Below are 140441 nucleotides of genomic sequence, written 5' to 3' on the forward strand. Positions count from 1 at the left end.
GATGGACATGGTCTGGACATGATTTGGGAAGTGATGAAGCACAGGACCTGGGTTTGAATCCCAGCCTCTCCTATAATGATAACACCTGCCATGGGCTGAGCACTGACTGGACAGGCACCATACTCTTCTCATATAACCACGTCCCAGCTGTAAAGCACATGTCATTTTCAACTTTCGGATGAGGACGTGGAGCCTCGCAGCTGCCCAGAAACACACAGCAAGAAAGTGACAAAGTGAAGATATACAGCCAGGGCTGACCCCCACGGCCTTTTCCCACCACACTCCAAGCCTCTTTTCATCTTTCTGAACCTGTTTCCCTGCCTCTAAAACTGGGCCAAAACAGAGTTGTGAGGATTCAGCAAGATACCTTATCACCAGGCACATAGCATGTACTGGCTAAGAGTTTCTTTTCTCTTCCCTACACCCACCTATGCTCACGGAGGAGGCTCCAAAAGGTGAAGCCTTTCCAGTAGCCTCTTCAGACCGAAGTGACCAGGCCTCCGTGTTCCCGGCTCAGAGTCAGTCCTCAGAGCGCCTCTATAGCAGACCAGCTGTGGGCCGCATGCCACCTGCTAACGGCTTCTCCAGGGAAGGTGTGATCCAGCGGGGCCCCAGCGCAAGGGAAAGGCCAGCACTGAAGAAGCCCCCATTAAACGTGGGATGACCGCATCAGAGCACGGATGTACCCAGAGATGGGCGGGAGAATACAAGAAAGGAAGGAAGACAGATTGGTGCATGGGAGGCAAGAAAGATACATGGAATGAACTGGATGCATGGAAGGCTGGATGGATAGGTGGAAAGACAGAATGACGGATGGAGAGACGAACGGATGAACGGACACACACACAAAATATGTGGGGAAATGGATGAACAGGCAAAGAGGCGGATGGAAAAATAGGTGGGGTGATGAATAGGTGGCCGAGGAAGAGGGGCGGGAAGGCAGGAAGCGTCAGGCTGCCCAGAGAGGAACGTGTGGGGGAACAGACAGATGGGGAAGGGGGTCAAGAAACAAACATTGTTTCTTGGGGTTCGAGGACCACTGTGCGGCAGGACAGGCCCCGCCCGCAGGGGCTTTGCGTCCTCTCCCCACCCGCAGCTAGACCCATTGCACCCCCTCCCTGTTCAACCAGCCTCAGTTTCCCCGCTGTGAGAGCCTGCGGCCGCCGCCCCAAACAACGCCGGAGGCGCGGGAGGGGCGGGCGCGGGGCGGGGGCGGGGCAGGGGCGGGGGCGGGGGCGGTCCCGGACCGGAGCCCAGCCCGGCCCCGCCCCGGGAGGCGGCCGCCGGGCAGCTCAGAGACCGTGGGCGCAACGCCGCCGGGAGCACGCAGCGCCGCGGGGGCCGAGCTGGGTGAGCGCAGCGGGGGCTGCAGGGGGCTGCCGGGGTTCCGTGGGCAGGGGGCGCGGTGGGGGGGGCCGGAGGACACGCCCAGAGGTGCCGGGGCCGGGGCTGCTCTCAGAGTCGGGGGCACCCTCTCCTGCCCGTCCCTGTGAGGTCGATGCGGCCGGGGTGGGTCCCTGACGCCCGACCTCCAGTTCCCTTCACCAAACCCTACTTTGGGTCCCCAGTGACCTGGATCCAGGCCGACCCATTTATTGAGATCCTATCAAAGTTCGCGAATGTTCTCTGAGCCTCAGTTTCCAGCTCTGGGTGATGGGAACAGTAGCCTCATGCTCAGGACTGCCAGGAGAATTCAGTGCCGCCGCGGCGCTCCCAGATGCAGAAGAGAGCTCTTAGTGAATTCATGCAGTCAGCTGTTACTCACCATCTGCTCGACCCAGCGCTGGTGCAGGTGCTGGGGGCACTGCAGTGAACAAGGCCCTCCTGGAGCACGCTTTCCGGTGCTTTGCCAAGGGCTCTGGCATCTGGTCTTTCATGACCACCCCCTGAGGTAGATGGAACACCAGGGTTATTTGGGTCCATTTTACAGCTGTGGATACCAAGGTGCAGTGAGGTTTTAAGGATGTTGCCTAAGGGCACACCCAGTCTTCATCACAAAAAGAAGCATCCCCATAGGCTAGCAAGATGGTTCTGGTCCCAGAGACCAGTCCCCGGAACAGAGTCCTGGGTAGAGAAAGGCTCCACTGTGGGGCTGCGTCCTCTCCCCTCCCTACAGGGGAATTAGACTCATCCCCTGTGATGACTCAGATTTGGGGTGTCTCCCCTCTGTTAAACCCATGAGTGCCAGTGTTTGTGCGGGGTGTGACCGGGTCCCTCACCTGGAACTTTGGAGTGCAGGGCAGTGACAACAGAGACTGAAAGATACAGTCCCTATAGCTGTCAGGGTCCCTGCCCCATGACGCCGCCTGCAACAGCCACGGGGCTCATCACTCAGTCACTCAGTGCCCATTCTTTTCTACAGCCAGTAGGCATCATGCAGGGCAGAGACACCATCTCTATATCCGCAGGGCCTGGCAAACGGCTGGCCCACCAGTCATGGTTGCTGCCATGATTAATGATGATAATGATGATCATCTGACCCCTGGTGGACGCCTTGTCTTCAGGTGGAGCAGGAAGTGGGGTGGGATGATGATGGTGACAGTGACTGACAGCCTGGCTCGTTTCAAGTCTGGAGTGAGGACAGCAGGACGCTTGGTCCTGGACCCCAGGGTTCACGCACCTGACCCTGAAGCCAGCAGAGGGCCTGGACAGACCTGTACTGCCAGCCACCTGTGCAGGTGGGGGGGCCCTGGGAGAACCAGAGGCCGCAGGTGTCGGGGTAGAGGCAGTGTGGCCCTCGGAATCGCGTGCGGGGCTCCAAGCACAGAGCCCTTTTGGATCCCACGCAGATCCCTCCTCCTCATCTCCTCCATTCTCTCTCCTTCGCTCCTCTCCGTCCTCCCCTCCCTCCTCTTCCTTCTACCTCTTTTTCCAGGAAGCCCTCCCCATCTTCCCAGTCAGAAAGCAGTCACCCCCCCAGTCTGGTGGGGTTCCCCTGGGCCTGATTTGATCTGTCTTCCTCTGGTACTACACGGGAACTGGGATTTTAAGGAACTGGTAGAGAAATCAGGAATGCTTGGTATAAACCTCAGCTATGCAGTGTGACTTTGGGCCTCAGTTTCCAAAGCCGTAAAACCCAAGGCCTGACTGCCTTTGTCTCTGACTCTCTCAGAGGGAGGCAGCAGCTACCTTGAAAGTTCTCAAAATTCTGCAAGGGACAGGTTCACTGGGAAGTCAGAGCATCTCTAACCCTCACCAGGAATTCTCCTTAGTCTGATAATCCACATGACTTGAGACAACTCTAGAATGTTCTTTCTTTTGTTTTCCTCTACAGGTGGACAGATCCTCGGTCTGCATGGTTCATTAGAGGATGAAGCCCAACCCAGCAGGCTCCTCCTCAGAGGCCTGCACAGCTGTAGGCCGGGGCGAGAAGAGCTGCCCTGTCTGCCAGGCTTGGGGAGGAGTCTCAGGCCTGGGGTCTGAGTCAGGGCCTGGGCCTGGGCTGGGTGTAGTTCCAGGACCTGGACCAGGGCCTACTACAGTTCTGGGGCCGGGGCTGGGGCTTGGTGCTGTGTCCAGACCTGGGCCAGGGCCTGGTGTGTTTCTAGAACCTGGACCAGGGCCTGTTGCTGCTTCAGGACCTGGACCAGGGCCTGGTGCTGTGTCTGGACATAGGCCAGGGCCTGGTGCTGCTTTAGGACCTGGGCCGGGTCTGGGGCCTGGGCCAGGAGCTGGGTCAGTCCCTGGGCCGGTACCTAGGCCAGGAGCTGTACCATTACCTGGGCCAGGGGTAGAGCTTAGGCCCAGACAGGAGTCTGGAACTGGGCCCAAACCCAGTGAGCCAGAGACAGCCCCCACATCAGCACCACAGCAGAAGACTCAGGCCACACACAGGCAGGCCCCTCAGCAGAAGGTTCTGGTGACTGGAGGAGGAGGCTATCTGGGCTTCAGCCTGGGCTCCAGCCTGGCCAAGAGTGGCAGTTCTGTCCTGCTGCTTGACCTCCGCAGACCGCAGTGGGAGCTGTCCCCGGGGACCGAGTTCATCCAGGTGCAGTAATGAGTGTCTTGGGGGCGCTGGTGGTGGAGGTGTGGGGACCAGCCCAGGCTGGCGGTGGAGGTGTGGGGACCAGCCCAGGCTGGCGGCGGAGGTGTGCGTCTGATGTGAAACCAGTGAAGAGCACAGGCTCTTGGAGTGGGACTATTTAAGTTTGACCCCTTCCCCGCCGGGCAGCCATGGCCACAAGGCTCCATGTCTCTGAGTTTCCATGTCCTCATCCAGGAAAGAAGACTTCACAAGGGTCTTATGGGGAGTCAGTGAGACAGCGTGCATAAAAACAGCAAGCACAGCCCCTGCAACTTAGCTTGATAAATGGGGCCGGTGGTGATGATGAAGCCAAAGAGGCCCTGTAGAATCATATGGTAACTCTTGCCCCACAGCTTCTCCTACAGGTGCTTGGCCAGGGTGGGGTCAGAGGACCAGCTCTGGGACCTGGCAAGGTACACAGTTGGTATCTCTGCCTCGGACCCAAACCCCTTCCCCATCTCTTCCTTCTCTGTTTCAGGCGGATGTCCGTGATGAAGAAGCCCTGTATCGTGCCTTCGAAGGGGTGGACTGTGTCTTCCACGTGGCATCCTATGGAATGTCTGGTGCTGAGAAGGTGAGCCCCCCCACATACAACACCTGGAGTTAGACAGAGCAGGGTTCAGATCCTGGTTCTGCCCACACACCCCGCTTCATGCCGTGTATTCATTATCGCCCTTCACCTAATCCAGGAAGGATTTACATGATAACCAGTCTGCGTTTTGCATCCATGGGACCAAATGCCAGTTCTTTTGCTTTCTAGCTGTGGGACCTAGGGCGAGTTAACTTAACCTCTCTGAGCCTCTGTTTCCTCACTTGTACTAGTATTCATGTCAGAACCTCCTCAGTGTGAGGGTACCTGTCAAAACATACAGATACCCTTAGGCTCCGAAATCACACTGTGCTTATATTTGCTGCATTGTTCATAACAACAAAACACAGGAAGTAACGTCAGTTACTATGCCCATCAGTTAAGGACTACTTAAATAAATTGTAAGGTCTCCATTGAAATTCTATGCAGCCATTCAGATGAATGAGGTAAGTCAGTATGTACTGATAATAGAATAATTTCCATGGTGCAAAAACAGTGTTTGATATCCTGTTTGTAAAAAAAAGAAGCAGCAGCAGCAGCGGCAGCTAGGATAAATATTTATATGCCCACACATGTGTATGTGCTGATATTAATAAGTATAGATTATGTCTAGAAATACACGGACTGTAACAGTAAAGGTGGTTGCCTCTGTGGGGGGGTGGGGGTGGGAGGGAAGGCAGGGAATCAGGAGTGGGAAGGAAATTTTCTTTTTCCTGTACACCCTTTTTACTGTTTGAGGGTGTACTGGGTGTACACCCTGTTTACTGTTTTTTTTAATATTCTATTTTTTTTATTTAATATATTTTTAGTATGTTATTTATTGAGAGAGGGCGAGGGGGAGAGGCAGAGGGAGAGGGAGAGAGAGAGAATCTCTCAAGCAGACGTGGCACTGAGACTGGAGACCAATAGAGGGCTCGATCCCATGACCCTGAGATCATGACCTGAGCTGAAATCAAGAGTTGGTCGCCTTGGGGCGCCTGGGTGGCTCAGTCGTTAAGCGTCTGCCTTCGGCTCAGGTCACAACCCCAGGGTCCTGGGGTCAAACCCTGCATCGAGCTCCCTGCTCGGCAGGAAGCCTGCTTCTCCCTCTCCCCCTCCCCCTGCTTGTGTTCCCTCTCTCGCTGTCTCTCTGTCAAATAAATAAAATGTTTAAAAAAAAAAAGAGTCGGTCGCCTAACTGACTGAGCCACCCAGGCGCCCCATTTGAGTTATGTTTAACTTTGCAATTGTATTACCTATTAAAAAAAAAACTGCAATGAGAATAAATATAGTTTAAAAATTGAGACAGAACCCACCTCCTGGTTCGTTGTGAGAATTTTTTTTTTTTTTTAAGATTTTATTTATTTATTTGAGAGAGAGAGAATGAGAGATAGAGAGCACGAGAGGGAAGAGGGTCAGAGGGAGAAGCAGACTCCCTGCTGAGCAGGGAGCCCGATGTGGGACTCGATCCCGGGACTCCAGGATCATAACCTGAGCCGAAGGCAGTCGCTTAACCAACTGAGCCACCCAGGCACCCCGTTGTGAGAATTAAGTGAGATGTAAAGGCTTCATCCTGTCCCAGGAAACACAAGCAGGTCTCTCTGTGTAGACACAACCTCGCTAGAGCATGAACAGTGTTACCCTGTCTGTCTGACAGCTAAGGAAACCCAGACTGCCAGAGTGAGGAAATGATCCAACACATTTTGGGTCCCTTTTCTGTGTCACACACTGTACCCGGACCTGCCACGGGTGTATTCAATCCTGCCCACCACTCGAGGGGGTCTGCCATCACTTTACAGACGAGGGAGCTGAGGGCCAGGCACGGGATGGAACCTCTGCTGGCTGCCCCGGGAGACCGTGGCAGAGCTGGGCCCCGGGGCCCAGGGCTCCTGCACTCAGATCCCTGCTGCTGAGCCAGACATCCTGCGGCCCCCGCCCGGCCCCACCCTAAGCCCACCTTACAGCCTCAGTGGCTCCTCGAGGAGGTCTGAGCAGCACCACCACTTTCCCAACTCCCTCTTGTCTTTTAGCTGCAAAAAGAGCAGATTGAGTCTATAAATGTTGGAGGCACCAAACTAGTGATCAATGGTAGGCGCTCAGAGCTCCGTGTGACCTGCTGTGTGTTTCCTGCTTCTGTCCCCTTTCCTGCCACAGGCCCAGCTCTGGGGTCGGGGGAGGGGAAGAGAGGTGGGATCCTCCTCCCCTCCCCCTGCCCACCCCAGCGGAGGGCCTGTGGGCAGCACATCCTAACTGTACTGCGGACCTGCCCGGGCCCCCATGTGGGGGGGTCAGTGTGGCCACAGCCTGTCTGGGGACACGGGCAGCATGGGGTTTGCATTTCAGGGATTAAGGGTTAGAAAAGTCACTGAAATACAAGACCCACATCCGAGTTCTCTGGGCATGCGGCATCCTGTTTTTCTCTCTGATTCTAGAGTGTCTTTTTTTCTGTGTCCCCATCGAGTGAGACTTTCCTCTGACTGGTCTGCTGCAAGGTAGCTCAGGGGCCATGGCCATACTGAGGAGGAGTGAGCCAGCCTGGCCCCCAGGGCCCCACAGAGCAGGGATTGACCCAACCCCCTTCCCTCCTGAGCATCTCTAGATTCTGGGCCAGGGGCCAGGATGTGTGTCCAAGACTGGGTCCCAGTGGGCACCTCCTCAGCCAACTCCCGCTCATGCTGGCCACGTGTGTGTGCGTGTGCGTGTGCGTGTCCGCGCGCGTGTGTTGCTGTGTGCGCCCCTGTCACTGCAGTCTGTGTCCGTCGGCGGGTCCCAAGGCTCATCTACACCAGCACGGTCAATGTCATGTTCGGCGGGAAGCCCATAGAAGAGGGTGATGAGGACTCTGTGCCATATTTCCCACTGGAGAAGGTACGTGGCTTCCAGGAGAGGTGGGCGGGGCCACTGGGCTTGGGACACACAGCCCCAAGGGCAGGGATGGGTGGAAACTGGGGTCAACCTCACAACTCCTGGTGAGTCCCATGAAGAAGGGGTCCCCAAAACTGAGTAGCACAAGCCTCCTATTTCAGCTGGTCATGCCAGCAGGGGGTTTGCAATCACACAGACCTGGCCTTGAGCCAGCCCAGCCATGTTCTACCCGTGGGACTCTGCACAAGTCACTTTACTCTGAGCCTCTTTTTCTTCATCCGGCCGTGACCACTCCACCCCGTGGGTGTGTGGCGAGCAGGAAATGAGATGATGTATGTGAAAAAGCCATGGACACTAAAGAACCACATGGAAATAGTCCATCCAGCCCACGTGCGGCATCCGCATCCCAGAGCAAGCCCTGGGGGCCGGCAAGAGCCTCCCTGAGTAGAGGGACCCTGGTTGTTGTCACTACTCTGAGCTCTGCTCCTGTCGCTCCCACCCCAGGGGGAGAAGAAAGGCACGGGGGCTTAGGCCTTGGCCATTTCCCAGGCACAGGGGCTTGGGCCTTGGCCATTTCCCGGGGGGGGGGTCCCCAGAATCCGACCCCTGTGTGGGCTGAAGCAGAGGGGCAGGCCTAGTGCCGGGTGGGCTGGGCAGGCCTCCCCAGCAGGGTCGCTGACCCCTGCCTGGTGGCTCCCTTCTCCCTTCCTCTGGCAGCACGTGGACCACTACTCACGAACCAAAGCCATCGCTGACCAGCTGACCCTCATGGCCAATGGAACACCTCTCCCAGGTTAGTATCGTGGGGCCCCGCTGACGCCCCCAAAGTGCACGGGGGAGTCTGGCTTTTAGCTTCTGTGTCTCTGAGGCTCACCTTCCTTCGATAGGACAGCTCCCCAGGGCCTTCGTCCCTCATCACTCCACAAATTCTGAACACCTGCTGTGTGCCCAAACCCCACTGGGGATACGGTCTCTAGAAAGTCAGGTCCAGTCCCTGTCCTCGTGTTGCTCACGGTCTTGAGTGGACCAAGAGACCAGATAGAAGTGGGTGTTTTTTCTGCCATGTAGGAGTGGATCTCTCCACTCTCTCTCTCTCAAATAAATAAATCTTAAAAAAAAAAAAGAAGACTATGGACAGGTGTCAGTATGACACAGTAGCTGCTCCCACACGCTGGCTCAGACTGAAGTGAGTTAAAATCCAGACACCACCACCTCTTGGCTTTGTGATGTGATCTTGGGCAATATCCTTTTTTCCATGCCTCAGGTTCCTCATCTGTAACAAAATGAGGATGATAGTGGAATCTACCTCGAAGAGCTTTTATGAGAATAAAATAATAACAGGCAATTGCCTGTTTAAAAGGGAAGAAAAAAGAATATGGACGGTGTGCATTTACCGAGCGCTTACTATATGCCTGGCCCTATTTTACATGCTAATTTTATATGCAAGGTTCTCAGTAACTCTTTACAGTATCCATGTGAGCTAAGAACCTGAGGGATCCCCTGCTTTCCAAACACAGGAGCCAGATTGATTTGGAGAGTGAGGGATGCTTGCAACTATAATCCGTGGATTTATGGGGGAAGAGGCTGAGGCTGAGCGGTGAACTGACTTCGTTAAGGTCACATAGCTATTAGGTGGCAGAGGTGGGATTTGAACCCCCCCCCCCCCCCCCGGCCCCGCCACACCAGGGGGGTCTAACACCAGAGCCTGGAGCCTGGATCTGAACCATCATGCTTCACTGTAGCCACAGCTGAGCAGACCATTGAGCATGGGTTTTTTTCCCTAAAATCCTCCCCACCCTACCCTGGCACCCTGGACCTATCAGGCCTTGCCCGCTGATCCCAGTGGGAACACACATCCAGCTGTGTTTTCCCAGGGGTTTGACCCTGGGTAGTTGACTTCTTTTCTCTGCCTGGGGCCATCTCTGGCTGGACCAGCAGCCTGCAAACCAGACACTTAATCCTTTGGCCAAGAATTATTTATATGAGCATCCCCAGCTTTCCGTGGTCAGGAGTCATGGATACCCTGGGCTCCGCCCTTCTGTGACGTAGCTGCCCAGCGCCCCGCCAGCCAATGTCAACTGCAACCAGACCTCCCCCCAACCATGCCTAGGTGACCCAGAGTTTAAAATTAGCTGCAGGTTGTTTACAGAAAAGCTCACCTGATACCTGCCTTCCAGGAGTCCAGCCATGGTCACCCTGGGTGATTTCCAGTCCCTGCTAACACAAGCTGGTCCCTGAGACTCTGCCTCTAACCTGGCATGGAGGGCCCCGGTCTCTGAAGCAGAGCCCCAAGACTGCAAATCTCAGCTCAGTACAAACGGGACAATGGACGGCAAACTTGGTGGCTTAAAACTGAAATGTCTTCTCTCATGGTTCTCACAATTCACAGTCGGGTGTGTGAGACCAAGTTGGGCTGCACTCCCTCCAAAGGCTCTAGGGGAGAACCTCCTTGTCTCAGCAGTTTATGGTGGCCCCACTCATTCCTTGGGGTCCACATGTCTCTTCTCTGTGAGTCCCTTATAAGGACTCACGTTGGATTTGGGGCTCACCGGATAATCAAAGATGATCTCATTTTGAGATCCTTAATTACGTCTGCAAAGACACTCTTCCAAATCCAGTCATATCCACAGGTTGCAGGATGTGGACATATCTTTTCGGGGGCCACCACTCAACCCACTATACTGGCCTCATGGTAAAGTGAGGATGTTGGTGGGGAAGCAGTCAGGGTGTTGGGCTATGACCCAAGACACCAGCCCTGGCTAAGTTGCTGGGAAAAGGAACTTATAGTGGAAGGCTGTGGGATCGTTTCTGGAAAATATATTTCCAGAAAAATGACTACCAGGGCTTGGAAAGGATAGGGTTGGAGAAGCTCCAGGGACTGGGTGGCAGGAGCTGGTGACCAGTCTTTTCAGGGTGAACCCACTCGTAGGAATTTAGATCCTGGTGTCGGTGATGCTGAGAGTCATGTTCTTGGGTGAGAATATGTCATGGACCCGGCTTGGGTCCCATGGCCACCACCTCAGGAGAGAGTGAGGCATCTGGCGCATCCAGACTGACAGCCCCCTAAGACCTTGTGCAGTGGGGGAGGGGCCCCCAAAGGAAGATGGTGTACACTGTAAAATGGGCTCAGTTGACTCTCAGGGGAGTCAAAGGAAATTACATCTATCGAGTGCAGGGTAAACTCATGGGCCGCGTACATATCTGCATCCAGGTCTTACCACTGGTTACTGGCCTGTGAGCATCATGAGAGCAGGGACCATTTCTTGGTTACCCTTGGATTCCCGGGGTCCAGTGCTGGGGGTAGAGGTTGGGCAACCTCTGAATGTTGTTTGTTAAATGACTAACAGATTGAGAATAATTGAATAAGGAAACCCCAAGGGCCAGTCTTCCCTGCTAACCTGTCCAGGCAAGGACCGGAAGGTGTGGACAGCATTTCTGTGTGTCTCTCCCTGCTGTGCCACCCCTCCCCAGGCCCCTGACCACCCTCCTTGTGTCCTAGGAGGAGGCACTCTGCGGACGTGTGTGCTCCGGCCCCCAGGGATCTATGGCCCTGAAGAGCAGAGGCACCTGCCCCGCGTCGCGGTATGTCAGCCCGGCCCCGGGCCTGAGACTCAGGATGAGTCTGGCTGCTGCGTGCATGGATTGGGGCCCTTCTGGTCCACAGTCACTGTGTTGGTCTTGGGGCAACATCCTGAGCCTGGGGCTCTTAGTTCTGGGAGCTGTCCCTACCCCTAGCAGACCCACCAGGAACAAAGGTCTCAGTGTGTGCCTGCCAGGGTTAGGTACAGGTTGGGGAGTTCTGGAGCTATGACCCCAAAGAGGCAGAGGGAGCCTGTTGTCCCTACTCAGATGTGGGCTCCTGGTGGCCAGATGGCTCATCCCGTGCTGCCAGCACAAGGGTCTTCATATAGGAAGCCCCTCTCCAGGGAGAGTCAGGTGCCAGCAATAGAGCTATGAGGGACTGTAGGCCTTGTCCTCAGATTGCTCACAGCCTGGTCGGGAGACAGGCGGTACCGTCACAGAACCAGTGTGGCCAGGGCTACGTGGAGGGAAGAACGAGAATATGGGAGTACACAGAGGGAGCCTGGCAGGGGAGGTCCAGGATGATGCCTGTGCTGTTTGGAAAGGGAAGAAAGAATGAACCAAGGAAATGGGGTGGGAGAGGGATGGTGGTCCAAACGTGGCAGGCAGCTTGGGTACAAACCCGGAATGAGAAACGGTGCTGCTCTGGGCTTTGCGACAGATCAGTGAGCAAAACAGACGATTCCTGCCCTTGTGGGGCTTATATTCTCACAGGAGATGGGTAATAAACATGATACACGATAAAGGGTGTTTGAAGGTGCAAGGTGCGTTGGAAAAATAACGGAAAGGCGGAGCAGGGTGTGGGAGCTGGGCGCCCAGGCAGCCGGGGAGCCTCATCGAGCTGGTGGCAGTGTGCATCACACCAGGTTGGAGGGATAGCCTTCCAGGCAGAGGGAAGTCAGAAGCCCTGAGATGGGAGTCTGCTGCACACGCTGGGGGGAGCCCGTGTGTCTGGAGCTGAGTGGGCAAGGAAGTTCATAGCAGACAGTTGGAGGGTAGCTGGGCCAGAGCAGAAGGGCCCCCTCGGCTGTTGTCGAGACTTCTTTTGGCAGCGTGGGCATCCAGAAGATTCTGAGCAGGGAGACACAGGATCTAAGATTCAGGGGGATCCCCCTGGCTGTGTGGAGAACAACCGCAGGGACCGTGGGTGGAAGTGGGGACCAGTTCGGAGGCTCTTTTGGTCTCCAGGTAGAAAAGAGGGGCAGCAGCTGGGGCGGTGAGAAGCAGGGGGATTCTGGACAGAGTGTAATAGTTGAGCCAACTGGATTTGCAGATGAGTTGGACATGGAATGGAGAGAAGGGAAGGCCAGCGGAGGCCCCAGGGTTTCAGCCTGAGCGGCGGAGTGCTGTCTAGTGAGATGGGGGGGTGGGGGGGACTTGATCAGGAGCTGGAAGGTCAGGCACTCGCTCCAGGACACGGACAAGTGGCCACCACATGGAGACGTCGGGACGTGGGTCTGGGGCAGAAGGGTCTGGCCTGGAGCTAGAAATGTGGGAGCCATCGTCATATAAATGGTATTCAAAGCCACTCCAGGCTTGAGTCTGTGTTTATCACCCGCCTCCAGAGCCACATCAAGAAGAGGCTATTCATGTTCCGATTTGGGAACCGCAGGACGCAGATGAACTGGGTCCACGTGCACAATCTGGTGCAGGCACACGTGCTGGCAGCTGAGGCCCTCACCGCGGCCAAGGGCTACGTGGCCGTGAGTCTCCTGCAGGGCTGTCCCCACCTCCCCCACCAGCTGGCTGCAGACAGGGCACCCCATCCCTAGGGGACTGCTGGCTCACACACATTTCTCCCCAACTCAAGATGGTCGGTGGGACCGTAGGCTCAGGGAAGCTCGGGGTGAGGGGGTCTTTATAGAGCATCATTAGCTCCTTGCAGCAACCCTGTGATGTAGGTGTTGGTGGTCCTGAAGTCATGGTCACCAAATGCTAAGCATTTTATATACACCATCCCATGTAATCTTCACAACAGTCCAAGAGGGAGAACCTGTTATTTTCTTCCCGTTTCTCAGATGAAGGAACTGAGGTACAGAGAGGTTAAGTGACTCTATTGAGGTCACACAGCTAGTCAGGATGGCAGTCTCAGAATTCAAAGGGAATTGCCCAGGTCTGTCCCCAGGGCTGGGGAATGGCCATGACTCCTCAGTGGCTGCTCAGGAGAATTGGGGAGATGGGGCAGCTGCCGAGCCATCTGAAAGGGTGGGGTCAGGCTGGGGGGCAGATGCCTCACTGTCCCCTTCCCTGTGTGTCCCCTCAGAGTGGCCAGGCATACTACATCAATGATGGGGAGAGTGTCAACCTCTTCGAATGGATGGCCCCGCTGGTAGGTGTCCAGACATCACCCACCCCCACCCCGGGTGAGGATTCAGGGATTCTGCACATCTTCTCTCGTCATCCTTTCCTCCATCCAGAAAATCAGAAGCTTTCACATTAGAAACCAGCTCTGGTGATAGTGTCCACTGGGCAACACTGGAACTGGCTAGAGCTGGGTGTGGCTGCCCCTTTGGGGGGCCATGTACTCCCCTGGGTTGCCATAGTCCCTCCCAGCCTGACTCCTGATTTATGTTGACTTGCCCTGCGCATGTTTGCTTGTGACGCCCCCATACAGTATGACAAAGCTCCACAAGGGGTAAGTAGAAGGTAGACTGAAGCACAGAGGGAGGTGTTGGCCCTGGGGCTTCCTATGCTGCCGCCCTTCAGAGAACCCTGGCCTCCTCATCCAGTACCCTACAGACCCCTTCTTGGGGCCAGGGCTGCCTGGAAGGGGTTGACCAGCAGCCCTGCGCTGGACGATCCATCCTGTGGCATTCAGGCACATCAATGTCAACAGCTTTATTGAGATATTATTCATATACTGTACGATTCACCTATTTAAAGCACATAATTTGATGGCTTTTCATATATTCAGAGTTGTGCAACCATCACCATAATCAATTTTAGAACATTTCCTCATCCTCCAAAAAAGAACCCCCCCCAAATTATGCCTTTACCCCAACTCCACCCCTAGCCCCATACAACTCCTAGTCCACTCCCTGTTTTTGTAGACTTGCCTCTTTGGACATGTCCTGTAAGTGAGATCATACAATATGTGAACGTTTCTGTTAGGCTTCTTTCATTTGACCTCATGCCTTCAAAGTGCATCCATGTGTAGCCTGCATCCTATCAATATTCATTCCGTTCTATTGCCAAAAAATATTCCCTTCTAGGGATATACCACATCTTGTTAATCTTTTCATCAGTTGATAGAAATAGGGGTTTTTCTACTTTGGGGCTACTGTGAAAATGCTGCTGTGAACATTAGTGTATACATATTTTGTGTACATACGTTTTCATTTCCCTTGGGTGTGTGCCCCGGGGTGGTAGTGCTGGGTCTGGTGGAAGCTCTCTGTTTAAATTTTTTTTTTAACATTTTGTTTATTTATTTGGCAGAGAGAGAGCGACACAGCGAGAGAGGGAACACAAGCAGGGGGAGTGGGAGAGGGAGAAGCAGGCTCCCTGCAGAGGAGCTCCATCCCAGGACCCTGGGATCATGACCTGAGCCGAAGGCAGACGCTTAACGACTGAGCCACCCAGGCGCCCCCGTTTAAATTTTTGAGGAACTGCTGGGCGCCTGGGTGGCTCAGTCGTTAAGCGTCTGCCTTCGGCTCGGGTCATGATCCCAGGGTCCTGGGATCGAGTCCCACATCGGGCTCCTTGCTCAGCGGGAAGCCTGCTTCTCCCTCTCCCACTCCCCCTGCTTGTGTTCCTGCTCTCGCTGTGTCTCTCTGTCAAATAAATAAATAAAATCTTAAAAAAAAAAAAGTAAATTTTTGAGGAACTGCTGCACTGTGCCTATGCCTTTGGCTGTAGGCAGATGTCAGGAGTCACTAAATGATGTGAATGATCCCAGGTTAAAAACCGACCCATGCATTTAAGTCCAACTTGACTTTTCTAGATCAAAGCTTTCCATTTCAAGACTGGCGCAGGGTTGGGGCTGGCTGTGGGGTTTTTTTCCCCCTTGGGTGGCCAGGTGGTACCTCTGCTCACCCCCAGGGTAAAGAGAACATGTGGCCTTTCCACACCGGCCCCCGGAAGACCTGTTCTCATCTCGGGCCATGTTTCCTTGCAGTTTGAGAAGCTAGGGTACAGCCAGCCCTGGATCCAGGTGCCTACTTCCTGGGTTTACCTAACAGGTAAGGAAAAGAGTGTGTGTAGTAAAATCCCTCCATGAGCCGGGTACATATGCATCACCTCATTTCAGACCCAGGGCCAGGACTAGGTGGAGGTGAGTGAGGCACTGAGGGCGCAAAATCTCAGGAGACCATCACTCTCGTGGGCAGGTGCTCCAAGCCCAATTGGCCCTTGCCTGGCAGCCTCCTCACCCTCATCCTGGCCCAGTATAAACCCTGTCCTACCTGCAAGGTGGGTGTGATTGGGCCACCGTGAGAAAGCGGGACAGGCAGAATTCACACCTGGGCTTGGCCAGCCCCGTGGCCTGTAGTGGAAGGCATCATGCCAGTCAGGCAGAGAGGAAGCCCTGGGGCCGCCTTCTCCCCTGAGGTCACCCCGAAGTCAAGGCTGTTTTTGGAGTATGTGAAGTTTCCTCCTCACCCTTCAGGTCAGCCTCTAACTCTCACCACCCTGCCCCCCATCACCACCTCTGCTGGCCTCCTTCCAGCTGGAACGCAGAGCAAGCACCAGGCACAACATGGTCAGCCCGAGGGGACAATGACCCTCAAGTCACAAACAGCTGCATTCCTGGCAGACCTTAGCTATAGATCTGTTCTATTTTAAATGCAGTGGGATGCTTGCCATTTAAAGCAGGGATCTGCCAACTTTTGCCCACCAGGCCACACATGCGGGGTGACTTCTCATGTCCAGCGTTGCCACAGTGATTGATGCTCTTTGACCCACAGGTGGGAAAAGATCAGCCATGGGTTCTGGTAGTTTTACAGGATTGTATATACATTTCCAGTTCCTCTTGAGCTAACTATCACCCCCGAGTTCGTAACCCTGGCTGCACATCTGAATCACCGGGGAGCTTATAAAATATCAAAATGCCTCAGTGGATCCCCAGACCCACTACATCAGCAGCAGCAAGAGGAAAGGGGCGGTGGGGGGCATGAGCATTTTATTTTATTTTATTTATTTTTAAAGATTTTATTTGAGAGAGAGAGAGAATGAGAGAGAGAGAGCATGAAAGGGAAGAGAGTCAGAGGGAGAAGCAGACCCCCCGCTGAGCAGGGAGCCCGATGTGGGACTCGATCCCGGGACTCCAGGAACATGACCTGAGCCGAAGGCAGTCTTTTAACCAACTGAGCCACCCAGGCGCCCCGGGAGCATGAGCATTTTAAAAAGTGGTCCAGTGTGCCACCCAGATTGAGAACCTCTGCTCCAACTTCTCTCTCCTCCTCAAGAGACCACACTGGAATAGGAGTGAGTGAAAGGAGGAGGCATGATTTGAGCTGTGAATCTGCTCTGCTTTATTTTCAAATGTCAGTCCTTTAATATTAATGACAACTTACTTGTGACACATTTCACAGCCAAACAAGGCACCCCGGCGTGTGCTGAGAGCTACTGATTTAAAGGAATTCAAGGACAGGGGAATTTGGCAAAGTGAAGAGATGCGCCCCCCCCCCCCAGCAAAGCAAATAATGCCCCCAACTAATTTGTCCCCGAGGGCCTCCCCAGAGCTTGCACAGAGGGAGGCGCCCTGGTCATTGGCCCCTGTCTCCCCGCACAGCCGCAGTGATGGAGTATTTGCACCTGGCCCTGAGGCCCATCTACAGCGTCCCCCCGCTGCTCACCCGGAGCGAGGTAAGGGGGCTGCTTCTGGGGTGGTTCCTGTTCTACACCCCCACTGGCCCCACCCCTCACCCCTTTGATGCCATAACGGGATGCTTGTCTGAGGTCTCAGAACCTTCCAGGTGGGCTTCTTTAGAATCGTCCCAACGTCTGGGCTTTTTCTTAGGCTGTGCTCTCTTGGTCTGAAATGCGATGAGCCTGGAGCCTGTCACTCATCCCTGTCATTTTGTTCTTAAGCAGCGTATCTTCGCTGCCAGACTGGAGGCTCCCAAAGGCAGGTTCCGTAACATTCACGTTTTTGAATGCCACCCACTGGCGCCACCAACGCTCAAGACAACGTGCACATGGAGCCTAGTGGCTCTAGGTGCACCACGCTTACTGAATAATAAGTATATATTAAGTGCCTACTGTGTCCAGAATACTATTCTCAAATGCTGATGATGCAGTTTTCTATTAGCACATATAGTTTTTAAAAGAGGACTTTTAAAAAACATTTTATTTGTCAGAGAGAGAGCACAAGCAGGGGGAGAGGCAGAGGGAGAAGCACTCGCTGAGCAAGGAGCCCAATGCAGAACTCCCATCCCAGGACTCTGGGATCACGACCTGAAACGAGGGCAGACGCTTAACCAAGTGAGCCACGTATTTATTTAGAGAGAGCGCGTGCAAGTGGGGGGAGGGGCAGAGGGAAAGGGAGAGAGACTCTCAAGCCGACTCAGCGCTGAGCACGGAGCCCTACTCAGGGCTCAACCTCATGACCCTGGAATCATGACCCATGAGATCATGACCTGAGCCAAAATCAAGAGTCGAACCTTAACCAGCTGAGCCACCCAGGCGCCCCTAAAAGAGAGGATGTTTTAATGAAGATTATAAAGTGTTTGGCATTACTTGCAAAATCCTCCTAGTTCACACTCTCATCTGATTCTCTCTAATGTCCTGCTAAGTTAGGAAGGGCAAGAGATTATGATCATGTTTTATGATAAACTGAGCATTAGAGAAGTTAGTGACTTGTCCAAGGCCACATGGTTCTGGCATTGGCTTCATACTCAAGCTCAGTGCTGTCTGACTCAGAGAGCATGGGCCACAGAAAGAAGCACTTCCCTGTGGTTTCTCCTTTGGGCCATCCAGACTCCCAGAGGAAAGGGAATGACAAGAGTAGCCATCTATTGAGTGATGGATATGCCAGGCATTGTGCTTTATCTCATTTCATTTTCACTACTAAATTGTAGATTGTTATTTCCATTTCCAGAGGAAATGAGACACACAGGGCTGAAATAACCAACCCATGAGTATTCACTTAAGTAGCAGAGCTGACATTCGAACCCAGACCAGACCTAAATGATTTCAAGCTTAACCATCAACTTGTGAAATGACTCAGGAATCACAATCATGTAAATTAGCTGCCGATGTGCCACTGAATTGTGGTTGGGTGGGAATTAACACCCCCCAACCCCCCTCTGGTTTCACTTACAGGTTTCCCAGTTCAGCGAAGGGGTAAAGGATCCCCACTTAGCTAGGGAGGTTTCTGGGCGCTGTGGCTCAGGCGCTCTCTGCTGGTCAGTCTGTGACATACCAACCAGCCCTCCAGTGTCAGTCTGATTCATTGAACATTTTTGAGCACCCACTGTGTGCCAGACATTGTGCTAAGTAGTGGAGACAAGACATAGCCCTTGCCTCAAGGGGCTCACAGTCCAAAGGGAAAGACAGCTCCGTAACCGGGCAACTCAGCACGCTGTGATAAGAGTTATACTGGAGGAAACTATGAGGAACTTCAGAGCACACGGAAGGGGCACCTAAGCCAGTTCTGCGGAAGTTAAGGGGACTTCCCAAAGGAAGGTGACATCTAAGCCTGAGAGCAGTGTGTCCAGGACCCTGCTGATCTAGTTTCCAGCTGTATCCCCCAAGGTCCTGAACTTACTACCTGGGGCAAAAAGGGACAAGACTGCCCTCTCCCCCACAAGCATACAAGACCAGCAGCTTAGGGGAGCCTGGGTTACCCAGTCGTTAGGCTTCTGCCTTCGGCTCAGGTCATGATCCCAGGCTCCTGGGATCAAGCCCCGCATTGGGCTCCCTACTCTGCAGGAAGCCTGCTTCTCCCCCTGCTTGTGTTCCCCTCTCGCTGTCTCTCTCTGTCAAATGGATAAATAACTCTTAAAAAAAAGATCAGCAGCTTGGCCAGAGGGGCTGTTTCATTGCCATGGGAGAATCCAGCAGCTCTCTCCAACCCCTTCCCAGGGTCCAGCTGAGGAACAATAGAGGAAGAAATGAGGTGGGAGGGCATCCTCCCAGTCCCAGCATAGCAGGGAAGAGGATGGGCAAGTCGCTTAACCTGTTTTCTTAATTTTTAAATATGCAAAGAGAAAAAAAAAAGCAAATATGTAAAGAGGAGATGGTGGTAGTACCATCTCAGGGGATTAAATAAGCTAAGGCCTAGAAAGGATTTAGCCCAGGCCAAGCACAGTGCCTGTTCAGTTATTGACAGCTATCTGTTCGGCCCTGGAAACCTATGAGCCCCAGCAGTGGGAAGAAACGCAGCCCAGAGCCTGGAGAGTAATCGCTTCTGTATAATTGAATTCCTCTCTTTGGTAAGCTTAACCAGGGAGGGCGCAAGAAGGCTGCGCCCTGGGGCTGTGGCCAGAGAAGTCTAGAGCATTTCCTGGGGTCATTTTTCTGGAGAGCAGGACCCAGGCCACAGACAGGGCGGTCAGCTTCTCCTAGTGCATACCCAAGAATGTGCAAGTGCCGGCTGAGTCCCAGCACCGTGCTAGGCCGGGGAAGGGAAAGTGCAGAGGTGGGACCTTCACTTTTGGGGGACTGAGAAGTTCAGTTAGGCTGGGGGAGATGCAGAAGAGGCCTTCTGGAGGAGGCGCCCTCGAAGAAAACGGAGATGGGATGGAAAAAAGGAAATCTTCCCTGAGGAGGGCATCGCAGGAGCAAGATCCAGCCCACGGATTCTCTGAAACTGAGGGAAACCTCTGCCCTCTTTTCCTTTTCGGTAAAACAAGGTGGAGTGTGCTTCCCACTCGCAGAGCCCCGCCCCTCGGCAACCCCGCCTCTCTCCCCGCAGGTGCGCAGCGTGGCGGTGACGCACACCTTCCAGATCGCCAAGGCCCGCGCGCAGCTGGGCTACGCGCCAGACAAGTTCAGCTTCGCCGACGTCGTGGAACAATACGTGCGGTCCACGAGCCAGCGGCCCTGCGGCTGTTCGGCGCGGACGCTCCTACGGCTGCTGCTCGGACTGCTGCTGCTGCTCGGGCTCTTCGCCCTGGCCCTGCACCTGCCAGGCCTGCAGCAGTACATCGTCTGAAGCTCGTCACTGGCCAGACTCGGCTCCTGCCTCTGCTCCATCTTCCGGGCTTGGCCCCGCCCGTTTCCCCGCCCACACCCCGCCCACACCCCGCCCCCTGGGCTTGGACCCGCCCCTGAGTCTTGACTCCGCCCCTGTCCTGCCCTCCGGGCTTGGGCTCGCCCCCCGTACCCTTGCTCCGCCCACACCCCGCCCTCTGGACTTGATCCCGCCCCCTGAGTCTTGACTCCGCCCCAGTCCTGATCTCCGGGCTTGCGCACGCCTCTGCTCCGCCTCTTGAGCCATGGCCCTGCCTTCTGGGTCTTGGCCGGGCCGGGTTACTGAGCAGGTAGCCGCACAGCCTCGTCCGCCTTCCCGGCCTTCACCCCCATCTCTGCCCCGAATTCTCCCCTGCTCTGGTTCCGCCCTCTTTCTGGCCCGACCGGTAGGATTGCGCCCTCCCCTTCGTTTCTCCTTCCGACTGGCCCTGCTCCTCCCTCTGGATCTGGTCCCTCCCCTCTTCTAATTGTATTTCGGCAATAGCCCCGCCCTCTCCCTCTCTGACTCCCCGCCCCTCTCCGGCCACGCCTCCTAGGTGAGTTCCTGGGGCCTGGCCGGAGTTGTCTCTAGCGGCCAAATGCAGGTCTGTTTGCAGTTTTCCCGGTCTGCTGCTCCCTCTCTAGGGACACTGGACCCTCCTCGCCGCTCAGACTCCTCTGTGCTTGTCCTGAGATCATCTTGAGATGTTGGAATAGACTCATTCTAGGAGAATTGCTTTTGATCTGCTGCTACCTTAATGTTTTGGGTTCACTCAGTCATGCATATCTCCGTGTGTGTTGATAGTCAGGGTTGGAGGGTCACCTGAGGCCCAGGCTTCTGCCTAACCCAGCCTAGCCTTTTTGGGTTTCCGGCTTACTAGCCTGGGGCTGACTTAGCTTAGTAAGCACAGGCTTCTGTACCGGCAAGGATCTAAACCAAAACAAAACTTTTTAAGGTGGTCAAAAGGTATAAACTTCCAGTTATAAAATAAAGAAGTCATGGTGATGTAATGGTGACTATGGTTAATAATACTATATTATATATGTGAAAGTTGCTAAGATAGTAGATCTTAAAAATTCTCCTTAAAAAAAAAATTGTAACTATATGTCTTGATGGATGTTAACTAGACGTGATCATTTCACAATATATACACAAATCATTATGTTGTACATCTGAAATTAATATGTGTAAGTTATATCTCAAAAAATAACTTTTTAAAGAACTGGGCCTTTTGAAAAAGTACCAATATAATTATAATGGGAAGAGTTAGAATTTATTTTGGTCCTATTTTATAATTTCATATTTCCTCTACTTGTTAATAAGGGGGCAGTGGTGATCACCATAATCTTTAATGTTTAAACCCACAAAATTTCTTAATTGAGCCTTGCTCTCCACAGAAACACCCCTCCCCATTGTCTTGGTATTAATTACGAGTACCAGGCTATCTGGGTAAATATATCCATGTAGATATCATAGTGTGCACACGCACATTATGGCAGAGAAGAAAACCATCACAAGCCTAACAACACCTGTGGCGGAGGGGAGTGAATGTGTTAGAGCCAACGTGGCCATCCCCCGTGTATCCCTCTCTGCAGAACAATTAAGAAAGTTTGGGAAGCAGCTGAGAAGCACATGCTCCCCTTTGCCCGGTTGAACTGCACGTGTGCATATAATTTTTTAAAAGCTCCGTGATAATCCTTTATGTCTGTTTAACGCTTGACCGTTTGAAAGGGCTTTCATCTATCTGCTTTTATTTAATTCTTAGGGCCACCCTTACAGTAGGGTTTATTGTTCCCATCGTATAAATGAGGAACTTGGCGTTATATCTAACTTCGAAGTGGACGACGTGGGGGTTCCTCCTCTGCAGCTGGAGTCATTTGGAGGAGCTGCCCAAGGCTCACCAAACACCACACTCGGTGATGTCTGCTCTTCTGCATCCCAGCCATGTCAGGGCTTCCTTTGAGCTCTGGCATCTACCTTGGGCCATTTGGGGCCAGCAGCCCTTGGGCTTCCTTTCTTCTTAGTAACGCACGTGCCTCTAAACTCACTACCTTCTTCTCTGACTTTCCTCTCTATCAATCCTGAGAAACCTGTGCTCAGGGCACGGAACACAGGCTTTACTGTCCACATAATCTTCTACATCTTTTGTCTTCTGCCAAAACACAGCTTTTGAAAAACAAAAGGAGGATCCATTTCTTTGTTTTCTGGATTTCTCTAAGTCCTCACTTTCCCTAGCTACACTCTGGGCCTGGGGGCAGTGTGGGTCACTCTGCCAAGAAAGCATCCCTACTTTTTGTGTGTCTTGACCCACTGGAAAAGGAGTCCGCTTTGTCCACCCAACGGACAAACTGAGTTCCCATGAGGACTTTAGAGGCTGCCCAGGTAACCAGCCCTCCGTGCATGAGGTTCTGAGAGAAGGAGGTCCTAGCTTACTTGGAAACACTGAGTAGAAGCAACGTGAATGCAGAAAACAGAGCTGTCACTGTGGGCAGCCAACCCAAATGTACCATCAGGGTGAATTCATAAGTTTCCCACTGTGGGTGCTGAAACTATTCCCTGTTGTAGACCCAAGGCTGGGTGTCTAAAATATCCTCCAGTTTCAGAGTGCCTGGCTGGCTCAGTGGGAGGAGTGTGTGACCTTTGACCTCAGGGTTGTGGGTTCAAGCCCCATGTTGAGTATAGAGATTACAAAAAATAAATTTAAAAAAATATCCTCTAGTCTCTCTCATCTTAAAAATATTCCCCCCTGAGTCCCCATTTCCTGTCTCAGTACTGCTCCTTTGGCTCTCCCCCCTTCTCAAAATCAAATTTTGTGATGAGTTGCCCACACTTATGTTTATTTCTTCTCTTCAACTCATTCAAAAATGGCTTTTTAAAGTTTTTTTAAATATTTTATTTATTTATTTGACAGAGAGAGTCACAGCAAGAGCAGGAACACAAGCAGGGGGAGTGGGAGAGGGAGAAGCAGGCCTCCTGTGGAGCAGAGAGCCCGATGTAGGGCTTGATCCCAGGACCCTGGGATCATGACCTGAACCAAAGGCAGACACTTAATGACTGAGCCACCCAGGCACCCCTCACTGCCTTCCCTTTAAGATGATATTCCTCAGGACTCTGTCTTGGCCCCTCTACCCGCCCCCCCTGCCGTGTACTCCTCCTGAGCAAGTCCGTCCATTCCCATGGCCTCAGTCTCCACCACCTCCCAAAGCCGTATCATTTGTTCAGTGTTCTCTTGACCTCCAGACTTCTGTGCCCAACCTCCTACTCAAGCCCATGTCCCACATCTCAAACTCAATGTGAATCAAACGGAATCATCTTCTCCACGAACTCCTCTTCATCCTGTGTTCCCTCCTAGGGAGAGGAGAGGCACCTCCAGTGCCACCAGCCAGGGGCTCAGGTCCCAAACCTGGTCATCACTCTTGACATGCTCTTCACATCCTCATCAGGGAGTTCTCTCAGATCACTTCCAAAAGGTCTGTCTCACCCTTTGTGTCCTTCCCACCGTCACAACCATGGTATAAGCCATTCTCCTTTCTCCTAGACAGCTGCGGTAGACCTTGAATGGACCCCCCTCTTCCCGTTGCCAGAGGGAACTTTCTAAACCCAAAATTGGAATATGCCACCCTCCCACTTTTTTTTTTAAGATTTTTTAAATTTATTTATCTGAGAGAGAGAGAATGAGAGACAGAGCACAAGAGGAAAGAGGGTCAAGCAGACTCCACACTCAGCGGGGGAACCCAATGTGGGACTCGATCCTGGGACTCCAGGATCATAACCTGAGCCCAAGGCAGTCGCTTAACCAACTGAGCCACCCAGGGGTCTGTTACCCTCCTACTTAAGACCTTTTGATGGTTTTCCATTGCCCTCAGGATGAAGTTCAATGCCTCAACGGGGCCTTCATGACCCTCCTTGCCTAACAGGTCAGCCTCATCCCTTGCTGGCAGTCGGTCCTCGCCGCTCTCTGCTCAGCTGCCCTGAATTGCCTTCAGAGCATCTCAAACACACCAGGCTCTCATCTGCCGCTAGAATCTTCCACATGCTGTTTCCCTTCCTGGGACTCCTCTCTCCCACCTTCACAGACCTAACCTCTCAATTTCAAGTCCCAGCTAATTGTCACCTCCTCGGTTGGCCCTGAGCCAGGTTAGCATGCACTTTAGAAGACTCCTCACAGGTGTAATTTGAAACTACGGCAGCTGTAAAAACTGAGTGAGTAGACTTGCCTACCTTGTGTGCTCTGTAGCCTCAGGATGAACTTGGTTTCTGGCACACAGTAGACCTTTCATACATAGTTATTGAATAAATAAATAAATAGATGAGAGGCCCCTGAGCCAAGCCTGAAGACCAACTATGAGATGGATCAATGAAGCTGGGACTCCACGGTTGCTAACCCTACGTGGGACAGGCCCTCTGATGCCCCGGCCTTTCTGTAGGGTCACCTGACATGCTTCTACCAACAGAGATTTGTGGAGTCAGCTGGGGCTCTCCGTAGGACACAGAGGGGGCTGGAAAGGAACCTTCCCTATTGGAAAGGAATTCCTCTCAATTATGACCTAACACAAGTCATAATTAAAATCAGCCCGCCTAACGTTTGTCTTTGCAGGGTAACGAGGTCTGCTCCCTCTATCAATCCTGAGAAACCTGTGCTCAGGGCACGGAACACAGGCGGCCTCCAGCCCTGGAGCATTAAATTAAAGATGTAGGCAGTCTGCTGGAAACTATTAAAGTTATCTCAGATGCTTTTCCCTTGGAAATAAGGAGACGCTTCTGGTTTTGATTTTTAGGTAGCCGGATTGGTGGGTTTGTGCACAGAAGAGGGCCTGGGCTGCGGTTTCTACCTTCTTCCGTTTGCTCTCCATTCCCCCTTTTTTTTTAAGAGCGTAGGAAAGGGGCAAAAAGGAAGAGCCTTTGGGAGAGGATGACAAACAAATTGAAGAGTTCAGGAAAAATGAAACCATCAAGGGTATGGCAGCGGTGGGATTCGAACCCACGCCATCGAAATGACTGGAGCCTAAATCCAGCGCCTTAGACCACTCGGCCACGCTACCGCCCGTCACAGCCCTTTCCACTGCAACTATATTAGTTTAATGACGTAGCGTCTCATGCTCCGTGGCCCCACCCTCTTGGGTTTGCGCATGCCCAATATGAGCCAAGTGTTCCTGCGCTTGTTAAGGTGTCTTGGTCCGTGGCTCCCTTCTGCGTCTTGGAATCATAGTACTTTTTTGATCGGCACCAAAAACTGCGGTCGGAACGCAGCACTAAAAGGGAAAGAAGAGTTCCCAGCTGTTAAACATTAATATGCAGTCCTCACGTGTGTGTGCGTTGGATTTGCCGTGCGCGTCGTATACTGTCTGCAGCCACGTGGGGGCGGTACCGCGCTGTCCCTTCCTCCCTTTCGGGGCTGGGGGTCCCGCGGGGAGCATTGCTCTGTACAGAACCCGGCTGGGACCCCATCTTACGGACTCGCCATCCCTACTCCAGGTCAGCTCTGCAAGCCCTAGGTGGCCCCATGGTCCCTGCCACCGCGAGGTGAGAATCACCGGTCCAGGTGAATGTTGTTACAATGAATATTGTTACGGATTATTAGCATATTGGGCTCCCTCAAAGGTTCCTCTTGTCTGCCTATTAGGAAGGGAGAAACTGAAGTGCAGAGAGGCTAAGTGACTTGTCTCAGATGCCCCAGGACCCAAGATTCCCCTCCCAAGACCCAAGACCCAGGTTTCCCCTTCTGTGCAGGCTATTTTAGGGTTTTCGGTTTTTAATGCAATAAATACAGAGCAAATAAATATACAATACGTAAGTACATAGCAAATTTCTATCTGCCATCACCCAAAATTAATTAACATTTTGTATATTTGCTTCAAATGTTCTCTAATAAAAAATACACTGAACCCTATATATAGATAAGATTCAAGTCTCTTGATACTCTCAAGTTCGATTCCCCTTCCTTCTTCCTCAGGAGTCTTAGAGCCTTTTAGTCCACTTTTTTTCTAATTTTACGTACTCTTAGGTGTATCCATTTCCTTGCATGTTTAAAGAAAATAACAAAAATTCAGTATAGCAAAGATACGCAGGTGGGTGTGGTAACCTGAAATACCCCCTCAAAGATGTCCACATCCAAATCCCCAGAACCTGTATGTTACTTTACGTGACAAAAGGGACTTTGTTAGTGTAATAAAAGATCTCGAGATGGGGAGATTATTCTGGACTATCCAGGTGGACCCATTGTAATCAAAAGTGTCCTTAGAAGAGAGACACAGGAATCAGAGAAGATTTGAGGACAGAAACAGAAGTCCCCAGTGATACCGCCACAGACCAGGGAATGCACTAGAAGCTATAAAAGATAAGGACACAGTTTCTGCCCTAGAGCTTGCAAAAAGGAACACAAGTGCCTGACACCTTGATTTTCAGCCTTCTGACTTCCAGAACTATAAGAGGACTGTGTTGTTTTAATCCACTAAATTTGTGGAAATTGTTAACAGCAGTCATTGGAAACCAATACAGTGGATAAACCAGCCCATGGGCTTGGGAATCACACAGCCTGAGCTTTGACTAGCTGTTCTCCCTGGACCTGTTATTCATCCCTGTAATGGGGTGATAATAATACCCACTTCACAGGATTGCTGGGAGAATCAGACTCATTCATTCTGCAGATATTCCTTGAGCACCTGCAGCAGGTCAGGCACTCTTCTGGGCAGTTGGCTACACTGGAATGAAGCGGAGGAAGATTGAACGTGGTAATGTATGTCATGCACTTAAAAGATTTTTATTATTTATTTGACAGAGAAAGAGAGAGCATGAGCAGGGGTGAGGGGCAAGGGGAGAGGGAGAAGCAGGTTCCCCCCTGAGCAGGGAGCTGGATGTGGGACTTGATCCTAGGACCCTGGACCATGACCTGAGCCAAAGGAAGATGCTTAACCCACTGAGCCACCCAGGTGCACTCTGTGTCATGCACCTGGGATGTGGTAGTGGTGACTCCAGGGACCTAAGCTCTCCTCGCAGTACCGCAGTGTGCTCACCACCAGAGTTCTTGCCTGGGCGCTGACTACTTGGTGGTATTATTCCATGTACTTCTTCCTACCCCTGCCTTAAGCAGGTGTTTGAGTCTCTCCCAGGACCATACTGGGCCCTGCTAGAATGTCATCTCCAGATCGTCTTGTTCACCCAAGGTTATATCGCCAGGACCTAGAACAGCACTGGCCACAAGACTCCTCCTCGTACTGGTGGTTTTGTATGCTTGGTTAACATCACTCCATCTTGCTATGTGGACCCAGACAAAGTCAGAGGCAAATGCTTCTTGCTGGAGATGCCCAACACGAGAGCTCATAGAACTTTTGTCTGGACGTGGCCAAACTGTGGTCTTTTCTTCTGGAAGATCACCTGCAGCTACAAGCAGAAACCTATTTAGGATTCCCCCCCATCATGACTCAGCATTCTCCTATAGTTGGACCATGTGCTGGGAGCAAACTTTCCCCACCCCAATTCTCTCTGATAATTTAATTCAAGTGAACATTAATCCTGCACCTACTAGGCCTGATCAGCCAAAGAGCAGGTCTTCGAGGAGAAGGAGAGCTGCTTCCAGAGCTGCCTAGAACCCTCATGCCAAAAATCCAGTGGGAGCAAGGCCATGAGCTCATCTGCTCCACTGAGCATCTCTCTCCCGGCCTGTCTGGCCTCCCACGGACGTGCTGACTCGGCTTCTCTGGGGATTGATGTCTTCAGGGTGCTGTTTGGGAGAGGGCAGCTTCTGTGCAAAGCCAGCCCCAGTCAGGCAAGGGTGGGGAGGCTACCGAAACCAAAGCAACTGGACTGTTTCGTTTTGGCGTTCTGTTTCATTTTGTAAAAGTTCGGGTTTTGAAGTGACATTTAAAAATAACTTTTGCAAAAGTAGTATGTGTTCCTTGTTGAAACTTGCACCAAGAAGGAGAAGCACAAATAAGAAAATAAAATCACCTTTAATTTCTCTACCTAGTTAAACTCTGTTAACGGCTTTAGTAAAGGAAGGTGCTTTTCCTCTGTGTAAATTTGAAATGTAGGGGCACCTGGGCTGGTTGTCAGTAGAGCGTGCAACTCCGGATCTTGGGGTTGGGGGTTTGAGCCCCATGTTGGGTGGAGATATTACTTAAAAATGAAATTAAAAAATAAATTGGAAATGTAACGTAAGGCATCCTCATTGTAAATTTTTTTCTTTTTTTTTAAAGACTTTATTTATTTGACAGAGAGAGACACAGCGAGAGAGGGAGCATAAGCAGGAAGATTGGGAGAGGGAGAAGCAGGCCTCTGGCTGAGCAGGGAGCCCGATGCGGGGCTCGATCCCAGGACCCTGTGATCATGACCTGAGCCGAAGGCAGACACTTATTGACTGAGCCACCTAGGTGCCCCATACATTTTTTTTTCAAACGTCATATCACATGTATAAAATGGAAGGGAAATTTTCTTGCTCACCACCACTGTCCTTTACAACGGACTCCCACAGCTCACAAGCACCCACTGTAAAGAGTAATCTTGAGCTGTCCTTCTGGATCTTTTCTTAGGCAGATGTATGGGCAGATGCCTCACTCTGATCTTGGGGTTTGCTTTGCAGAAGGCAAAGGGAGAAATGCACTGCTCAAAAGACACAAGTGTGGTCATTTCATAACTTCTGTGAGTCTTTCTATAGCTACACACAGGCCATTTGATGGTTCTGTGATGCGTGTCACTTTTTATGCCTTGTAGGCCTGGGACCTGAGCCAAGGAGGTGAGCTAGGGAGGACTTCCAAGCTGCTGCTTTAAAGCATCTCACTGCGGTTCCCAAGAGCTTGTGGGGTGGGTGATGAATAGTTGGGAGACAGGACTTGTAGGGCCAAGAAACTACTCTCTATGATAATACACGATGGATACACGTCATTATACATTTATCTAGACTCATGGAACATACCACACCAAGAATGAACCTTAATGGGTGATAATGATGGGTCAGTGTGGGTTCATCAGTTGTAACAAATGTACCACTCTGGCGGGGGACATTGATAATGGGGAGGCTGTGCCTGTGCGGGGACAGGGGATATATGGGAAGTCTCTCTACCTTCTGCTCAATTTTGCCATGAACCTGAAATTGCTCTATAACCCCTGTGGACACGGCCTCCTGTGAACAGATGGACCTGATCAGTGAACACCTGAGAACCATTTCCCTTCTGTGGCCTATGTGGCTAGTGTGGTTCCCCAACCCCTATGAGCCTGTATGAAGATTATACCCATCTCCTTGAAGTTGGGAATCACCACGTATCTGTAACAGGGCCAGTGTGCGTAAGAGCTGGAGTACTGTTTCTGGTGACCTTTCCTCTGCCACCACACTGCCAACTCCGGGGTGAGATGGAGACTCCATGAGTACTTTTTTGGGGGGCTTAACAGCTTTAATGTGGTACAATTCATAGACCATACAATATACCCCTTAGAATGTATAATTTCAGTGGGTCTTTTTTTTTTTTTTTTTTTTTTTAGTATATTCAAAGTTGTGCAACCATCACCACAATTAATTTTAGGTCATTTTCATCACCCCAAAAAAGAAACCCCATACCCACTAGTAGTCACTCCCCATTCTCCCCGAACTCCCTTCCCAGCCCCAGGCAACCACTAATCCCCCTTCTGTCACCGTGTATTTCCCCATTCTGGATGTTTCACATAAATGAATTTTTTAAAAGATCTTATTTATTTACTTATTTGAGTATGAGGGGGAGCAAGCATGCAGGTGGAGGAGCAGAGGGAGAGGGACAAGCAGACCACGCAGGTGCTCCTCTTTTGCCCATTTTTAAATTGGGTTCTTTATCTTTTTATGATTGAGTGACAAGAGCTCTCTATTCTAGCTATGAATCCTTTATCAGATACATGATTCGTGAACATTTTCTCCCATTCTCTGAATTGTCTTTTCACTTTAAAAAAGTATATATATAGTTGACACAAAATCAAGGGGTCCCTGGGTGGCTTAGTTGGTTAAGCCTCCAACTCTTGATTTCGGCCCAGGTCACAATCTCATGGTTGTGGGATCGAGCCCCGCATTGGGCTTGTGCTGGGCATGGAGGCTGCTTGGGATTCTCTCTGCCCCTCTCCCTCTGCCCCTCCTGCCTGTACTGACACTCATGCTCTTTCTCTTTCTCTCTCTCAAAAAAAAAAAATTATATGTATATATATATATATAGAGAGAGAGAGAGAGAGAGAGAGAGTGTTGACACAGTCACAATGTTACATTAGTTGCAGGTGTGACTTTTCACTTTCTTGATGATATCTTTTGCGTCTTGTGGGTTATCGAGTCCTGTGGATTACTCTGGTGGGAAAGGGGGGAAAAAACCCTGTCAGTGGGAAGAGGGATTTTCTAACAGAGGCAGGAATTTTGTCCCTCCGAGCTTGAAGAGATGTTTGTCCATGTGAGAGAAGGAAGGGGAGGTTTTAGGACAGAGGAGCAAGGCTTGGAACTGGAGCATGCCGAAGGGTTTATTTTTCTTCTTGGGTGCTGTAACATCACTGGAATGGGTTAATCTTTTCCCTCATATATTCTTTTCTGTTACCCAAACTCTTCAATAAAGTCTGAACAGCTTAGTGTGATGGTTATAGGAGGAAGTTAAGGACCAGGCAAAAACCAAGAATTGATCTGGTCCACATCTCCTTGCTGAGACCACCCAGGGCACCTGTCTTCCTAAAGCTACTGGAAGCGATGCCTACTTTTTCCTCAGGGCTCCACTCAAATGTCATTTCTTCAGAAGAGCCTTCCTGAGCAGGTTTGTCCGTGACATCTCTCATTGCCTGCTACGCTTCTCACTCATGGCGCACCTGCAGTTTAAATGGCATGGCATAATGACCATGTGAGAAATTGCTGTTCTTCCTTTCTTACCCCATTAGACAGCTCTCTGAAGACAGGCCTTTCCCCCCAACTCCTAGCACAATACTTGGCATGCAATAAGAGGTTAATAAATATTTGCCATAAGAATGAATGTCCAGGGCGCTTGGGTGGCTCAGTTGGTTAAGCGACTGCCTTCGGCTCAGGTCATGATCCTGGAGTCCCGGGATCGAGTCCCACATCGGGCTCCCCGCTCAGCGGGGAGTCGGCTTCTCCTCTGACCCTCCCCCCTCTCATGCTCTCTCTCTCAAATAAATAAATAAAATCTTAAAAAAAAAAATGAATGAATGTCCAGAAACCCTAGGCTTAAATCCTACCAGCTCAACAACTCTCTGGAAAAGAGAGATTCTCTTTTTTTTATGCTTGCTAAAAAAGATTCAGATTAGTATCTCATGGGGCTACAGGGATGGAATATGCTGATTGGCCAGGTCTTATCATGTGTCCAGTCTTGGCCCCAGGTCAGTGGGGAGGGCTATTCTCACCGAATGAGAATAGGGTGGGCTGGTTTCCTGAAGACTAATCAAGATCCTCATGCAAAGAAGGGGGACTTCTGCTGGGCAGACAAAAATTACAGAGGCTCAGAGGAGTTAAATAACTTGCCCAAGGATGCAGAGCTATAAGTGGTTAAGAAATACAGTGAGGTTTTTGTTTTGGTTTGGTTTTTGTCTGGTTTTGGACTTGGACAGATTAGCTCAGAGTCTGTTCCTGCGCAACTTTCCCACAGTCAGAATTTCAGGTGCAATTTTGTCTTGACAAAAACCAGAGGAGTTTTCCCAAGATGACTAAAGGAGCCAACACTTCAAACCAAAATATCTACTAGCTCTTGTATTTTCCAAAACTTGTAGCACAGAGGCCAAAGGATAAAACACTGAATGATGGGTTTCAAGACCATTTCATTTTTTTTTTCATTCCCCCCACCACCTTATGAGATGCCACCTGTATGTCATCCCCCTCTCCAAGCTGCATAAACTTGAACCTGCTCCTCACAGAGGCCATAGCAGCTGGTAAGCGGAAGGCCTTTGGTCTCTGAGGGGAATCTGTTTGCTGGGCTTTACCTGGGCAAAGACTCAGCATGCCCTCCAGCTCTTAAAATGTAGATATCCTTTGCCAAGAGGAGTCACCTTAGAAATCTTTTGGGCAGGGATGCCTGGGTGGCTCAGTTGGAGAAGCCTGACTCTTGATCTTGGGGCCTTGAGTTCAAGCCCCATGTTGGGTGTAGAGATTACTTAAGTAAACAGCCACTTAAAAAAAAGGGGGGACTCTTTTGGGTAAATCTAAGACCCTCAGTTTTATGATCCGTGAAATAGAGCTAATGCAACCTACCTCACAGGGTTGGTGTGAAGATAGAGTGAGATAAATCACTCAATAAATATCACTTATTTTTATATTTGAAATAAGAGTTGTGAAATTTCTAAAATTTTACTAGAAAAGTATCTGGAAGGATATAATATCAACATGTTCACAGTAGTTATCATTAGTTTTATATCCTTTACTCCTTTATACCTTTCCATATTTATCCATCCACTGCAGATATTTATATTAAGGATTTAGCAAGTGCCAAGCCCCATGCTGAGAGTTAGGAATACGGTAATGTACCAGAACGGTAAGGAACGTCTAGAGGGGAAAGTAAATAATTGCACAAATAATTTTTAATTGTTATAAGTGCCTAAGTTTTTACAAAGCACAAACTAGAAAAAAAAAAGCAATATAAGTTTACGCATGGAGATTTAATGAGATGGATTTCTAATGATTTCGGAAAGGACTTTTCGGATTACCCGCCCGGCGGGCGCCCCCTTCGCGGGTGGGTGCTAGGCCCTCCCGTCGCATTAGGTGGGGACGCGCGTGTACTCAGCAGGCGGCGAGGCGCAGACTCAGCGCGGAGGCCGAGCTGGAGCCCGGGGACCCCGCTGGCGGCTGCAGGAGCGCTGACGGGCCACCGGGGGGCGGCCACGTGAGCGCCGCGCCGCGCTGCGCCGTGCGCCCGCCGGACCAGAGCCCCGCCCCTGTCCGCAGGCTTGTGCCCCCGGTCCAGCCCGGATCCGACAGACGCCCAGCGCTGCAGCTGCCCCAGCTCCCTTGACTGTCGCCTGCACTCCCTCCCCTGGCACGCGTCCCCAGCGCCCCGGGATCGTTCCAGCGGCCCAGCGCGCCCCGGGATCGTGCCGGCTGCCCCCGCGCCCCGAGATCAATCCGACCGCCCTGCGCGGCCCCCGCTGCCTCCCCGGAGCGCCGGCCCGTGCGCCCCGCTCGCTGCTCCCCGGCACTCTCGGGGGGCCCGCCAGCCCTGCACCCTGGAGCACCGGGCCGCGAGCCTCTGCCAACTCCTCTGGATCTTCGCGGCCGTGGGCAGCGGCTGCAGTGCCTGTCCGCCCGAGGGAGGTGAGTGCGGGCGGCGAGTCGCCAGGCGGATGGGGACTGGGATCCGGCGCTGCAGGCCTTGGGCGCCCCGGTGTACCGGCGCCTCGAGCGCGTTGGGTTGGGGCTTGGAAGTGGGGTCGGAGGCGGCGCAGAAAGAGCGTGGGGGGAGGGCGCTGCTTCTCTGGTTTCAACTCTTTGGGGCTCAGTGTTTGCTTCTGTAAAAGGGGTGGGGGGAGTCATGCAGATTAACGGCAGTGTCTGTTGGGAAAACACTTGGCACACAGTCGGCCGGGAGAGGCGGTTTGGGGGCCTCCGCCCGGGGCTCCTCGGAACCCGCACAGGGTGCCGGCAGCGCTGCCTTCCTGTCTCCTGCAGGGCCCCTAGTCGCATCCCCTCCCCTGGCCCCTGAACAAGAGGCCTGAATTCCTGGAACCTCCAGGACAGTGTAGACGCGCCCTTGCTGCATTGTTGGCTGCGGGAGGGAGTTTGGGTGTTGGCAGGCTCCGTTGACATGTGCGCCAAGGGCTGGGCATTGATAGACGAGTGGCGGCGCGGAGGTGGAGGCCTCCCGGGTAAGTCCCGGCCTAGATCTGTCTGTGCGGGGAGCCAGCCCAGCTGCGTCCCTAGTAGGACAGATGGGCCGCATGGGAGGGGGCCGCTACATCTGCTGTGGGGAGACTCTGGGAGCCTGACTTCTGGGTCCTCGGCCCTGGGCGCTGCCTGCCTTGGGGCCACAATTTCAGCCAGGAAGTTGAGTGACGTAGTCCAGCCCTCTGATTTTTACAGAGGAGGAAACCGAGGCCCAGGGTTGTCAAACAGCTGACTAATAACGCAAGGTGCACCAAGCGTGGACTTGTAGAGCAAGCAGGTGGGAGCCGGCCATGCCGGCCGTGAGGATGTGTGTGGAGGGGGAGGTGCCTGGGGAGGCTTCCTGGAGGAGGTGATGTTTGAGCTGATCTGGAAAGGATGCCAGTGGAGGGAGGTAGGGCTTAGAGATAGCGTATGCACACATTCATTCCTTTGTTCATGCATTAGTTTAACAAATATGATAAGCTTCTCGATGATGTGAATTCAGGTGTAACATAGTTGGGATTGCCATCCCCCCTCCTTTGAGTTCCCTTCTCAAAGAGGGGAGTGTGCAGGGGTCCCAACTTCTTCTGCAGGGGTTGGGGCAGGTAGGAAGTGGGGGCCTGACGATCACTTGAAATGGTCTCAGATTACATAGGATTAATTGTGTACATTCTATGATTTACGGTTTGTCTTCTGTGCTTTTGGTGACAACACTACTTTTTGACTGATTAAGGATATAGCCCTGATTATTTATTTATTTATTTATTTATTTATTACTTTAAAAAATATTTTATTTATTTGACAGAGAGAGACACAGCGAGAGAGGGAACACAAGCAGGGGGAGTGGGAGAGGGAGAAGCAGGCTTCCCGCCGAGCAGGGAGCCCGATGTGGAGCTTGATCCCAGGACCTTGGGATCATGGCCTTAGCCGAAGGCAGACGCTTAACGACTGAGCCACCCAGGAGCCCCGCCCTGATGTTATTTTAAACAATTTTTAGGGGCGCCTGGGCAGCTCAGTCGGTTAAGCGTCTGCCTTTGGCTCAGGTCATGATCCTGGAATCCTGGGATCAAGTCCCGCATCCGGCTCCCTGCTCAGCGGGGAGCCTGCTTCTCCCTCTGACCCTCCCCGCTCTCATGTGCTCTCTCTCTCTCATTCTCTGTCTTTCAAATAAATAGATAAAATCTTTAAAAAAAATTAAAGTTTTTAATGTATCATGTGGAAGAGATGGCCGTTAGTCAGCAATACACTCGTTCTCCTCTTTCTGGGGTATCGCCTGGCTGAATTTCTCAGGCTCCCTTACGGTTTGGTGGCCTACATGACTGCATTTGGGCTGATGGAATGCCAGCAGAAATAGCGTGTGCCCCTCTCAACCTTGAACCCTAAAAACCTCTCACCTTCTCTCCCCGTCTTCCCACATTTACCAGTGGATTTGGAGGGCTCGGGATGGCGGGGGGCCGGGGCAGAGCTGGGCCCCTGAGAGTGACTATGGAGCAGAGCCCCCCTTTCTGCATCCCCTGGGGATCCTTGTCTGCTGAAGAGAATGGGGCTCCAGTAAGCTCTTTGGAAGGCCTGGGGCTGTGCATGGGGCTTGTTGGCTGTGGCCTTCCCCTCAAGGGTGATCTGGCTGGGCTGTTCCAACGGGGAGGGTGTCTTTAGGCCTTTTTTCTCACACTGGTCAGATTCCCCAAAGAGGTCTTGTCCGGTTTTGGCAGGATTGCCAGTTGCCGGGACACTGAGAACAGTGTGGAAGAAAGCTGAGGGTCAACAGCAGAAACTTGGATTTGTTCAAGCTCCTTCTCTAGGAGGTCACTCTTTCTGGTCTGGTTCTTAGAGCCAAAGCAGAAAAAACTGATGGTCAGAACTACATCCAAAGTAATGCCGGCCAGACTGATTAAAAAATAAAAGTTTTTGTGCTAGAGAGATCAGTTCCACTGACCAAGAAGCTGCAGACTGTTGCCTTAGTAAACTGAAAAAATGAGAATGTTCTAGAAAGTGATTATGGTGCCCATCATGGGATGAAAGCGACTTGGATTTTTTTTTTTTTTTACGGTTTTTATTTATTTGAGAGAGTGAGCGAGCACATAGGGGCAGAGGGAGAGGGAGAAGCAGACTCCCTGTTGAGCAGGGAGCCCGATGCGGGCGGGGCTCAATCCCAGGACCCTGAGATCATGACCTGAGCCGAAGGCAGATGCTTAACCAAGACTGAGCCACCCAGGCGCCCCGCGGCTTGGATTTTTAAATGTTGGCTGGGTTAAACCCTTGTGGCTAAAGCTGATGGGCACAAGCAAGAAGGCTTCAAAGGAAGCAGCGAGTCACTAACACGCTGATAATAAAATAGGAGATGACAGTCTCTGGGTCCCCAAAGTCCCAGGGCTGGGGACACCCAGAGAAGCATTTTAAATGTCTAGAAAGTCAGAGGGTGGACAGTGTTCAGTTCTTCAGCTATGACATTTTCTACACCTAGCAAGGACTCCACAGGGAGTGCCTGGAAAGCAGGTGGCTCAGCTGCAGAGAATTTCTCTAGGCCACTGGTTCTTGAACTTTACTGCACATCAGAACCACCTGTGAGTTTGTTTAAACACAGATTGCTGGGCCCACCTCCAGAGTTTAATTCATTGGGCCTGGAGTGAGGCCCGAGAGTTTGCACATCTAACAAGCTCCCAGGTGAGGCCGCTGCTGTTAGTGATCCCATGACCCATTTAGCAAGTGGTGGCCGACTGGATTCAGCCTACATTGGCTTCACACCCAACTCCCCCACTTTCTAGCCATGTGATCTTGGGCAAGTCACTTAGCCTCTCTGTTCCTCAGTTTTCTTAGGATGAAGCTAGTAGTGCCTGCCTCGTGGCATTCGGGGGGGGGGCTTCCTGGAGGAGGGGGCATCTAACCTGAGACCTGAGGGATGACCAGAAGAGTTGGCCAGGGGATGGGTAGGGAGGGCAGGCCAGGCTGTGTGCCAGGCAGACCAGGGAATGGGCTTCGTGTCCTCCAGGGAGCTGAGGGGAGCTATGGTATAAGTGCTTTGTAAGTGATACTGAAACGCTGCGAATCTGTTCTGTGCTGTGTGTCTCGAGGCAGGAGTGCAGCTGAGGGAGAGTTGACCAGGGTGTGGAAAATGGGCTGCCTGGAACCATCAACAGTTACTTCTGCCTACATTCCATGGGCCCCAATGCGGTCACATGGCCCCACCTAGATGCACAGGATCCTGGGAAATGTAGTCAGGGCAGGGGAGCGTAAGTCTACGGTGGAGAGCTGTCTGTGCCACAGGAGCTTTTTCTGGCCCTTGGCCACCTCTCCTTCCTCTTCTCCACTTTCCTTGCTCTGCTCCACTTTGTTGGATGAGTGCATTTTACAGATGAGGAGACTGAGGTTCAGTAATTTGCCCAGTGTCACTCAGCTAGTAGTCGCAGACACAGGAGTAAAACCCAGGTTTGCTGGTCCCAAAAGCCTGTTGGGCTAGATCCTAGTCCTGAGTGCTTTTCGAGGGCCTCCTTGTGATCTAGGCTTTCCCTGAGATCCTCAGGGTCTCAGCTGTGTCTCAGGCTACCTCACCCCCAGATGCCTTGTAATTATAACTGGATAGTCCCTCCATTGCACGCCTGCAATGCCCATGATATCAGTAGAAATTGCCAACTTTTCTCTAGTTACTCATTCATGCAACATGCATCTACGGAGAACCTGGTGTGTGCCAGGCATTGTGCTCTTGGCTGGGAACTGGAGAGGAGTAAGACACGGCCCCTTTTGTTCCAGATGCTCACATGGTCTGGCCACCGAGAGGCTGTATAAACACAGAGTTCCCCTGAGAAGTGAGACATGGTCTGACCTGCCAGGAGTACAGAGTGTCCTGGGTACATGAGAAGGGTGCCCAGCAAATGACTAAAAATGAAAATTCAAGCTCTCTTGTGCATTTTGTGAATTGAAGCTGTGATTACAATATTTTGTGCTTTGCATTTTTCTGATTTTTTTAAAACAATACAGTTGCCTCAGAAAAATGTATTTTTCTGATTTTTTTATTTTTTATTTACTTATTTTTATTTATTTATTTTTTAAAGATTTTATTCATTTGCGAGAGAGAGAGAGAACAAGCAGGGGGAGAGGCAGAGGGAGAGGGAGAAGCAGACTCCCTGCTAAGTAAGGAGCCCTATGCGGGACTCGATCCCAGGACCCTGGGATCATGACCTGAGCCGAAGGCAGACGCTTAACCCTCTGAGCCACCCAGGCGCCCTATTTTTCTGATTTTTTAAAACAATAAAATTGCCTTTGCTCTATGACCGTTTTGTATGCACAAAACACAGTGGAGTGCAGTTTTTATGAGCTTCAGCAGAGCAAATGTTGACTTATCTCCTTGGGTTTGGCTGGGGGTGCTGTTCTCATTGGTGAGTAAGCTAATTGCTTCAATTCAAAAGAAATACCAGAAATGGTATGCTTGGAGGTTTGCTTTTAGGGAGGAGAGGAGGGAGAGTGGGCCAGGGAAGGCTCCTTGCCCTTCCTCCAGAATCATTCGAAAGCGGGGACTCTGGGCACTATTAACATGCTGAGCTGAATAGTGAATTCCGTGTTGTGGGGCCTGTCCTGTGCACCATAGGATGTTTAGCAGCATCCTTGGTGTCTACTCACTAGACGCCAGGTGTACTCGGAGAGTTGTGACAACCAAAAATGTCTCCAGACATTTGCCAGTGTCCCCTGAAGGGCAACATTGTTCTAGACTGTTGCTAGACTACATTTGTTTCCTATTGCTACTATAACAAATCACCACAAACTTGGTGACTGGAAACAACACGAATTTCTTATCTTATGGTTCTGGAGATCAGAAGTTCAAAAGTCAAGGTGTCAGCAGGGCTGGGTTTCTTCTGGAGACTCTAGGGGAAATCCGTCTCCTTGCCTTTTCCAGCTTCCAGCGTCCCATCAGTTGGTACTTTTGAGCGCCAGTTCTCTGTCAGGCACCACATGTCTGATCTCACTGACTCGTCAGATGTCTCCTGGGGTGGGTGTTAGCTGTCCTCTTTATCACAGGTGGGGATCCTACCCAGGGGAGACTTTCTGGAGGGAGTAGAAGTTTGAGCTGGATTTTGAAGGGAACCAAGGGATTTGGCAACAGTTAGGAGAGGCAGTTCAGAAAGAGGGTCCCCTCGGGGGTGCAGGGGCTGGGAGGTGAGAGTTTGGTGGTGAGTGGTGACTGGTTCTTGAGAGGGCGGGGCAGGTGGAGGTAAGATGCAGGGAGCTGACAGGTGGGCATAGACATCTATAAATCAGTCCTTTTATTCTGACATTCTGACCTAAACTATTTTTTCTCAATAGTTTAAGTAAATGTTTCTTTAAAAAAAAAAAGATTTATTTGAGGGGCACCTGGGTGGCTCAGTTGGTTAAGTGTCTGTGTTGGGCTCAGGTCATGATCCCAGGGTCCTGGGATCGAGCCTGCATTGGGCTCCCTGCTCAGCGGGGAGTTTGCGTCTCCCTGTCCCCCTGCCGCTCCCCCTGCTTGTGCTCTCTCTCTCAAATAAATAAATACAATCTTAAAAAAAATTTCAGAGAGAATGCGTGTACAAGTGGGGGGAGGGGCAGTGGGAGGGAATGCCCAAGCAGACTCCCCGCTGAGTGGGGAGCCCAGCCCCGGAGCTAAACCCACAACCCGGAGATCATGACCTGAGCCAAAACCAAGAGTCTGATGCCCAACCGACTGAGCCACCCCACACCCCTAAATAAATGTTTCTTCTTGAACACCTTACCACATGCCAGGGATACAGACATTAATAAGGCACTGACATGAGCTTGACTTCGTAACCTCTGATGCTGCACATTTGTTACTATCCCCACCCCCAGTAAATAAATAAAACCTGGCCTGGAAAGTTATCGATTAGCACTGTGGAGCCCTGCTCAGTGCCAGCCCCTGTGGGGGACGCAGACTCCGGGAGGGCGCGGCTTACCCTTAGAGCAGGGCCTTGGCTCCTAATGGGGAAGCTGGTGATTCACAGTGGGCCCTCCGGCTGCAGAGTGCAGGCCCTTAGCCACTATATTGGGCTTTGATTTTTGTTAATATTTTTTTCACAAGCTTTATTGAGGTATAATTGACAAATAAAAATTGTACATATTTAAGGTATACAATGTAGATGATTTGATATAAATATGCATTGGGATGTGATTACCACAATCAACCTAATTAACATATCTATCACCTCACCTGGTTACCATTTCTTATGTGTGTGAGAGCAATTAAGATCTATTCTCAGGGGGCACCTGGGTGGCTCCGTCATTAAGCGGCTGCCTTCGGCTCAGATCATGATCTCAGGGTCCTGGGATTGAGCCTCGCATCGGGCTCCCTGCTCCGCGGGAGGCCTGCTTCTCCCTCTCCCACTCCCCCTGCTTGTGTTCCCTCTCTCGCTGTGTCTCTCTCTGTCAAATAAATCAATGAAATCTTAAAAAAAAAAAAATCTATTCTCAGGGGGCGCCTGGGTGGTTCATTTGGTTAAGCTTCTGACTCCTGATTTTGGCTCAGGTCATGATCTCAGGAGTGTGAGATGGAGCCCCACATGGGGCATCGGGCATGGAGCCTGCTTAAGATTCTCTTCCTCTCCTCTCTCTCCCTCAAATAAATAAATAAAATCTTTTAAAGAAAAAAAAAGATCTATTCTTGGGGCGCCCGGCTGACTCAGTTGGAACAGCATGGGACTCTTGATCTTGGGGTCTTGAGTTTGAGCCCCACGTTGGATGTAGAGATACTTAAACTTAAAAAGATCTCTTTTCTTAGTGATTTTCAGGTATACAATAGAGTATTATTAACTATAGCCACCAGGCTGTACATTACACCCCCAGGACTTACTCATCTAGCACAGCTGAAACTTTGTGCACTTTGACCAACATCTTTTCCTCCACCTCCCAGCCCCTGACAACCATCATTCTGCTCTCTGTTTTTAGGACTTTGGGTTTTTTTTTTTTCAATTCCACATATAAGCAAGATCATGAAATGTTTGTCTATGTCTGGCATATTTCACTGAACATAATGTTCTCCGGGTTCATTCATGTTTTTGCAGATGACAGGATTGCCTGTTTTTTGCAAATGACAGATGGAATAACATTCCGTTGTGTATAGCACCAGATTTCCATTATCCATTCATTCATCTCTTAGGTTGCTTCCATACCTTGACTATTATAAATAATGCTTCGGTGAACAGGGAAGTGCAGATATCTCTTCAAGATAGGCTTTTCTTTCTGGTTTGAAGGAAACTGAGGACTCAAGCTAGGGCCTAAGATACCCTTGGAACCAGCCAGGTGCAGCCCAGGGCAGCCTGCCCCTGCTCCCTCCTCCCCCCGCCAAGTCCCCCCCCCCCCCCCCCCCGCGGGCTGTCCCTTCTCTGCCCGGCAGCTCCTGTCATTGCCAGATGAGAGAGTCCGTGCTGAGTGCTTTAACGTGACACCTGGGACACAGGAAGCTGTCCACATGTTATTTGTCTTATTTCAGTAAAAATTACTCATCTTTGAGGTCAGTAGGAGCAAAAGTATCTTCTGCTTTCTTATCAGTCATTTGCTGTACAAAAGCCACATCTTTCCTTCTCTCTCACGCTGAGTTGAACTCACACTAAACTGTGAGAAACCCATAGCTCCTTCTGCTTGGTACAATAAGACAGCATTCTTGGCATGGGATCTAAAGGAACTAGGAGAAGACCTGCCAGTCTGGGGGTGGTGGAGTACAGAAGGGAATGGGAAGTTCAAGGGAAGCTCAAGTCTCACTTATCACACCATGAAATCAATAGATAAGGACCCAAATAGATAAAATAAGAAATAATAGAGAAACCATATTATTTAGGGATGTGGCAATATCTACCTGAAGTAACATCTAGACAACTCCAACCGCAGAACCTGAGAGTGGGGGAGAGGCATATCCCCAAGCAGAAGCAGGTGTGTGATGCAAGGTGGCCCTAAGTCACCCTGTTCACCATGGTGCAGTTGAGGACTAGGTGGGTCCTGCCGTGCTGGGCATAGTAATGTGTGCACCAGCCAGCTCAGCGTGGACCATTTTGACTCTGAGGTGCTGGATCCTGGGAGTGGCAGGCAGGAGAATGCAGTTCATTTCTCCAGCTAGAGAAATGGGGGGTGAGGGGAGCCCCAGGGAGGACCTGCGGTCAGTGTGGCTTGGCCCACAGGCCTTGACCTGGACATTGCAAACATTGTTTTCTGTCCCAGCCACTGCCAGAGGAACCTTTAATAGTGAGACCCAGTGAGAGCAGTGGTTCCCTGGCCAGAGCCTAAAATAGCCTGTCCCCTGAGGACCACTGAAGAAGCTTGGCTTGGCTGCTAATCAGGTATCCAGGTTACCAGCATGGCTGGGGCCCAAGGCTCAGCCCGCGGTTATTTATGATGATAACGCTAGTTCTGTGAGTCAGTGCTGGCTCTGTGTTAGCGCGGTTAAGTTAACGGGGCCGGTAAAACCCTTCATCCTGGATGACAGCAAGGGAGCTGGGGCTTGGGAGGTAATGTCACCAGCGAGGAAGTGGCAGACCTGGGGCTTGAACCCGGGTCTGACTCAGAACTCTACTCTGCTGCCTCTCCATACAAATATTTTTCCCAAGGTGTGTCAGGGACTGGGAGGGGAAGATCTGGATGTCCGAGTGAGGGCAGAAGAAACCTTCTAGAGAATCCTGATGTCTTGGGAGCTGGGGTCCTGCTCCCGGTCTCAGGTTCCTCACTAACAGGAGCAGGCCCCTGTGGGCAGAGGGATGCCCAGGTCGGATGGAGATTCCTGGGAGGCCGGGGCCCTGGCTGGTGTTGGAACAGGCATCGCGGGCCTGAGTTATGGGCCAGTGAGGGCTACTTGCCTTCCTAGGGGAATCCAGCATCCTCCAGGGCCCAGTCTTCCTGGGCAAATGTGGGAGGCTCTGCCCAGTGTGGGCTCTGTATTGAGGCCATAGTTTTCCCAGGTATTGACTTGTCATTAAGAGATGTGATGTGAACTTTTTGCGGGAGAGATGGGGTTATTGGACCAGATTGAATTAGCAAGTAGTAGGGGAAAGAAGAAAATTTCAGTTGATTATATAAGTTTAGATAGCAGAGTCTGAAGGTTGTGAGTCCCCATGATGTAAGATTATGCTGCCCCAGGCTCCCTCTGTCTCATGGCTCTGCCATCCACAGCATGTGGTTTCCTCTTCCTGGTTAAAAATAGCTGCTTGAGTTCCAGCCATCACACCTCCGTTCCAGCCAGCAGGAAGGAGGAAGAATCCAGAAGGGCACATTCCCTCCCTTTAAAAACTCTTCCTTAAAGTTGAAAACAGCCTTTCTGTTTATATCCCCTTAGCCAGAACTTGGTCACATGGTCATGCCTAACTGCAAAGGAATCTGGGAAATGTAGGCCTCATTTGGAGTGGCCATGTGCTTAGCCAAAAACCAGTGGTTGTTATTAAGAAGGAGAGAACAGCTGTTGGGGGACAGTTAGCGGCGCTGCCACAGCTGCCTTAAGAGCAAATTTATGACAACGGAAAAACCATCAAACGGCTCCTGCTCTCCTCAGTTCTGGAATCTACATCACGTGCCTGCTGAGTATAAGGCACTGTGCCAGGCAGGGTCACAGCTGCTTGTCTGAAGCTCCCTTTGTTTCCCAGGGTCACGGGGAAGGTCAAGGCTGTGTGGTGGGACAAGGCCAGGGGCTGGGGTTCTGATCATAATTCCCCTGTGAACTGACTGTGGAACCTGAGGCCACTTCTTCACTCTGCTTCCCTCGCACGTGGGGGAGTTGGCGACATGAATCAGCTTAGTCAAGATCACGAGCAACAGAGCTTGGACTTGTACCTGAGGGCACACTCCTCACCACTGGGCTACACTGCTTAGAGGTCTGCAGACCGAAGCTGTGGTTCTGGCCCCCTGCCCAGCACCATTCCAGCCCCCCCAGAGGCCAGTGACCTGGCTGGGTCAGCAGAGGGTCCAGCCAAGGACTGACTAGGGCAGAGTAAAAGCACCGGGGCTGGGAGTGGCCGGGAAGGGGGGAGAAGTGGACCCAGGGCCCAGGGCAGTGTTTGGTCACAGCTGGGTCAGGTGGCTGAGGCACTGGCTCTAGCCCCTGACTGTGTCTTGCCCACAGGGTAAGAAACCAACTTTGCAGCTGACTCCCAGAGCGGGGATTTTCAAGAAGTCACTGCGGGTGGTGCATTAAGGAAAAAGAACGAAAAGAAAGGTTAAAGCAAAACAAAAATAAGCCAGATAGAAAATAGCAGAGTGCATTGTACAGAGAAAGGCTAAGTAGGGTTTCCTGAAATTTTAATTTACATTTTGGGTGGATCGAGTTAGGATAGAAATGTATTTCTCCACTATGATAACTGTTAAGAAAGAGCCAGAGCCCTTTTGGCTTTCGGCTCGGGGAGGCAAAGGTGCAACTTTCTTCGGTCGTCCCAAATCCGGGTTCATCCGACACCAGCCACCTCCGCCATGCTGCCTAAGTTCGACCCCAACGAGATCAAAGTCGTGTACCTGAGGTGCACCAGTGGCGAAGTTGGTGCCACGTCTGCCCTGGCCCCGAAGATAGGCCCGCTGGGTCTGTCTCCAAAAAAGGTTGGTGATGACATTGCCAAGGCAACCAGTGATTGGAAGGGTCTAAGGATTACGGTGAAACTGACCATTCAGAACAGACAGGCCCAGATTGAAGTGGTACCTTCTGCCTCTGCCCTGATTATCAAAGCCCTCAAGGAACCACCAAGAGACAGAAAGAAGCAGAAAAACATTAAGCACAGTGGAAATATCACTTTTGATGAGATTGTCAATATTGCCCGACAGATGCGACACCGATCTTTAGCGAGAGAACTCTCTGGAACCATTAAAGAGATCCTGGGGACTGGCCAGGCTGTGGGCTGCAATGTAGATGGCCGCCACCCTCATGACATCATAGATGACATCAACAGTGGTGCGCTGGAATGCCTGGCTAGTTAACTACAAAGGAAAATGTTTCAATAAAGGATCATTTGACAACCAAAAAAAAAGAAAGAGCCAGAGCCTCTGATCTAGAAGGCTGGCTGCCGATGGAAAGGGCTGTAAGTTCGAGCCCCATGTTGAGTATAGAGATTACTTAAAAATAAAATCTTTGTTGGGGCACTTGGGTGGCTCAGTCGTTAAGCGTCTGCCTTCGGCTCAGGTCATGATCCCAGGGTCCTGGGATCGAGCCCCGCATCGGGCTCCCTGCTTGGCGGGAAGCCTACTTCTCCCTCTCCCACTCCCCCTGCTTGTGTTCCTGCTCTCTCTCTCTCTCTCTCTCTCTCTCTCTCTCAAATAAATAAATAAAATCTAAAAAAATAAAAAATAAAATCTTTGTTTTTAAGATTTTATTTATTTATTTGACAGAGAGAGAGAGAGAGAGAGAGACAGCACACAAGCAGGGGGAGTGGGAGAGGGAGAAGCAGGCTCTCCACTGAGCAGGGAGCCCGATGTGGGGCTCGATCCCAGGTCCCTGGGATCATGACCTGAGCCGAAGGCAGATACATAATGGACTGAGCCACCCAGGCGCCCCTTAAAAATAAATTCTTAAAAAAATTTTCAGTTTTTTTTTACTACCTTTTTTTAAACCTAAGCTTTATTGAAATATAATTCACAAACCTTACAGTCCATCCACTTAAAGTGTACAATTCGGGGCACCTGGTCTCTCTGCTCATCAGGGAGTCTGCTTTTTCCTCTCCCTCTATGATCTCTCTCCCTCTTGCTCTCACTCAAATAAGTAAATAAAATCTTAAAAAAAGTGTACATTCCAATGGTTTTTAGTATATTGGCAGTCATGCCCCGAATGTATACCCAGGAGTGGAATTGCTGGATCATATGGCAATTCTGTGGTTAACTTTTTGAGGAACCGCCAGACTATTTTCCAATGTGGTTGCACCATTTTACATTCCTAGCAAGAGTGTATGAGGATTTCCATTTCTCTGTACCCTTGTCAACATTTGTTATTTTCTGTTTTTTTTTTTTTAATTATTATATCCATCCTAGTGGATGTGGCTTTGACTTGCATTTCCATAATGACTAATGATGTTGAGTATCTTTTCATGTGCTCACTGGTCATGAGTCTATCTTCTTTAGAGACATGTCTGTTCAAGTCCACTCAAGCCCTTTGCCCCTTTTTTATTTGAGTTACTTGTCATTTTATTGTTAAGTTATCTACATTCTTTATAGAGTCCCTTATCAGCTATATGATTTGCAAAACTCTGTGTTGATCTGTGTCTCTTCCAATGCTGATACCAACTGCCTTGTTTACTGTAGCTTCATAGCAAGTTTTGAATTCAGGAAGTGTGATTCCTTCAACTTCGTTCCTCTTTTTTCAAGACTGTTTTGGCTATTTTGGGTCCCTTGGATTTCCATATGAACTTTGGCATGCACTTGTTAATTTCTTCAAAGAAGCCACTAGGAATTTGATAGATTGGTTTGAGTCTATAGAGCAATTTGGGGAGTATTGCCATCTTAGCAATTTTAAATCCTCTGATCTATGAACACAGACTATCTTCCCATTTTTTTAGATCTTTAATTTCTTTCAGTGTGTTTTATTTTTCAGTGTATGAGTCATGTGCTTCTTTTATTAAATTTATTCCCAAGTATTCTTTTTGATGTTCTTTATAGATGGACTTGTTTTCTTAATTTCATCTTTGGATCTTTCATTGCTAAGTGCACAAAAGTACTATTGATTTTTGTATTTTACAATCTTGCTGAACTTTTTCTTGACTCTTTTTGCATGTCTTTGTATATCTAGAGCTTCCCCTTTCTTTGTAATAGTCACAACAGTGCATGGTATAGAAAGCTATAATTAATTTAACAAACCTCCACTGATTTTGGGCTGTTAGCATTTTTTTTTTCTTTCTTTCTTTCTTTCTTTCTTTTTTTTTTGCTGTTATTGATTGTGCTAAAAAGAACATTCTTTGGGCCACTCAACCATTCTGGGCATGTGTATCAAGTGCCCACTCTATGCCATGCACTCTCTGAGGCACTGGGGATACAGACAGTAAAAGAGTAAATGAGGTTTCAGCTTGGGAAAATCTCTGTGTAGAGAATAAAGCAGAGAGATGTGCTAGGGAGTAACGGATGTGCATTTGAGAGGAATTCTTTGAATTGAGAAGCCTGAGATTTCTCCAGATTTCTCTTGAGTCAGGATCCAACTGATGAAAGAGAACCCACTGTTGGAAGATTGGGAAGATTGTTCCAGGCACAGGGAATAGCAAGTACAAAGGCCCTGGGGTAGAAATGGGCTCCCTGTGTTCACCAAACAGAAAGCAAGCCACTGGGCCTGGAGAGCTGCCAAGGCCAGAGGAGAAGTGGGCAGGGACCAGACTGAAGCCGGCCTTGTAGGCTGAAAAGCCGTTTGCATTTTGTTATGAATGTGGAGAGAAGCTGCTGCGGGGGTGGGGGGTGGGGGTGGGGGGGTGGGAGGGGGGGCGTGGGGGGCGTCGGGGAGGTGTTAAGCAGGGGAATGATCTGATCTACTTTATGTTCTAAAAGAGATCACTGCAGTTGCTTAAGAAGCATTTATTTCCCCTGCCTTATTTCAAACACTATGTTCATCAAAGTGTAATTACTGGGTCGACAGGTTTGTGCATTTAAAATGTTCTAGATGCTGCCTGCTAAGTGTACCTCTCCCAAAAGATAGCTGTACTTTTTACTCCAAGGGCTTCACCTCTTTTTGTCGCCAGGGGCATTCAGGGTGAGGTGCACCTCAAGCTCTCACCCGCTTGGCCCTGGCACCCACCGTCTTGCTTCCCTTGTAGGACCTGCACCACTGTGTTTGCCCTGCAGCTCTGGTTCTGCTGCCCACCCCTTGGGTAACACGGGCACCCCGGGAACATGGCAGACGAAGACCTTATTTTCCGCCTGGAAGGTGTTGATGGTGGCCAGACCCCCCGGGCTGGTCACGACGGTGAGTCTGAGGCCGACAGTGACGATGAGGAAGGTTACTTCATCTGCCCCATCACCGATGACCCCAGGTCACACCAGAATGTCAATTCCAAGGTTAATAACTACTACAGCAACCTAACAAAGAGTGAGCAGTATGGCTCCAGCGGGTCCCCCGCAAGCTCCTTCCATTTTAAGGTGAGTGGACCACCCAGCTCCCCCCTCCCCCCCGCCCACCTGCCACAATGGATGGGGGAGTTGGGGTCTTCCCTGTGTTTCCAAATCCTGGGCAGCACTCTAAATTCTGGATTGGAGGATATACCTGTCAAGCTGGGAGGATTTTATGCCTTAAAACAAGTTTCATTACTTTAGAGCAGGTGTTTTTAAAATAGCTGCTGAGGACCCACTACTGGGTTGTGAAAACCTTAACCAACTTTTTAAAAAATGCAGGAGAACAGAATAGACTAGAGAATATGGGAGACCACTGCAAATTGTAAAGATCTTATTTTTTTTTAAGATTTTATTTATTTATTTGAGAGAGAATGAGAGAGAGAGAACATGACAGGGGGGAGGGTCAGAAGAAGAAGCAGACTCCCCGCTCAGCGGGGAGCCCGATGTGGGACCCCAGGATCATGACCTGAGCCGAAGGCAGTCGCCCAACCAACTGAGCCACCCAGGCGCCTGTAAAGATCTTATTTTTTGGAACATGTGCTCACACACGTTCACTCACATAAATGTGGTGACCCAGTTGGTAGTTGAGGGCCAAGCTCTAATCATGTAAATACTTGCATTTCACCCCTGATGTATATGTCTGTGGGTCCAGGGACATGATGTAAAATGTGGTTCTTCATGTTGGTTATGATCGAAAAAGCCCCTGCCTTAATACAACACTGTATGTAAACTGGAATTAAAATTAAAATCTTAATTAAAAAAATTTTTAAAAAACTGCTTGGAGTTGGGCATCCTTCTGAATTGAGGAAAAGGGTAATTATTTTGTTAGGGATTTGTATTCATACTACGGTAAAGCTGGTATAAAGGAGGGGGGAAAGGTGAACATTATTGGGCTTTTGAATCATAACTGGTGATGAAAAAAATTTCATTTAGTTAGTTAGTAGTAATCTCTTTGCCCAACATGGGGCTGAAACTCATAACCCCAAGATCAAGAGTCACGTGTTCTTCCAACTGAGCCAGAGAGGCGCCTTGAAAAAAATTTTAAACGCAGTAATGTTATCCTTATTTAATTTGATGCCCACCAACAGAAGGTATCTGTTAGTACTGTAAGCAAAATGCATGTTACCACTTTGGGATTGGGAATTGGAGCCATTCTTCTCTAACTTCAGAATTAATCTGTTTTTAGAAAATTAATAATTCTGGTTCTTGGACAGTTGGGTATTTTCTTCCTGTCAGAGCCAGAGTTCTAGATTAAATCTCTGTGGGGCAGGCAGCTCCAGAAACAGCCCTATGGGTCTGCTGTGAGGTTGGGGGGCCCCTGCAGGATCAGGTGGCAGCTTGTGTCTTGCTTTCCTGTCCTCAGTCAGCCTCTGAGACTCACGCCCAGCCCCAGGGAGGGCAGCGTGGCGAGGGCTGGGGAGCAGCCTGGCACTCCTGTGTTCACTGTGGGTCAGGGTGGCTTGAGGAGACACAGATCCCCGAGGCATCCTGTACCTGGTGTGAGGGAATCTGGGTGCCCGCGGGTGCTGGAGGGCCCAGGGCTCGTGAAACAGAAGCTAGCTCACCCCAGCTCCAAGGAAGAAGGGTATTTATTTCTTGGGACCCAGGGGGAGAAAGAACGTCTGGTCTCTCAGGGGACAGGTCTAGGAACCGGAAGGCAGCAGGACTGTCTCTGTCTGTCTCTCTTTATCTGTCCTTTATTCTCCTCTCCCTCAGTCTACACAGTGGGAAAATGGACCCCCGCTGGCCCCAGCACCCCCTCATTACTGCCCTCTCCATCCCAGTTGCAAGCAAGGGGGCGAATATCTGGTTGGCCCAGCCTGGGTCAGGCGTCCTCTCTCTGACCCAGTCCTTTGTGACCCAGGGTGTGAGATTGGGAGGGTCGGTGTCACAGAAGAAGGACTACTTCCAGGGAAGGAGGACCCTGGTGGCCTCCCAGTGGGGGCAGACCCCGCAGCTGCCTCTCCAGAGGAACTGTGACCCCAGTTGGGGCTTTTTGGAAGACACTGGAGGGCCCAGGAGCTGAAGGGTCTCAGACCCAGATGGCCAGTCCCTGACCACAAAATGTGACCACAGTGAATGAAGCCTTTAAAGGAAGCGCTGACTGAGTGTTCCAGTGAATGGAGGTTTGTCTGCAGGTGTGGCTTTGGGATGTGAGCCTCATGAGGGCAGGACACAGTGGCCTCTATCACTCATCCCTAGGAGCCATGCTCTGCACAGTAGGTGCTTCATCCAGAATCAGGGAGTGCTGAACTCACTGTGGGTGCTCTCTTGCCAAAGGACAGTATTTATGTAAAACATAAATCCTAGTGGGCCATTTGACAGTAATTATTAAAGTAAAAAATATATAGCTCAGATGGCAATTTGATCTCCAGAGAATCCTTCTCAGGCAAAGTGTTCCCGCTGGGGGTACTATTGGCATCCGGGACGGGACAATTCTTTATTCGGTGGGCCTGTCCCTTGTATTGTAGGATATTCAGCATCTCCGACCCCTGCCCGCTAAGTGCCATATTTCTCCCATTCCTTACGGCAAGCCAGAATGTTCCCTGCCATGTATTTACTAAGCCAACCTCAGTTTAGATCCAGTACCGAAGTATTTGTACAAGCGTTCAAATTTACATATTTAAAGATGTACTCTGCAGTATTGTTCGTAATAAAGAAAAAATGAAAAGAGCTCAAATGTCCATCAAGAGGGGCTTATTTATTTATTTTTGAAAGATATATATATATATATATATATTTATTATTATTAACTTACAATGTATTATTTGTTTCAGGGGTACAGGTCTGTGATTCAACAGTCTTGCACAATTCACAGCGCTCACCGTAGCACATACCCTCCCCAGTGTCCATCACCCAGCCACCCCATCCCTCCCAGCCCCCACCACTCCAGCAACCCTCAGTTTGTTTCCTGAGATTAAGAGTCTCTTATGGTTTGTCCCCTCTCTGGTTTTGTCTTGTTTCATTTTTTCCTCTCTTTAAGAGGGGCTTATTTAAATTTTAAACCATGGTCCTAAGAGAATACCGTATTCACATTAAAACAAAGATGATGTTTCTATGTGATTTGACTTGAAAACAGTGCCAAGATGTGTGTGTCTGTGTGTGTGTGTGTCTGTGTCTGTGTGTGTGTACACATTTGGAGGGAAGATCCCATGAAAAGCCATAAGGACAGGGGCGCCTGGGTGGCTCAGTCATTAGGCGTCTGCCTTCGGCTCAGGTCATGATCCCGGGGTCCTGGGATCAAGCCCCGCATGAGGCTCCCTGCTCAGCGGGAAGCCTGCTTCTCCCTCTCCCACTCTCCTTGCTTGTGTTCCCTCTCTCGCAGTCTCTCTCTCTCTGTCAAATAAATGAATTAAAAAAAAAAGAAAAGCCATAAGGACAGTATGGACATAAGTAGAATAAGAGATGGTAGCTATTTTTATTTTTATATACTGTTAAGAAAGCAAGTTGAAATATAATACAGTCCCACATTTATCAAAAAAATATACACACGTCTTAGTATTTACATAGCAAAAACTTGTATGGAGGAATTTGTACACAGTAGTTAATAGTGATTCTCTCTGTGGGAGAGGGAGCCGTTAGGGGGACTTTATCTACATTTTATCTATTTTTAAACATCCAGGACTTTTAAACTACACCTATGTATTACTTGTGTGCAGAAAAAGACTTTAGGAAGAAAAATAAAGCAAAACAGCCAGGTATACTTCCCCCTCCCAAACCAACAAATCAATAAATCGCCCCTCCTTAAAATTTCTACAAGGCATAGTTCAAAATCGTCACCGAAGATGGGCGCACTCCTGGTCCCCAGGGACCCTACTGGGCTCTGTTCACCCCATACCTCTTCCTGTTCCTGGAGTAGGTTTCCCTTTTCGCGCCTATGCCTGAAACCTCTTTAAACTTGGTGTCTCCGTCTGATCTGTTCAAGTGATTATTCTGGCCCCCTCAGGATGTGGTTTTAAGACGCCCTGCCCTCGCTATCTCTTGTGCATCCCCTGGGGCTCAGAGCAGACCTCTGCATGCCCTGTCATCCTCTGAGTTAGCCACTGCCTGCAAGGCTGGGGACTGATTGCACTTCCCATTCCCCGAACTTGGTCGAATGACCAGTTATGGACCAGATGTAACTCTTGGTTGCCCACCATCCTAGGTAACCGAAAGCAGGCTCTGTGGGGTTCATGTTGCCCAAGGCAGCTTCAGAGGGGGATAGCAGCTCAGTTTTCCAAACCTCACTCCTCCTGGCACTCCGCAAAGTGAAAGTGTTTTTTGTTTACTGTCGACATGGCAACCTGGGTTGTTCAAGCAAAATGGCCTCTAAAGAGGCACCACCCTGGCAGGTACAGGGCGTGTAGTGTGAACAGTCCAGTTCTGTCACTGTCAAGGCCAGGGCCTTCCGCCTAGTTCCCCGGGGGATGGTGGTGGAGTCATTCAGGGGGCCTCCTTGATAGAACATCAGGCAGCCAAGCAAGGATGTTTATAGAATTTGCCATAATGTGGGAAAGTGCTTCGGCTCTGGAGCTATATTCAAATAGCAGAATACAGAGTACAGTGACAGCTTTGTAAAACACACGTGCATGCGCGCGTGCAAACACACACACACAACAAGAACCTGGAAGGAAGTATATCAGCGCACCAACAGGGATTGTCTTTGGACAGGATCTAGAGTGATCGCGTTCCCTTTTTATGCTCTGTCATTTCTCCATTGTCTAAAATGAGCATATATATGCTTTTAATTTTTTAATAAAGTGGGAAATTTGGGATGCCTGGGTGGCTCAGTTGGTTAAGTGTCTGCCTTCAGCTCAGGTCATGATCTTGGGATCCTGGGGTTGAGCCCTGCGTCAGGCTCTCTGCTCAGCGGGGAGCCTGCTTCTCCCTTTCCCTCTGCCTGCCGCTCCCCCGCCTGTGCTCTCTTTCTCTCTCTCAAATAAATAAATAAAATCTTAAAAGAAAAAATAAAGTGGGAAATTTTATTTTTAAAAATTGTTTTCCTGGTCTGGGAGTATCTTGGGGATCGTTCCATATCAGCACATATAGATCACCTCTTTTACCTTTATTTATTTATTTCACCTCTTTTATTTTTCTTTTTTTTCAAATTTATTTAGGGGAGGGGCAGAGGGAGAGAATCCCAAGCTGACTCTGCACTGAGCATGGAGCCTGACGTGGGGTTTGTTCTCTTGACCCTGAGATCATGAGTCAGGTGCTTAACCAACTAAGCCACCCAGGCGCCCCTCACCTCTTTTATTTTGAGAGTGAATTGTATTCCGTCACATGATGTACATGGATTTCTTGAGCCAGCCTCCCTCTTTGGGGGACACTTCCATTGTTCCTCCATTTTTTTTCCTTTACTAACAGTGCTGTAATAAATCTCATATGTATATCTAAGCAAACTTTAAAATACACATATATTTCCTAATACGTAAATAAATATGTATACAAGGTAAAAAAGAATTCAAACTGTATCCAAGGTAGAGTGATAAGTAAGCCTCGCACTGCTGATCCCTGTTTCCCTGGGGCATGTCCTTCCAGAAACGTTCTCTGCATGTATAAGCATGTACATGTCTAGGACCCTCCCCTTTTGTATGGAAGTGTTAGTTGACTGCAAACCTGTTTTGTACTCTTGTAACTGTCTTCCCTTATTGGCACAGACGAGCCGACATCAGCTAGCACTAAGAGCTGCTGTGGGAAGAGCAAGCACCGCTCTGCCCATTTCACTCATTTGATCTGTACAGAAGGCCTGTGAGGAAGGGCGTAGATAGTAAACCTGAGGCTCTGACATCTGAATCACTCGATGCTCTTCGTGACTACAGCATGTGGCAGCTTATTTTGTTGTTGTTTCTTGACGGCTGAGTATCATGTCTGGAAGCCCCATAATGTATTGAGCCAGTCCCTCATGGATGGGTATGAAGGTCGTTTCCAGCCTTTTGCTACCACGAACAGCTCTTCCAAAAACATCTCTGTCCGTATGTCCTTGTGCCCGTGCATGGGCGCACCTGCCAGGTTAAATCCCCAGGGGTAGAATGACTGGAGCAATACGTTTAGAACTTGGCTGGGCATTGCCTTTCAAAGAGATTGCAAAAAGCGTCTGCCCTTGTGCTGCATGGGCACGCCTGCTCCCCACGCCCTTGTCGGAAGACTTTGGTGATTACACTTGTATTTTCAGCCCACCAAGGGTAGCTCTAACAGCTGGGTCAAAGGACAGCGATTACCCCAGAATGAGATGGAAATGCCAGCATCTGGTGATGACTCACTGGGAAGAGACATCCCTGCCCACCCCGAGCCCCAGGAAACCCCACCCTGGCAGGATTGGGCTTCTGTCCCTGCCCAGTGACCACAGGAAGCTCTCTGCACACCCAGAGGTGATGAACATTTTGGGGCTCTGTCCACCACTTTGGGAATGCAGAATCAGGCAGGGAAGCTTAGGCATCTAGCAATCCAGAAAGCTTTGGACCTCCAGCAAGATGAGGGCCTGCTGGGCAGATGAAGGAAAACGAGGGTCATGCTGGCCACCCAGTGACCTGTGTCTGAAAAACAGGAGGGGGCTGGGGAGACGCAAACCCAGCTGCAGGGACTCCTCTCTCTGAAATCTGTGCAGATGCTCAAATGCTCAAATCCTTTGTGGAAATGTCCTGTGGTACAAGGGGCTCCAATTTAATTTTACTTTGTAAATGTTTTTTTAGCAGCTTTGTTGCAATATAATTCATATAACATACAATTTATCCATTTGAAATGTCCATTGCGGCAGCTCTAAGTATATTTATACAATTATGTGTCCATATCACCACAATCAATTTGAGCCCGTTTTCCTTAGCCCTAAAAAGAAACCGCACATCTCTTAGCCATAGCCCCTCAGGATCCCCAGTCCACCCAGCCCCTGGCAGCCACTAATCTACTTTCAATCTCTGTGGGTTTGCCTGTTCTGGACAATTCATAGAAATTGGATTATATAACATGGGGTCTTTTTTGTGTGGTTTCTTTCACTTAGTGCAATGTTTTCGAGGTTCATCCATGTAGAAGCATGTGGGATTCAGAGCCAGGACTCTGATCCTGCTCAGATCCATGCTCAGTCGTCATTGCTGAATACTACCCCATTGCATGGATGTACCACATTTTTTTTTAAAGATTTTATTTATTTATTTATTTTTAAAGATTTTATTTATTTATTTGACAGAGAAAGAGCACAAGCAGGGGGAGTGGCAGGCAAAGGGCAAAGCAGACTCCCCACTGAGCAAGAAGCCCAATGCAGGACTCAATCCTGGGACCCTGAGATCATGACCTGAGCCAAAGGCAGACACTTAACTGACTGAGCCACCCAGGCGCCCCCGTTGACCCATGTTGGGTTGTTTCTTCCCTTTGGCTTTTGCAAATAATGCTACACAAATCGTGTGGACATGTGTTCATTTCTCTTGGTAGATACTTGGGAGTGCATTGCTATGTCATATGGTCGTATTCAGTTTGGTTCTCAAACTTCGCTCTCTTTTTTTTTATCGAACTTCTCTTTTGCAAAAGATTGGGGAACTGGGGCTCGACGGGCTTGGTCTAAGTTCTGGGTCCGCTGGTTCCTGGTTGCTGCAGGTCTATAGGCAAGCTTCCTCCTTGCTCTTAATCCTCGGGCACCTCCTCAGTGGACTGGGGAGCTGTCCTACCTGCCTGTTAGTGCTTCAGCACGGTTGCTGTGAGGTGCAGGCTGGGATTCTGTCTGGGCAGGGGCTTCCAGGAGGCAAGGGCGTTATGCCACCCTAGGGAATGTTATTGCTTTGCTGTTTGTTTTGTTTTTTTAAGATTTTATTTATCGGGTGCCTGGGTGGCTCAGATGGGTGAGCATCTGCCTTCGGCTCAGGTCATGATCCTTGGGGAGCCTGGTTCTCCCTCTGCCTCTCTCTGTGTGTCTCTCATAAATAAATAAAATCTTAAAAAGATTTTATTTACTTATTTGAGAGAGAGAGTGAGCACATATACAAGTGGGTGGAGGGGCAGAGGGAGAGGGAGAAACAGACCCCGCTGAGCAAGGAGCCCAATGCAGGGCTCGATCCCAGGAGCCCGGGATTGTGACCTGAGCCGAAGGCAGACGCTTAACCAACTGAGCCACCCAGGCGCCCCAGCTTTGCTGGTTATTATTTCCATCCTTCCCATCTTTTCCTTTCTAGCCCTGGCTCTGAATCCCACTGGTCACGGGAGACCAACAACAACTGCTCCTTTTGACAAAGAGAGATTTCTTTAGAACTTTTAGCTATATTTCTTTGGCAATCGTTTGCTTGATTGCTTATAAAAGTACTCCATGTTCCTGGCAGAAAACGGTGAGAGTGTAGATATAATTGCTATTGAGGTCTTAGTGTGTATTTTAGTCTTTTCTGTATTTCACGATAAATATAGACTTGACTAAATAGAGATTTTTATTACAATAATAAGATCATGTATATATGCTCTTCAGTGACCAGTTTTTCTTGGCAAACAAGAGATGGTGCATATCTTTCCATATTAGTAAATGTGGATCTAGTTCATCTTTTTTCTTAATGGCTCCCTGGCAGCCCATCATATGGATACAGCGCAGTTGCTGTAAGCATTTCCTCTTGTGGGATACCTAGGCAGTTTCCAGGTTTTTTGCTGCCATAGTCAGTGCTGAGTTTCCTGGAAATTGCATGAAACCTCTAAATGCATGCAGTTCTCTTCCCTAGTGAACAAGGAAGCAAGCAAGCATGCTTCCCCAATTCTCTCTGCTGCTTTTATGTGTCCTTGGTTATAGATTAACCCTTTGCTATCAGCCAGGAGGGGCAAGTCAGGCTGACACAGAGCTACAGTTTCTTAGAATCTGTGGAGAGGATCGTAGGAAAAAACATTGTATAACATCCACTGGCAGAATAATAGTTGATGTTTCAGGGAGGACTTAGGCAGCCTCCGGATGCTTCCTCATGTAAGATCGAAGGCCTTGATTGCTGTGTTGGTGGTAATAAGAATAGTGATGTAAAAACAGCACTAACAGCAGTAACAGTCTATGTGCCAAAGAAATTGCAAACACATTACCCGAACATCCGGCTTTACTGCTGGCATATTCCAGGAATTTGTTGTTGTTGTTGTTGTTGTTGTTGTTGTTGTTATTATTATATATTTATGTATTTATTTTTATTTTGTGCTCTCAGGCTTTGAAAAAACAAAGATTTTTCCATTCTCTAGGCAGGGTCATGGGTTTTCCTTTTTAGGGACCCCCACTGGGCCCCCCCATTCTGTGTAGGATAGCACACCAACAACTGAGTTTGAATCTTTATTTTATTTTATCTTAGTTTTTTAAAACATTTTATTTATTTATTAGAGCATGAGCGGGGCAGAGGGAGAGGGAAAATCAGACTCCCCACTGAGTGTGGAGCCCAAGGAGGGGCTCGATCCCGGGACCCCAAGATCATGACCTGAGCCCAAGGCAGACGCTCAAGCGACTGAGCCACCCAGGCATCCCTATTTTATTTTTTTTCAGATCTTCAGAACTAGAGAACATTGGAGCTAGTAGGGCCTTAAGAATCACCTAAACCCAGTGATCTTTTTTAACTTTGACTTACCCGTGTATTACCTGAAGGCTATTCAGTATGTTAACCTTCTCATAATAAAAACACACACACAACATAAAGCTGCAGTCTCTCTGACCAACTTCTTATCCTCCTTCCATTCCCAGAGATCCCCATTTTATATTAATTTGGGATAAAGCACTTTTCAGACCTCTTGCACGTAATCATATGTAAAGACACACTTACGTGTATTTGTACAGACACACTCATCCTTACAAATCCATAGTGCTGATCTGTGGGTTTCCTCCACCAGTAAATGGTGTCATACTGTTTACATTATTCACCAACTTCCTTTTTTCCCCCTCAACAATAAGTCTTAGAGATTGCCCACTCAATACCTTGATCTTATTTATTTATTTATTTATTTATTTATTATTTATTTATTTATTTATTTTAGTAATCTCTATACCCAATGTGGGGCTTGAATTCACAACCTCCAAGATCAAGAATCACGTGCTTTTCCGACTGAGCCAGCCAGTGGCCCAACACTTTGATTTTTTCAAGTAGGCTCCAATCCAAGCGTGGAGCCCGATGTGGGGCTTGAACTCACAGTCCTGAGATCGAGACCTGAGCTGATATCAAGAAGTCAGATGCTTAACTGACTGAGCCACCAGGTGTCTCGAACACACTTCTCCTTGATCCATTTTTTTTTAAGATATTACTTGTTTGTTTTAGAGCACGCAAGTGGGGGGAGGGGCAAAGGGAGAGGCCGAGAATCCCAAGCAGACCCCACGTCAAGCACCGAGCCTGATGCAGGGCTCCATCCCATGATCCTGAGATCATGACCCAAGCTGAAACCAAGAGTTGGACATTTAACCAGCTGAGCCACCCAGGCACCCCAAACCTTGATGATCTTAATGGCTTCATACTGCTATACCAAGTGTATAGAATCTTCTCCCTGTGAACAGGCAGGTTTTTGGCAGTACCTGAGCATTGTATAGCATTATAAGCACAGACCCATCCTTGGGCTGCTCACCTGTGCACACCTGGGGAGGTGATCAGGATCGCCGGGTCACAAGGCAGTGAATGTACCTCCAGAAGGCTGTCAGAGGTGATAGAACCTGCTTTCCCTCCCCTTAGTGTCTGAGAGGACCCACTTCTTTTTTTTTTTCCTTTTATACATATTTTTTTAAATTTTATTTTATTAGGTTATGTTAGTCACCATACTTCTCAGGCCTGCGTAAACACCTGTTTTTCTTAACCTGTTGGGTAAAACAGTACACCAGTGATTTGCAGCTCATTTCAGGGCTGTTGAACTGTAATGAGCATGTCATCTCAGTGAGCCCCTATTTCCTGGGCGGCGGGGGAGAAAACACATCTAGCCCAGGTGTGGGGGCAGGAAAAAAGTTTGGCCACTAATAGTCAAAACATTCTTCACTGTCTTTTGTAAACAAGGAAATGGAGGTTCGCACAGTTAGTCAGCTGTGGGCGGGAACCAGAGTGCAGGGAACGAATCTTCATCCAGGATCTTTTATATTGTGCTTTAAAAGAAAAGTCTGTTGCATTAAACCCATCCGTTGCCAACAAGGCATGGCACGATTCTTTTCTGGGTTTGGCAAAAAGTTAATTTTGATTCTGTGAAATAACACGCCCTCAAATTCGGAAATACTTTTTTCCTTGAATTTTTTTTTTCAGGTGGAGCACAGCCTCCAGCCAGGAGGCAGTTTCTGTTGATACTCTTCACTGAATCGGGGGGAGTCGGGGAGCGTTTGAGTCACTGGTTGAGAGTGCAGTGGGAGAGCCACGTGTCCGTCGCCCCGGGCAGGCTCAGAACACTGCAGGTCCCTGGACAGGCTGGGGTCAGAGTCTGTCTCTGCTGTTCACAGCTGCTGGAATAGGAGAGGAGACAGTGGTACTTTTTTTTTTAAGTACAGAGCTTCAGGAACCGTTTTAGTTGTAAATATGTCAGTGGTCTGGTTATTTATAACAGGGAAAAATCAGTGACAAGCTCAAAGTCTAACGGTGGAGAACCACAGGTGAACGGTGACGTCAGTAGTGAGTTAGCTATTCTAGCTGACTTGTAAATCATGATGTCATGTTTGTGTTTAAAAATGTAAGTGAGGAGGGCACCTGGGTGGCTCAGTCGGTTGAGCGTCGGACTCTTGGTTTTGGCTCAGGTCATGATCTCCTGGGTCGTGGGATCCAGCCCTGTGTTGGGACTCCACTCAGTGGGGAATCGGCTTGAAGATTCTCTCTCTCTGCCCCTCCCCCGCCTTGTGCATGCAAGCGAGCGAGCTCTCTTTCAAAGAAATAAATCTTTAAAAAAACTAAAATAAAAAAATATTTAAGTCATGTGTTCTCTGCCTCTTGGAGTGTCATTTAGGAGAAATTTTTTGGAGGAGCACTCCAAATTTGTACATTTTAAATGTGATCCAGCAATTACACTTCCAAGAAATATGTCCTACCAAGATCTTGCACAGTTGCATAAGGGTTTACATACAAGGGTGTTCACTTCAGGACTGCCTATACTAGGGATTATTGGAGAGAATCCAAATATCCATCAACCGAGGTTAGAGAAATACCTTAAGGTACATTTATACAATTATACGTCTTACAACTGCAGAAGGAAAATGGGGTCAACCCAGCCTGCCTGTACATACGACATGGAAGGACATCCAAGGCCCCGTGTTAAGTAGAGAAAAGTAAGGTACAGAGCAGAATGCGAGGGCTCTGGCCTGATGCTGTAGTCCTGTGTCAGCTGTGGTTTTCAGAGCAAGGAGTCAGAAAGTACTTTCACTTTCACATTCTGTAGTGTACGCTGTTTTTTACAGTAAGCAGATCATATATTTGGAATCAGGAAAATAATCAAGATCACTATATTTAAAGCCCCATGGGCCCACTCTCCCAAAAGACTGTAAATTGTTTTTATAATGTGATTCCAGTGGTACAAATAATGCAAAGCAAGGATCTGGAAAAGAACAAGTCCAAAGCATTGACGATCCTTGCTCTGGGTGGGGTGTGTGTGGCGGATTTGAATTTTGTCTTCTCTCTTTTCTGAATGTTTTCATTAAGCATGAATTCACTTCCACATTGGAAGAAAGAAATTCTGGGCTTTATTTTTGGGCTTCTCAGAGATTGGAATCCAAGCCCCAGTGAGGAAGCCTAGCCCATGTGAACTGTGTGTGTGTGTGTGTGTGTGTGTGTGTGTGTGTGTGTTTCTCAGAAAGCTCAGTTGCTCTACCTTTTCTCCTCTGAGCAGGATCCCAGCCATGAGGCTGAGGCTCAGGCCGGGGACACACTTGGGAAGCTTGGCTCCTGCAGAGCTAGTCCTGGTGGCTGAGGGATCCCGATGGCGGGTGAGGAGGTCTGGAATTGCTGTGGGTCTGCCACCCCCAGTGGTCAGCGCCCCCATCCAGCCACCTCCCCGTGGCTCAGGCCTCTGGCCTGGAAAGGAGTTTTGGCCTCACTGATCCTGCAAGATCAGGGCAGAGGTTCGAGTTCTTTAGGAAAAGAGCAGGAAGAGATTGCGACCCAGTGTGGGTGGAGGAGTGTTGGGAGGGGACAGGGACAGATTCCACCTTGGGATTATAAAAGCAATAAAATGAGCTTTTTAAAATAAGAATTGGGCTTGGGTGATTGAGAATCAGCCTAATCTCTGTAACATGCCTTGGTCATCTTTCCCAATGAGTACCCGAAAGCCCTGGTTCTCAATAGGTTTTGAAAGTTTGGGGGGCTATTTTTGGTCCCACAGTGATGCAGGAGCACTAAGGCATTGAGAAGGTAGAGGGCATGGATGCTAAAAGCCTGAAATGGGCAAGGCAGTTCTGCACGATGAATATTCCTGCGTCCCCAGGACCTTGGAATGTCTCATGGGAATCTGTTCCTAATCATCTGAGCCCAGAACTTAGTGCTCTGTTAATGTAAAGACAACAATATCTTTGGCGTGGTTGGAGATATTCTGAGTTTAGGAAGGTTGTGTTGTCTATGATTTTCTTTTAGGGCGATAAAATTGGGCATATTTATGATTTATACAATATTTACAAAAAGGTGATGTTGGCTCGGATAGGGTCCAGAATTCCCACTAATAGAGTAAGCGCAGTCTTTTGGAAGGGCTCCTTAGCATTTTAAATGGATATAATCAAAATATATTCAACCAATCCCCACAGATGGGCATTTGGGTGGAATTCAGTTTTGCACACAACGATGCTTCTTCTATATATATGTTTGCAGATTTGTGTATTTCTCTAGGATACGTTTCTAGATGTAAAATTTCTGGGTCAGAATACAGGAATTCACATTTTTTATCTCAGTACATTGCCAGGTTGCCTTTGGAGGAGGTTTAGACCCATTGATCCTATGGGATAGCACCTGTTTCCCCATATCCCAGCCAGCACTAGTTATGAATAGTCATTAAAATGTTTGCCAGTCTGGGGGTGCCCAGGTGGCTCAGTCGGTTAGGCATCCAACTCTTTGATTTCAGCACGGGTCATGATCTCAGGGTTCTGGGATGGAGCCAGGAGTTGGGCTCCCCTACAGAGCTGGGAGTCCGCTTGAGATTCTCTCCCTCTCCCTCTGCCCCAACCTCCACAAAATAAATGAATCTTTAAAATATGCTTTCCTATGTGTATTATGTTTCTTTGGTTTCATATGTCCCTTCTGCCCATGGGAAGGCTGTGCCCATGTGAGAACAAAAAGGGTCTTTTGGGAACTTTGTTTCTGAAACGATAATTATTGGGAGTATTTCTCTGTCACTGATGTTGTCTGCCTCCCCAGAGCTGGGAGACATGTGGGAAATCACGGGGCAGGAGGAGGCTGGGGCAGCACTATCCCACAGGCCCTGGTCTAACATTTCCCTTTGCCTTTTGCAGGAAGCTTGGAAGCATGCCATCGAGAAGGCCAAACACATGCCTGACCCCTGGGCTGAGTTCCATCTGGAGGATATTGCCACAGAATGTGCCATGCGTCACAGGTCGGCAGCTTGTCTGGGGGTGCCGTATGGCCCCAGGTCTCAAGGAGTCCTTGGGGGTATGGGTCCTGCTTCTGCTCATAATCAGTGAGGCCGAAGTACACGTGGAGGTCAAGGAGAAGGGAATAATAATAGTATCTGCCAATATTTGAGCATCTATGCATGCTTCAGGTGCTGCGCAAGATCTCCTTGACTCCTCAGGGTGGTCCTCTGACGTACCTCTTTTGTCAGGCAGGGCTGAGCCATGCTGCAGTAATAAATACTCCAGCGACTCAGTGCAGCAGTGGTGTACTTCTCACTTGAGTGAAGTTGGGTGAGAGTCCAGGGACCCTTGGGGGCCACTCAGGGATCCAGGCTTCTCCCACCTGTGGTTCCACTGTCTCATCATGTGGCCCCTACAGTTGCCACCAAAGGGAGAGAGAACACCTGGAGATAGCATGTGAGCTTTTTGATGCCTTGGCCCCGGGAAGATTCACAAAATGGAACTGTGAGCGTCTAGATTTCCTATTTGAAAAGATGGAGAGGAGTTATTTCAGGGGGTTTCAAGAAGAACAAAAATATAGCAAAACCCACAGAATACCACCACCAAGGATAACTATGATGAAGCTTTTATGTATTGAATCCATGTGACAGGCACTATTCGAAGCCTCTATGTGTGTGTATTCATTAAAAAAGCCTGAAGTAGGAATCATGTCAAGTATTTGGGGCCACTCTTGAGAATCTGATGAGGGCCATCCCAGAAAGTTGCACGCATATGTCTAATTTTGTGCATAGTATTAGAGGGCTCTTGGACCTATCCTGGAGTCCATCCCCCTGTCCTGTGACCTCTGTAGACCCCTCCAGTCTGAATGCTCTAAGCCAACACCGAGGTCCCATAATTGCCCCAGGGGAGATAGAGGTTTGCCCAGGGTTACCCGGGTAGTTAATAAGCTAACTTTCTGACTCAGTTCAGTGTCTTTCAATTAGTCAGAACTCTGTTTCAAATGCAGGTGACAGAAACCCACTTCACAGTGTTAAGCATAGAAGGGAATGTTTCACTTACACATGTGGGCTTCAGGTATGGCTGGTTCTAGATGCTCCAAGGACACTTTGGGCTTTGACCTCAGATTAGACTCTCTTGTATCAGTGGCACAGATGCCCCTGAGAGCCCCACATTTCATTTCACCCAATAGAAGAGGGTCTTTTCCTTCTCAAATAGTTTTAAACAAAAGTTCCATAATGGAATATCATTGGTCTGGCTTTGGTTATATGCCCCTCTCTGAACCAGTCAGGTGCCAGGGAGCTTTGCTTTGATTGGCCATGTCTGGATCACATACCCCAAGCCAGAAGGTGCTGGGGATCACTTCCACTTAGTCCACATATTCTGCGAATGGAGCCTGGTGGTTCCCTAAAGGGAAATTGGGGTGCTGTTACTGAAAGAAGAGAGACCAGTTGCTAGGCAGGCAGAAACGGTGTAGCAGCTTTCTGCATCTTTCTGCAACATGTCCCTGCTCCTGCCTGTGAGGAAATGGCTCAGGGCCTGGCATGCACCCCCTCCCCACTGCTGGAGACCCACATCCTAGCAGGCCCTGGGGGCCGTGCTGGCAGCTAAGGGGACCCCTTATAGGGCAGGGTATGGACTCTCTTTCTCCCTACCTATAAGGCCAGCATGGTGACTCGTTGGTGACACATGGCCTGCAGGCTGAGGACACTAGGTGACCCAGGGAGGCCCCTGGAAAAGGAGAACCCCCCCCCATGCTGAGCCGCCTCTGTGTGTCCTGGAGCTCTGTGGGGTCCAGGGACCAAGCCAAACAATTTCCCAACTGAAGTGGCTGCTGGCAGAGGGAGCTTAGGCTTCGATGGCTAGAATCGCCAGAAAATTTCTAAACTGGAAGTCTTCCTCCTCATTTTTGGTGGTGCAGGCCACCTCTTTGTTGAGACAGATTTCCCATTCACATGGATGGTACCCAGGCTGGCTAGGAGCAAGGCTCTGGTTGCAGCTGACCTGGGTCTGCATCCTGGCTCTCAGGCAAGTTACTCACCTCTCTGAGCCTCAGTGTCCCCAGCTGGAAAGTGGGCACCGTAACTGTACCAATCTCACAGAGCTGCTACAAAGTTCAGTTGAAGAGATCTATTTAAATGGCCTGCAGATAGTGAAGGCACAGTGACTTGGAGCAACTCTGACCTGTATGGTGTCAGCGGTTGTGAAGGACAAATAAGATCCATCTGATGTCTCGTATCTCCCCTGTCCCTCGACCTCTAGGTGCCTCTCAGCTTTCAGTCTTATTTGGAAGTGAGGGTAGACTGTTTTCCTTTACCTTGGTCTCTACATAGTAATAATAGTAATAATCGTTGCTGTTATATACTGAACACCAGAATTGTTATGGGCTGGTTGCAGGCAAGTTGCAGCTCTGGCCAGCATCCCTGCCCCCAGCCTGGGGGAGGTTACCTGCTAGGCCTCTGCTTGTCTTTCCCCATAGAGATTTCAGGCTCTGAGAAGCCTGTTCTCACCGAGCTGGGAGCCGTCTGGAGTCCATCCTGCCAAAGGGTGGGCCATGGCGGCCTCTGCTAACACTAAGAACACCTCAGCCCTAGGGGAGGTTTTAGAATTTAGGGATTTACTGAGCTGAAGAGCTCTCTCTACCAGGCAAATCTGTTTGAGGCCCAGCCAGGTCTAGGGCCAGATTTGCTCTGGGAAGGTTCCTAAGAAAGGAGAGATGGAAATGTTCTAGAACCTTCTCTGTCTCACTCTACCTTGGGTGTCCTCCAGCAGCCCCTTCCTTGGCTGGACTCAAGAGGCAGGGCCTCCCCTACCCTTTCCTGCACCAGGACACAAGCCCAGCTACTTGTGCTGGGCCTCACACAGGTGCCCGGCAAGATCGAGGGCACTGCCGTCTCCTGTCCTGGGACATGCTGTTTGTTGTGAAGACTGGTTAAAATAAGGATATTTATTTATTCAGTCGTTCATCCGACATGCGTGTATTAAGCTTCCACATGCACCAGGCCCTGCAGTGAAGAAGACAGACACGGGCCTGGTTTGTGGAGTTAGAGTCCAGTGGGGGGGGGGGGGTGGGGGCAGATGGGGAACAAGCTCACCCACAGCACAAGTGCTGGGCAACACATTGGAGAGGAAAGGGAAGGAGGTCAGTGTGTGTGTGGGGGTGTGCTGGGAGGGGAGGGAGAGTATCCACAGACCCAACCCAGGAGGTCAGCTGGGCCTGTGGGTAAAGTGGTCTTGATCCCAAGGGCAGCAGGAAGCCAGGAAAAGGCTTCCACTTTTAGCCACTGGGTAAGAGGGTCATGTTACAGATGCTGTGCCCTGGGGTGACTTCTCTCTGCAGGTACAATGCTGTCACCGGGGAGTGGCTGAAAGATGAAGTTCTGATCAAGATGGCATCTCAGGTGAGCCATCCACAGCCCTGTGGGGGCAGGGCTGAGTGCAGATTCTTCTTGAGCAGACTTCTGTCCCAGTTCCCTCCCCTTCACACTCACTTAATTGTTTTAACTTTGGGGCATTATATTTATATTATTGTGTATTTATTTTATTTTTTATAATAGTTTTTATTTATTTATTTAATTTTTAAGATTTTATTTATTTGACAGAGAGATAGAGAGCGAGCACAAGTAGGCAGAGCGGCAGGCAGAGAGAGAGGGAGAAGCAGGCTCCCTGCCGAGCAGAGAGCCTGATGCGGGGCTCGATCCCAGGACCCTGGGATTATGACCTGAGCCGAAGGCAGATGCTTAACCGACTGAGCCACCCAGGCGCCCCAATAGTTTTTTTTTTTTTTAATTTGAGAGAGAGAAAGCATGAGAGAGAGAGAGATCACAAGCAGGGGGGAGGGACGGAGGGAGAAGCAAACGCCCCGCTGAGCAGGGAGCCCAGTGCGGGACTTGATCCCAGGATCCTGGGATCGTGACCTGAGCCGAAGACAGAGGCTCAACCGACTGAGCCACCCAGGTGCCCTAGTTTTATTGAGATGTGATTCATACACCATGCAACATACCCGTTTGAAGCGTATGGGTTTGGTGGTTTTTGGTATAGTCACAGAGTTGTGCAACCATCACCATGATCGATTCCAGAATATTTCACCATCTCCAAAAGAAACCCCGTACTTACCCACCAGCAGCCAACCTCCGATCTCCTCGTCCCCAGCCCTAGACAACCACTAATTTACCCCTGTCTCTGTAGGCTTACCTATTCTGGACATTTTATATATTTATCATACATCAAAAGATGATCCTTGGCACTCTTGTCAAAAATCAATTGACTATAAATGTGTATATTGGTTTTTAAAAATTGCAGGTCACCACCTAAACCTGAGCCATAAGAGGGATTCAGTGGCTCGCAATCATCCTTTTGTGGGGGGGAAAAAAAGGAATAGACTAGAAAATGGAGCACTTCCTGCATTGTCAGAGGGAGGATGGTTGTGCGAAACTTTTTTTTTTTCATGTATCACACCCTCAGAAAAGGGTATGGCTTGATGAGTTTCACAAAGTGAACTCTCCGTATAACCAGTGGCCCCCTGAAGCCCCCCCTCCCCTGCCTGGTCACTGCTCCGTTACCCCAAGGGTAAGCACCAACACGGGATCTATCATCTGGGAGTAGTTAATCTATTTGTGTTCTCCCTATAAATGGAGCCATGCCGTATGTATGCTTTTGAGTATGGCTTTTTCTGCTCAGCATTTTGTCTGTGACGTTTGTGCTTGGTTTTGCTAGCCCTGTAATATATAGAATAATATAGAATAATAGAACAACAGAATATATTTATTCTCGTTGCTGTATAGTATCCCATTGAGTGAGTAGACCTGATTGATTTATCCATTATACCGTTGATGGACATATAGGCTGTTTCCACTCTTTTTCTTTTCTTTTCTTAAGATTTTATTTATTTACTGGAGAGAGAGGGGTGGGGAGGGACAGTGGGAGAGGGTCAAGCAGACTCTGCTGAGTGTGGAGCCAGACACGGGGCTCGATCCCACAACCCTGAGACCATGGCCTGAGCTGAAATCAAGAGTCGGATGCTTAAGTGACTGAGCCACCCAGGCTCCCCTCCACTCTTTTTCTATTATAGGAAACAAAAGCAGGGCTGCAAAAACATTCTTTGACGTGCATGGTTACCCCTATAACATCTCCACCCCCTTGGGGTTCCTCTCCTCAGCCAGGGTTGGGGGAGGGTGGTCTTGTCATCCTGAAGCCTCCAAGGCTAGAAGTTCGGTCAGGATTTAGTGCTGGGGTGACAGAGGGAGGGCTCAGGAATTTTAGGATTGAGATGAGGTCCAGGCACCCATTTGGTGAGTGATGTCCAAGGGGAGAATCTCTTCCTGACTCAGGACTGCTTCTGGGTGGGGCATGGGGCCTGATAACCCTCTGTATGGTGTCTTTCAGCCCTTCGGCCGTGGAGCGATGAGGGAGTGCTTCAGGACGTAAGTGACTCAGCCTGGTTCTCAGGGGCCCTGCCCAGACTCCCTGGGGCTCCTAAGAGTGGGGGCATTGCAACATTTCTGGCCGAGAAACCGAGACAGCAGCCTCTGCTTCTTGTGGGCCAAGCATCTCTCTGTTTGGGCTCCATCAGACCACACGTTTGCCCTGGCTGTGGGGATGGGCTCAGGGAGAACATGGAATATCCCACTAACCTCCACTCTGGTGTTTGGAGGCCAAAAGATGTGGGATAAGAGAGCTTTAACAGTGTCCCTTAAGCCTCTTCCCAGCTTTTTGAAGGATGCAGTGGGTCAGGCTGTGTTCCTGGTGGACCCAAGTGCCCAGGTAGGCCCTCTGCTATCTACCCTCCCCCCCCCCCCGCCAGGAAGAAGCTCTCCAACTTCCTGCACACTCAGCAGTGGAAGGGGGCCTCCAACTATGTGGCAAAGCGCTACATCGAGTCCGTGGACAGGGACGTGTACTTTGAGGATGTGCGTCTACAGATGGAGGCCAAGCTCTGGGGAGAGGAGTATAATCGGCACAAGCCCCCCAAGCAGGTGTGTGGCACCCCTCCCTGCCACCTCCCCACACAAGGGACAGAGACTGGACACAAAGGCAACAGTGATGCCGGTCACAGGTCCCCTTCATGGTCTTAACAGCAGCTAGTAACAGCCATCATCTATTGAGCACAATCCACTATATGCAAAGAGTCATTTATTCCTAAAAACAGAGCTCTGAGGTTGTTTGAGGTTAGAATGTTTTGATCCCATTTACAGATGGGATCTGTTAAGTCAGGGTTTTTGTTTGCAAATGTTAGAAATGTGCTCAAATGGGCTTCATGCTAACGAGGAATTTATTGCCTCATGTAACTGAGAAATAGCGCTGGCCACAGGTACGGCTGGATCCAGGACCAAACAGGATGTTGAAAATCTTCCCCATCTCTTCCCCAGCCTTGGTGTTGATGGCGTGTGGGCCGCAAGCAGCTGCAGGCTCACTTCCTGTCTTCTCAGAAACCTTGGTGGGAGGACAACACCTGTTTTCCCAGAAGTTCCAATGAAAGTCTCAGAACTGGGTTTCATTGGCTCTGATTAGGTCAGGTGCCTGTTGCTGAGCCAATCACAATAGCCAGGGGAGGGAATATGCAGATTGGGCAGGCCTTGAGCCTTGTGCTCACCCTTAGAGGCAGCAATGTGGGTCCTTCCCCCAGACTATGCAGACTGAGATTGGTGGCTCCAAGAAAAAGCAGAAGGAGGGGAGAATGGATAGCGTGTCTGCCCCTGGGGAGCCCCAGGCTCAAAGGGGTTAAGTGACCTGCCCAACAGGCAGGAAAGGAGCCAGGGCTCAAAGCCAGGCATTCCAGGCCCCTGCCCAGTTGGCTCCTTCAGTTGAGCCCCCAGGTTGTTTAGTGACCCTGGGCCAAGCAGAGTTTCCTGTTGCCTATGGGCATTTGAGAAACAACCCTCCATGTCTCTGCCCTGCCCAGATTCACAGCTCAGCTTTCCCACTGTTTGAACACATACATGACAACATGGTACTGTCTCCTGGGTGCCTCGGGAGAGCCGCACCTCCAAGAAACCAGCAGAATTTATCGAGCACCTCTTGTTTGTGTGGCCCTTGATTAAGTGCACTTGGGGTAGACCCAGGAAGCCATAGTCCCCACCCATGGGGTCTGTGACCTCCTCAGTAATTTGCTTCGTATCATCCTGGCCTCCTTTCTCTTCCTCCCTAAGCTTGTTCCTGTCTCAGGACCTTTGCTCTGGCTGTGTCCCCAGCCTGTATCATTGTTGTCATTCCCCCCCACCCCGCTGCAACCCCAGCCCCATCCTTGCATGTTGAGCACCTTCTCATAGTTCAGGTCTCAGCTCGTATGTCACCTGTTCAGCAAGGCCACCCCAGGCCATCCTAAATGAAGGAGCCCTCCCACTGCTGTCCTCTGTCAGGTCATTCTGTCAGTTCTAGTTTCTTTCGCTTGGAGCAGTTAGCGCTATCTGAAAGAGTCTTGTTCCTGTAGTTAATATTCTGGTTGCCTCTCTCTGCCAGGAGCAGGGATTTTATGCCTTGTTCACTCTGTATCACAGTGCCTGGGCGCTCAGTAAATACTGTGCTTGGTGGAACTGATGAAGGGAAAGGAGCGTACCTGTTTGGGGAGGAACTGGTCATTCCTTGCTGGCCGCACCCCTGCAGCTACTTCTTTCCCAGTGAGCCCACTGGCCAAGCAGGTGGCCCCGCCATAGATTTCCTTGTAGGGATAGAGCCAGTATTTGGGGGTGGGAACCTCTGAGAACCAGCTGCTCCTTCCCCTTAGGTTGGTTCTAGGAACTGAGGCCACGTTTGGGGCAGTTCTCAGCTCGGGGCCTCTTCATCCTCTGCAGCTGGGTCACCAGACGGTTCCTTGGATGGTTGTTTCCTTGGGAAACCCAGACCTGGATCCTTCTATTATGGGTGTTGTTGAGGGGGATGGGGTGCTGTGGGTAGTGTCTCAGGTCTTACCAACTCTACTTTACAAACCATTCACAGGACTTACACATTTCCCTCTGCATATAGATGAAACATGTGCTTGGTAAAAAATTCAGCAAGGAAAGTCTAAGTTCTCCCATAACTCCCCATTGCAGAGAGAGAACCACCCTTTATAGTCTGGTGGATACTGCTCTAGAGTTGTGTCTACTAGTAATATGAGCATCAGCAAATGTTGACAGACTCTTTCATGTATCACCAGATTTCATCCTCACACAAAATGTGAGATTCCCCATTCCACAGGTGAGGAAACTGAGGCAGAGTTGGTCCACATTCAGTGTATTAGTGTAAGGCATGGGCTAAGTTGCTTAGCATACAGACCCATAAACATGTTCTAACTCAACATGGTTTCTTTCTGTCTCATCTGACTGTCCTGCTTTGGTAGGGGGGGTTCAGGGTAGGCTGGTGCCATGCCTCCCTAAGGCATCCAGAAGCCTGGTTTCTTCTGTCTTGCTGTTCTGCCTTCCTCTGGGGTGTGGCTGTGGACCAGGAGGCCAGGTTGGCCTCACTGGCAGATGTCGGCTCTAGAGCCTCCGGTTGGCCAGAGGAGGAGGGGGCAGGCTGGGGTGCCATGGTCACTGCTGCTCGCTTCCCATTGGCCAGGCTTGGTCACATGGCCACACCTAGCCACCAGGGAAGCCAAGCCATGTCATTTACTGGATGGCTGTGCATCCTGTTAGAACTCAAATGGGGGTTGTTTTAGCCCCTCTGGGCTGCTCTAACAAAATACCATGGACTGGGCAACTTACAAACAATAGAAATCTATTGCTTACAATTTTGGAGGCTGAGAAGTCCAAAATCAAGGTGCTGGCATGGTCACATTCTGGTGAAGTCCCTCCCCTGGTTCCTTAGTCGGTGTCTTCTTGCTATGTCCTCACATGGCGGACATAGCAAAGGAGTTCTGTGTGGTCAGCTTTATCCGGGCACCAATCCCATTCATGAGGGCTCCTCCCTCATGACCTAATCCCCTCCCCAAAGGCCCCACCTGATACCATCACCTTTGAGGGTTAGGATGTCAACATAGGAATTTTGGGGAGACACATTTAGGCCATCACAGGGGTTTTCATTCTCAAAAGGAAAGGGGAGAGTGGATTCTGGGAACAGTTGGCAGTTTTAGCTGTGAAGAGCTGATAACTGATGGAACCAGGATGGGAGCCCGGGCAGGCTGGCTTCTCCCAAGTCCTCTGCTCCGATCTGCCATCAGAGGTGAGTGCCGCTGGGCTCCTGCCTGACCTCCGCTCCCACCCAGGTGGACATCATGCAGATGTGCGTGGTGGAGCTGAAGGACAGACCGGGCAAGCCTCTCTTCCACCTGGAGCACTATATCGAGGGCAAGTACATCAAGTACAACTCCAACTCGGGCTTTGTTCGTGATGACAACATGCGCCTGACACCACAGGTGAGGCCCCTGGAGGGGAGGGTCCCTGTGGGTGTGAGGTCTCACCCATAGAGGGTCCTCAAGCCTCATGGAGCCCCCCTGAAGTAGATTCTGAAACGGGACCACCCAGCCAGCTTCTGTGAGCAGACCTAACGTTCCTGTAGGATTAAACAGGGTTCCTCCCTTTATCCTTTCCTCTCTACAACCTCTCCTTGCAGGGAAAGGCCCCACCGTGGGCAGAGCTGGGGTGTTGCAGCCCCTCAGTGGTGGCTGACCTGTGTCCATGCAGACTACAGCCTGGTCTTTTGCGGTCAGTCACCTTACTCTTCCTGTCTCCCCCCTGCCCCTCCCCCAGGCCTTCAGCCACTTCACATTTGAGCGTTCTGGGCATCAGCTGATTGTGGTAGACATCCAGGGTGTGGGCGACCTCTACACTGACCCGCAGATCCACACCGAGAAGGGCACTGACTTTGGAGATGGCAACCTAGGTAGGTGGGGAAAGCCAGCTCGTTTCCATGGAGACCACACTGCCTCTGCCCCCCAAATCTCCCAGCTCTTCGTACACCCAGGGAAACTGGCTGAGGTGGTAGGTTGGCTTTTCCAAGATGGAAAAGATGGGGATGGGGATGGAAGCTTGGGACGCCTGATGCCCGCCACTTCAGCATGTTCCACTCCTGCCCTTGCCACATTTATGGTGTCCAGCACTGCCCTGCCCCTGTCACAAAGCAAGTCAATGCTCCAGACTCCCCTGCTCTGTCTGCAGGTGTCCGGGGGATGGCGCTCTTCTTCTACTCTCATGCCTGCAACCGGATTTGCAAGAGCATGGGCCTCACTCCCTTTGACCTCTCGCCAAGAGAGAGGGACGCCGTGAATCAGAACACCAAGCTGCTGGTGGGTGCCCAGTGGGAACCTGCTTGGAGGGAGCAGGGGCCCTTCCACTGCCAGGCCAGTAAGCCATGCTTCTCCGTGATGGCAGCCTAGGCACAGTCATGCTTACTTGAAGAGTTTCCGGGCCCAAAGGATCTCAGCCCCATCTGTGCCCCTCATCCCTCCCAGATCAATGCACAAAGCCCTTCCAAGTGTTCCCACTGACACAGTAACTGGGGTCTACTTGATTGGACCTATTCTGATCAGAGTGATGAGACCAAATGTGTAGAGAGAGTGAGAGAGGTGTGTGGTATGTGTATTTGTGTAGCGTGTTGACAAATGGCTGGACTAGACTTGGACCTGGCTCTTCAGGCACCTTGCTGTGTCCAGGATGTGCCCACCCCCTCTGCCATTACCTTGATCAGATACAAGAGACGGTCGGCAAAGACCAACTTGGGATTCTGGATGTATGCTGTTAGGTATTCCCCAGTTCAGGGCTGTAGAGTATGGTCAGCACTTTGGGAATGCTGGCTGGCTTTGAGCTCCTGTGCCAGATGCCCCCTTATAGAGGCCTTCGGGTTAACCCCCCACTGATTATTTTTAGATTTCCTGCTAGTCCCTAAACAGGTATGTATGGGAGCTATGGATTGAAAGGGCCTCAGGGTTCAGGTGAACAACATGCTACTGAAAGAGTCCTTCACTCCCCAGAAGGCTCCTGTGTAACACGGGTGTCCCTGTTAATTCTCCAGCAATCGGCAAAGACCATCTTGAGGGGGACAGAGGAAAAGTGTGGGAGCCCCCGAGTAAGGACCCTCTCTGGGAGTCGCCCCCCCCTGCTCCTTCGCCTTTCAGAGAACTCTGGAGATGAGAACATGAGTGATGTGACCTTTGACTCTCTCCCTTCCTCCCCATCTTCGGCCACACCACACAGCCAGAAACTGGACCACCTCCGTGAGTGATGTTTCCATCCCTGGTCATCATGCTTGAAGGGGACAGGCACCAGAAAGAACACTGCTAAACTGGCTTTCACTTTATGTTAGGAAATCAGATATGCTAACCAAAAAGGGTCATGGCCCAGATGGTTTTACGAGTGAGTTCACTGGATAAATTTTTAAGACACAAGTCATCCGAATGCTATTAAAACAACCCCTAAAAAATAAATAAAAAACAAATAAAACAACCCCTATTTTAGAAAACAAGGTAACATTTTTCATTGTGTTTTCTGAAACTAGAAAAACCTTTATACCCAAATTTAACAAAACAGCAAAAAAAGAAAACCTACATTTCAACCTCACTTATAAATAAATACACAATACAGAAATTCTAAATTATGAGCAAAAACCAGTAGTATCCTAAAAAAATACTGTCATAATCAAATAGGGTTTTTGCAGGCATCTGAGAGTTGTTCAACATTAGGAAATCAATGAGCATCATATGAATAGGTCAGAGGATGAAAACGGAATCCTTATTCCCAAAGTTGAAGTGACGGAGTTGGCTGATGATGCGGACATGGGGTCTGCAGGAAAGAGCGTAGGCAAAGCTGACTCTCCAGGGTTTTGATCTGAAGAACTTCAAGGGCCATTTACGCAGTTGGGGGAGTCCACAGAGGAGCAGAAAAGGAAGATTTTGGTGTCTAATGTCAAAGAAGCCTGTTAGACGTTTCCACTTAGAAGACCTTGGGTATAGTTTGAAACAGGATTTGACAGACTTTTCTTAGAAGGCCAGAGGGTAAATCTTTTAGACTTTGTGAGACATACAGTTTCTGCATTAGCAGCATGAACATGGCCATAGACAGCACTCAAATGAATAGGCATGACCCTGTTCCAATAAAGACACTGCATTTCATATTTCATGTAATTTTCCAATATCTCAAGATACTACTCTTAAATTTTTCAACCACTTTAAAATGGAAAACCATTATTAAAAACCACATTAAAAAAGGAAACAAGCCGGATTTTGCTGTGGAAGCTCAGGGCAGGAGATAGAAACTGGGAACCACCAGGAAGGAGGTGGTTGGTTTTTAAGCCATCTGAGGCTTCCCCAACCTGTAGGTGCTCATTGGGTCCTAAATATACACATGGTTGTTGTTCCTTCACACCTGCACCTCCTTGAAGGCCAACCATGGCCCAGGTACGTGTGCTTCTAAGCACATTGCACAAGTATATTTACATTGCAACTTTGAGGAGGCACAGAGGTCAAGCTACCTGCTCAGGACCCCACAGCTAGCAAGTGGCAGACTGAATAATTTTTTTTTTAAGATTTATTTATTTATTTGAGAGAGAGAGAGAGCAGGGGGAAAGGCAGAGGGAGAGAGAATCCCAAGCAGACTCTGCTAAGTGAGGAGCCTGACATGGAGCTTGATCTCACGATGTTGAGATTATGACCTGAGCTGAAACCAAGAGTTGGACACTTAACCGACTGAGCCCTCCAGGTACCCCAATTCTGAATAAGTTCGTGAGGAAGCACTGTAGCCCCCCACCCCCAGGGGCTGACAACATTCTTTCCCCATTTTTGCACCTTCTTAAAAAAATTTAAAATGAAAAAAGGCCTGGTGGCTGGTGCATTCAGCTCTAGGCTGTAGCTGGTCTTTTAAACAGTTCTCCTGATGGAGCCGGTGCATTATCTCTGTTTTCTCTTGCCCAGAATGGCCTGTGTTCAGCGACCTTGACAACATGGCACCCCGAGAACACGACCATCTGGACAACCACCGGGTAAGCTGGAGAGGGACCAAGAGAACAGGGCTGGGAGCAATGGACTCACCCAGTCAGGACCAAGGCTGAATCCTCAGATCCAGAGGCGGGCAGCCTAGGTCTACTCTGGGCACTGCCAGGGGGCCAGAGGAATGCAGATAACTCTCAGCCTCCTGCCCCAGGCAGTGGTGTTCTCTGGGAAGAGCTGGCTCCGTCGCAGTTCCCAGAGATGGTTAGAGAAAAGGGAATCCAAATTAGCAAAAGTGCAACCTTCTGGTAAATGCTGAGTGAGCTCAGCCCTGGACTGGTCTGGCCACATGCCTGTGGATAGCTGCCCTGGGGGAGAGAGCTATCCTGGGTTTCAGACAAGTAACTTACAGTCCGATGGGATGCTCTCAGGCTGGATAAACAGGACTGGTTTCCAGCAGCCTCTGACTGATCCGTGGTAGGAAGCTGAAGGCATCACATTTGCATTCATGCAAACTTATATTACAGTGTCAAAATAAAAAACTCCTAGGAATTTTTGGGGCACCTGGGTGGCTCAGTTGTTAAGCGTCTGCCTTCGGCTCAGGTCATGATCCCAGGGCCCTGGGATCAAGCCCCGCATCGGGCTCCCTGCTCCGCGGGAAGCCTGCTTCTCCCTCTCCCACTCCCCCTGCTTGTGTTCCTGCTCTCACTATCTCTCTCTCTCTCTCTCTCTCTGTCAAATAAATAAATAAAATCTTAAAAAAAAAACAACTCCTAGGAGTTTTAAAAACAGACTTTGCAGAGAGGTCACCCTTGCACAGACCTCAGGTGCACTTGAAGCTGCACCCTGGGATTGCTCCAAAGGTTCAAGTTCACTCGTGACTGCTTTTCAGAGTTTTCGAGTGGAAGAAAGAAATAAGAGGAGCTGATGTTATGGAATTGTCACTATGGGCAGATGCTATTTTAAGAGCTTGATAGATACTCTCCTTTAAGCCCCAACAACCTATGAGGTAGATATCATTTTTTATTCCTTTTATAGTAGATTTCAATCTAGACTTAGAATAAATTTTAGAATTTCACAATAGCTCACACATTCTCATCGTTGAAAAGGAAAAGGTCCAGAAGATTCGTAAGGTGAAAAGCCTGTCTCCCATCAGTCCCTCAGCCACCTGCTCCTTAACCCCGATCTCAGCAGCTGCCTGGGCAATGCTCTCGTGATCCCTGATTTAGAGATGGGGACACTGAGGCACAGAAAGGTTCAGCCACTTGATGGAGTCATGGTTCAAATCCAGGCCATCTGGCCTCAAACCCACTCTGTACTGCTGTACTTTGCTTCTTTTCTCCACCTTGGAGTGGGTATTCTCCCCATTTCTCAGATGAGGAAACAGGTTTGGAAAGGTTGGCTGCCTTGCCTGGGGTCCCAGAGCTGGGAAGTACAGAGTTGGGGTATGAGTGAGCTCTCTATTGCTCAGCTTGGGACTCAGTCCAAAGGGTGGGAGGAGGGGCCCAAGGTCGTGTAGTGGGTGGGGTGTAAGGAGCCACGAGCTTCTGGGTATGGCCTGCCCTCCATTTTAAAAAAAACAACCTTTCACTCAGCACACCAAACACTTCAATCGACTATCTGTAAATTATATCTCAATTTTTAAAATTGAAGTATTTTTTTTAAAGATTTTATTTATTTGAAAGAGAGAGAGACAGAGAACAACCAGGGGGAGAGGCAGAGGGAGAGGGAGAAGCAGACCCCCAGCTGAGCAGGGAGCCCAACATGGGGCTTGATCCCAGGACACTGGGATCATGACCTGAACTGAAGGCAGACGCTTAACCATCTGAGCCACCCAGGCGCCCCTAAAAATTGAAAAAATTTCTAAAAGATTTTATTTATTTATTTGACAGAGACAGCCAGAGAGGGAACACAAGCAGGGGGAGTGGGAGAGGGAGAAGCAGGCTTCCTGCTGAGCAGGGAGCCCGATGCAGGGCTCGATCCCAGGACCCTGAGACCATGACCTGAGCCAAAGGCAGACGCTTAATGACTGAGCCACCCAGGCACCTCTTGAAATATTTTTTTTCTTTTATTTATTTGACAGAAAGATACACAGCCAGAGAGGGAACACAAGCAGGGGGAGTGGGAGAGCGAGAAGCAGGCTTCCCGCAGAGCAGAAAGCCCAATTCGGGGCTCGATCCCAGGACCCTGGGATCATGACCTGAGCAGAAGGCAAATGCTTAACGACTGAGCCACCCAGGCGCCCCTTGAAATATTTTTTAAAAAAGAAATCAGAATAGCCTTTCAGTTCACACAGAACAAAAGCCTTGGGGGAGATAGAAGAGAAGTCTATAGTGCTTCTAGAAACAAGGGCAGGGCCTTTTTAGGATATGTAGCTCCTCGGGGTGGCAGGATCCCTGGTCAGACCAGAGGCTAAGGATTCCTCTGTGTATGTTTTCATGGCTCCTGCCTGTCTAGGAGAGGGATCCATTAATGCTAGGTGACACCAAACTTCTTTTAAATATGTATTTCTTTAAGTAAAAGAAAATGGCTTACTATAGAGAAATAACAAGTACGAATTCACAAAAGTGGTTTTACCTGGAGCAGGAAAGGGATGCAGTTGGGAGGAGCACACAAGAGATCTATATTTTAATAGTAATGTTTTAATTTCTTTTAAAAATAAAAGACCTAGGGGAGCCTGGGTGGCTCAGTCAGTTGAGTGTCGGGCTCTTCATATCAGCTCGGGTCGTGATCTCAGGGTCATGGGATCAAGCCCCGGGTCGAGCTCTGTGCTCAGCACGGAGTCTGCTTGGGACTTTCTTCCTCTCCCTCTGCCCCTTCCACTTGTTTTCTCTCTCTCTCTCTCTCTCAAATAAATAAATAATCAGTCAATCAATCTTTAAAAATAAAAGATCTGAAGTAACTAAGGCCTAATGTCAGGAGCTGACAAAGCCAGGTGATAGGTGCACGGGAGTTCATTTTAGTATTTTCTGTTCTTAGTGGCGTGTTTGAAATATTTCTTAGTAGAACGAAGACAGAAACATAAAAGTATGAGCTGAATAGTGATGCAGGTGACATGCAGATACGGCCGGAATTGGACGCTGTAGGCAAATGACTGAAGTTTTAGAGATTCTGAACTATCTAGAAGAATAAAAAATAGTGGTTTTGGCGGAGGACTTCATTGTTATGAATATTGCTCTCAGTGCTACAGTGTGTCCGTGGGTACATAGCTCATAAACCAGCCTTTGTTTTTCTGCTTGTGAAATGGGTGAGCTACTCTTAATAATAGCACTTCCTGTGATCCACGGTGGGTAACACTTCACTTCATCCTCATCTTTGGATATAGGTGCTATATGAATCCCGTGGCTGAGGAAACTGCTACCCAGGGCCCACAAAGCTCAGACTTGAGCCCAGACAGTCTGGCTCCAGAGCCCAAGCTCTCTGCCACTACTTTGTACTACTCCCTTGTCACCCAACCAGCAAGGGCAGGGGGAAGAGAATGTTAGTTGAGGTGACAGGACAAAGGAGAGAGAGCAAATGGCTGGGAGGTCCAGAAGTCGCCACCACTCAGAGGACCACTGAGACCCCTAGGACCATCTTCTCTCCACAGGACTCTGAAAACAGTGGAGACAGTGGATACCCCAGTGAGAAGCGGGGTGAGCTGGATGACCTAGAGCCCCGCGAACATGTAAGGAACCCCCAAGGAAATGAGACCACAGTGTTCTATTGCCTCATTGTCCAGGAGGATGGAAAGGTGGGGGGGAAATGTGAGTGGGTCTTGAGAACATAATAGGTAAATGGATACATGAGATGATTTCAGATAAAAATAAATGCAGGGCAGAAGATAAAACAGGATAATGTGGACTGAAAGTTTAGTAAGGGGTCAAGTATGGGGGATTAGACAGGGTTGAAAATGTTGGACGACTCTTATGGGGAAGCTGGAACCTCTGGTTATTGGGTAATAGGTCAGAATGGTGCTGGAGTAGGTGGGAGGGTCCAGCTCCACACGTGGTATTCCGGCGTCCCTGGGGAGGACAGGTTTCCAAGGGAACCCAGCAGCATCCTGGTGAGGGTGGCTTCAGCAGTGTCTTCCATGTAGAGGTTTTGCCATGTGCCAGAGTTGAGTCTGAGCCTTCGCACCAGTCTTGCGGGCAACCCTTTGGTCTCAGCTTTGTTACTGCAAGTAAGACTGTCATGGGAGCTTTGGTAAGAGGAAGGAGGTTTTCTTGGAGCTCGTCTGCCATGATCCTGTGCCTTTGACTCATTTCCGTCTGTGCACACAGAGAGAGTGAGGGCAAGGCTGTGGGCACACCAGCACATAAGTCCTGCTTGTTACCCAGCATCCTCTCTGCTTGGCACATGAGAGTTCCAGCTGCCCTTCCTAAGGGACAGTCCTGTCCCTCAGGAGGAGGGTCCCTGGTGGGGGGGGCGGGGAGGGGGGCTGGGCCTGTCCCCTAAGAGGTTTCCCCTGGAGGGGAGGTGGGGACCGGTTCTTGGGAGGGAGAGCCGCTCTGTGGCTCATCCTGTCCTCCTCCCTCAGGGCCACTCAAACGGTAACCGGAGGTACGAGTCAGACGAAGACAGCCTGGGCAGCTCCGGACGGGTAATGTGCCCCGAGGCATCCTTGTCATGGCTGTGTGCTTGCCTTCTCCAGCCTCCGCAGCTCCTCTCTGCTGTCACTGCTGCCTGCCCAGGCGCCTCCCACACCAGCTAAAGGAAGATTTTGCAAAGGAGCCAATCCTCTTGGCAAATACTTTTCGATCCTCTGGCTTGGGCGGGGCCCTGGGGCATCTGTGGAGAGGAACAGAGAAGAGCAGGAGAGCCCATCCTGGAGGGGCAGGTTATAAGGACCACAGCTCACATGTCAAAGTAATGCCCACATAACCTCATAGCATTAGTTAACTTGTTGCAGCCACCTAGTGAGACAGGCTAACATTATTCATCCCCATTTTGTGTATGAGAAAACTGAGATCTTAAGCAGCTTTCCCCAGGTTCGCCGGCAAGTGTTTCTATGCAGATCATCTACACCACGCACTATTTATTTACCGCATGGGACGAGGTCTCAGCGTGGTGTGGAGCAGGGTGCTTCAACCATGGTGCCGCTGACATTCTGGGCCGGGACCGTCTTTGTCATGGGGGATGCCGTGTACGCGGCAGGATGTTTAGCACACATGGACACGCAGCTACCTGGCTCTGTCCTGCAAGGACCTTTGGAAGAGAGTGTCTTTAGCTGGGAACATGTTGTGTTTTCAAAACCCATTCCCCAAAGCATCCTGTTGATGCACAGAGGCAAGCGGAGTGGATTTGCTGCAGGGTCTGAAGTCAGACTTTTCTGGTGCTTTGTATGGGTCACAGGCCAAGGGGGCAGCTTAGGGTCCAACCTCCCCAACCAAAGCCTGCTCGATAAATGAGAGAGAAACACTTTGAACTGCCACAGTACGTCTGCTGGCCTTTGTGCTATGATATTCCCTCAGCGCCCACAAAGTGGCAGGATTTGAGGGGTTAGAAATGGAGCCGTGTTTGTCCAAGAAGATTTGACACCTTAAGGGTTTGCTCCCTGCCGCTTGCCAGCCAGGCTTGTGCAATAGGAGCGGCCGACAGCTGGTGATGGCACCTGCGCCCCCGCCCCTCATTGCCTGGCCGGTAAACCGGGCCCCGTTCTCTCCTGCAGGTCTGCGTAGAGAAATGGAATCTCCTCAACCCCTCCCGCCTCCACCTGCCGAGACCTTCCGCCGTGGCCCTGGAAGTGCAAAGGCTTAATGCTCTGGACCTTGAGAAGAAAATTGGGAAGTCCATCCTGGGGAAGGTACCAGCGATGCCCGTCTCAGAGCCCTCTTGCCACTGACCCAGAGCCTGGCCCACACTTCTGCTCCGCTAATTGCTTCCTCCTGCAGGCTGGCTGGGAGGCCCGGGGGGTACAGCTGCCCAGACAGCCCGGCCAACACCCAGGTCTGTGTGGCAGGTGCATCTGGCCATGGTGCGCTACCACGAGGGCGGGCGCTTCTGCGAGAAGGACGAGGAGTGGGACCGCGAGTCAGCTGTCTTCCACCTGGAGCACGCAGCTGACCTGGGCGAGCTGGAGGCCATCGTGGGCCTGGGGCTCATGTGCTCACAGCTGCCCCACCACATCCTGGCCGACATCTTTCTGAAGGTGAGGGGTGGCGGGGACCCAGCCACGACGGGGGTTCAGTCATCATCCTCCCCGTCCTGCAGGTTTGTGCATGCCCCAGAAACTTCCTGAGCACCAGTTTGGGGCTAGGCACTTGCTGGTTAGCTGAAACTGGTGGCATTGGGCTCTGCCCCTGAGGAATGAGTACAAGGTGACAGTTTCCAGGCAATTACAACACGGTGTGATGGGAGAAGCAGAAGATACTGGGGGAAGCAGGTGGGGAAGGGCCCCGAGTGGGTGTCACAGGGTCAGTGGAGGCTTCCTGATAGCAGGTTCCAGCTGGGTCCCCGGTAGTGAGAACAAAGCCCGACACACAGTACATACTCCATGTACATTTACAGAACAGATGAATAAGACCTCTGAGTTAGACCTAAAAGCTGAGTGGGAGTCAGCCAGGCAGAGTGCGGGAGGTGAGCTGTGAGCAGAGGTGACAGGACGGTCAGACATGAACAACTTTGCTGCATCAGGTAATAGTTTTAAATACTGAGAAATGTGTCTTCGATTTCCTGTGCCAGTCACCGTGTCATGATTACAGAAAGTTTAATCTGCATTATCAATATTTTCCCAAACCCTTTGTTTTCACCAAAAAGAAAATCAAACTCTGATCTGTAGAGGGGCGCCGGGCTCAGTTGGTGGAGCAGGCGACTCTTGATCTTGGGTTGCCAGTTTGAGCCCCATGGTGGGTGTAGAGATTACTTAAAATCTTTAAGGGGCGCCTGGGTGGCTCAGTTGGTTATGCATCTGATTAAGTGGTTAAGCCTTGATTTCAGCTCAGGTCACAATCTCAGGCTTGTTGATGGAGCGCTTAAGATTCTCTCCCTCTCCCGCTGCCCCTCCCCTGCTCTCCCTTTCTAAAACAATAAATAAAATCTTTAAGAAAAAAAATTCTCGATAACTTCACAATAGGCTGGCACGAGACTGGAGAGCCAGCTCCAATATAAAGCTGCCTTTGGCCTGTTCCCCCAGCATCCGCCTCCAAGCCTGGCACAGAGAGGATGCTCAGAAAGATCTGAGGCCTGAGTAATCTCAGAGCCCAGAATGAGTGGTGAGCGGCCAGGACTGGGGGGAAGTCTCTTTGTGACCTCAGGCTGTTTACACATACCACACCCTGGCAACCTTGTAAAGGGATTGAGAAGCCATTTCAGTTTCCCCATCTGTAGGCATCCCGAAGGCCTTTCTCTGGAGGATGGACTCTGGCAGCTTCCCCTAGCAGGAGTGGGGTTGGACAGAGCTTTGCGGTTAGGAAAGGGCAGGCAGGAAGGAAGTGAGCTGTGTCCCAGCAGGCTTATAGCTTAGCAAGTAAAACAATGGGCATGCGCCCTAGAAGCCACTGTGCGCTCTAGAAAGCCCATCACCCACTTTCTCCAATGCCTCCTTCTTTTTGCTAAGACATTCATTTATTCGGCACATGGTTTTTTCTTTTTTTTTTAAGATTTTATTTATTTATTTGACAGAGACACAGTGAGAGAGGGAACACTAGCAGGGGGAGTGGGAGAGGGAGAAGCAGGCTTCCTGCCAAATGGGGAGCCCGATGTGGGGCTCGATCCCAGGACCCTGGGATCATGACCTGAGCAGACGCTTAAAAGACTGAGCCAGCCAGGCGCCCCTGGTACATGTTTTTGAGAGTCTCAGTCTCCTACACTTGGCACTGTCGTAGGTTCCTGCTCTCATGGAGCAAACTTTTCGGGTGGGGAAGGTTGTAGTACAGACCGTAATTAACAAATAAGAATCTTTCCAACAGAATTAAAAATAACTAGCCTTTATTGAGCACTTCCTGTGCCGGGCATTGTTCTAATATGCTGGGGAAAAAATATGACGGAGTGTGACAGAGGGGCTGGATAGAACTCTCGTGTTACGATACAGGTTCTGGCTACAGGGGAGGCTGAGAAATGTAGTCTTTAGCTGGTCAGCCATGTGCTGGCAAAAATATGGCAGAGGAGAATGGATATAGGGACAGCTGGTAGTCTTCTGGAAGCCCAAAGGTTGAGAAGGGCCTCGTGGGCTGATACGAGGGTTTGGGATTTGTCTCTAAGTGAGGTAAGAAGCCATAGAGCTGCTTTTGATAGAGTACTGTGACCTGACTTGGTCTTGAAAAGCGTCTCTATGGCTTCTTCGATGGAAAGGATCTTGGGGGAGCAGCATGGAGCAGGTAGGAATGGGCAGTGTTGGTGGGAATGTAAGATGGTACGGCCACGGTGGGAAACAGTTGGGCAGCACCTCCAACGTCTAGGCATAGAGTTACATATGACCCAGCAATTCTACTCCTGGTATCTGCCCAAGAGAATATAAACACACAGGTACCTGGGTGGCTCAGTTGGTTAAGCGTCTGCCTTCGGCTCAGGTCATGATCCCAGGGGCCTGGGATCGAGCCCCGTATCAGGGTCCCTGCTCGGCCGGAAGCCTGCTTCTCCCTCTCCCACTCCCCCTGCTTGTGTTCCCTCTCATGCTGTCTCTCTCTCTCTCTCTCTCTCTGTCAATTAAATAAATAAAATCTTAAAAAAAAAAAGGAAAAGAGAAAATAAACACAACTGCATGAAAACTTGTAACAGATGTTCATAGCAGCATTATTCACAATAGCCAAAAAGTGGAAACAATCCAGACATCCACCAACTGATGAATCAAATGTGGTATATCCATACAATGGACTGTTATTTGGCCATAAAATTAACAAAGCACTGATACATTAAAACCTTTATGCTAAGTTAAAGAAGCTAGTTACAGTAGACCAGGTAATATATGATTGCATTTATACAAAGTGTCCAGAATAGAGAAATTTCTAGAGACAGAAAGTAGGCTAGTGGTTACTTAGGGCTGGGTGGGATGGGGCATTTGGGAGGTGACGGTGGAGGGGTATGGTGTTTTGGTTTCTTCTTGGGCTGATGAAAATATTCTGAAATTGGTAATGGTGATAGTTGCACATTCTGTGAATATACTAAAACTCACTGAATTGTGGGTTTAAATGGATGAATTGTACAGTATGTAAATTATATCTCCATAAAGCTGTTAAAAACTTTTTAAATTAAAAAATAAAAATAAGAACTTTTTAAATAATGGAAGTGGGGAGCCCTACTGGAGACAGGAGATGATGTGGCTTTCTGGAGGAATCAGAGCAGATGGGGTATAGTGAGCAAGAGTGGGCTAAGCTGGGGATGCCCGGGTGGCTCAGTCGGTTAAGCGTCTGCCCTCGGCTCAGGTCATGATCTCGGGGTCCTGGGATCGAGTTCCACATTGGGCTTCCTGCCCAGTGGGGAACCTGCTTCTCCCCCTTTCTCTCTGTGTGTTCTCTCTCTCAAGTAAATAAAATCTTAGAAAAAAAAAAAAAAAGAGTGGGCTAAGCTTCCATTCCTCCCTGCCTCATCTCTGTCTCTCTCCCCCTCTTTGGTTTGTATTGACAGGAGACAGAAGAGAATAAAACCAAAGGATTCAAATACTTACTGAAGGCAGCTGAAGCTGGCGACAGACAGTCCATGATCCTGGTGGCTCGGGCTTTTGACACGGGCCAGAACCTCAGCCCAGACAGGTACTGTGGTTGTCGCTCAGGTAGAGCTGTGGGATCTTGGGCTGCAGGTGGGGTTTCCCCTCAGTATCAACACAGACCCGGGTTCCGGGCTCGGCTCCCCCAGTCCCAGTCTCCTACTGTGGACAAGATAATTCACCTCCCTGATCTCAGTCTCTTCACAGTGCGAAATGGGAATAATTAAAGAACTTGTATACCAGGGTGGTTGTGTGAGGGTTAATTGAGATGGATGCCTGTAATTCTCACTGTGCTTGGCAGATTCAGTGTGAGATAAATGACGGACCTCTTAGCCATTATGTGCAAAGATTTGCTTTTGATCCAGAGTGGTTGTCCCTAGAGGGTAGGATTAAGGGTAATTTTAGTTTCCTCTTTCTACTTTTATTTTTATTTATTATTTTTTAAAGAAACTTTTACTTATTTTATTTTATTTATTTATTTATTTATTTATTTATTTATTTATTTTGGGGGGAGGGGCAGAAGGAGAGGGAGAGAGAGAATCTCAGACTCCCTGCTGAGTGTGGAGCCCAACGCAGGGCTTGATCCCATGACCCTAAGATTGTGGCCTGAGCCGAAATCAAGAGTCGGTTGCTTAACTGACTGAGCCACGCAGGCACCCCTCTACTTTTATTTTTATTATTTTTCACTTCTGAGAGGGAGAGGAGGGAGTGAAGTGAGCTCCAGCGGTGATTCAGGCCTGGTGTGAGTTCCAGCATGGTTCTGAGTCTCCTGGAGGCTATGACTCCTCAGGTGCAGGCACTTTTCTAGCTGTCCCCTTAGGCTGAGGGGCCAGGACTGGTTTCTGCAGGGGGAGGAAGAGAGGGTGGCCCAGCTTCACCTCATCTCCTTGGCTTAGCCAGTGGGAAGTCCCAGAGGTCCCAACAGCGGAGATCATTTGCGGGAATTGAACTGGTCATGGGACCCATTGCTCAGGCCTGTGGCTCCCACTGGGTCCCAGCTACCCCTCCTGTCCTCAGGAACCCATGGCTTTATGGACAGGAGCAGGGTGGGCATGTTCATTGTCCACACCTACAGGGTTGGAGCAGCCTGGAACTTCCCGCCTCTTTGGGTCAAGGTCTCATCTCCCCCACCCCACCCCCGGGTTTAGGGAATGTAAGGACTGTCACTGTGTCATATCCAGCTCTCAGTGTCTAAAATGTCTCGCTATGTGACATCCTTCCTGTACTACATATCACGCAGCCCAAAAACTGACCAGATATCTACTATATGACAATAATGCCCCCTTCAATTTGGACTGTACCTTCACATATCTGTGATTTTATCTCACTGAGAGCAAGAGCCGGGTCTCCTGCATCTCTGTAATCCCAGCGCTTATTGTGGGGCCTGGCTTACTAGATGAATGAATGAACCAGCGCTTCTCTCTGCCACAGATAGGGCAGGTCTTTTTAGCCCCAGTATATATGGGTGACTCAACTTGTTCTGAGAAGTGAAGGGACTTGCCTGTGGTCAGATAGCTAGCAAGCGACGGGGCCAAATCCCGGGTCTTCTCCCCTCTCCTCCAGTGTACTATGCACCAGCCTGCTTCTCAGTGGACTCAGCTATACTGGCGTGGAGAGGAGGTGAACAAAAAAGGCATGAGACTATTATGTCAGGTCAAATGCCAACATGTATGGCTCCCATTGATTGCAGTGGGGGAGCCCGGCATGCTGGAGCTGGGCACTGAAGATTTGTCTCCAAGGTCCTTAGGAAGCCTTTGCTCTGTGTGTTTTCTCCTCATGCCTTTTGTTTACGTTTTATTCGAGATGATAGTGTTTTGTTTTGGTTTTGATTTGTTAAAAAATTTTTTTTAGATTTTATTTATTTATTTATTTGAGACAGAGCACAAGCAGGGGGAGAAGCAGACTCCCCGCTGAGCAGAGAGCCCGATGCGGGGCTCGATCCCAGGACCCTGAGATCATGACCCGAGCCCAGGGCAGACGCTTAACCAACTGAGCCACCCAGGCACCCTGTTAAGAATTTTTTAATATTAAGGCATATGCTTCTCTTTAAAAAAAAAAAAAAAAAAAAAAACTATTTTTCAGGGATGGCTGTGATCACTGTGGGGGAGGGGAGGTACATACTCCACTCGATGACCATTGTTACTGGGTTTGGGGCAACTGGTTTTTTAATATTCGTGTAGTTAAATCTATCACAATTTTCTTTTATAGCTTCCACTATAGTCATTTTCTTATTCTTCTTCCTCATTCCAAGCAGTTCCAGCCTCTTCCATTCAGGGCGCGTTAATTAAGGGCCAGCTCTGGGTAAGGCAGGGCCCTATGTAGGCCCAAATTTGCATTTATGTGGTTTCAGCCTTCTCAGAAGTTACCACTTAACACGGGAAGGAAAAGTCATTGGAAATTCCGAGGCAGGGTGGGCACCCTGACCACTGGGTGTAGAGTCGGGTGGGGGTGGGCAGGGAGAGATTAGGCCCTTTCTCCTCTTTCCCGTGTAATGCGTTTGGGGCACTTCTGCTTTGCCCTTCTAGACCGGGGAGGGTCAAAGCTGAAAAGAGTGAGATCACGTAGTATAGCGGCTTCCAGTCCACCGTTAAAACCCTAGTTTGTTGGGTATGTCACCGATAATTTTCAAATGATTTGCCCTTTCTATGAAATAAAATGGAATCAGTGTTATCTCCTGAACCCCATGCCAGCCAGCCACGTGTTTACGTTTATTCCTTCAGCAGACATTGAGGGAGGCTGAGCTATTTGCCAGGCCCTGGGAATGCAGCAGTGGACAAAGCAAAGTTCCAGCCTTCTTGGAGATTACGTCCTAGCCAGGGGAAACCATGATAAACAAGTGAATAAGTAAACAGGAGAATTATAGATTGAGGCGATTGTAGGAAATGGGGTGTTTGGGAGTGGTGCCTCTGAAGAGGTGACATATGAGCTGAGGTTGGGGGGATGAGGAGTCAGGTATGGAAAGACAAAGAGTGAATGCTCCAAGCGGAGGGAGCAGCAGGTGCAAAGGCCAAGGGGCAGACAGGGTCTGGCATGTTCAGGGTAGAGAAGGGGGCCCAGCCAGTCTGGCATGGAGGGAGGTTAATGGGAGCGAAGACAGGTGGAACCAGCTCAGGTAGGGCCTCAGAGGAGAGGCCAGCAAGTCATTGGAGCTGTGGCTCCTGGAACATTTCGCCCATAGACTTTCTTATCTGCATCTCTCTTTCCTGATGTGCTATAAATAGGTACTCACATGCTTAGTTAGCACACTCCAAGAAAAAGAGCCCGCTGCCCTGTTTGCTCTTATTTCATGTTGTTCAGATGTCAATGGAACCTGGTCTGCCCTTGGGGGCTTGGCCGTTCGTGTGCTATAGTAGGGAAAAAGAGTTGAGGGTAGAGGGGCAGAGCCCGAGAGAGAAGCCCGCTGTTCTGGGGAGAGCTCTATGTTGTGCTCGAAGGAGAGACAGAGCTGGCCAGCACAGGCAGAGCAGAAGATGGGGCTGAGTGACTGCTGTTAGCTTGGATGGTTCTAGAGGCCTTGGCAAAGGGTTCCCCCACCCACCTCTTCTCCTGCTTAGTCATAGGGCGGATTGGCTGGTGTCCCAGCTACTGCTAATGCTAGCCCATAGAGTGATTTTGTACAAACTAAAAAAAATGCCCCCTTCCTCAAGATACTCTACATCATCTGTTGGAAAATTGTGTACTATACCAATCTTGCTAGGGAAAGCTACTTGACTGCTATCTTAATATATAAATCTACAGTGTGAATGGCACCCCTTAGATATGGTAGCATTGGGTACTATGGGTCGTGAATCATAGGTGGTGGCCCCCCTGGGATCCCTGACTTGTCCGTCCTGCTCACGGGCCTCCGCCCTCCTGCCTGTTGCCAGGGAAACCTCTAACTTGTCTTTTGTATGTCCTGGAAGGTCCCAAGACTGGCCAGAGGCTCTGCACTGGTACAGCACAGCCTTGGAGACGACAGACTGTGACGAGGGCGGTGAGTATGATGGGATGCAAGATGAGCCTCGGTACACGCTGCTGGCCAGGGAGGCTGAGATGCTGTTCACCGGCGGCTGCGGGCTAGAGAAGGACCCGCAGAGATCAGGTAGGGCCTGACTGACCTGCCCCTGGGGGCGGGCAGGGCTGGGCCGGGAGGGACAGAATTCCTGTCTCAGAGGGAATTACAGCAAGACGCAAGTTGGAGTCTCTTCTTTCATTGGAGAGGAGAAAGATTCCTCCTGGCTCTGTGTGCCCACATGGTGCTGGCTTAGGAGGGAGCTTTATGGAGCTGATATGCAGATGAACATTTTTATCTTAATGGTTACATGTTAGGAGTTTGGTATTTCAGCAGTTTTAAAAATTGAACTGACGTTTTCACTCCATAAAAGTCACCATTTTTAAGTGTATGGTTCAGTGGCTTTTAGTGTATTCATCATGTTGTGCAGCCATCCCCACTATCTAATTTCAGAACATTTCCATCACCTGTTAGCGGTGACTCCCCCTCTCCCCTTCTTTCTAACCCTGGCAACCACCAACCTACTGCCTGTCTGTATGGATTTTCTTGTTCTAGATGTTTCATATAAATGGAATCATACAATATGTGGCCTTTTGTATCTGGCTTCTTTCACTTAGTGTCATGTTTTCAGGGTTCACCCATGTTGTAATGGGTATCAGTGCATCATTCCTTTTTATTACCAAATGATATTCCATCATATAGATATACCACATTTTGTTTATCCATTCATCAGTTGATCTGCACGTTTTATACACACACACACACACACACACACACACACACACACACACACATATTTTTTGTTACTCCTGATTTTGTAGGACAGGCCTAAATTTAAAAGTTTAAAAAAATTTTTTAAAGGTGGTATATAAAAAAAAAAACCTAAGCAAATAATAATACAATTCTATAATCCCTTATTTGAAATTTCTAAGTCCAAAAAAACTCTGAAAACCAAGTGTTTTTGTACACGTTGCACAGATTTTCTTGGAAGCAAAACCTCTCCAGAACTGACACGAGGCTGTTTATAATCTTTATTTCTTCCTCTTTCATACTTTCCCCTCAATGAGTCTTGTAAAAATCCTCAGTCTGATTCTCATTGGCTCAAATGGAATCCCCCGCCCACCACTAAGCTAATCACTGAGCTCATGGAGGTGGCTTACTCTGATTGGCTGTGCTTAAGTCTGGATGTCTGATTGGCTATCAGTGGAATTCCTAAGGCCTGGTGCGAATGGGAAGGGTGCTTTGATTGGCCAAGCTTGAATCAGGTGCCCACCCAGGTTCCTCGCAGGGTGAGGGGATAAGGAGTAGTTTGGGTCTTTAAAGGAATCTTAGTGTGCTGTTCCCAGGGAAGGGTCGGGGGACACGGGGCTGGCAAAACAACAGGTGGTTCACCTCTCTGTGCCCCACTTTGCTCTTCTTCAGGTGACTTGTACACACAGGCAGCCGAGGCAGCGATGGAAGCCATGAAGGGCCGGCTGGCCAACCAGTACTACCAGAAGGCGGAGGAGGCCTGGGCGCAGATGGAGGAGTAGCTTGCCAGGAAAATCGCTGCCGGCCAGTCCCAAGCAAAAGGGCTAAGACATGGGGGCGGGGGTGGGGGTGGGAAGAAGACTTACTGACTTATTTAGGGTTTTTTTTTTTGGCGGGGAAGGGCAAGTATTTTTAGTGTGTTGTACATCAACTTTTGTATTTCGCTTTTTGACTCTTGAAAATGTCTTTGCTATTGACGAAGACGCTACAGCTGTCCCTTAGGGCAGCATCTTGGGGAGTGGGGATTGAAAAAGCAGCCCAGTGAACCAACATATCATTTTGAGCTTTTTTTTTTTTTTTTTTTTTTTTTGGTCATGAGATCTAAGAACGTGCTTCTCTGCTATGGATAAAAAAATAGGGCTTTGGGCTTGGCTCACCAGCTTTTTCAGGCTGTACTGAAATGAAATCTCAGGCCCACAGAACTTGTTTCCTGAGTTGTGATGAGGAAGGTAGAGTTGCACATTAGCTTTCTATGGGATGTGTATTATCATGACTTAGTGCAAAGCCTTACTTTTCAGAGCATTTGGAAGCATGATGGCATCCTTCTGTAGATGTGAGATTGCAGGGTACCCAGGCCCCTTTCCGCTGTTGGCAAAGGCCTGCACACCGACCGTTTGCTAATCTTGTAGTTTAATTTCCTTCCCGAATGCAACTGATTTTCTGAAATACAGCCAAATTCCGTTTTTTTTAGCATGCTTTCTACAGTGGGCTTTATAAAACAGGTTTAATTTTTTTGTATACACACATTTACTACCTCTAACTTCTCCATCAGCTAGTGTGGAAGTGGGTGCGCCTCAAACCTTTTACATGTAAGAACAGCAATTTGGATTTGGAGCCTTTCCTCCAAGCCGACATATACTTCACATCTCAGTGGCAGCATCCACAGTGTAACTGAAGTATCTTTGTACAGTGTCCCTCTGTGTTTTCTTAGGATCTGACCTTCGTATGTAGGCTCTGTTCCCCACTCCCTGTCCTTGCCATTTGCTGCTTGAAGCTGGGCTGCTTTTCTTGTAAATTGCAGCAGTACCATTTCAGCAGCAGCCCCTTGAGATTTATCTAAGATGTTTGAGGATGAGAGGGCAAGGACTATAAGCACTCATTAATTCCAGTAGTTTCCCTAGGGCCAGGCTGTGGCTCTGTATTTAATGAGCTTTCCCTTTAAAAGGAATAAGATTTAATATCAGTATGATTTCACCTGGTGTGTCAAGGCAAAGAAAACACTGCTTTGATCAAGCCCAAGTGCTAAAGCAGCCTTTCTGTGTTTAAAAATCAAAACAAAACAAAACAAAAGCAGAATGTGACATACAAACCATTCTTATCTGTCCATTATAACAGCTCTTTCAACACATTACTGTTAAGTGCTGTGGAATTGTGAACCTGTGCCAGCATTTGAACCTTTGGTTCCAAAGTTCAGAGTGTGCACTAGGGGAAAAAATCAAGCGGGCTCAGAATTACCCTTAGAAAAAATCCTTTACCCAGTCAAGAAGTTGGCTTGCATTAGGTTTTTTGTTTGTGTGTTTTAAAGCAGTGCATATAGTTAAATTGCATATGGTTAATGTACTCGAGAAGCAGCTTGATTGTGACTTATCTCTTACCTCCAGTAAAGGGCCAGATAGCAAATATTGTAGGCTTTGTAGGTCCTGGGGTCTCTGTTGTAACTACTCAGCCCTGCTGTTGTAGTGAAGAAACACCCAGGAACCGTACTTAAATGAATGAGCTTGGCTGATGTTCCAATAAAACTTTATTTACAAAAACAGCCTGCCTAGGCAGTAGCTTACAGACTCTTAATTCTTGAGTAAGGGTTTCTACAGTATGTCCTGAAGGCAAAAGCTATCTCAGTTTTTCAGCTTTCAGTGCTCAAAAACACAGTGCCTTAGCAGAGTGAGCACTCGAAAAATGTGTGAGCAAATGGAGAGCCAACCCTAGTCACAGCACCTGATCTGTGGCTCTCAGTCTTCCAGCCACTTAATGATTTGTTGTCTGAATTGACTGGCAATGTCAGTCCTCCAGTTCCAACCCACCCACCTCCATGGCCTTAACTCAGCCAGCTTCTCTTCCAGGGGGCTGTGATGGCTTGGATAGAGAGCTAAGCAAATGCTTATTGAGGACCAGTGAAAGTCAAATAATCTGCAAGATGCTGAGATCTTTCTGAGCCAGTAGGAGAGCTTATGCTACCTTCAAAACCTAGTTTTGTGCCTGCTAAAGCTGGTTAGAGCATCTTTTTTTTCACAGATTCTGGGCATGCAAAAACAAAAGACAAAGAACCCCAGGACATTCCAGCCCAATTGGGAAGACATCAGAGACCATCTTCAAGGGCAAGTAGCAGGTGGAGGTCCAAGAGATCAGCAGAGTCTGGGATATAGTCCCGTACCTTCTGACATAGATGGAGAAACCAAGGTTTTGAAAGGCAGACTCTCACAGTGACCGTGCAGGTTAGCAGCTAGCTGCCGCTAGGATTTGAAAGCTGCTGTTATTTAGAGGATCCCAGGGATAAAATTTAAAATTAGACTAGAGTGTCATGTCCCTTTCAGGTTTGCTATTGTTTTGTTGTTTCCTTTTCTTTTTTTTTTTTTAAAGCAGACTTACATCCATAAAGGATGTAAGAATGAAAAAAAAAAAATCCCAACCCCAGGGCATCTGAATATCCCTGCACCTCCCCTCCCCTGAGGCATTGTGGGAATTCATCATTAAATGCAAACTGGGGGAACCAAGCCCGATAAAGTGCCCTCATTATCTTAGTGATTTCCTTTCATCCCAGCACATTTGTCTGCTGTACTGGACATGATTTACAAATCGACACGTTTCCAAAGGCATACGCAACTTGTGTGTGGGGGGGGGGGAAGGAGACAAAATATACATATTCTCTGCATGGATTTGTGCCCTTTAGTCCTGTTTCTAGTCTCAAGGTAACCATTTAATCTAGACGAGGTGGACCCTGGGTGGGGCCCAAAGGAGAGTCCTGTGTTACCAATTTATTTTTGCATATGTATTCAGTTCCATATCGTCTTTTCAAATAAAGTGGTTTCTTTCTTTCCGGTCTCAAATTCAAATGCCTCCTAGTAACAAGGGACGGAGGCTGCTTGGATGAAGCAGCTGGGTGGTGGGGGGCCCAGGCCCCATCTGAAAGGAGCAGCTGGGATTCAGCTCCAAGTGATTGTCACCCCGGGAAGTGCGTGGGCGCTATGTCACCCCATTTTCCAATCTTTCAAGAGCTGCTGAAATTTTTTGTTAATGCAAGTTCCCCTGATTTTTAATATTTCTAATAAATTCTAATTTTTTAAAAAAAAATTTGTCTAGATTTGGCCTTATGCTGTCCTTTTGCTTTAAAGTATGTGAACCTTTTTTTTTTTCCTGATTTTTCTCATCCATAAAACAAAGGATAATCTTTGTATGTTGGAGTTGTCATCTGCCACAAAGAAGATAATGCATGTTAAAGATGCTTTGTGATCCAGAGCTTAAGAAAATCTTGGTCGCTGGTATGATCGTTTGGTTTCAAACTAATGCTTTTTTAACTTAAAGAAATTTGAACATAAGCATAGTACATTGAAGTCACACGCTTAGGTCCATTGGCTCCTGAGGCCCCACTGAAATGACAGGAAAGAGATTTTCTTAATGGCAGAAGCTCATGAGGCTAGAGAGCAGAGGGATCATAGTTGAATTAGCACTGAGAACCCCGCTGCCCCCAAAGGCTGACGCATTGGCACCAGGAACCTCTGGAAGGGAAGGGGAAGTGAAATGGGGCTAAAAATACAGGGTCAGTTGAAAGACTTAAAGTATCAGACTACTAGACCAGCTCACCTCCCCATGTAGCCAGTCGGCTGCTGGTCCATCACCCTGCAGAAGCCTGGGAGGCCAGGCCAGTAAAGAGTCCAGCTACGCTACAGAAAAGAAGGTTAAGGGGAAGTTTCCATATTGGTTCTAGAGGCTTCACCAGCCGCCTTTTCCTTCCTGTGCTGCCAGACGTTGGCAGCTTGACTTTGACCCTCCTGGAAGAAGGCAGACAACTGGAGAAACCCCTAGAGAATCTGTGATGAACTACTTAAAATGTCCTTCCTCCTAATGAAACTGGCTGCAGGGAGCACCTCACTGGAAAGACCTCAGCCACCCAACCCCACCCACATCCACAGGAATTCCCACACCTTTTAGAGCCCCATTCTTCTTCTTCTTCCTTTTTTTTTTTTTTAAGATTGATTTATTTAAGAGAGAGCGAGATGGAGAGTACAAGCAGGGGGAGAGGCAGAGGTAGAGGGAGAAGCAGACTCCCTGCTGAACTGGGAGCCCGATGTGGGGCTCAATCCCAGGACCTGGAGATGGTGACCTGAGTCTAAGCAGACGCTTAACCATCTGAGCCACTCAGGTGCCCCTAGAGCCCCATTCTTAAACTTGAATAGCCAATCAAAGATCCCTATGTAAGGATCCATAAGCATTTCATACAAAAGACACTAGAACAAACCAACAGAAGAAACTATCTTGGAGCAAACAAAATGTAGGAAGAAGGAAACCTGAAGAAACAAAAAGCTATGCTTAATTTCCTTAGCTAAGATACTGCAGGGGTGGGGTGCCTGGGTGGCACAGTCGGTTAAGCGTCTGACTCCTGGTTTCAGCTCAGGTCATGATTTCAGAGTCCTGGGAGATCAACAGAGGGTCCTGAGGTCGAGACCCACGTCAGGTTCCAGGCTCAGTGTGGAGTCTGCTTGAGATTCTCTCTCTCTATCTCTGCCCCTCCTGCTCATGCTGTCTCTCTCTAAAATAAATAAAATCTTAAAAAAAAAAAAGATACTACAGGAGTCCTGGCTGGCTCAGTGGGTGGAGCGAGGCACTCTTCATCTTGGGGTTGTGGTTATGAGCCCCATGTTGAGTGTAGAGATTACTTAAAAATCTTATGATGGACTCTGAAAAACAAACTGAGGGTTCTAGAAGGGAGGGGGTGGGGGGATGGGTTTGCCTGGTGATGGGTATTAAAGAGGGCACATTCTGCATGGAGCACTGGGTGTTATGCACAATGAATCATGGAACACTACATCAAAAACTAATGATGTAGGGCGCGGGTGTGGCTCAGATGGTTAAGCGTCTGCCTGCAGCTCGGGTCATGATCCCAGGGTCCTGGGATCGAGTCCCACATCAGGCTCACTGCTCCTTGGGAGCCTGCTTCTCCCTCTGCCTCTCTCTCTTTCTCTGTCTCTCAGGAATAAATAAATAAAATCTTAAAAAAAAAAACTAATGATGTAATGTATGATGATTAACATAATAAAAAAATTTAAAAAAAAATCTTAAAAAATATTTTGCATCCACAAAAAGAACAGATGCAATTCTAAAAATTCACACAACAAAAGAGCTCTTGTAAATTGGGTATATTCTTACAGAAATGAATAACTTAATTAAAGTGTTGGAAAATAATGGAAGAGATCTCCCAGGAAGTAGAACATCAATGATGTCGTTTTTGGGAGTAGTGCTGTTGGAGTCCAGAGCCGAAGGCCAAGAGAGGATCCTTGAGATGTCTTCGGTGGGAAAAAAAAAAAGGTGATTTTATTAAAGCCTGGGGACAGAGCTGCTTCCGCCCAGGGATTGTGAGGAGCAACTGATTATACACTTTGGGGTTGGGGGAAGTAAGGATAAGGGAAGTTCCAAACGGATTTTCATCTGCTAAAGAAGACTCAGAGGATACGGAGGTCTTGCTATTGTCAACCCAAGGTTGTTTTTCCCTCTAGCAAGAAACATTAAGACAGTTGGGAGCTTTCTGGAGGAACCATTATACTCTGCCTGCCTCAAGTATTTGTCAATGGTCTGCAGGTTATAAGGGCATTTAATTTTATCTACACTTCCCTCTGCCTTTGTTTCCCACATCAACAAAAAAACCCAAAAAGATGAAAAATGCGAGAGAAAATTCTAGATGTCAGAGGAACAGGCAGACTCAGCTGTACACTCTTCTATAGTGAAACACTTAAAATGTTACCACTTTTGCGGAGAAATTAGGTAAGAACAGCCTAAGATTAGATATGTACAGTTTTTGTTTTGTTTTTTAAAGATTTTATCTTTAGGTAACCTCTATACCCCACACAGGGCTTGAACTCACAACTCCAAAGCCAACAGTCACATGCTCTTCCAACTGAGCCCTCCAGGTGCCCCTGTATGTGTGGTTTTTTAATGATCTTTCCCTTGGCCATTTAAAATCTGGGACCAGAGTTCTAAGATCTTATTTTCATAGATAAGATTTTCATACAGGCTTTTAATAGAAATTGAACTTGCATGTAGATATCATTGTCATTTTTACTGAATTATATTTGCCATGTGTTAATTAAAATTTAAAGAAGTGAACTCAGTCCTACCAGTATACAAATCATTTAGCAATAAGCAAATACTTTCACTGTAATACAGTGAGGGTTCCAGAAAGATTTAGTTTCTTTCCTTCTACCTTGACGTACTTACAAGTATTTCAGGTTACCAAAAGGAACTCCTAAGTCTGGTTAGGACTGGGTCTGGTATTTTCCTTTTATGAGCCATTTGAAACATCCACTTGCTTTTCTTCCTACACACTTCTTTCTGACTTAATGCACATTTTCAGTTTTGGGGTTGGGGGAATTATATACTATTTATTTAGTTTACAATTATAACTAAATATAGTAACTAAATAGTAAACTAAATAGTAAACTAAACTATTAGTTTACAATTATAAACTAAATTCTAGAGAGTTGGAGCTCTTAATATTAAGTAGTATCTACTGGGGAAAAAAGTGTAACAGTCTTAATTAAAGAAAAAAATTTTAATCTAAGAGCCTAACTTAGGAGTTTGACAGAGTAGAGGGGAGAGACTCTTAAAAAAAAAAAAAAATTCAAGAATATTTCTTGGAACTGAAGGATGTATGTTTTCCAGAATAACAGGGCCCATGACTACCTAACACAATGTATAAAATGAGGCCTATGCCAAGATTCATCTTCATGAAATTTCAGAACACCAAGGACAAAGGATCCTGGCAGCTTCCAGAAGGAAAGAACCAGTTTCATACAAAGGATCGTGAATCAGAATGACATCAGACATCCTCTCAAGAGTAACATTGGAAGTTGGAAGATGATGCCTTCTAAATTCTGGGGAAAATGCTCTTAACATACATTCATATGCCTAAACTATTTTCAAGTATAAGGATAGACTAAAGACATTTTCAGACCTATAAATTCTCAACAAAATTAATATTTCATGTACTCTTTCTCCAGAAGACACTGGAAGGTTTGCTCTATCAAAGGAAGGCTAGTGTGTGGGAATAACAAGAAATGCATGGGGTCCAGCACCAGATTGAAGTGAAATCAGACCCCCAAGGGTGAAGGATGATTCCCAACATGGTGGCCTTGCCTTCAACTTAGAGTTTATAGTCCTGTTGGGGTGCCTGGTTGGCTCAGTTGGTAGAGCATGCAACTCTTGATCTCAGGGTCCTGAATTTGAGCCCCATATTGAGAGTAGAGTTTACTTAAAAAAAAGTGTATGGCCTGATAAGGGGCTTTGGGAGAAATGTCTTCAAGAAACTGAAGCAATAGAATACCTTTCATGTCTATGTGGCAAGGATGGACAATCTGAAATTGAGTTAGGTACGAATTCATAGGAACTAGACACATTTTTTTCCTCAGGCGATTGTTAACTATAAACATTTTCCAGAAAGGGCAAAATAATAGTTGAGTGTATGGCTGAGCTCAAGCTTAGTGAGTGCCATTTACTAATTACCACACAAATAAAGTCACAATATGAATATTTGGAGGACTGGGGTCGGGGAGTGTTTTCTATGGTGGAAGTAGGGACGGTTACAGTTCAATTCTTACCTTCCTTTGTAGGAAGCCAGTCAGGAATGTCTAAAACAAACAAACCCCCAAAACAAAAGCAATGTAAGCTGTGACATTTGGTGATAAATATCAGAAGAATCAGCTGAAAGGTGAAAGTGGTTGCCTGGGGCGGAAGGGGCAGGCATACTGCTGATTTTGATAACAAGTCTTATAGAATTGATACACACATGTATGGCTTTGATAAAATTATCAAAGTAAGAATTTAGGGGCACCTGGGTGGTTCAGTCAATTAAGCATCTGCCTTTGGCTCAGGTCATAATCCCAGAGTCCTGGGATGGATTGAGCCCTGCATCTGGCTCAGTGAGGAGTCTGCTTCTCCCTCTCCCTTTGTGCTCCCTCTCAAATAAATGAAAAACCTAAAAAAAAAAAAAAAGAATTTGTTGTTAAAAATTCATGATAGTAATTAATGTATCAAGCATCTACTATGTTTTATTGACTCTAAGACAGCATGGATCTTAAGATGTACCATTATTTTATGAATCAATAAGTTAAAAATAAAACCTGTAAATAAACCACCTACCATTCATCACAGGATGCAGGTCAATTGTAGAGATATTAAAATGTGAAACACAAGTCTTAGCAACAGTATACGGTATGTCAGACAATGGGCTGGGCACATACAGTTATCTCTAACCTTGCAACAAACGTCAGTATTATTGTATTATCGTGACCGTTTCACAGATGAGAAAAAGGTGCCTTAGTGTGGTCCTATGGCAAAACCATTTGCTAAGAATGTTTTCATTAATCAAGAAGAAAAGCTGGAAGTTTCTAAGATCAGATATCATCATTGCTCCAACATAAATAATGACAACTGAGGCTGTGTTATTCCCATGACCCACTAGCACCTTCCTGGGACACCAGGAGCTTGTTTGCAAAACTGAAGCGTAGAGGAATTGAGGAAAGGCGCCACTAGCAGCGGAGCCTGAAGCTGGATGTGTGACTCAACACAGGACATTGCACTTGGGCCTGTCAACTTAGATGGATCTTTGAGTGGTCAAGGTGTAAGGTGACAGACAGCATGTCCCAGTTTACCAGGGAGAGCCCTAGTTCATGCCCATGCCCTAGTTTTTCTTCTAATTAAGCATTTGTTCCAGGAAAAAAAAAAGTGCTCTGGGACCCATGCTAAGGTTGTATGCTCTGCACACAACTGAAGTGTGTCTCCTGCAAGAACAAAGTTCCTTTTTGGGCAGCCTACATGATCATGTGGTTGCCTTGGTTGTAGGGAACTCAATCCTGGTTAACTTTAGCAAAGAAGCAATTTGGGGGGAAGGAAGCAACTTACAGAGTGGAAGGTAAGAAAGAATCAGGCTTCGGAAAGAGCTACAGCTCCAGGACGCAGGAGGAAACAGATGGCCTGGAAGTTCAGTTTACTGCCCTATTGAGGGCTATTGAGGGCCAGATTCAGAGTCAGATTCCTAGGCTAAAGCTTCTGATTGGCCTAATTGGGTCTTGTGCCCGCCCCCTTAGAGCTTTGATTGACTGTTCCTCTTAGACCACAGGCAAGAGTGTTTCCCAAAGGAAAAATGAGTATTGGAACCAGAAAATGGGGGAAAGGATTCTGGGAAGGCAAAAGCAACAAGTTATTGGGCTCCTGGGTGGCTCAGTTGGTTAAGCGACTGCCTTCAGCTCAGGTCATAATCCCGGAGTCCTGGGATCAAGTCCTGCATCAGGCTCCCTGCTCGGCAGGGAGTCTGCTTCTCCCTCTCACCCTACCCCTTCTTGTGCTTTCTCTTTTTCTCTCTCTCTCTGTTTCAAATAAATAAAATAAAATCTTAAAAAAAAAAAAAAAAGCAACAAGTTCTCACCCAGACAGAGTGTTCCCTTTGGGGAGGAAGAGGAAAAGGGCCCTGAAGTTTAGAGGGGAGTGTTAAAAGGAAACTTTTCAGATAGTTTTGTTGCAAGCCTATGTCAAAATTGTATTACAATCTTGCTGCAAGTGTGGATCCTCTGGGAGGCTAATTCAAAGATTCATATTTAGTAGGAAAGATTTCAAAAAATTGACTTTTTAATACAGTACCACCTCTATAGAGTAAATTGCACAATCTTTAGTGTACAACTTGATGAACTTTTGAACATTTTCAGCACGCCAGAAAGCTCCCTTGGGCCTCCTTCCCAGGCAATATACCCCCACCCACCCCACCCCACCTGGGGCAAGGTGACCACTTTTTGGCTTCTATCCTAGTAGACACAGTCTACAGGACAAGAATGATTGAAAAGAAAAGAATGTTCAGTAAAAGTTTACTATGCTCTTGACTGACAGATGACCCTCAAAAGGGTGGGTAGAAAACTAGCTTCGAAGTATAAATCTCAATGCTATTAAATTTCATAAGAGGAAGCTTAAGCATTTTATGAGAAATGTCCATTTCTTTCCAGAAAGAGATTCGTGCAGAAACGTTTGGTCTCAGTCCAGGTTTGGGATAATTTTCCTTTTACAGAAGCAAGGGTGTGAAGAATGGAGGGGATCCAGGACTGAGCCCCCACGCCCATCCTCACTGCCTGCAGTTGAGGGCTTATGCTATAGAGACAGCCAGCCTTCACCTGACAGTCCCTAGATTGGGGGTGGGGGACAAATGGGTGGTGTTTGATCTGTGGTGCTTCCTCCCTCCACCTGCCCCGTTAACCAGGGGCAGAGAAGTAGGCACACCAAGGGATGGTCAGGATTTCAGCCCTTCCCTGTGGGTCCAGGAGTTCTGATGCAACATTCTGCTTTTCCTGCTTATCAGTTTCACATCTGATTGTCACAGACAGCTGTGTAAGGGGGCTGCAAGACTGCAAGAAACTCCCAAAGGGAGGCCCTGGGATCTGCCTTCCAGAATCAGCCTGCATCTGTGTGGGCTCCCTGTTAAGTATCCCATTCAGTACGTATTAGTAGGGACAGACCTGAATTGCTCCAGAATGTTCTGTCAGAAATACCTCTAGCTTCATTTAGGGCCCCTACCATACAAGGGCGGGGGGGGGGGGGAGCGGTTATTTCTTACAACGGACAGCTACCAGGTAGCACAAGCTTGAGCGGAACAGGGGCATTTATTTCAATGATAAAAGGATGTCTCCAAGAATGTGAATCCCACTGGGTCCTAGGAAGGGCCTTGAGCCAGGATCCAGAAAACCTTCAGGATTTCTCTACGACTCTGTTCTTCTCATCGTATCATTCTTGCCCCGCCCCCAGCCCCATGCACTGGCTTCCTCTACTTCTCCAATCTCTTTCACAAAACGTGGCCACCCCAAATCTCCCTTTCTCCCTTGTTCGAGTCAGTCTTAGACACTAACATTTTAACACTTGAAAACAGTCAAATTACCAAATCAGGAAATCACCATGTCTCAGTTCATATTCTCAAAAGAGAAGCTGATTGGTCTGACCTCAGTCTATCTACCATAGAGCCCCCTGGCCATGGTGTGGCAGTGGGGGGGGGGGGCACACCGCCAAGGTGACTGCCAGGGATCCATTCTCTGGGCTGGTCAAGCAGTTCTTAGAAAAGCAAGATTAGGCAGATATTCCAGCAATTATCCTTCACCACGGGGATATTCCCTTTTGGAAAACCCAGCACACAACTCACAAAGTCCCTCCTGGTACTAAAACACTGTGACTAGATGAATGCTTCTATTGATCTTAAGGACTATTCCTCATTTAGCTTTGAATGCCCCACCATGGCTAGCCTGTGTCCTCAATAGATGGCTGCTTCTATATATATATATTTTTGTCTTTTAAGCTTTTATTTAAGGGCAATGATCTATGATGTAGATTTTAGATCTTATTAAAGCAGCCACGTCCATGGACTGCACATAGTCCTCAAAAGCAGTGATCCGCTCCTCCAGCATATCTGTTCCAACTTTATTATCTTCCACTACACACTGTATTTGAAGTTTTTAAATTCCATATCCCACTGGAACTAGTTTAGAAGAGCCCCAGACCAAGCCGTCTGCCTGAATGCTTCGGACGCACTCCTCTAGTTTTGCCATATCTGTCTCGTCGTCCCAAGGTTTCCCATCTAGTAATATGGAAGACTTGGCAACAAGTGCAGGTTTTTTGGCTTTCTTTGACTCATACTGTGCAAGGCGTTCCTCTCTTAGCCTCTTCGCTTCTTCACTTTCCTCCTCCTCATCAGATCCAAAGAGATCAATGTCATCATCATCTTTACTATCTGTAGCTCCACTTCCTGTGGTGTCTTCCACATTAGCAGGGCCATACTTGCCCAAAGCTTTCTTCACTCCTGGCCTTCTCCTTTTCATAAGACTTGATGTGATTATACCAACGGAGGGCATGATCCAAGTCGGCAGTTGGGGGGCTGGAGACTGCTTCGAATACTGCTACGTCTGCTTGTGACGGCACATACCCCTCGATGTAGCTCTTGTCTGCTAGGTAGTCGTTGAGTACCTGGAGACCGGCGGGGCTTTTCAGGTCTCCAAAACCCATGCCATCGGCTGATCCCAGGAACCGGGAGGCAGCGAAGGATGCTTCTATATTTTTGAAGAATTCCTTTAAAAGCACAAACTCTCCTGATGCAATGAAATCTTTGCATATCAATATTTATGTTAAAGGTAGATGGGGGGAAAAAACTGAGTTGAGGAGGAATTGAAGGCAAGGAGAAATATGGGTGAAATGTTAGGGTGTGTGCCAATTAGATATTAACCAGAAACTTAAATATAACAATGTAATATAAACAACTTAAATGTTTGTATTCACATCATGGAATAAAATCTATATGCATTGGTAATAGACCTCATAATGTTGGAATAGAAAAACAAGTTTCAGAATGACCTTGGCACAATAATATTTATGAGAATAGAAAACATACAGAAGACCATTCTATATATTGTTCATGAGAATATATGTATATATACACACACACAAATATCTGTATCTATAGATATAAATATATAGATATGAAAGTATAAAAAATGGATTGAATACACATCAAATCATAATAATAGTCATAGCCAAGGGAGGATGTTTGGGAAGGAGGTTTTATTTTTAATTTGTAATGGTCTAGTATATTTTTATTTAAAAAATTTTTAATGATCTAGTATATTTTTAAATGGATTTTTAAAAGGACAGCATATTCATATCATTAACTTTTAATAAAAAGTACATACAGGGGAGCTCAGGTGGCTCAGTCAGTTAAGCAGCTGCCTTCAGCTCAGGTCATGGTCCCGGGGTCTTCAGATCGAGCCCCACGTCCGGCTCCCTGCTCAGTGGAGAGCCTGCTTCTCCTTCACCCTCTGTCTGCCACCCTGCCCACTTGTGCTCCCTCTCTGTCAAATAAATAAATAAAAATCTTAAAAGAAAAAAAGAAAAGTATGTACATAGGAAAAAAATTGGAAATGAAATGCCACAGTACTAGGTGGTGGAAATGTGGGTGATTATTTTTTCTTTGTACTTTTTCTGTATTTTTAAATACCTATTTCCATCAACATGGATAGATTTTAAAAGCATATTTGGGTGAAAAAACAGTTGCAGATCAAGAGTAATGGTATGATAATATTTATGTAAAAAGCCATACACAATAAAAACAAAACATCAATTCTCTATGGGTATCTATGTATCCATATGAATATATCCAAAAATATCCACATAAATTCACAGCAAAAAATCCAGAAAGATAGATACTAAGCTGATAATAATGGTTACCTCTGTGGATGGGACTTAGTCAAAGTTAAAAGAGCATTTGTACCTTATCTGCAGTTTTAATATCTTGCAATAATTCACTTATTATTTGAGTAACTAAAAATTAAAACACATAACTCTTCAGAGAAAACTGCTTACACCCCCTCCTCCGGGTTTGGTCTTCGGAGGCCCTGGGGCGAATTGCTGCGGGAATCCATCATTTCTCCGGAGATACCTGGCTCTTCCTGGGGTCTCCGGGTTAAACAGCCGACTCTAAACACGGATTCTTAAGCTGCTTTTCGCTCTAAAACCTATTTGGAACAAATCTGGGTATAATTATTGGAGCAAATATTGTCTTTTAAATACATGACAAGTTCATAATAAGTCCATCAAAATCAAATAAAACACAAGAAACAGTGAAATTTGCTGGGTAGAGTATTAAGTAGCTTCCCGGAAAAGCAATTCTGTAACTGGGTAGCGTGGCCGAGCGGTCTAAGGCGCTGGATTAAGGCTCCAGTCTCTTCGGGGGCGTGGGTTCGAATCCCACCGCTGCCAAGTCCTTTTTTTTTTCGGTCCCTACCGCCCTGGCACCAGGCTCTGTTTTCTGCTCTTTTGCTGGGTCATCAGCGCCCCCTGCTGCCAAACCTGGCAGGCGGCCGGCATGAATGAAGCGGCGGAGGGGGGGGGTTCTGCGCGCGTCTGGGCGGGGCATTGTGGGTAAAAGGAAGCGCGAGGCCCGGCCCGCTCCCCCCACGTGTCCGCTGGAGTTTCTCCACCAGCAACATGGCCGCTGCCTAAGAGAAGAGCCGGGCCGCCGCCGCCTCTGCAGTCCGCGGGTACCTGGGCCGTTGCCGCCGCCCGCGCGCGGCCCCCGCGGAGAGGTGAGTGCCGAGAAGGCAGCGCACGCCCGGACTGGAGCCGGGCCGCACTCGCGAGGTGGGCCTGGGCTGGGCTGCCGTGTAGGCCGGGAGGCCCGCGCCGCGCCGAACCCAGGGGCTGGGGGCCTCCCGGGACTCGGGCGGGAAGGATTGGGTAGCCGGCCCCCGTAGACCCGGGCCGGCCGCGGGCTCCGACCTCGGCCGGGCCTGGGAGTCGGGGATGCCGCAGCCGAGGCTGCCGGCGGTGACTCAGGGTCCAGCCACCGTGCTCCGCCCGGACCAGGCGGGCCTCCTGCGGGAGCACCTGTCCGAAGGCACCCGCTGTCCCGCCAGCGCGGCAGCTAGAGGCGACGGCTGCGTGGTGGGCGTGAGAAGGGGGCCTGACCACCCGCGAGGGAGGCGAAACCCATTGGACAGTGTGGCCCGGGGCTGGCGGCCCGCCCCGCTGGGCAGGGGGAGGGTCCCCGAGCCGGCCCCGGCCCTCTCCTCGCGCTGAACCAGAGCAGTCTCCGCCTGGCCAGGCCCGGCATTCTTCGTACAGCTCTTCAGGTCTCCATTCAGCGTTCACTGAGAGCCCGCACCGTGCCGTGGATACGGCCCTGACCATGGGGCTGGAGGAGGTGTCAGTAAGCACGTCAAGTAAACCCGAACATAAACAAGGTCGTTCAGTTATGTCAGGTTTAGAATCGGTGGGCGATGGAGGAGGTCTTACCAGTCGCCAGCGTTTCTTCATCTGTGAAATGGGGATAATAAAATTAACTGCCTCATAGGATTGTGGTGAGGGCTAAGTAGGGTAAGACGCGAGAAGCCCCAGCTCGCAGGGTTTGATTTGTGGGGGCCTTGTGCTCTCCGACATTGGAAGAAAACATGTTGCCAAGTCATAACAAAGCTCCCTGCAGGTTACATTTATTACCTTACTTAATCTTCATCGCAGCCCTCGGGAGTTTAGTACTTTATTATCCCCATTTTAGCGGTGAAAATAGTGAGACCTTCCAAGATTAAACACTCCCAGGTGGGCCACGGATGGTAGGTAGTTGAGGTGGGATTTGAACCGGTGTCGTTCTGCTTTGAGAGTCCAGGCTCTTCCCCACTATCCCATACTGCCTTTTATTCAAGAGGTGTGCAGCATAGTGGTTAAGAATACGGATCGTTGACATCAGCCAGACCCGGGGTTCCGCTCTGTCTCTGCTGTTCTCCAGCACTGTGACCTTGGGCAAAATTACCTACTCTCTGACTCTTAGTTTCCTCATTTCTTAATTGGGAATGATGAATCTTGACTTACGGGACTATTGAGAAGATGAGAACGTGTGTGAAGTCCTTGGAGAAAGGTCTGATGATCAGTTAAGGGTTAATTAGTTCTTTTTTTCCGGGCTGACTCTTTAACAGAGGTGGGAGCTGAGGTGACCCAGAGCGGGGAGATGGCTTGCCAGAGACAAACACAGGCAGTTAGAATCAGGCCTTGAGACTGTTTGCCCTTGGGGCCCTCTCCTCTTAACTGCGTGGTACTTTGTTTTCTCCCTCCAGTAGCTAGAGAGACTTTGGAGTTGCCTCTGCATTTCTGATTGGCTGACAAGTTAGATTCCTAGGTGCACAGGGATGCACCCAGGTGTGGCATTCAGGTATTTCCTTTGCTCTGAACCCCTCCTTTGCTCTACCTGGTGTCCTTGTCTCCTTTCCATTTGTTGGCAGCTCCCTGCTGGGGGAAACTTCGTGTGCTCAAGGCCACAGAGCCAGTGCCACAGAGTACCATTATGGCCACAGGACACCCAAGGTGGTCACAGGTGGTCACTGCAGTTGAGGAAGCCTGGCTTGTGGCTGGGAGGGCTGCTTCTGCCTGGGCCACAGCCCCTCTCTGTTCTCAAGTGTCCGTAAGGCCCAAACCATGAGTCCACCAGTGTCTGGATGGGGCTGAGTTAGGCTCACAGGGTGAAGGGTCTATAACTGCCTGATTTCATGCGTTCATTTATTTAATTGTTCTTTGTACTGTATTGAGTGTCCACTTCATGCCAGGTATTGGGAGAACAGCATGGATTTAAAAAAAGAGATAATAGTCCTTATAACAACTAGGTATGGGGAGAATAGCATGGATTTTAAAGAGAGATAATAGTCCTTATAACAACTTGATGAAGTAGGATCATCTCCACTTCATGGTTGAGGTAACTCAGAGGCCCCCTTGGAGCTTACATTCTAGTACAGAAGACAGACAACACAAACCCAAGTAGACTAGGTGGTTCCAGATTGTGATAAGAACCATGAAGGAAAGAAAACAGGGAGAGCTGGTGGTGACTGTGAGCCCGTTGGCTCTTTCAGATTGGGTGGCCAGGGAACTTCTCTCCCCTTCTGGAGGGGGTGGGGGTGTGATATCTAATGAAAAGGAGCCAGCTTTGAAAAGACGTGGGAAAAGTAGATGACATGCAAAGGTCCTGAGACAGGATGGGGCCTAGCCTCTTGGAGGCCCAGCAGGTGGCAGGGGCAGGATCACATAGGGCCTTGATGGCGTGGAAGGGAGTTTGGATTTTATTCTATGTGGCAGGTGAAAGGTTTTGAGCAGGAGAATGATGTGATTTACTCTTTTGCAAGGACAGCTCTGGCTGTCTCTGGGAGGACTGGAGATAGAAAAGAGGGACCTCAGGGAGACCTGTTGGAGCAGTACTTTTCAATCACAGATGAAGGTTTCTTAGTGAGTGGCACCTGGCTGGCTCAGTCGGTGGAGCATGCAGCTCTTGATCTTGGGGTGATGAGTTTGAGCCCCATGTTCAGCATAGAGATTACTTAAAAAAATAACTCTTATTAGTGAGATGTGAAATCACTTTGGAGGATTGTAACCAGCATGTTAATTTTAATGAGTGAGGGTAGAAAAGCTCACTGCTTCACATCTAATAGGGGCAGTTAAGCTTGTGTGAAACCTTGGTTTAGTTCCCTAATTGTCTGTATGTACTGGGTCGTTTCTGTGGAGTGGATTTCTTACTATGGGTCTTAGACTGAAAACTTGGAAAGCCACCAAGTTGGATGATGCTGGCGGAGAGGATGAGGGCAAGTGAGAACCCTGCGCTACCCTGGTCGCGTGTACCATCTGGAGGGAGGAGCCACAGCTCCAGGTACCTCATCCCCCCCCCCCCCCCCCCCGAGCTCCTCAGTGACTGGGGGAGGGGTCGGCAGAGCCCACCAAGAGCTGAGAAAGCCAGTTTCTCAGGAATGATTGCGTCTGGGGAAGCTCCCAGGCCACACCTCTTTGTACATATGACCTGTACCCTAACTCACGTGCAAGTCCCCAGTGCCTCGGTTGTCCACGGAGCCGGCCGGAGAGGAGCTAGGTGCTCGCAGGGCACCTGTGACCCCTGGCGGTCAGTGCAGATGGGGTGAGGCCTGGGGCTCTGCCATCTATCCCCCTCTCTCTGGGCAGGACCACGCACCTCAGACTGTCAGTTTAGGGCTTCTGATTTTCATCCAGTCTTCAAGCCCCAACCGCTGGGGCAGCCGGCTTCCCTCTGGTTTGCCTTCTTCCTCCACTCAAAAATCTTTGGTAGCTCCCTGTTAAATAGCCTTCCTGTGGTCCCATTTCTTCAGACAGCAGGTATGTATGGAGTGCCTGCTGCAGGCTAGGGGGTACAGCAAGGGACAAAACGGACCTGAATCTCTATCTTCGTGTAGCTTACAGCTTAGTGGCAGTGGGGATGGGGACAAAATAAAAACAGAGCTGTGGTGGTGCATGCTTTGGGGACAACCAGAGCCGGGAAGGGAACTGGGGGAGGGTGTTGCAATTTTGGATAGAGTAGACAGGGCAGGTCTTAGTGATGAGGTGACATTTGAACAAAAACCTGGAAGAGGTGAGGGAGGGAGCCATGAGGCTCTTGGGGTAGAGCAGTTACCAAGGCCCACGGTGGGGGGAGCAGGAGGAAGGGGGCCTGTGAGAGATGAGGTCTGAGAGGCAAAGGGATGGTGGTGGCATAAAGACTTGAGCTTCTGTCCTGAGTGGGCTGGGAGGCCCTTGAAGGCAGAGGCGTGGTGAGCCCTGATGTGGCTTCCAGAAGGATCACTGGCGCTGGCCGTGGGGTTGGGCGAAGATCGGAGGGCTGTTGCTGTCATGCAGGCAGGCAGTGGGGCTGGCTGGACCGGGGAGGTGGCAGTGGGGGTGGCCAGACCCCAGACCTGCCTTCAGGGTGGAACTGACGGGAGTTGCTGGTGTGGGGTGAGGGGGGCAGCGGCATCAGGGATGAGGCCAGCACTGGGGCTGAGCAGTTGGAGTTTGGAACATGTATCTGGAACTCATGAAAGGACTTCAGGTGGTATGGCTCAGGCAGAGGGCTTGGATGACCTTGAGTCCCACCCGAAGTGAAGGTATTACGCCCTTTTAAATATTGAATTACTTGGATGTTAAGTAGATAAGACAAAAATCATGATGGTCTTACCCAGAACTAGAGGCCTGGGGGCTGCTGGGATTCTGAAGGTACCCACATGACCATCCCCTTCCTGTGGGAATATGAAGAGTCAGCCCAGCAGACCCTCTGCCATGGAGACGTGCGGCCTTCTCCCCTCCAGGCTTGAGGTGTTGCCAGTCACCTGGGGTCCCTCCTGCTGTCTGGTGTCATGGCTTGTCCAAATCCTTCTCTCCTTCAGGGCCCAGCCCAGATTGCCCCCTCTCCTCCCGGCAGGAAGGCCCTTCCCGTCCCTCTGAGCTGCCTGACCTGTAGCTGTTACCTGAAATCGGGCGGCCTGGCTGGCCTGGCTTTGAAGCCCGGTGCATCATCTGGCCTGTTCTGTGGCTCTGGCTAGTGCATGCATGGTGTCCCGAAGTTCCAGTCGCCCTTAGATAATGGGGACAGTCAGGCCACCTTGCAGGGTTGGTGTGTTGAATACATTAAAGTCTGTGAAGAGGGTCATTTTGTGTCGCACACACGAAACAGGAGAATCCTCTCACACGGGGTTGGGCTTAAAGTCTGCTTGAAAGTCAAGTACCAGAGACAGAGCCCCCCCAGACAGCCTTGGGACTGCTGGCTCTTTCTGCTGGACGTCAGCCTCTTCACTAACGCTTCTCCGTGGCCCCCAGTTAGTGCTCGAGTATTTGCATCATGGCTGTGGACCAGCCAACCTCCATCCCCCTGCCTGGCAGTGACCTCTTTTCTGTGCGTGGTTGCAAAACCCTTAAAGCTGGTCATTTATTCTTTCCCACGGGTGCAGCCGACTTGTGCCGCCTTGGGTCCACCTGTTTGTACCCTCTGTTTGGTGGTTTTTCCCTCTTGTTTGGTTCTGGCCAGTGGGGTGTAGAATTGGCCGTCTGTTGTTGACTCCAGGAAAGATGTAGAAAGAAGGTCACTTGCTGTTTGTCTCAGGCTCTCCCCTCCCAGAGCAGGCCCGTTGCAACAGAGGCACCCAGGGGTGTCGGCGGAATGGCTGCTGTTTCAGGCCTCTTGCTGTCCCTTGCAGATTGAGTCTGAGGATCGTGCGGCTGGCTCCCCCCTAGTATGGCCAATGAAGAGGATGACCCAGTCGTACAGGAGGTAACTGCTGCTCCCTACCCTCTGCCAGGGCTGCTGGGGAGGAGTGCCCAGGCCCAGGGCTGAGGCCCTTCCATCCATCCTTGGGCCAGCCTGGAACCTGCTGGCATCCCAGGGACCCCTAACCAGGCTGTTCCCTCTGCCTGGAACCCTCTTCCTCCAGATAACTGCCTAGCTGAGCCCTTCACTTCCTCCCAGTCTCTGATCCAGCATTTCCTTGTCAAAGAGGATTCCCTGACACCCCTTGCCTCGTGTGGCGCTCTCCTGTTCACCCTCCCTGGCCCCCCCAAGCTCCTTACCTTGGCCATGCCCTGTGCTTGGTCATAACACTTCCCATCCCCTAAACATAATCGCCTTCCACTAGAATGTAAGCTTCACGAGGGAGGGATTTTGTCTTCATCACTGTGTCCACAAAGCCAAGTTCAGTGCCTGTCACTTAGTAGATACTCAGTGACTATTTGTTGAATGAATGAATGGGTTTGACGACTCCCCCTTCTTCCTGGGCCTACCCAGAAGTCATTCAGCAGTTGTTCACTGGATCTACTGTGTGCTGGGGGCTATGACAGTAGTGAGCAAGGCAGTGTCCTGCCCTCGGGAAACTTAGGATCTGACAAAGAAGGAGACTCAAGATGCAGATGGTGGGGAGGTAGGTTCCAGAGTCAGCCCAGATCCAGACACATCCTAGAGCCTCTGGGCCTTTGCACATGCTGCTCCCTCCACCTAGACTGCCCTTCACACAGGCTTCGCCTGCGCTGATGCCCTTCACTCCTCCTTAAGGCCTGGTGGTGGGAGAGAACATGGTTCATATGAAGAACCGGGAAGCAGGGAGGTAAACTGCTGCACGGTGGGTCAGGGGCGGTTAGTGTTGAGAAGAAAGAGTTGGGCCAGATCATTCTTAGAGGGGCTTGCAGACCACCTAAAGGTGGTGTGACAGGTCAATCCAGGGTAGGTGGTGGAGGGCACAGGGAGGAAGGGCAGGCAAGTGGGTAAGCTCTCCTCTGTCCCAGCCTCATCAGAAAAGCATTTAATCGGGCTCCAGGATGCATCCTGATCTGGGCACACCCGGGGAAGGCACATTTTTATTGGGTTATAGTGGACCTAGGAGAGGGCCAGGAACTCTTGTCCTGGTCCCCCTGAGAGCCACAGAGAGGGAGGCTGGAGACTCGGTTCCCTCTGTTTCTAGCAGGAGCTGAGCTCTTCCCCCTCCCCCCCCCCCACTGCCTCTAGGAGCCACGAGCCCTGACTGACATCCAGAGAGCAGGGGGAGGCCAGGGCAGGCCAGCTACCTGTCTGTCTCCTGTTTAAGTCTTCTTCCCTTTTTCCCAGATCGACGTGTACTTGGCTAAAAGTCTGGCAGAGAAGCTCTATCTGTTTCAGGTAATGATGAGACCAGAGGGCAAAGGGGCCACCTTGAGCATGGGGGTGGGGGGTGAGGGGCTCTGGGAAACCTCAGCCTCGCTTAGGGTTCTGGGTGCCAGAGTGTGGGACAGGGGGTTTCTCTTCGCTCTTGTGGGCGGGCAGGTTAATAGTCTCTCATTTCGAAGATGGGAAAACCAAGGCAGCCATGAGAGGTGGAACAGTGTGGTTCTGGAACTCTGGGGACTGGTGGCTGTGTTGAGGCCCAGCTCCATCATGACTTAGCTGTGAGCCCTGGGCAAGGTCCTTGAGCTCTCTGTGCCTCTGTTTCCTCATTTACAAAATGGTGGCAGTTATACTACGTGCCCTGTAGCTCCCCGTGGGGGTTGGATGAATCCATCCAAAGTGCTCAGAACATGGCCCAGCCCAGAGCTCAGCTCCACAGTCTGTTTTTGGACAGTTTTGTCCTGTGTCCCCTGTTCCTGCCTGCATCCTGAGGCAGCTGTTAACTTGTTTTCTCGCTGTATGGATTTGCCTGTTCTGGACGTTTCATGTACACAGAATCATGGCATAGCTGGCTGCTTTTACTCAACATCGTGGTTTCGAGGTTCACTCATGTTCAGCATGTATCAGTACCTCATTCCTTTTTATGGATGAATAGTACTCGGTGGTGTGGCTGTATACAGCACATTGTGTTTGTCCGTGCATTGATGGCTCTTTGGGTTGGTTCCACTCTGGGGCTATTGTGAACAGTGCTGCTGTGAATATCCCACACAAGTTTTTGTGTGGACAGGTGTTGTCATTTCTCTTGGGCACATCCCTAGGAGCGGAATTGCTGGATCCAATGGAAACACTATGTTTCATGTTTAAAGGAACGGGCAGATTGTTTGCATTTCTTTTTTTTTTTTTTTTATGGGAGGTGGGACAAGTTATTTTTTTTAAAGATTTTATTTATTTATTCATGAGAGAGAGAGAGAGAGGCAGAGGGAGAAGCAGGCTCCCCACTGAGCTAGGAGCCCGATGTGGGACTCGATCCCAGGACTCTGGGATCATGACCTGAGCCGAAGGCAGACGCTTAACCATCTGAGCACCCAGGCGCCCCTGTTTGCATTTCTAATAACAAGATTATAGTTGTAAGTATTTTGTCTCCAGGCTGCATATGAGAAGGTGAGGCACAGGGAGGCTAGCCACTTGTGCACGGGGCCCAGGACAGGGCAGCAATGGGGGTACTCCAAATGTGAGCTGGGAAGAGGCCCAGCATTCCCCTGCCCTCTGCCCCCGGGGTCTGCCTTTACAGGCTATGGGGCTGGGGGCCTGTCCTTCAGGCCTTCTGAACTGGTTTCCCTGGCTGCCTGCAAAATGGTGGGGAGCTGGCCGTGGGGACGGTGACCCCATATGTGTTCACGGTGGGCCAGGCCCTGCAGTGTCTGCTCTCTTTGCCTCACTCTCTGCCCCCTGCAGCCTTGTGAGGTGAGGACTTGCACGTTTGTGGTGAGGAGCTGGCCCAGGTCCACACATTGCAAGAGGCAAATTTGGGACCGGAACCCAGGCCTGGTTCCAGAACCTTGCCCTTTACCACCACCCGTTCCAGCCTGAGATCAGGAGATGGCAGAGCTGCCAGGGCTCAGGCCAGACCAGTCAGGCTCCAGACTGTTCGTCCTACCACTGCCATAAGCTCTGGCCCAGGAAGCAAGGGGGAATCGCTGTGTTGCTATCTGAGTGAGCTTTTAGGAAGTCACCACTGCCTTGGGCTGGAACATAGCCGATCTGAGAGGGCCCCCACACAGAGGGTTCAGTGCACATGCTGCCACGCCTCCCCCAGCTCCTTCCAGAGGCTGTCATGGTCCGGGCAGCGCCGGCCACAGCTTCTCAACTTAACGCATGGTGACATTGAGGCCCAGAGGGGCTGAGTGGGTCAGTGGCAGCTTTTTATTACGGAAAGTTTACAGGGCGGCGGAGAGAATGGGGTAACGAATTCCTGTACACCCGTCCTCCACCCACAGCATGTCACTGGTCGGGTCTTCCGTCTGTGCTGCCCACGGTCCTGTGTCCCTTGTCCTCTGCCTGATCCTCACTCTTTTTTTTTTTTTTTAAGATTTTATTTATTCATTTGAGACACTGAGATAGAGAGCGAGCATGAGCAGGGAGAGAGGCAGAGGGAGAGGGAGAAGCAGGCCTCCCACCGAGCAGGGAGCCCGATGCAGGGCTCAATCCCAGGACCCCGGGATCATGACCTGAGCCGAAGGCAGACGCCTAATGACTGAGCCACCCAGGTGCCCTGCCTGATCCTCACTCTTGCCTCCCTGGCAGGACTCGTGGGTTACCAGAGAGGGGCCTGTGTGGGTTCCTGATGCGTAGGCTTGTCCCTCGGAGGTCAGAGACCCTCGAAAATTGCCTTTTGGAAGGAAGCTGGATGGAGCCGGTATGAAGGCGACACAGGCGGGGACCAGCGAGGACCTCTGGTCTCTGCTTGGTGTTGATTCTTGGCTGGAGCCTGTGAGCCCAGCTCTGGGCCGGGCCGGGCCGGACAGGGCAGGGTGGACTGACGGCTCCCTTCCCCTCCCCAGTACCCTGTGCGTCCAGCCTCGATGACCTACGATGACATTCCACACCTCTCAGCCAAGATCAAGCCCAAGCAGCAGAAGGTAGGGCTGCCCTCTGATGGAGGTGGCGGAGGGGAGGGGTGGTACAGGGGGGTGCTGATGCAAGCGAAGAGGACATGGGCCCTTTGGGGACTGGAAGCCCAGAGAAGGAGCGATTGGAGGGTTGAGAGGAGAACCAGTTGCTTGCAGAGCCTGGAAAGCTGAGGAAGGGAAGTTTCCAGAAAGAAAGGGAGTAAAGCAGCTCCAGAGAGGCCAGAGGAGAATAAGACTCGGAATGAGTTCGAGGCTGGGAATGGGGGGCTCATGTTGACAGGATAAGGCAGGGGCTGACGTGCAGCAGCTCTGATAGGCTCGAAGTGCCTCGAAGGGATGGGGTGGTAGGGGCCGGGAGCTCTGGACACGTGGCTTGTCCAGGGGGGTGCTGTAGCTCCGGCCCCCTATTGCCCCCCATTGCCATGTGCAGTGACTTTTCAAGAGAAGTTGGAAATGAGAATTTTTTTTTTAAAGATTTTATTTATTTATTTGACAGATAAAGAGAAAGCACAAGTAGGCAGAGTGTCAGGCAGAGGGAGAGGGAGAAACAGGCTCTCCACTGAGCAGGGAGCCCGACGCGGGGCTCGATCCCAGGACACCCAGGATCATGACCTGAGCCGAAGGCAGCCGCTCAATCGACTGAGCCACCCAGGCGCCCCTGGAAATGAGAATTTTTATGAGAAAATCTCTTGAATTTTAATCGTTGGCACCTAATTTAGATTTTGGAGGGTAGAATGGGGAGGACAAATAGAACTACATGACCCCACCCCCCAAACCACTCTGGCCTTTCTGTTGGAATTGGGGTTTGTGACCTTTGATGTGGACTGAACCCCGGGGGCCCTTAGGGAGGGGTGTGTGTCGGGCCTGCTTCTGAGCAGGGCTGGATTGGCAGGGACAGGGGTCAGGACTTGGCTGTGGCCAGGTTGGGGGTATCCTTCCGTTCCTTATAGCTGCTGGGGGTGCTTGATGCCTGCAGGTAGAACTTGAGATGGCCATCGACACCCTGAACCCCAACTATTGCCGCAGCAAAGGGGAGCAGATTGCACTCAATGTGGACGGTGCCTGCACGGACGAGAGCAGCACTTACTCCTCGTGAGTCCCCTGGGCCCGGCCCGCAGGCTTTGGTGCGCTCCAGTAAGAGCCTTCCAGAGGCCTGTCACATACCTGGGCCCTTGTGCCCCATTGCTCGGCTCCCTCCCAACATCCCAGCTTCACATGCTTGGGCCTGGTGCAGCCCTGCCCTGTGGCAAATATCTTCCCTTCTGAGAGGCCCCTTGATGGGAGTAGGGGCTTGACCCACCACCTGTCCTTGGGCCACAGACAGGGCCTCGGGTTTTCTCTTCCCCGGCTTCCCTCCTGAGGCTCACATATGCTGAGGTGGGGCCTTGATCCCTGTCCCTGGGTATTGAATTTCAGGAGGTGTCTGGGGTGGAGGGGCGAGGGCCTGCTATGCCCTGGGTCTGGAGCTTCCTTCCCCTTGACGTCTGTTCTCCCTGTGCTCCCAGGAAGCTGATGGACAAGCAGACGTTCTGTTCCTCCCAGAGCACCAGTAACACAGCCCGTTACGCCGCTGCGCTCTACAGACAAGGTACCCGTGCTGGGCGGCCAGGCTGCCGTGGCTCCTGGAGGCCGCTTGGGTCGGCGGGAAGTGGGAGGGAGGCTGGGGCAGGGGGAGGCTGTCCCCGGCCTGGTACCCAGCTGGCTGCTCCCCGGATGCCTGTAGGGGCCAGGCAGGTTGTAGAAAAGACATTGTCAGGGGTCTGGAATAGGCCACCTCTAAGGACTTCCTGCTTTTGGTGCTACCTGACCTGATAGAGGTGGTGCTGCCAAGGTCACTGTCTCCTCCTGGGACACAGACATACAGCGCAACTTTTGAGACAGGCGGGAGGATTTTGTTTTAAATACAAGGTACTTGCGGGGCTCCTGGTGGCTCATTCGGTGGAGCATCCGACTCTTAATTTCGGCTCAGGTCATGATCTCAGGGTCATGGGATCAAGCCCCACGTTGGGTTCTGCGAGGTTCTGCGCTTAGTGTGGAGCCTGCTTGGGATTCTCTCCCTCCGCCCCTTCTCCCACTCACTCACTTGCGCCCCCTCTCCCTCCCTCCCTCTCAAAAAAAAAAGAAAATACAAGGTACTTATGCATGAGCAATTTTACTCTTAGCATCTCCCCAAGAGAAGTGAAACGTCTATTCACACAAAACTTGTACGTGGATGTTCATAGCAGCGTTATTCACAGTAGTGAAGAAGTAGAAACAATCCATAAGTCTCTCAGCTGACGCCTGGATAGTAAAGTGCACTACAGCCATGTAGTGGAATGTTATCTGGCCACGGGAAGGAAGGAAGTACTGATAAATCCTTTAGTGTGCATGATGCTCAGAAGGCCACATGTTGTTGGAGTCCGTTTAAATGAAGTGTCCCGAAGAGGCAAATCCGTAGAGACAGAAAGCAGGTAGTAATTGCCCATGGCTAGGAGGAATGTGGAATGGAAAGTGACTGAGGATGGGTTCAGGGTTTCTTTCTGGGGAGATCAAAATGTTCTTTGGGGGGCAGGGGGCAGAGGGAGAGAGAATCCCAAGCAGGCTTCATGCCCAGTGCAAAGCCCGTCAAGGGGCTCTATCTCACGACCCTGAGATCATGACCTGAGCCGAAATCTGGAGTCAGACACTTAACCGACTGAACCACCCAGACGCCCCTGAAAACGTTAAGTTGATTGTAGTGCTGGTTGTACAACTCCAGGAATATATTAAAATACATTGACTAGTATGTTTTAAATTTTGTATGGCATGGGAATTATATCTCAACAAAGCCATTAAAAAGTGTTTAGAGTTCATAAAGCAATAGGTAAGACTAATTTGAACACTTAGGAAACAAACTAGAAAAGACTCAAAAGTAGTATCAAGTAACTATCCTTTTTTGAACCCATGTCTCAGGCCTTGCAGCCGGGACCATTTGTTTCTTTCTTTGAATTAATTTTATTATGGTAAAATATACATAACATGAAATTTACCATTTTAACTTTTTTTTGTTTTAAAGATTTATTTATTTTAGAGAGAGCACACTCCCAGGGAGTGGGTGGGGGGTAGGCAGAGGAAGAAGAGAATCTTAAATCTTAAATCTCCGCTGAGCACTGAGCCTGACACGGCGTTCGATCTCACGACCCTGAGATCACGACCTGAACTGAAACCAGGTCGGACGCCTGCCTGACAGCATCACCCAGGTGCCCCTCTTTTTTTTTTTTTTTTTTTTTAAGATTTTATTTATTTGACAGAGAAAGACACAGCGAGAGAGGGAACACAAGCAGGGGGAGTGGGAGAGGGAGAAGCAGGCTTCCCGAGGAGCAGGGAGCCCGATGCGGGGCTCGATCCCAGGACCCTGGGATCATGACCTGAGCTGAAGGCAGACGCCTAACGACTGAGCCACCCAGGCGCCCCAGGCGCCCTTCATTTTGACCATTTTTAAGTGTGCGGTTCGGTGACATTTGAGGGCATTCATGTTGGTGTGCAGTTGTCACCACCGCCCGTCTCCAGAACTTGTGCCATCTTCCCGACGTGGTCGTATTCTTCCGTAGCCAAACTTACCTGTCCTGTGTTTTTCCTTCTGAATCTCTTGTCTTGGTTTTTAGGATTCTTTCTCCCATCCTAGGTTCATACAAAGGTTCTCCTAGTTTTTTTCTAGTATTTATAGTACTTTATATGAAAATTTTTAACATTTCTGAAAATTATTCTTGTATGTAGGGTGGTAAAATGATTTATTTTTTAAATTCCAGTATAATTAACAAACAGTGTTATGGTAGTGTCACGTGTACAATAGAGGGATTCCGTGATTCTGTACCCGACTCCACGCTCATCACCTTAAGTGTACTCTGACCCCCCCTCCTCGTTCACCACCCCCACCCCCCCTCTGGTGACTGTCAGGTGTTCTCTGTAGTTAAGAGTCTGTGGGTTCTGTGCTTTGTGTGTGTGTTTTTGTTCTGTTTTAAGTAGGCTCCACGCCCACCCAGAGTGGGGCTCAGGCTCATAACCTAGAGATCGAGGGTCACATGCTCTACAACAGAGCCAGCCAGGAGCCCTGAATCTTTTTCTGTGTGTGCTTTTTTTTTTTTTTAACCCTGTTCTTTTGTTTCTTAAATTCCACATATGAGTGAAATCATACGGTATTTGTAGGACCATTTGCTTCTTTACTCCTGACTGCGAGCATTCCACTCCCTCTGGAGTCCAGAACGCTTTCACAGAGCCACCTACCAGAGCCTTAGCGTGTGATTTCTTCTCTCTCAAGCCCACATTGACTTGAGAGAAATTGATGGTCTTTGCACTGCCTCCCAGTGCACAGGTTTCATTCACAAGGAAGAGTCACGATCTTTGTCCAGGACTGTGTAGACACTCCTCCAGCTGGCCACGCCAGGGGCCATTCCTCCAGCCACATTTGTGCTGGCAGACTTCTGAGCGGATTGGGTGGGGTTTTGACAAGCCGAGTTGGAGGAGGAGAGGCAGTCTCTGTGGGGAGGGGGCGGTGGACATTGAGGGTGCCTGGCAAAGGCCCGGCGGGGAAGAGAGGCCGAGTTTGGAGTGGAAAAGTTGCCATGTGCCGGAGTGAGCAGCTGGGGGGAAGGGGGTGGCGACCAGGGTCGGAAAGGCCTTCGATGCTCATGGGGGAGGGTATGCAGGCAGGCTTAAAGAAGTGGCTTTGAGCAGAAGGGTCTGGGTTCATGTCCTACTGCAGCTGTGTGCTTAGGGTTGGGAAGGGCTGCGGGCCCGGTGGTCCCAAGGCCCTGAGACTGGGGGCTAGAGCAGAGGTGGCGGGTGGCTTGGCGATAGGCTGAGGCCTTTGGGGGAGTGCAGGGCCCTTTGTGACTACTGTGAGCCAAGCTGGGTGGGTTGGTCCCAGTTCCCAGAGTCAGGTCCAAAGCCTTCTTCCTCTGCCAGGTGAGCTGCACCTGACGCCTCTTCATGGCATCCTGCAGCTGCGGCCCAGCTTTTCCTACCTGGATAAGGCGGATGCCAAGCACCGGGAGAGGGAGGCGGCCAATGAGGGTGAGCTCTGGACCCCTAGCCCTTCTGTCTGTCTGCATCTTGGCAGGGATGGGTGGGTCATGGGAAAAACTGCAGGGGGATGGATTCCAGGACGCTTAGCAGCATCCCTGCTCTACCCACTGGATGCCGGGAGCACTCACCTGCACAGTTTTGACAACCAAACGTGGCTTTCTACATTCTCAAGTGTCCTCTCGTGGGCAAAATTGCCCCCAATTGAGAAGTGCTGACTTGGCTAACGATCTCTGCCTAGAAGGAGAATTCCCAGATGCCCCTGCCTGAGGCCTTCTAGGGAGTTGGGGGCTCCACCAGAGGCTGCAAGCAGTGTCCGCTTTCTCTTGCAGCAGGAGACTCTTCGCAGGATGAGGCGGAAGAAGACGTGAAGCAGATCACAGTGAGTGAACTCTGGCCCCGAGGAGAGGGAGGGTGCGCCAGGGCGGTGGGGGGGGGGGCGGCGGTGGGCAGCGGGGCCGGCTTTGTAGCTCAGCTGCCCGCACGCTGCTCGGGGTGGGAGGGGCTGTGCAGACCTAAGGCTCTGGGGGTGAAACAGATACCGAAACAGGGTCCCATCCTTCAAAGCCTTCCTACTGGGCGGCCTGGAGGGGTAACCTGTCCTGCGCCCACCCTGACCTGTCCCAGCTGTTCACAGGATAGCAGCCCGGGGCTTCTGTAGTGTGGGAACCCTGGGGCTTGGCTGGAACTGGAATTGTCTGGGAGGAGGAAACTGGGGGCCTAGGAGGTCCAGGGAACCCGCACAGTCTGCCATGAAGCCTGTGTCCTAGTGGAACCAAAACCCCATGTGCCTTAACCACGTCATTCAGTGTTTCCGGTGGTGTGCAGACGCAACAATTCTATCTGAATACTAGGCCTGTATTCCAGACGTGGTGAGAAGAATATTGACCTTTCATTTATGGCTTACCGAGTTTCCTCTGTGTAAGCCTATGGAGGTTAAAAGGAGTATTTAAGGAAGAAGGCACAGATAGTGACATGGATGGTGTACGGACGTGGCTTAAGTTGTGAGCCTTTGCACGTCCTTGAAGATGGGCTGATACCAACATGACTGCTGTGTGGTGGGGGTGCTCACCCTCTTCTCTCGGCAGCTTGTTGAATGATCACCCTCCTTCCCTCCTCGGGGACTCAACTGGCCCTTGTTTGACAAGTTATCCTTAGGCCCATGAACTTAAAGGACCCATATAGAATCCCAGGATTCTGTGGTACCTGGCTGGCTCAGTCAGTAGAATATGCAACTCTTAATCTCAGGGTCGTGAGTTCAAGGCCCATGTTGGGCGTGAAGCCCACTTTAAAAAAAAAAAAAAAAAAAAATCTGAGGGTTCTGTAATCCAGCCAACGCCCCCGCGGGAGGTGTCAGGGCTCGGTTCCATCAGGACGCTAAGCAGCAGAAACCCGGACCTACCTGGCATGAGCTCAAAATGGAATGTATTGGTCCCTTTTACTGAGAAGCTGAGGGGTAGCTTCAGGTATGGCTGGATTCAGGTGCTCAGACTCGGTCATCGAGACCTGGTTTCTCCATCTCCATCTCCAGGTTCCGCCTTCCTCTTTTGGCCTTTCTCAGGCAGGGTGTCTGTCCCCAGTGGTACAGAGTTGTCCCCGCTCCAGGCTCACATCCTCCCAGCTTCCAAGACCCCAGGGGAAAAGAAACTTCTTTCTCATTACTTCTAACTAAAGTCCCAGACCGGACTCATTGGCTTGGCCAACCCTGAATCAGCCCCTGTGGCTAAGAGGATTTGGTGCTCGGATTGTCCAGGTCTGAGTCACGTGCCCACTCCTGTGGCTGGGAATGTGTGTGGGGGTGGGGGCACGGGGGAGGGATATTTTCTCCCCTGAGCTGAGGGGTACCTGGGCATTTCCCCAAGGAAAATGGGGGGGGTCTTTTAGCCGTGGGAGTGGAAATGGATTGGGTCCCGGGCAGGCAGAAGCACAAGAAAACTGCTCCCTGGCCTGTGTCGTCAAGTCACAGAGGGGGACACGGTTGGAGCTGAATTTAAGAGATGTGTATCGGGAAATGAAGGGGAGGTGGGAGTGGTGCGGGGCTCTCCAGTCTTCTCGTGGGGTGAGGGCCGGCAGCCCAGGACGGGGCCCGGGCCTGAGGCCACAACCCCTCCCAGGTGCGGTTCTCCCGTCCGGAGTCGGAGCAGGCCCGCCAGCGCCGCGTGCAGTCCTATGAGTTCCTGCAGAAGAAGCACGCGGAGGAGCCCTGGGTGCACCTGCACTACTATGGCCTGAGGGTGAGCGGGGTCCCCGGTGGCGGCTGACACTGGCCCTGGGCCGGGGTCCTGGGAGAAGAGCCCAGTCTCGCCTGGAACTGGGGGTTTCAGATTCAGTGAGAGCCCCCTGGTGGTAGGGAGCCCCGGGTGGAGAGGGGAAAGTTTGTCCCTTGTTCCAGCCGGTCTACTTAGCGTGTGTCCCAGGGGAGCAGGAGATTGAGAAAGGAGTCCACAGTTTCCTGGGGTGGGGTTTTCGGCATCCCCAGGCTCTCCTCAAGTGGGAGCTTCTTGTTGGCCCCAGGGTGGAGCTGGTGTTTGGTTACGGATTTTTATGTATCGTGGGTCCGGAATGAAAGCGCTCGTTGGAGAACCGGCCATCTGTCACATGGCCAAGTTCACGTATCTGCCAAGGGCGCTTTTGACTATACTTGGTTTTCATCTCGTGTGCTGACTTAGAACCCAATCCTTGAGACTGTATTGAGTAAGGGAAGTGATTGGATCGAAGCCAGAGGTGCCATAGGGCTCCCCAACATTTTCCTGGGGGCGGGGAGCAACTCCTGATTTCTCTGGAACTTTCCTGAAAGAGATTCATGTTGACCAAGCCTTAGAGTCAGACTTCCAGAAGCTCTGCTATTTCCTGGTGTGTGACTTTATGCAAATTACCTAATGAGAGAAGTTGATGTATATAAGCAGCCATTGGACCAGAGCCCGGCACATAGTAGGTGCTCGGTGACTGTTAGCTGTTATTTTTTACCGTTGCTGTTAATGACCCTGTGTCCCAGGCAGGGCACCTAGGCACGGGTGCTGGGGCTGTTCGGTCATAGAGCTGGAGATGGTTGATTGAGGCCGCCTCACAGAGGCCTTGAATGCCATGCTCAGGTGGCTGGATATGATTCTGTGGCTGGCCTTGGGGCAGGACAGTGGGCACCTGGAGGGAAAGGTGATGCAGGGGTGAAAACTGGATGGCAGAGGGGCTCGGGAGGCGGGTGGCACGGGCCTGGGGTGGTGGCTGAGGGTCCCCGCACCCTGTGCCTTCCCCAACAGGACAGCCGCTCTGAGCACGAGCGCCAGTACCTGCTGTGCCAGGGTTCCAGTGGGGTTGAGAACACTGAGCTCGTCAAGTCACCCAGGTGGGACCGGCGGGCCAGGCTGTTGAGCCCTGTGGGCTGCTGAGCCCACCACTGGCCCCAGGAGGGTCCCTGTGGTGTGGGGCCCTCCTGGGGACTGTGGCCCCTTCTCTAGCAGGGGAGACAGACATGGGAGAGGGCCCCCTCGTCCTCTGGAGAGGGGTGGGAGGGTGGGTGTGGCAGGAGATGGCCGTCCTTTCTCTGCAAGTTTGGGGGGAGCTAGGGGAGCGTGGGTGTGGCTCTCTATCTGTCCCCCAGCCCCCAGCCCTCCCTTGGGGAGGCTTCAGCCTGGGTGCAGTCTGGGTTTGTGGGTAGGGGTGGGGCAGGGCCAGAGCCCAGGAGCTGCTGACCCTGCCCTCTCCCCTGCAGTGAGTACCTCATGATGCTGATGCCACCTAGCCCAGAGGAGGAGAAGTGAGTAGAGTTGGGCCGGACACCACCCTCCCCACCCCAAATCTCCCTCCTACCCCTCCTCTAACCCAGCGTCTCTGTTTTCCAACAGAGACAAACCCGTGGCTCCCAGCAACGTCCTGTCCATGGCCCAGCTGCGCACCCTGCCCCTGGCTGATCAGATCAAGATCCTGATGAAGAATGGTGGGTGGACACATGCTTCCCCCAGGGGGACCCCAGCCCTACCACCTCCTGGGGAAACGGAGTGTGGGACAGACTTAAGGACTGAGGGGCAAGGCCAGAGGCTCCCGCCACCCGGCGCCAGAGCGTTCCTGGCTTTACAGCTCTGGCCGCATGTGGAAGGAACGCACTGCAGCAGTGGGGGGGGCGGGGCGGGGGGCTCCCTCAGCCGGGCTCCTGTTCCTGCCGCTCCCCTGCTAGTGAGCCTGGGCCAGCCGCTGACCCCCCTGCGCCTAAGGAACTAGGAGAGCTCCTGGGGGCTGAGATGAGGCTTCTTCACGGCTTATACAGAGCCTTGCACGTGAACACGAGCTCCGTTCGTTCACTTGGACTATTTTGGGGGGCCCACACCAGGCTGCACACAGTAGGGACTGGTCCCCTTTGTCAGAGGACTCGGAGGGCCAGAACCTGTAGGGCAGACGTGAGCCCTGAACCTCAGAGCTGAGTCCCAGGCCCCGGGCTCCTCTTCAGAGATACCACCTCCCGGGGCCTGAGCAGAGGGGAGCTCCCAGCTCTCCTTGGGGCTGCCTGGGTGCCGGGCCACTGGCCTTGCTGCAGAGGACATGGGAACCTACCCCAGGCCCTCTATGGGCCTGGGTAGTAATGGTTTTACTGTTTATCTCCTCCCCCCTGCCACAGTAGGCGCCATGCCTAACGTGGGGCTTGAACTCATGACCCTGAGATCAAGAGTTGCATGCTCTACCAACTGAGCCAGCCAGGCGTCCCGTACTAGTCTTACCTTTAAGGAGCACCTCTTGGGGTGTTTGCTGCAGGATTCAGTGAGTGCGGGATGCGTGCACAAGCAGCCAGTGGGGTCAGCGCTTATTACCCGTGTCGCCCGCCTTACATGCTGGGGTGGTTGTGTGAGCCTGAAGCTGTGTAGACTTGGCGGGGGGGGGGGGCGGTGCGGGGAAGGGCCCAGGCCCTCTTCCCTTGTCTGATGGCTCCTGCATCCTCCTCAGTGAAGGTCATGCCTTTTGCCAACTTGATGAGCCTCCTGGGCCCCTCCATCGACTCTGTGGCTGTTTTGCGTGGCATCCAGAAGGTGGCAATGTTAGTCCAAGGAAACTGGGTCGTGAAGAGGTAAGTTCCTCTGCATGGGAGCATCTGATCCATTTAAATTCAACGTGATTACTGATGTTTTGGGTTTAAGTCTACCATAGCGCTGTCTCTTTGTCCCAGATTTCATATCCATTCTTACCTGCTACTGGATTCTTTTCCAAATTAGCAGGAAGAAATGGAATAATAAAAAGTTATTCTTTCTGGGCTCTCTCAGTACCCTACAGATTTCAGGGTGCGTTCATAACTGATCACAGCTTAATATTAATTGCTGTGTTTTACCCTCATCCAGGACAATTCAAAGACCTTAGAATGTTTTATATTTATCTTTCTCCCAACTCATGTGCTGTTCTATTTATGTTTTAGTTGTATTTTAAAACCCACAGGACGTTATCATATCCAGTCAATATTCTTCAGATCTGCTCACATATTTACTTTTTTATTTTGCTTGTCATGCCTTTCTGCATCTGAGTTTCTGTCTGGGACAATTACCTTCTGCCAAAAACTGCTGGGGTGTTTCTTCTAACGAAGCTCTGCAGGGGCGTGGTTCCCTTGGGTTTTGTGTGGTCGGAAATATCTATTCCACCTTTGTTAAAGGATATTTTTCCTGAGTGTAGAATTCGAGATTGATTGTTTTCCTTCCACATACTGACAATGTCATTGCAGTCTCATTCCCACTGTTTCTAGTGACGAGTCTACTGTCTTTATTCTTGGTTTCCTCTGGCTCTTTTTGAGATTTTCTCTTGTTGTGGCTTTCCACAGTTCATTAAGATGTGTCTGAGTGTGAGTTTCCTTTCACATGTCCCGTGGGGTTCGGAGCATATGGCTTGATGCCTTTCAGGAGTTTCTCTCTGTGATCCCTCCACCAGACTGTCACTGTCGAGGCGGGCAGGGACTTCTGTGTTGACCCTCCTTCACGTCCCTGGAAGTCAGTATAATGCCTGGCACATCTTAGACCCTTGCTAATAAGTGTGGCTGCATTTTATGTTCACCTGGATTATGTTAAATTTATTTATTTATTTATTCATTCATTCATTCATTTGAGACACAGAGATAGAGAGAGAGAGCATGAGCAGGGAGAGAGGCAGAGGGAGAGGGAGAAGCAGGCTCCCCACTGAGCCAGGAGCCCGAAGCGGGGCTTTGATCCCATGACCCTGAGATCATGACCTGAGCCGAAGGCAGACGCTTAACCATCTGAGCCACCCAGGCACCCCTGGATTATGTTAATTTTAAATAGTGTAACATAAAATACATTAATAAAGGCTTTTTAGAAAGTGTGGTGTAAGGTGAACAATCTCAAAATACGAATTGTTCCAATTTTTTAAGTACTTCGTTGCAGAAACTCCGTCTTGTTGGTTGGTTGACCGTGAATTGTAAAGGCTATTCACGTTGCTGCCACCTGGTGGCGCCCTTGCACCGGGAAACACACAAGTGCTTGATTATGGCAGGCCTTTGGATGGCGCTAAATGGGACCACCTAGGTATATTCATGCTAAGGATGAGCGAGGACACTGCTCCAGAGAGGTAGAGACTTGGCAAACGTCTGGCAGCAAGGCAGCCCCGGAACTGGGGTTTGAGCTCTTGCCGAGCACCACCTATGGCCCTGGTGCTTCTGCCCTTCCAGCCTGGGGTCTGTCCCAGTGACCTGAAGGTGGGGCCCCCGGGCCGCGCGTGTTCGCTCTGCCCCAGTGCTTCGGGTCCTGCCGCAAGCCCTTGGGTCTTGCCAGTGGCCTGGGGGTGGTGCTCCTCCCTTGTCGGTCTCTTTGGGTTTCTGTGAGGAGATGATGCAGCACTCACACCTCGTTCACTAAATCTGGCTCTGTGGTGCGTTCTGTGCCCCACTGTCATTCACGTGCTGTCCCCATCCTCAGGAAATGTGTGCGGTGGGGGTGGGCACCATTACAGATGAGCGCCCCAAGAGCAGAGGTCTGGGGCGCACGCCATGCTCATCGCTCGCTCAGTACCTGCCGAGCGGCTCCCTTCCTTCGTGTGGCAGTGATGGTCCCTGTCCCCACAGCGTGTTTCTGGGAAGGGAGTGGACACAGAGCTCGAGCTGGAAGGAAAAGTATTAGTTGGTTGCCAGGTAGGATTGAGGAGGGGAGGAGAGAGGTCTCCCGGCAGAAGGAGTGGGCGCAGGAGAGTAGAGGCTCCTCGGGCACAGGATGGTCTCGGGGGGTGTGGGTGTGTATGTTCGCGTGAGAGAGACAGGGTCTGTGGCTGAACTTGGTCAAGGTTATACTTGCAAGCCTCAGCAGGCAGCTCATTTGCCCCTGGGCCCTGAAGTTCTCTGAGCTGGACTGTTGGTCCCATTCACTCCAAAGGCTTCAGCCCCACTCGTGCCTTGGGGCCCATCCAGGTCCCAGTCCCTGACCCCTCTAGCCCCCGCTTACACTGCCCACCCGTCCCTTCCGTCAGGTGGTGAGGCCTTAAGTCCTGCTTCCTAGCCGCTCTCTCTAGGCCTCACACCCGCCCTGCCTGTGGGACTCGCTGTCTTCCCAGAGTCCCGGGGTGGCCTGTTTCTGAACCCCTGCCCTTCCTGACTGCAGTGGGCCTTGGGGCTGGTCCAGTGTGTGCATGGACGGTCGTGATGGGCTGGGAGGAAGGATTCTTGGGGGATAGGCTTCTCTTCTACATACATGTTCACAGAGCCAGGCTCTGCGGTTAGAAGGGCGGCCCCGAGGGCAGCTGTGCCCGCCGTGTTGGAGAGGCTTGGGCTGGGCCGGCGCCTAGAGCTGGGGCTGGGGCCCTGCAGGCAGTGGAGGGGCTGGGAGAGGGCCTGACCTGCTGCTCCTGCTTTCATTGGCAGTGACATCCTGTACCCCAAGGACTCCTCCAGCCCTCACAGTGGCGTGCCTGCCGAGGTGCTCTGCCGCGGTCGCGACTTTGTTGTAAGTGCCCAGGCTCTCTGGCCTCCGGTCAGTGGGGCAGGGATCTGGGAGGGGGTGGCGGGCAGGGCAGTGGGAGGAGGGCAGGTCTGTGTGGCTAGGGCGAGGGCAGGGGGTCGCTGTGGACCCTTTTTCTTTCTCCTTCGATTCAGAATCCTGGAGTCTTAGACTTCATAAGAACATTTGCCTTCCTCTGGCCTGGGGATTACAAGCCAGAGGCCCATAGGTGGACTCTGGCTAGGGAACATGTTTCATTTGGCCTGAGCAGATTTTTTTAAATGTTCACTTGAATTAGTGTTTACAGTTCAAAATCCTGGTACAAACCAGATTTCTAGCTCATTAGCGAATAATTGGACAGTCTGGTATCACTGGGCCCAAACCCCTGCACGGCACCGACTTTGGGTGGGGGCTGACAGTGCCATCCCCCGCGGTCCTGCGCCGGCCTGCTTCTCTTGTACGTTATTGCTGTGGGTTTGGCAACTCCTGAGCCAGCTCATTCCTTCACGCCATTGCCCTGTCCTCACCCATAAGTCCCGGCCCAGGCATCCGTCTCAAGGGCTTAAACCCGGCTGCTGGGATCTGCACTGCCTCCCTTGAGGGAAATCGGTCTCCTAAGCTGTCCGCAGTGACCATGATGTGCGCAGGGCAGCCCTTCAGCTGTTCGAGCGAGCGCCTGTGTTTTCTCCCTGCCTGAGCAGATGTCCCAGCTTCTCTGGACAGTTAGCGGCTAGGTGCCTCCACACTTTATTTTTGTCTTGGGGCCAGAGTGCGGTGGATATCCGCCCTGGGCTTGCTGACTGGAGCCCGTGTGCTGTTTGCCACCACCCGTCAGCCCGTCTCATTCATGGGGATGCTGTCAGGAGGGCCTGGGAAGGGGGCGGCTGGTCCAACCTGAGTTCTTGTCGGGGACGGTCTTCCCTCATCCCAGGGCCCCAGGACAACTAGAGGTCTGGGGGATGGTCTTGGGAGCAGCCCGTCTTTGTGTCCTAGAAACAGGCTGCCTTTTCTCCCTCAGATGTGGAAGTTCACGCAGAGCCGGTGGGTGGTGAGGAAAGAGGTGGCCGCCGTGACTAAAGTAAGTGCCACTGTTGGTCGGAGGTCCGGGCCGTCCGGGTGGCTTTCAGGCCTGTGGGGCTCACCTTTGTCCTGCCCTCAGCTCTGCACGGAGGACGTGAAGGACTTCCTAGAGCACATGGCTGTGGTGAGGGTCAACAAAGGCTGGGAGTTCATACTGCCTTCCGATGGGGACTTCATCAAGAAACATCCAGACGTGGTCCAGCGGCAGCATATGCTGTGGACAGGCATCCAGGCCAAGTAAGGGCTTGCTGGCCAGGCCATAGCCACCTTGCCCCCCAGGCGCGCTTGGGGCCCCATGCACCCCTTCCTCCCCTCCAGTGGGCACTGCGGCTCGATCCCAGAACCCCCCAGTGCAGACCTGGTACAGCCGCCCCTGCTAATCAGAGCTGGCGTGTCTGTTTGTGAGGGGCTGAGGGAGCAGGAGCCTGGGCTCCTGTGGATCACCGCTGCCCGCCCCAGCCCGGCGGCTCCCGGTGGGCGTGGGGCCTGTGCGCTGTGGGGAGGGCCAGCCGGGCTCCGTGCACACAGCATCTTAGTCACCAGGATGTCCCTGCCTCGACGGTGACAGGGGACGTACTGTAAAGTTAAGAGAGTTTATTCTTCTTTTCAGATTAGAAAAAGTGTATAATCTTGTGAAGGAAGGCTTGCCAAAGAAGCCAGATGGACAATCAGGTGTGCAAGGTGCTTTGGACTGGGCCGGCCCCTAACCCAGCCCCGGCTCCGGGAGGCCTGCTTTGCGGGGGCTTGTCAGGGCTCGGGCCGGAGGGGGCTCGTTGCTCTCACCACTGGGTGTCCTTTCTGTGCCTTCCTCCCCCTTCCCCACAGACCTCAGCTTAAGGCTTGGCCTCGGGGACTGAGGGCTTCTGAACTCTGGGGCTGTGCTGGGGTGCAGGCCTTCCTAGGTCGGCAGAAGGTGGCGGTGGGACAGGAGGAACTGGCAGGGACTCAGCAGTAACCTGTCCTGGTTTGGCTCTCCCAACGTGGGATTCTGATTTTCCCCACTTCTGTCTCTTTCCTTGTGGCAGGGGGAGCTCCATCCCTCCCAAGTCCGGTGGGGGTGAAAGGCAGGACCGCAGCGTGCTTCAGCCCTGGCTGGCCGGCGTTGTTCCCGGGCCCTTCCTCTGGGGAGCAGGGTGCCCCCCGTCGGGCTGGTGGGGGTTGTCGGGGGGCGGAGGGCCCTTCTCTGCGCTGTCCCTGAGCCCTCCAGAGCAGCGCTCCTCTCCCCACAGGGTCTGCTGCACTGCTCTCTGGGGACCAGCGGGTCCAGGCGGCCAAAAGCAAGGCCCAGCAGAACCACGCACTGCTGGAACGCGAGCTGCAGCGGAGGAAGGAGCAGATGCGGGTGTCCGCGGTCCTGCCTGGCGTGCGGATCAAGGAGGAGCCCATGAGTGAGGGAGAGGACGAGGAAGATCAAGATGCAGAGGAAGACGAGGAGCCCATGGACACCTCTCTCGGTGGCGGCCTCCACAACAGGCTGGCCAACGGGTTGCCTAGCGGGCGGGCGGCCGGCGGGGACAGCTTCAACGGGCACCCACTGCCAGGCTGCGCCAGCACCCCCGTGGCCCGGGAACTGAGGGCCTTCGTGGAGGCCACCTTCCAGAGACAGTTCGTGCTCACGCTGAGTGAACTCAAGCGCCTCTTCAACCTGCATCTGGCCAGCCTGCCCCCTGGCCACACGCTGTTCAGCGGCATCTCGGACCGCATGCTGCAGGACACGGTGCTGGCCGCCGGTTGCAAGCAGATCCTGGTGCCTGTAAGTAGAGCCGCGCCTCCGGACGTGCGTACATGCGAGGCCACCCTCTGCCTTTCAGGAGGGCTCCTCGGCAGGCAGCCCCTTTCCTGGCAGAAAGGCAACAAGTGGGGTCCCTCTGGAGTGGCCTGTGCCCCTCTTGCTTTGGGGGAACCAGTTGTTTAGAGGTTGCATGGGAACTCGGGAGGAGTGCTGACCTTGGTCTGAATCTTGGCTCTCGTGGGTTGGCTTTGTGTGATCTTGGGCCTCTTGGGCTCTGCCTCCTCGTCTCACGTGGGCAAATGCTGGCTTTGGTACCTAGGACTTGGGTAAGGGCCCCTGGAGATGTCCAAAGGCGCTCACCCGTAGCTTGGCCTACAGCAGGGCCTTGGTCAGTGCAGGGCCCCGTCAGCCCTGCGGTTTCTCAGGCTGAGTTCGTTTCTGTCATCGTTTGATTTTTGCAATTTGCAGGTGTCGAAACCGACCTTCAAAGACATGAAATGAGCTTGTGTAAAGGTCGTATACCCAGGAGGTGCTAGAGCTGGAACTGGAACCTCAGTATAGTGACTGCAGGGCTGAAATCTTTTCTGCTTTACCTGAGATGCGCTGCCCCTTTGGCCCGAGCCCATGGCTCGTGCCCTGGCTCGGGCAGGCCTCCCTGGCTAGAGATTAGCTGACTGGCGTGCTCAGCATTTCTGCTGCGGGGCCTGCAGGTGGCAGCGCGAGCCACCCACAGCCCAGGCTTCTGGTCCCAGCATTGGCAGGGGCCCTGGAGTGGAAGCCGCCCCCGGAGCAGCTGAGGGTGGAGAGGGCCAGGCTGGGGCTTCAGGAAGTGGTGCTGCTCATTCTCTCCCCCCAGGCTCTGCCCAGACCTGGCAGCAAACAGGACTGGGGTGGGGCTGCAGCTGCAGCTGCCTCTTAAGACAGCCTCGACGTTTGCAGTCCAAGGTCAGAAGCACCTGCAGCCTCCGGGGATCTGAGGCGAGGGCCATCTTTGTGTACGTGAGACACAGAAACTAGGACGAGAGGCCCTGGATCCCGTGCTGGCTAGGCTGTCCCAGGAGATCTGGCCCTCGTGGCAGGGAGCCTCCGTGGTGCAGTTTCCTGTGAAAGGTACCAGGGCTTGGGGGCCCTGCCCTATTTGGAGCCACCCTTGCCCGCCCAGCAAGTGGGCCTAGTTAGCTCCAGGCTCCCCTTTCTCGGAGCTGGGCCAGGCAGGGGAGGGGGCGCCTGCCCAGGGTTAGCTAGGCCATCTTGGGCTGCTGGGGTGGTTGGGAGAGAGGTGTGAAGTAGGCTGCTCTCAGTCACCTTTGTCCCGCTCCTTCCTCTTGGGGCTGGCGTCCTGGGAGACCACGGCCCCTCTCTGCTGCTCCCGTTGACTTCCCTCCCCCTGATCCTGATGTAGGGACCATATAGAATGGTCCTGTCTGTGGAGGAAAAGACGTCCGATGTGTCTGGCCTCAGGGTGCTGAGGTCCAGGGAGAGTGAGTAGACTCACGGACTTGAATTTAACCCTGGTTCTGCTACGTATTAGATGTGCGACCCAGACACTGAGTAAACTCTAAGCTGGATTCTCCCCCTGCAGAGTGGGAGGCTGCAGCACCTTGCTCCTGCCTCTCTGGTTTCTGATGATCCAATGAGACTGTACGGTTATAGTCCTCCAGGGGCTTTATGTGGTAGGACCTCCCACTGTTGCTTGTGTTGTGGGGTCAAGGCTGGAAACTGCTCTACCAGGTGCCCTGAGCCTGGCCCCCTTCTCTTGGTCCACCTTCGGACCCTGCTGAACCAAGTGGTGTGGGTTGCTTGGGAGGCAGGCAGGGCCTCTCACCTGTACTGACGCAGCCCTTGAGGGAAGGGGTTGGAAGGAATCCCCAGGATACTCCCAGGGCAGTATGGGGGTGGGAGTGCTGCTCAGGACATGTCTGAGGGCTTATGTTTAGGGTAGGGCGATACTGGCTGATGGAGAGGAGCCGATGCCAAGTTGTTGGGAGCAACAGAAAACAGATTTCCCTCCTTGTCCAGTGAATCTGGGGGCTTCGGGCTGGGTGGGTCCTGCTCCGTCCCACTGAAGGCCTAGGGAGTGGCAGGAGCTGGAATTGGAACCTCTGGTCTCACATGGGCTCACTCCCTGAATGGGACTCATGCACACTGCTCGTGGGGGGGGGGGGGGCAAGGTGGACCCGTGTGGGAAAGACCGACAACTCACACCCAGGCCTTGCTTAGTTTCCCCCCCAGACCGCTGCGTCCCCAGATGAGCAGAAGGTGTTCGCCCTCTGGGAGTCTGGAGACATGAGCGATCAGGTAAGGTGACCTCTTCTGCTGTCTCCCCAAGAGCAGGGAGGTGGGGTGAGGCCTTTAGGGAGACCCAGAGCACAGAATGTATGCTTCAGGTTTTCCAGCCACTCCCAATTTTAGATATTCTGGCTCCGTGTCTCTGTGTGTTGCTAAACAGGCTGGATGGGCCCGTCCTTTGAGCCGAAACCAGTGGTTCCCGATTGCCGGTCTAGATGAGCTGCATTAGAATCCTCTCTTAAAAAACATATGTAGGCTCCTAGCACTGACGCCAGAGATTTAGTTCAGCTCTGTAGGAGCTTTTTTACTTGGAAGAGAGAGAGCACAAGCAGGGGGAGGGGCAGAGGGAGAAGCAGGCTTCCCCGCTGAGCAGGGAGCCCAACATAGGACTCGATCTCAGGACCCTGGGCAGATGCCTCACCAACTGAGCCACATTCCAGAGAATTCTGCCATCGAGCCAGGCTCAGGAACCAGTGATGGTCATTTCTCACGTGGCCTCTGGCAGTAAGAATTAAAAGGAGTTCTTACCAGATCTTGGGTGCTGGTTTCTAAGAGAAATTGGTCCATTTTGCCTCCTCTCACACCCAGGCAGGAAGGGTCCCGAGTGTCCAGTGAACAAAATAGCAGGAGTTAAACCAGCACCAGTGTCTTGTCTAGTATGCTCATGGACCCTGAGGTCCAGAATTTTCCTTAAATCATGAACTTGCCTAAACGTTAAGGATGAAGATTAAACTGCTAAAATACTAGTCTGCCCTTTCCCAGGTCCTATCCCTAAGGGGTGGGGAGGAAGTGGGGAGTGTCCCCCCCGCAAAGGCCTCGGCAGGGGCCCCAGCGCAAGAGCAGTCCTGAGCTAGCTAGCCTGCATGCTCTTGGCTAGAAGACATGGCATCGGAGTTTTCTAGTCCTGACAGAGTAGGAAATTCAAAGGATTTGACAATTACTTTTTAAAATATACATGACAAAGCTTTCCGGCCCTGTCTTCACAGCTTAGATGGTATCTTACCCTGCCTCCTAATTACCATGAAACACCAAGTCTAAACTGCTTTTCCTCTGCCAGCACGTCCCTGGCTTTTCTCTTCTTGGGGCCTCGGGATGACCGATTGGTCAGATGTATTCATCTTTAAACAAGTCAAGTCCCGGGTGTACACAGACTGCAGTGTGGAGTTCGGTCCATAGCTTTGGATTTCTTGTTCTTTTTTTTTTTTTAAGATTTTATTTACTTGACAGAGACACAGTGAGAGAGGGAACACAAGCAGGGGGAGTGGGAGAGGAAGAAGCAGGCTCCCCGCAGAGCAGGGAGCCCAATGCGGGGCTCGATCCCAGGACCCTGGGATCATGACCTGAGCCAAAGGCAGATGCTTAATGACTGAGCCACCCAGGTGCCCCCGGGGTTCTCTTTTAGGTGACTGTTTTCCACAATAACATATTTTTGCTACTAAAGCACCGACAGGTTTTGCTTGAAATCTTTTCCAAAAATTACCGGGTACGCCGGAACATGATCCAGTCACGGCTGACTCAGGAGTGTGGAGAGGATCTGAGTAAACAGGAGGTGGATAAAGTGCTAAAGGTAAACCTGCTTTGTGTTGTCAGTCTCCTCCCCATCTCAGGTGGAGGCCTGCAGTGTGTTTCTTAAATCCGGCCCACTCCCCAGCCAGGGGGTCTCCATCTGATGATGATGGGTGCGGGCAGAAGGACTGAACTGAGTCAGATGTGGATGCCACCTTCAAAAAATAATCTAGTGGGTCATCCCTTGAGGTGACCGGGCCTGAGAGTCCTGGCTCCCCTCCCCTTTTGAATCTTATACCACTTGATTTCAGTAGAATCAATTTTTAAGTTAAATTTAGTTTAAAAAGGAATATTTGTCAAGTATATGAAAGTACCTAAGTATACTACTTATAATGCTTTTATGAATTGACTGTGGTACAAAATACCGTGTTTGCAAAAACCCTGAAACACGGAAAGCTGCTAACCGTTCCTTTGCATCGTGATGACCTCAGACATCCGAGGGCGTAACCTGGTGCTATTTATGAGACACCTCTGTTCTGGGTCCACTTATGGACAGTTTTTTTTTTTTAATCTTGTGCTTGCAAAGCACATTCATTTATGGTTCCTCATTTTTCAGAGCCCCTGAGAGCTACCGCAGCACCGTGATAGGGCAGCCCTTGGTTTCCCATTTGTGCTCCGTCCATTAATCAGACACTGGGTTGTAGCGTTCTGCACAGGACGCAGTAGCTGCCTTTCCTGCTAAAATCTGCCCTTCACACGTTCCTCTCTCTTCCCAGGACTGCTGTGTAAGCTATGGCGGCATGTGGTACCTTAAAGGGACGGTACAGTCTTGACAGTAGTCACAAACCACTAACCCAGTGACGCCAAGCCCAAGGAAGGACGGCGGAGCCGGCGGAGGTGCCAGTGGTCTTGCTGCTTCGGAAGACCCGGAGCAAGAGGAACTGACCGTGTCGCGGCTGGGGCGGTGTGCTGTCTGGCAGCCAGCGGGGATCTTCCTCAGCCAGGGGCAGGGTCAGCTGAAGTTAGATCGCTCCCAGGACAGAGGGCAGCCGGGACCTTCATTACAGTATAATTTGAAATTCTTGATGTATTTTGCTTATTATTTGGTTCATTCTCGTAATAAAGAGAGTGTATACTGACCACAGGCAGGCTGATGAAAATCATGGTTTAATATTTTACTTTTCAAAGTTATGTTTACAAGATGAAGAAAACCTCAAGGTTTTAAATATTTAAAATGCCTAGAAGCCAGTATTTAGTCCTCGATTATCTATCTGCTAAGACTTCTGCCAATTTCATTAAACCAAATCGAATTGTTTCACTGCTGGGTTTCTGTGGCCACCTTACCTTTTAAGACAATTTTATGTAGCAGTTTCAGCTGTTTACATGAATCCTAGCAAAAAATCAGACTCAAATCCATCTATAAATGTTTGCATAAGGATACAAACCAAACCAGGTAAGTATGGAACAATGTATAAGTGAGGTTATCACACTTTGATGTAAAAAATTTATATTTTGTGTATTTTTAAAATAAATACTAACACTAACCTGGCATCATGGTGCTACTGTCTTCTAAGGGTTACAGGAAGGCAGTGTTGTGTGTGCGCTCAGCCTTGCACGGCATCAGGGAAGGGAGCCGACGGACGGAGGGAGAACTTAGCACTGCCTGGGAGAACAGTGCAGTCATCTATGTCCTTTATTGAGATAGTAAAAAGAAACTGGTAAAAATATATTTCATTTAGCCTAATAGCTAAAACAGCAATATATAATAAAAAACGTTACTATAAAAAATGTAAAATACTCAGTTTTCAAGATCTGGCACTTTATACTTAGGACACTTGCTATTTGGACCAGCCACAGTGTAAGCGCTCATTTGGAACATGTAGCTAATGGCGACCTTGGTGGATCGTGCAGCCCTAGAGGATTAGGAAAAAAGAAAAATTCAGAGTAAGTTGGGGTGGGCAAGATGTGAAATTCTGCTACCTGAGGGGTTTTCCACGATCTGGTTTGGGCATTTAGAGCCACTATCTGAAGTTTTAGGTGATGGCGTGTGCATGCCCCACCACCAAAAAGAAAAACATCTAATATTTGGTAATGTAGTTTAACAGGATGGTGGTATATTATGTTCTTGGTACTAATTGTTAACAAACATGAGCCTGAAAAGAGTAAAAAAATTTCTGAAGTTGACTGAGAGTTTGTTCATCTCTTGTATGAGCCCCTTATAAAGGGGAGACTCGTCATGGAGAGTGACCACAGGGAATGATGGGGCTCATGGGGAGTCATAGCCTGAAACACACCGATAAGGACGGAGGAGTTAAACACTAAATTCAAATAGGAAAGTAAATAAACTTAAGGAATATAGGAAATAGTTGTTAAAAACAAAAATAAGGTGTAAAAATTAATGTAAGGTATACCAACCGATGAAGGAAAATGACATAAGCCTTAAAACTGGTTGGAAAGAAAATTACAACAGACCAGTTATTAGAGAAGAAAAGGTCCAGGTATTTTCATGGTTGAACTATGATCACATCTTTATGACAAATGCAAGGGTTAAACTTCAGCATGTAATGAGCCTCCAAATAGCTTCTGAAGTATTGATTTAAAACCTGACAAAGCATGATAGGAATTAAAATCCTTAGTAGCAGATTGCAGTAGCATGTTAAAAAAATAACCACCCTAAGATGTCTTGCAAAGGGTGAAGATATTGGAAATAACTTACTGTCACAGAAATGCAAGGGTGGTGGGGCGCCTGGGTGGCTCAGTCGTTAAAAAGCGTCTGCCTTCAGCTCAGGTCATGATCTCAGGGTCCTGGGATCGAGCCCCACATCGGGCTCCCTGCTCGGCAGGGAGTCTGCTTCTCCCTCTCCCACTCCCCCTGCTTGTGTTCCCTCTCTCGCTGTGTCTCTGTCAAATAAACAAAATCTTTGAAAAAAAAGAAAAAAAAATGCAAGGGTGGTGTCAGGGCATCTACAGTGCAGCTCATACCAAGAATAAGCCAAATGATAAGGGGGGAAAAATCATCTCTGGGATTGAGATCTACAATTCATTTCAGATACAAGTTCTTAAAATCCGAGTAGGTGGATTCTCATTAACCTCTTTAAAATGGTAAAGTTAACCTGCTAAATCGAACACTCCACATACTCCTTAGGTTTGAGATATTTACTCACCATAGTTAATATCCTGGGTATACTACTTAGAGCATTTAGACAAAGGATTAAGTTACAATTAAACATTTAGACAAATTAGTTTTGTCCAACAAAAAAGTTAGACAAGGAGTCAAAACCTTCAGGTTGCCTGGCTGGTTTGGTGGAGCATGTGACTCAGTCTCGGGGGTTTGAGTTCAAGCCCCATGTTGGGTATGGAGATTACTTAGAAACAAAACTTTTTTTTCAGGTATGTCAACAGAATCAACTAAAAGCTACTCTGAAAAACATTCAACATAATAACTGGAGTTAGTGGCTTTCCTACATGCAACTACAGTTAGAAAATATAACAGAGGTGGGGTGGCCTGGCTGGCTCAGTTGGAAGAGCATTCAACTCTTGATTTTGGAGTCATAAGTTCAAGCCCCACAGTGGGTATAGAGGCCTGGGTGGCTCGGTTGGTTAGGCGTCTGCCTTCTGCTCAGGTCATGATCCCAGGGTCCTGGGGTGGAACCCCGAGTTGGGTTCCTTGCTTAGCAGGGAGTCTGCTTCTCCCTCTCTGCCCCTCCCCCTGCTTGTGTGTGTGCACTCTCAAATAAAATCTTAAAAATAATAAAACATACAGATTGTATATGTGTGTGTATATATATATATATATGTTTTAACAGAAGGAAAGAATACTCAGGAGGTGAACCTTCTAAAATCTGTAGGACCTAAAGTGATAAAAATTTGAAAACTGGGACACAAAGACCACTGGAACAAATGGGAAGGCATAAAACCATGTTTTTGGATCGAAGTCTCTGTGTTATAGTCTGTACTTAATTTAACCAATTTTTAAACTTAATCCCAATAACCATTTACCCCCAAGAACCAGACAAGCTAACTTTAAAGTTCATGTAGGAAAAAATGGGGGGAAAAAAAAGGAAATTCTGAAGGAGCAATGAGGGCAATAGTCTCTTAACAGGAAAATATCAAGCTATAACAGCAATTAAAAACTGCCATAGATGCAAAAATCCCAAATCCTAGAACAGAAACAGGTTCAAATTCATGTAGAAATTTAGTACTGATTCAGGTGATTTCAAGTGAGGAATAGGTGAAGTTTAAGAAGATTCTGGAAAGATGGTGGAATGAGAAGCACCAGAAATCTCTCCGGACCTAGACACCAATTGAACAGGCAGAACTGGTCTGATGTAACCATTTTAGAACTCCAGAGTCTAAAGGCCTGTAACTTCCAGGGAGAACCAGGACTGTCCATTGCTGGCAATTTGCGTCAACTTCGGCTCCTAGCACAGTAGCAAGTACCCCACCACTAGCCATATTCATGGAGCAGCTTGCAACAGCTTGCAGGAACCTGGGTGGGCAAAAAGACTCTTGAAATATCAGAAATGTATGCTGACTGCTGCTTCTGGCCAGAGGTGCAGGGGCGGGCAGCCGGTGTCACACCTCCCCCCATTGTTGTAAGTTTCTCCAGCTGAGGCTGAATTGACTGCCAGGGTAGGATTTAAAGCACTGGCATGCTCCCCACCCCACTTCGTACATTTTTCACTTTTTCCCCTTTGGGGAGACATTAAAAACTAGGATATTTAAAAAAAAATTGATTGCATCTGCAGAGAAAACTAGAAAGTGACTATGCATGCCCAGGGAAAGGCTCAGAAAAGACCTGAGAAGACCTTAGGTTTACACCTCAGGCTAATCCTCAGCACAGACACAGCCTGCAACAATTTAAGGAACAAAAACAATAACCAATAAAACCAGCACAACTTGGAAAAGGGTGAGAATCTGACTCCCAGAGTTACAACATTATCAGACTCAAATGTCTGCTGTTGAAAAAATCACAATGCATACAAAACGAGGAAAATATGGGGCACTCAAAGGAAAAAAACAGAAACTGTCCCTGAAAGACCTAATGGCAGATATAGTAGACAAAGACTTTAGACAATGTGTTTTAAAGACCTCAAAAGAACAAGAGGATGTAGAGACAGTCAAGAAAATGTGTGAACAAAATGGAAATGATAGAACTAAAGAGAAAACCACAGTAATTCTGGGACTGAAAAGCACAGTAATGGAAATGAAAAATTCACTAGAGGGATTCAAAGGCAGATTTGAGCAAGTAGAAGAAAGAATCAGCAAACTTGAAGATAAGATGATAGAAATCATTCCATCTGATGGGGCGCCTGGGTGGCTCAGTCGTTAAGCGTCTGCCTTGGGCTCAGGTCATGATACCATGGTCCCAGGGTCCTGGGATTGAGCCCCGCATCGGGCTCCCTGCTCAGCAGGAAGCCTGCTTCTCCCTCTCCCACTCCCCCTGCTTGTGTTCCCTCTCTCACTGTGTCTCTGTCAAATAAATAAATAAAATCTTAAAAAAAAAAAAAACCACACACACACACACACACACACACACACGATTGAACTAGATGCTGTCTACAAGAGACTCACTTGAGATCCAATGACACAAACGGTTGAAATTGAAAGGATGGAGAAAAGATATTCCGGGAAATTAGGAGACTTTAATACCCCATTCACAATAACGGATAGAACCACCAGACAGAAGATAACTAAGGAAACAGAGGATTTAATACAATAAGCCAACATATAAGGCACACTCTACACAACATAATACACATTCTTCTCAAGGGCACATAGGACATTTTTAAGGAGAGACCATAAGTCACAAATTAAGTTTCAACAGATCTTAAAAGATATCATACAAACTATCTTCCTTGATGAATTTAGAAATCAGTAACAAAAAATTGGAAAAGTCACCAAATTGTGAACAACATACTTTTAAACTACCAATGGATCAGAGAAATCAAAGGGAAATTAGAAAATACTTAAGACATGAATGAAGGGGCGCCTGGGTGGCTCAGTTGGTTAAGCGACTGCCTTCGGCTCAGGTCATGATCCTGGAGTCCCGGGATCGAGTCCCGCATCGGGCTCCCTGCTCGGCAGGGAGTCTGCCTCTCCCTCTGACCCTCTTCCCTCTTGTGCTCTCTGTCTCTCATTCTCTCCCTCTCAAATAAATAAATAAAATCTTTAAAAAAAAAAAAAAGACATGAATGAAAATGAAAATACAACATCCCAAAACTTATGGAACACAGAAAAAGTAGTGCTTATGGGGAAATTTAGTGTTATAAATGCTTACCTTAAAAAATAAGAAAGAAGGGCATCTGGCTGGTGCAGTTGGTGGAGCTTTTTACTCTTGATCTTGGGGTTGTGGGTTTGAGGCCCATGTTGGGTAAAAATCTAAAAAAAAAAAAGATATTAAATCTACAACCTGATTTTACAACTAAAGAAACTAAAAAAAAGTATTAAACCCCAAGTGAGGGGAATAATAAAGACTTAGAGATCAATGAAACACAGAATATAAAAACATTAGAGAAAAATCAAATGAAACAAAAAGTGGTTCTTTGAAAAGATAAAATTGAAAAACCTTGTTAGATAGACTAAAAGAGAGAGAGAAGACTCAAATTACTAAAATCAGAAATGAAAGTGGAGATTTTACAGAAATAAAAAGGACTCTAGGAGAGTACTGTGGTTGTAGGCACTGAGTAATATACAGAATTCTCAAATCAGCATGCTCTATACCTGAAACTA

At 49.8% G+C, this 140441-nt stretch overlaps 3 protein-coding genes, 2 non-coding genes and 2 pseudogenes across 10 annotated transcripts; 5 read left to right on the plus strand and 2 right to left on the minus strand.

Annotated features, from left to right (window-relative positions):
- Positions 1 to 1287: 1287 nt before the first annotated feature.
- On the plus strand, positions 1288 to 21161 carry SDR42E2 (short chain dehydrogenase/reductase family 42E, member 2). Its single transcript, XM_028090410.2, has 12 exons — positions 1288 to 1350; positions 3275 to 3988; positions 4503 to 4598; positions 6623 to 6680; positions 7342 to 7460; positions 8175 to 8250; positions 10957 to 11039; positions 12605 to 12742; positions 13303 to 13368; positions 15154 to 15217; positions 16768 to 16841; positions 19894 to 21161. Exons 2-12 carry the CDS (start codon positions 3311 to 3313, stop codon positions 20131 to 20133), a joined length of 1692 nt encoding a protein of 563 aa, XP_027946211.1. The 5' UTR covers positions 1288 to 1350; positions 3275 to 3310; the 3' UTR covers positions 20134 to 21161.
- Positions 21162 to 25111: 3950 nt separating this feature from the next.
- TRNAL-UAG (transfer RNA leucine (anticodon UAG)) lies at positions 25112 to 25193 on the minus strand. Its single transcript has one exon. It is a non-coding gene; the product is annotated as a tRNA-Leu (tRNA).
- A 7816-nt stretch (positions 25194 to 33009) lies between these two features.
- EEF2K (eukaryotic elongation factor 2 kinase) lies at positions 33010 to 93391 on the plus strand. Its single transcript, XM_028090384.2, has 18 exons — positions 33010 to 33394; positions 47656 to 47977; positions 62304 to 62404; positions 65722 to 65782; positions 67767 to 67804; positions 68185 to 68356; positions 71563 to 71712; positions 72047 to 72179; positions 72455 to 72582; positions 73308 to 73509; positions 75202 to 75269; positions 78806 to 78883; positions 79736 to 79798; positions 80867 to 81001; positions 81158 to 81346; positions 84760 to 84884; positions 88741 to 88919; positions 90252 to 93391. The coding sequence occupies exons 2-18, from the start codon at positions 47732 to 47734 to the stop codon at positions 90359 to 90361; spliced, it is 2178 nt and encodes a 725-aa protein (XP_027946185.1). The 5' UTR covers positions 33010 to 33394; positions 47656 to 47731; the 3' UTR covers positions 90362 to 93391.
- LOC114198759 (large ribosomal subunit protein uL11 pseudogene) lies at positions 44336 to 44879 on the plus strand (annotated as a pseudogene).
- An 8508-nt stretch (positions 93392 to 101899) lies between the features above and the next one.
- On the minus strand, positions 101900 to 102598 carry LOC114198788 (elongation factor 1-beta pseudogene; annotated as a pseudogene).
- Positions 102599 to 104260: 1662 nt separating this feature from the next.
- On the plus strand, positions 104261 to 104342 carry TRNAL-AAG (transfer RNA leucine (anticodon AAG)). The gene has a single exon. It is a non-coding gene; the product is annotated as a tRNA-Leu (tRNA).
- Positions 104343 to 104553: 211 nt separating this feature from the next.
- POLR3E (RNA polymerase III subunit E) lies at positions 104554 to 134849 on the plus strand. 6 transcript variants are annotated; one of them, XM_028090418.2, is made up of 21 exons: positions 104554 to 104668; positions 110090 to 110163; positions 111487 to 111537; positions 114084 to 114161; positions 115129 to 115244; positions 115658 to 115740; positions 119076 to 119183; positions 119525 to 119574; positions 121307 to 121426; positions 122450 to 122535; positions 122902 to 122946; positions 123035 to 123126; positions 124125 to 124245; positions 127027 to 127108; positions 128121 to 128180; positions 128262 to 128419; positions 128793 to 128863; positions 129412 to 129935; positions 132135 to 132212; positions 133645 to 133770; positions 134486 to 134849. In XM_028090418.2, the coding sequence occupies exons 2-21, from the start codon at positions 110128 to 110130 to the stop codon at positions 134540 to 134542; spliced, it is 2142 nt and encodes a 713-aa protein (XP_027946219.1). In that variant the 5' UTR covers positions 104554 to 104668; positions 110090 to 110127; the 3' UTR covers positions 134543 to 134849. The 6 variants fall into 6 exon arrangements, with proteins under 6 accessions (XP_027946219.1, XP_027946221.1, XP_027946220.1 ...); XM_028090420.2 differs by having other exon boundaries at positions 128793 to 128854; XM_028090419.2 differs by having other exon boundaries at positions 119528 to 119574.
- Positions 134850 to 140441: the final 5592 nt, after the last annotated feature.

This window comes from Eumetopias jubatus, unplaced genomic scaffold (assembly GCF_037043125.1).
Source record: "Eumetopias jubatus isolate StellerSeaLion01/CBP00866 unplaced genomic scaffold, mEumJub1_p1.0 scaffold_12, whole genome shotgun sequence".
In the NCBI taxonomy this organism is placed as follows: Eukaryota; Metazoa; Chordata; class Mammalia; order Carnivora; family Otariidae; genus Eumetopias; species Eumetopias jubatus.

Bases quoted from the DNA above. Each gene is read 5' to 3' on its own strand.
- SDR42E2 (XM_028090410.2), top strand. From the start codon at position 3,311: ATGAAGCCCAACCCAGCAGGCTCCTCCTCAGAGGCCTGCACAGCTGTA. The intron at 8,251-10,956 runs GTTAGTATCGTG...CTTGTGTCCTAG, and splicing joins CAATGGAACACCTCTCCCAG to GAGGAGGCACTCTGCGGACG. The intron at 15,218-16,767 runs GTAAGGAAAAGA...CTCCCCGCACAG, and splicing joins TTCCTGGGTTTACCTAACAG to CCGCAGTGATGGAGTATTTG.
- EEF2K (XM_028090384.2), top strand. From the start codon at position 47,732: ATGGCAGACGAAGACCTTATTTTCCGCCTGGAAGGTGTTGATGGTGGC. The intron at 78,884-79,735 runs GTAAGGAACCCC...CTCCTCCCTCAG, and splicing joins ACCTAGAGCCCCGCGAACAT to GGCCACTCAAACGGTAACCG. The intron at 81,002-81,157 runs GTACCAGCGATG...TCTGTGTGGCAG, and splicing joins GGAAGTCCATCCTGGGGAAG to GTGCATCTGGCCATGGTGCG.
- POLR3E (XM_028090418.2), top strand. From the start codon at position 110,128: ATGGCCAATGAAGAGGATGACCCAGTCGTACAGGAG. The intron at 114,162-115,128 runs GTAGGGCTGCCC...TGATGCCTGCAG, and splicing joins TCAAGCCCAAGCAGCAGAAG to GTAGAACTTGAGATGGCCAT. The intron at 121,427-122,449 runs GTGAGCGGGGTC...CTTCCCCAACAG, and splicing joins TGCACTACTATGGCCTGAGG to GACAGCCGCTCTGAGCACGA.